This window comes from Chelon labrosus, assembly GCF_963514085.1.
Source record: "Chelon labrosus genome assembly, chromosome: 11".
Classification (NCBI taxonomy): Eukaryota; Metazoa; Chordata; class Actinopteri; order Mugiliformes; family Mugilidae; genus Chelon; species Chelon labrosus.
The window spans coordinates 26,298,377-26,433,441 of NC_140344.1; the positions used below are offsets into that span (position 1 = coordinate 26,298,377).

General features: G+C 43.6%; 4 protein-coding genes across 4 annotated transcripts; 1 reads left to right on the top strand and 3 right to left on the bottom strand.

The window, feature by feature from the left end:
- The first annotated feature begins 597 nt into the window (after positions 1 to 597).
- On the top strand, positions 598 to 10,004 carry map1lc3b (microtubule-associated protein 1 light chain 3 beta). Its single transcript, XM_084554593.1, has 4 exons — positions 598 to 934; positions 3,985 to 4,040; positions 7,477 to 7,583; positions 8,335 to 10,004. The coding sequence occupies exons 1-4, from the start codon at positions 895 to 897 to the stop codon at positions 8,516 to 8,518; spliced, it is 387 nt and encodes a 128-aa protein (XP_084410719.1). The 5' UTR covers positions 598 to 894; the 3' UTR covers positions 8,519 to 10,004.
- Positions 10,005 to 11,419: 1,415 nt separating this feature from the next.
- zcchc14 (zinc finger, CCHC domain containing 14) lies at positions 11,420 to 47,897 on the bottom strand. Its single transcript, XM_084554721.1, has 14 exons — positions 46,293 to 47,897; positions 44,964 to 45,182; positions 32,117 to 32,375; positions 25,556 to 25,626; positions 25,381 to 25,452; positions 24,498 to 24,565; positions 22,250 to 22,428; positions 19,403 to 19,439; positions 17,910 to 18,402; positions 17,727 to 17,824; positions 16,449 to 16,546; positions 15,495 to 15,647; positions 14,037 to 15,290; positions 11,420 to 13,659 (listed from the first exon to the last, which is right to left on the bottom strand). The coding sequence occupies exons 1-14, from the start codon at positions 46,785 to 46,787 to the stop codon at positions 13,604 to 13,606; spliced, it is 3,552 nt and encodes a 1,183-aa protein (XP_084410847.1). The 5' UTR covers positions 46,788 to 47,897; the 3' UTR covers positions 11,420 to 13,603.
- Positions 47,898 to 52,898: 5,001 nt separating this feature from the next.
- jph3b (junctophilin 3b) lies at positions 52,899 to 105,811 on the bottom strand (the record flags this gene model as incomplete). Its single annotated transcript, XM_084555716.1, has 6 exons — positions 52,899 to 52,979; positions 61,098 to 62,074; positions 65,326 to 65,450; positions 83,229 to 83,594; positions 88,403 to 88,889; positions 105,430 to 105,811. The coding sequence occupies 6 exons, from the start codon at positions 105,809 to 105,811 to the stop codon at positions 52,899 to 52,901; spliced, it is 2,418 nt and encodes an 805-aa protein (XP_084411842.1).
- An 8,751-nt stretch (positions 105,812 to 114,562) lies between these two features.
- On the bottom strand, positions 114,563 to 121,370 carry klhdc4 (kelch domain containing 4). Its single transcript, XM_084554754.1, has 13 exons — positions 121,181 to 121,370; positions 120,838 to 120,929; positions 119,736 to 119,814; positions 119,360 to 119,458; positions 118,900 to 119,036; positions 118,490 to 118,582; positions 118,126 to 118,288; positions 117,968 to 118,046; positions 117,668 to 117,876; positions 116,040 to 116,265; positions 115,761 to 115,949; positions 115,462 to 115,587; positions 114,563 to 114,941 (listed from the first exon to the last, which is right to left on the bottom strand). The coding sequence occupies exons 1-13, from the start codon at positions 121,277 to 121,279 to the stop codon at positions 114,769 to 114,771; spliced, it is 1,764 nt and encodes a 587-aa protein (XP_084410880.1). The 5' UTR covers positions 121,280 to 121,370; the 3' UTR covers positions 114,563 to 114,768.
- Positions 121,371 to 135,065: the final 13,695 nt, after the last annotated feature.

Below are 135,065 nucleotides of genomic sequence, written 5' to 3' on the forward strand. Positions count from 1 at the left end.
TGTTGTTGTTTTAATGGGAAAAAATAACATCTTGTCAAGGTAGAAAGGCTGGAATTAGCTGTTTAGCTATCACTAGCAGATATATTCAAACTCATGTTAAATGAATTGTCCCTGAAATAAAATAAACAAATAAATAAGTAAATAATTAGACATCCAAACGTTTCAGTAGTGTTTTGTTGTTGTTTTAATGGGTAAAAATTAACATCTTGTCAAGGTAGAAAGGCTGAAATTAGCTGTTTAGCTAGCACTAGCACATATATTCACACTCATTCTCATATTAAATTAATTGTCCCTGGAATAAAATAAACTAATAAATAAGTAAATGATTAGACATACAAACGTTTCAGTAGTGTTTTGTTGTTGTTTTAATGGGTAAAAATTAACATCTTGTCATGGTAGAAAGGCTGAAATTAGCTGTTTAGCTAGCACTAGCACATATATTAAAACTCATTCTCATGTTAAATGAATTGTCCCTGTGATAAAAATAAACAAACAGATAAATAAATAAGCATGTGTCCAATCATTCTGCTCGTTTATTATTACTATTATTATAAAAAAAGTATTAATTAATTATGTTTGCATGCTAACTGAAAAAACGGCCGTTGAGAGGGCGTCGCGTGACGTCACTGGTCAGCTGACCGGTTTGTTTTGCTCGCTCGAGCTCGTCCTGATAAAAAACACAGAAGAAGGAAGCGACGACATCAAACCGACTCTAAACTCCTGCTCCTCTCTCAGTGTGTGTACATATTTAGTGTATATATATATTTTTTTTTAAAAAAAGAAGACCAAGCCCCGCAGCCACGGACAGTTTTATAAACCGTTTTTAGTTTTTATATTGGGACACAGCCGCTACCTCTTGTTTTCATCTACTTGCCTGGCTGACTTTGACGCAATATGCCTTCAGAAAAAACCTTCAAACAAAGAAGGACGTTCGGTAGGTCCGCCTGCTTTCAGCACCTCTCACTCCGCTTTTCGCCTTCTGTGTCATGTAATAAGCTTTTAATTTTAACCCGAATCGTTCTCTGGGATGTACCAAAGGTAAATCATAGCGTTAATGTGGACATGTCAGGTAGCAGTTTGTTATTATCCCAGAGGAGAGTGTTAAGCGTTCATTTTGTCAAGCTAGTTCTGAACACAGATTTGCTCATTAAAACTTACCCAGGGGACATAAATGTGCCTCTTATACACACATGTTTAGATAGGACAAGGTGGAGCAGAATGGGATGAGGCTATTTGCTGCAGGCCTGTCTCTCTCTCTCTCTCTCTTTCTCCCTCTCCCCCACCTCTCTCCCCCTCTCTCTCTCTTCAGTGTTTACTTGTATCAGAGCAGTGGGAGAAAAACAAAGTGGTGTCGAAATGCAGCTCAGAGACGAGGAGAGCTGCAGGATTGGGGGATGGGACAGTTTGTGGAGGACAGAGATGAATTTGAATGGAAACGGGAAACAAAATAAAATGGTTAACCTGAACATGTGGAGTCAACCTTTGTCTGACGCGTAGGCCACAAGGCCTGATGCAGATGATAGTTTCGGTTACGCTTTCCCATGCAGCCCAGAGAGCTTAAAGACGAGGCCTGTAATGCTTTACTGTCACCCAACAGGATGAGATGACACAAACCTAATTCTGTATAAATTCAGTGAAACTCATATCCTGTCCTTTGCACTGATAAAGTTTAATCTCTTTATAGCCATTGCACGGTGTATACGTCCTGATCTGAAAATGCTGAAGGCGAAAATCCAAAGATGTGGCATCTAAATCTTTTTAGTGTGCGAGCATCGGAATTTGGATGATCTAATTCAGCTACAGTCTTCATGAACAGACCTAAAACCTTTTCATTAATGAAACAGAAAGAGGAGACGGACGTAGAAGTTTCTAGGTTGTGTACATTTGTTTTGGTTTGTTTATTCCTGTAGTTATGTGGAAAAACCGTGAACTGTTTCTGTGACAGAGTACACACTAGATTTTAAACAAAGTCGTAGACATGCTGACTAAAACCCTGGAAAATGTGTTTTCCAGTATGACGAAGAGCTAAGTCATTTACAGTTCACATTACACAATAGGAGCACGTGAAGACGGGCCTGACTAGAGAAATGTCACATGTGCAGTATGATGTTTAAAGTTAAAGTTCTGGATATGGATTGATCCTTTTTACTGACAGCACAACATTTATGTTGTCAGTTTAGAAACAAAAAGTTTGTGTCTATTAGTGGCTGTTTACAGGTTGATGGCGTTCACCAGCTGCTAGTCATGATGATCTCATTAGATAATCTAGAAAACAGAGCTTGTATTTTATCTCTGTGCCACTAGCTTGTGTATACATGATTATCTGGAGTAGATTACATTCTAGCTTGGCCTGTATATCTTAAAATTGCAAAGGAATTTCCAGACGTTGGATGACCTTATGTCAGTGAGTGAATTCCCTATGGCTGACTTTGAGGTCAACAGTTTCCCATTTTTGAAATGTCTTTTTATTTGACTGAAACCTGATGACTCAGAGTCCCTTTGTCACTAGTCCTGGTCATGAGAGACTGACACACTCAGAGCTTCCCTGTTCCTCTCTGAACCTTGCACCATCAGGAAAATAAACAGTTTGCAGCAGCGTGTAATCAGTTGATTCAATTAGGCGTCCTTACCCCTGGGCAAACAGTTTGTCTTCTGAGCAAACATTTTTTTAGTGGCAGGCCACAGGACTGAACGCCAGTAACTCAAAGCATCAGCTGACAGCTGACACAGCCGAGTGATCGCTCGGCTCCAGCAAACAAGCCTCTGCCTTTTAGTTTCATTCCCCCTGATGAAGGTTTGTGATTCAATATCTAAAATTTGAGACGTTTTTTTTTTCCTTTCAAGTTTAAGTTTGATGGAAATCTGACAAGCAGCCTGTGCTGTTGACAGTACAAAGTGCAGCGAGCCCAAGGTGTTATCTGTCGATGTGTATTTAAGGCCACTTTGCTCCAGGTCAAGGAAGAGCAGGTGATCCATCCGATCAGGAGTTTGCCACTGACCTGATCTTTAGTATTATCACAGTGTAGGGAGAACACAGTGATTAAAGACAAGAATTTTAATTGACATTGTGTTAGGAGTTCTAGAAACACCTTCAATCTAAATAATAAAAAAAATCCAAAAATAAAGTTAAAACAAAGGACTTGTTTTCTCAAAGACGTTTCATCCAAGTAGCTTCATTTCTAAGTGACTAGTGGGGAGTTGGGGTTTTATTAGGACCATCTGTTCCTCTTGAAACTTACATGACTAGGGTCTGTTAATGACCCAATACTCACCTGTAATTACAGGGATGTTTTAGCTTTGTTTTCTGGATGTACTAAGACCTGGGTGACTTGGAGAATCTTTACAGACATGTATTTGAAATTTTTGCTGATGAATTATTTCCGATTCGTGCATTCTTAGGCATGTGCTAGACTTTTGTTTTTATATTCCCGTTATATAAATGTGACTGTTACACATCTGTCTGCCTTGCACCCTGATAATGGTATCACATTAACAGATGCATTTAAAATGGAAATTTAAATTCAGTTTAAATGTTTAATCCTCAGGTAAATTAGTGACTTTCATTTACTATAATGAGCAGCTTTGCACATGTTTTACTGTGCATGCTACGCTAGCTGCTAATTCACTGTTTTGTTATCATTTTGAAGTAAATAGAAGTAGTAAAAAAACAAGTGGATCTTAGTATCTGTCCACTAATCACTGTTTAACAACCTTTCCTAGAAGTTTCTGTTCTGCTTGATATTGTTGAATCAGTAATTTCACAGCAGATCTGATTAAAAACTGCAAGTTTCACATTTTTCCACATTATGTAATGAATAGCCCGTGGGACACAAGCTCACAGTCTCCCTCATTTGATAAGCAAATGCATTAACTTAGCCGAGAAACAGGATTTTGGACACACTGTATGGAACTCAGACAGGAGATGCTGTTTGTGTTTCGTCAGCTGACTCCGGTTCACGTCTGCCTGTTTTTGTTTCCCCACAGAACAGCGAGTAGAAGATGTCAGACTGATCCGAGAGCAGCACCCCAACAAGATCCCCGTGAGTAGACGTGAAAAGCTCGAAGCTGCGAGTAAATGTCTGAATGAATGCGTGAGAGCAACGGTGCGCACCCAGGAAGACGAACTTCCTGCAGCAGCAAACGATACCACAGACGCTTCCTGCCTGTGCTCTGTGAAGCTTCTTATTTGAGCGTGGAGCTTTTTATTTTCAATTTCGTTTTTTTAGCCATCTGGTTTAGCTCTTATCTGTTTTGTTTTTTTTCTTCACAAGTTCTTGTGAAAAACGGGTGTGGCTGTTAATGATTAAGCTGCCTGCTGGCACCTAGCAACCGCCATTAAACAAATGCACACCTTGTGTTTCACCTGCTCGCTCTATCATTTAGAGATAGAGTATCACCACAGCTTTCCATCTGCTGCCCCGTGAAAGGCCTCTTCTCGTCTTAAAAGCAACCCAGCGTTGCGCTTCCTGTGTACTCCCCCGGGGCTTATAAACTGCTGTCTCATTGTAAATGTTGAGACCAGAGGCTGATGCGCTGTGTCACTGTAACGCAACTCCATCTAGACAACCACTGAAGGGGGGGAGCAGATGACAGTATGACCTAATATAGCTCTAAGACCAGGCTCGGCTTCTCTGAGCTCTACACCTGCTTTTCATACTGAAGGGAGTAATTTTACATCAAATTAAAAGTCACCGGTATACTGAACAATTCTGATTATCTCATTGCGATAACGTCCTTCTGGGAAATCCGGGTCCTGGCATTTATGTGGGTGTTAATATGTACCACAAACTGAACACTGTTGCAGACCATGTACACCCACACAGTAATGACAAAGGGGCGTTTCTTGCGTCCTGGTACCATGTGTTCCCCCAGATAAGAGAAGCATCTTGCCATCCGCGAGTTGCAAAAGAAAATCCTCTGTTGGTTCACTGCAGGAGCTTTCATCAGTGGACAGGGGTCAGCAAGGACACCCTGACTGGTCTGCAGCTACGCAGCTCCGTGCAAAACAAACCACTGTGTGATCTGACACCTTAACATCAACTTTGGGGCCTGTTCAGACCTCGCTTTAAGATCCGATCCATTAAACATGCGTCTCCAGATCCGATGCAAATAAACCCAGACATCATTTGGGGCGCAGTAAAATACTCTGTCAGCTTATGTCTCTAACGGATCTCCACCGCTGCTCCAGAACCGAGAACAGTGCTGTTTCATGTGTGCGCTTCATGACTTGGGCTTTACACTTTATTTTTTTTATTGATCTCCGCCCTGATGTTAGTTGGAACTCAAGATTATTACTCCAACCCTGGAAGTTCCCATGCGCAACATAATCTCCGGTGATAAAAGACAACGGTATATGAGGAAATACGTAACTTAACCTTAAACATGTGGCTTCTTATACATCAACGTGATCGCAATAATCAATGATTAACAGAGAATTACACCTGTGTCCTCATATTAAATAGTTTAATTTGTCAATTCCTACTTAGATTTATTTATTATTTAGTTAGTTAACATCTACAAGGGCGTAATATTTTAACAGGACCTCATTACTAATGAACAATGAATGAGTGAGGTACAACTTACTGATGCAGGAGCCCCCCCTGTTGACTGTAGGCGGTCTTTAATGTGACTTAAGACACATTGCGTTCACACTAACAAAGGAATACTTGCATGGAGGTGGTCTGAGATGATCAGATCTCTTAAACCCGGTCTCAATGCGTCCTGGGGGTGTTCACACCTCTTTTACATGATTGGATCTTAATGCAAGGTCTGAACAGGCTGTTTGAGAACAAAATGTTCCCCTGCTGCCAGATATGTCCCACACACCGACTGTAAAAAACACATCATCAGTTTTATTAATTTTACCATTAATCATGAGCACGTGGTCATTTTAATTAATTGTTCAGCTTATTATTAAATGAATTTCCCCTCTGGGACTAATAAAGTTATATTGATTCTGATGTTAGAAAATAATGAAAAGTTGTGATGAGATTTCAAATTAAGGTGAACTAAATTGTTTTAGCGCTAATCTGAAACAGGCCAGATCCTAATCAATTAATCCGCTGTTTATTGATATATCTAAATTCCCCTTCACAGTTCATGGTGTCAACAAATGTCTTCTTTCAGTGGATAGCATGTGAAGAAGGCAACAAACGGAAATGTTGTGTTTTTCTGCTGCTTCTATATCACAGATACAGATATATTATTGTCTTCTGATGCCGTCTAAATGATCCAGAGAAAGTCAGCAGCATAACCATTTTGCACTGGCTCAGCAGTAATAGTCAGGACATTATTTAATTCTGTCTAGAACGCATGCATTAACACAGGCAGCTGGGCCAAGCCAAGCAGAGTCGTGAGGATCCTGTGAAGCAGTCGGCATTAGTGGATTAGTGTTACACTGCAGAGAGAGAGAGAGCCCCTTGAGAGCAGCCGCCCCGGAAAGAAAAGTAGGAATAATGATGCATCTGTTTTTTTTTTTTTTTTTAGAAAGTCTTCTCGGGGTTGTAGCGCTGCAGATAGTTCAGTACAATGCGTCAAATCACAACATGAAGTGGGAGTAAACTGTCACGGTGTTAGTCACTTCAAAGTGGTTGTGGTTCCCTGTAGGGTTAGCTAAGAGGGAAGGCTGACACGTTTACACAGACACTAGTATTCTATTAATAATCTGAATTATATGCTTCAAGTAACCGCAACTGATCAGAACTGACTGACTGATCTGATCAGATTGAGAGGGTTGGCGTAAACCTTTAATAATCTGTTTAATGGGAATTTATTAGCTCCTAATTACCATGTTAACACTTGATCTGATAGTGTCCGTCTGGTTAAATCCATTCTTTCCGAGTGTTGAAAACTTGACTCCTTCTCTGTCTTCTTCTGTTCAGTCAGTTCAGTGTTAATAAAGCTGAGATGAATAAATGCTGCTGCAGATTTTATTCTCCACAGCGGCAGAGCCACTTCGTCTAAAAGGTTTTATTCTTACTGATACCTTGGGGCATGTAAACACTCTTTTGGTCTGTTGTTGAAGTTGTAGACATCTCCCGAGGATTAGGGTGTGGCTGACTGTCTTTGTTAGAGAAGGAAATCAACTCGAATGTCAGGCAATCGATATATTTAACTGCCCAGCTGCATTCTACCGCAGTGCCCTTCAGACTATCTGATGTGCAGTTTGTTGGTCAGAGCGTTAATGTTTAAGTGCATCTTCATTTACACCGTTTTACTTATAATTTAATGTCTCTGCGAATAAAAAGATTCCACGTTCATAAGTAAAGAAAATCAGTCCTGCTCTAATGAACATGGATTCACAGAGCCTGAGAGGCAGACGGACGCGTTCTGTTTTTAACCCACACCATCTGACACGTGCGACTGATTCCGGACGATGGGCTCGGACGAGGCCAAAAACTCCGCGGGAAATCAACCAGCTGGAAAAATAAAAGAGAAGGAACTGGTCACTGAAGACGATGCGTTTGTCTCCTGCAGGTGATCATCGAGAGATATAAGGGAGAGAAGCAGCTGCCCATCCTGGACAAGACCAAGTTCCTGGTGCCGGACCACGTCAACATGAGTGAACTCATCAAGATTATCAGGTAGACCTGAACTCTACCCCTCCATAGTTTTACTTTAACTTCCTCCCCTCCCTCCTTTCCTCTCGTCCATTCCTGCTCCTCCTTATACTTTAGTAAAGTCACCTATTCTCTTCTTTTCACCTTCCCCAACTCTTCTTTCGTCTCCTTTTCTGTTTTTTTCTCAATCTTCTCTTTCCATTTCATGTCCTGCCTCTTCACTACTTACTGTATATTTCCACTCTTTTTCCTTTTCTTCTTTCTTTCATGTCCCACGTCTTTTTTCCTCTTGTCCTTTCATTCCCTCTCCTCTGTTCCCTCCTTTTCATTTCTTCTCCCCCCTTTTTCGATCTCCTCTTGCTCTCTTCTTCCTCAAATTTTCTTCTATTAATCCTATTCCCTTTTTCCATTTTCACCTTCTTCTTTCTCTCCCAGTTATTTAATGCTTTCCCTGTTTTTCCATTCCTTTCATTTTTCCTTTCCTCTTATCCATTTTCGCCTCTTAAACTTTTAAACGTTTTAAATTCCTTTGTCTCCTTATTCCTTTTCATAGATTTTTCTCATTTGTCGTCTTCCCTTCCAGCTCCTCCCCTCTATATTCATTTTCTTCCCTCTTTTCTCACTTTGCTTTTTCCTCCCCTCTTCCTTATTCATCTTCCTCTCTCATTGTTTGCTCTCACCTATCGTCGTATTCTTTCTCCTCTTTTTCCAGTTTTCCGTCCCTCTTCTCTTCCACCACCTCCACTCACCCGTCGTGTCTTTCTTTCCCCACCAGGAGGCGCCTCCAGCTGAACTCCAACCAGGCCTTCTTCCTGCTCGTCAACGGCCACAGCATGGTGTCGGTGTCGGCGGCCATCTCTGAGGTGTACGAGCGGGAGCGGGACCAAGATGGCTTCCTCTACATGGTGTACGCCTCCCAGGAGACCTTCGGCACGGCCATGGCCACAGCCGCCCAGTGAACAGCCTTCCTTCGTCGTCGTCGTCTTCTACCGTTTGGACCGGCCATTGGACAATTGTAGTTTAATTTTTTTATTTTTTTTTGCCTACCCCTCCGTGTTCCTTGCCACACACACACACATTTAGTCTTGACTGTAAGAACTAAAACACAAACAGCTAAATCTAAACACAGCATTTGATCTATTCTCCGCTCCGATTGGTTCAGATAGACTGTTTGTGTTCGATGACTCAGGCCAATAGAGTCCAGTTTAGTGTGTGTCTCCTGTCATGTACATGTTGACGACAGTTATTTTCGTTGTTGTGGTCTCCTAGGCTGTACTTGCGTTGTAATGTGTATATATACACTTTTCAGGTAGTGATGTTACATAAGGGTGGCGCGGCTCCACCACTGTTCAATCTAGATATATATAAATATATATACATTAGACTATGAACAAAGCCAGCCTTAGTATTAAGGTTTCTGGAGACGAGGGCACTAGAGAGGTTCTGTTTTTAAAGGAGGTTTTTATTGCAGTTAAATAAGGTAAAGCTTAGGGATTTCTTTTGCCAGAGAAATTTTAAAATTAAGTAGAGAAGATTGTTAACCAGTGTGTCTCGTCACATTCCCTCTATGGTCCTTCTTTGGTGTTTTTAAATCCCTCCCTGCCTTGTAGCCTGAAGCATCTTCACTGTAAAATATAAAGATGTTAGAAAACTGCTTTTGCTATTGAAAGAGATGATTGTAGTTCGCGGGAAAAAAAAAAAAAAAAGAGATAAAAAAATGCCTTGGTGTACAGATAATATTCACTATAAAAGGGGGTTCCTATTAGAGTGTTACCAAGTTGATTTTGGACGCACTACAAGGAGCATTGTTTGATTGCATGTGTGAATGGAGGATGATCCTGTAACTGCTGATGAGAGGAAGGCAAAAAAAAAAGTAAAGGGTAAAAGACGGGCAGGTTGACGAGCATCGTGTCTGACTGTCCGTCGTTTCCCTTTGGCCCACGGGGCTGATTTCCCAGAGCTGCCACTGTTGTTCAAGTTTCCTTTCACTGAAACGCAACAACCGCTGTGTCACTGTGGGGAATTACACCTGCCCAGTGGGTTCTTAAGGGACTGCACTCTAGAATATCTCATCCATAGATGGTTGTTTACTCTTTCTGTGCTGTCGCGCTTCTTCTCCTCCTCCTCGACGTCATCTTAACAGATCCAACTTTAGCTGCTTTGTATTGCAGTATTTTATTTCTCTTTTTATTGAACGTGGTTATTACTTTGCACAACACGTCTTGACCCTACGCTGTCTGCAATATGTAAAGGTGACTCTTTTTTTTTTTTCCTGACTTAGTGAAAGCCACCGTGTGTTTGTTACAGAGGGGTGGAGCATTTGTTTCAGCGCTGTCTTTCCCGCCTGCTCCTCCGTTTCACACACATCCACATACAGCAATATCTCACGGCCTCCTTTATGTATTTATGTTGGTATTTTGTAAACAATAAAAGGAGAAAACATTACCGGCTTCCTGTGTTTTTTTTGTTTTTTTTTTGCAATAAAAATGCAATCTTGTGTTGCTCAGACCAATTCACAGACCACCTGCAGAACAAATTGTTATTCTGAGGGCTCTGGTAATCAGAGAGTGAATCACCTCAACTAAAGCATTTACACAAGTGACTCAATGAAGACAAGACTGACCTCAAGAGGAAGTGGCAGCTAAATAAACGACATAATTACTTGAAGGAGGACGCCACAGCCGACATATTATTGTATTTTAAGGGGAAGTATCCGGTGGTAATTGCTGAGGCAAGGACGGACACATTTTTATTCCAAATTACACCCAAATTGCAGTAATCTGTTGTGTTGAGACATGTCTGTGCCTTTCCGTTTGTGCTACACAAAATCAGCCACAACATTATGACCACCTGCCTAATGCCATGCCCCTTCTGCTGCCAAAACATCTGGTAATAAAGCATTACCAGCAGAGTCCTGTAGGTTGCGAGGTGGGGCCTGTATGGACCGGACACAAATCACAGCTCAAGTGGATTGAGATCTAGGGAATTTGTCGAATCATTTATTTTTTTAATTTATGGTGTGGAATAGCAGTTTTGAAGATGCTCTGATCCCTGCATCACATTAAATTATAGCCTAAGTAAAAATATTAGCATCAGCATTGTTGATTAGTCGCGGATAACTTAATTTATTAATTTCAATTGTCTGGCATATTTTACTACAGATGATTTTGGCATCAGTTGAAAATATAGCCACTCTGACCATATAGGGTGTAATAAAAGCTAAATTGCTCTAGCTGCTTGCTAACTCACTTCCGCCTTCGGTGGCTAATGCTAGCTAGCTAGCTAATTTGGCTGCTTAGTTTGTGTTCTTTCAGCAGCTACAAATAAAAGAGATAAACTGACTTTAAATAAGACTATAAATTACATATATAAATAATCTCCACACACGGTATTTGTTAAAGATCCACTCACCTGCATTGGCGCTGAACGGAGGTTCCGCTAGCTTCTCTTGGCTCCGCAAATGCTTGTTTACATTGAAAGGTCAAAGGTTAATCGATTCTACCCGCTGATTGGTTGCAAGAAAAGCGACGTGATTGGCTGATACACTTCTAGTTCCTTTACCGCAAAAAAGAGGGTGAACTTGATTTGAACATAAATATTAACAAATTTGACTTTAATTTGTCAAATATATATATATATATATTTTTTTTTTATTATTATTATTTTTTTAAATCGTGTATAAATACAAATTATACAAATGAACTCGCAATTCAGGGACATTTTAAATTTTCATTTTTTTTTTTTTCACTCCCACTGGTAACTGCAATTAATTTTTAAAACCTGCTTCAAAATTTGTGAAAATTTTGATGTATTAATCAAGGTTTTATTATTATTATTATTATTTTCATATACTTATATACCACATTGTACCAAGTCCAGATTCAAAACCACTACATACATCATCCTAGAGAGGCTAAAAAAATATTTGAAACAACTGTGAGATAAATTAAAGGATTTTCTTATTTTAAAGGCCCTGAAAAAAACCCATATTTCTATTTTCCTTACATTGAAGTATAAGTTATGTGATCTATATGCAGTGGAAATGTGCTGATCGCTCAATGACAGTTGGAGCCCCCACCTGACACAACTCTGCACACTCAATCGGGCAACGAGGGTCTTAATTCTGCATAAATTAATTTGTGTTTTTTTTAAGTACATAACTTGAAATGGTTGCCAGTACACTTTGACTCAATAATCAAACCGTGGGCACAATGTGTTGAAAAGCAGAATCCGAAAATATTTTAATAGTTACTTTTTTTTTTTTTTTTTTAACTTTCCATCAAATTTTAGACAAAACTTTTAAAACACAGACAAATATAAAAGTGATTATAAACCGTGTTCAAACACCTGCACAAAAATATTTTTCGAAAGCGCTTTTAACCGGAAACGAAGCAACATGCAGGCTGGAGCATGAGTGCAAGCTTAGAAGTAAAACCTACAAAAGTGGAACGCTGTGTCCAAACAATGTCCAAAGAGGCTGTTCTTTGGCACGAACTATAAAAATAATGAAATAAAGTTTCTGGAAATTTTCTTCTTTTATGTAACTACAGAAAAAAAAAGGAGTTTATGTGATCATGTCCATTGAGGCAGTTGAACTTTAAATTCATATTCAGCTCAGTAACTGAATACCTGCTTGAATTTCAGCCCCACACACAAAACCCCAAATAACAATAAAACAAAAAAAGTACAATGTTTTTGACTTGTTTCAAACAACAGACAGACGTTGTTAGATGCATGACTCAGTATTTACCGTTTTAAATAAACATCCCACGACCCTGTGCTGTTCCCTCCAGGGGGACATATTCAGTTTCATCTGAAGGACCAGCTGTCCTCGTGTCTCGTCAGCTCCGGGTCCTGCCCAGCAACTCACGCCACAGTCTGAGACTCGAACACACGCTCGGAAACACTTCCTGTTCCTGCGACGCTCGACTTGCTTTTGCATAAAGATTGTACGCTCACAAAAAAAATATATATATATATATATGAGGCAGCTCCATTTAAAGATTGGAACAAACAGCCAGTAAAAAAAAAAAAAAGAAAATAAAGACCACTGATACCGAACGGAGAGAAAACCGCAGACAGGGACACTTTTTAAATTTTAACCGTCTGCAAAATATTTCAAGGAACACTATTTGGCACAGAAAGGCACTTTGCTCCCAGGTTGGCTCAGAGGTAGAAAGGCTGCAGATCACTCAGACTTGATAGACATAAGGCACTGGATTTATATTAATTAGACTAGTAGAAATGCTGCTGAAGAATGCAGCCTTATTTATTTTTTATTTTTTTACAAAAGAGAAAAGGAAACAGGTGCACGCTTGCAGCTCCTTTGCAAAAAAAGGTGGTCGTGAACTTGGGTATTGAGGAGCTATCCAATGCTTTTTAAGAAACCTAATTGCAACCAACAGGATGAACAGTTTAAAAAGTGAGTTAATTAACCTCTTTTGATTGAAAATGCATAAATTAAAGTGGACTCTTTTTGAGCGACAGCCAACCTAGAAGAGCAACGAGCCAAAACCTGATCACACAACACACAGGAGAAGTGTTCACTGTTGCTCTATGAAACATTTAACACCAAAGAAATCAACTTTGACCAACCAAACCTGAATATGCAGTAAATCTAAAGCCTCCAGTCTGTGTCTCAGTATGTGTATAACTTGTCCAAGTTGATTATTTGGCCGCCTGGAGTGCTCTGCCTTTGGTTTTTGAACATCTAGAAGACTAGAAGCTGCTTTTGAGACTCGTACAACACCGAAGGTAATCTGAGTGATTGTCTGTAGTGTCGAGATTTTATAAAAGTCCAGCTCTCCAGAGATGAGACTTAATCTCCGTCCTCCTCTCATCTCCGTTGTAAAAAGAATTAAAAGGACACGAGGTGCCTGAGCTTTCAAATCATCAGCCTTTGAAGAGAACCTCAGACGACTCCTCGTCTGCTTTTTTTTTTTTTTTTTTTTTTTTAGGAGCTGCCGCCTGCCGCCTTCAGCTGAGACATGAAGTACACTTGCGTCAGGAGCATAACCGTTAAAATCCACCGCTGTTTCCACGGGTCAGTCCCCCAAGTCCTTGCTGTCGGAGCGAGGAGTGTACTTCAGCCGAAATGTCCCTGAGGAGGAAATGAAGAGGAACACAGTTGTTACATATGTCTGAATCTGCAGAGCAACAGGAGATCTAATATTAAATAAATTAAACTGGGATGATAATAATGTACCATTTATATATTTGTTTATTTTTTTGTTCTGTGATTAAGACCCTTGGTCCGACCTGTGGTTTTAATGACCTGTCTGCAGTGCTTACAAATTAAATAAGGGGAGACATGATTTATTTTGGCAACATATCTGAACTAGATGTGTCTGAAAACTGCAGAAGATTCATTTACAGACAGAATTTATAGAAAATGTAATCATTTCTGAGTATGAATCTGTTAAATTGTTGTATTTGTAGATGTTTTTAAAACGTGGCGGCTCCAGACTCCACGCTCACCCTGCTGTGCCGAGTCCATGGACGGCTGTTTGCAGTCCTCCGCTCTGTGTCCATTGGCACCGCAGTTGTAACACGACAGGTTCCCCGCCGCCCGCTTCTGGCCTCCATTTCCCATCATGCCGTGCGGCTGGTAGAAGCTAAAGCTCTGCTGCTGCTGCTGCTGCTGGTCGTGTGACACGGGGCTGTGGCGGTAGAGGGGCGGCGGAACCATCATCGGGTAGGAGAAGGGCGCCGCTCCGGAGCCGGCGGCGCTGGACGAGGCTATCAGGGGGCTGAGGTGGAGCACGGGACCCAGGGTGAAGAGGGAGGGCCCGGCCGAGAAGGGCTGCAGGTAGCCGGCTGCGGCGTATCCAGGCAACGCCCCGTAGGCGCCGCAGTTCCCCCGGCAACCGCAGGAGCTGCAAACACACACTGAACCTGAACTTTGATCCAACGTGGAGGCGGAGGGTGGGGACGGGGAGGGGCTGGACGTAGGCTGGGCCGGGTAGTAGGTGTTGCCGGGGACCGCGGCCACGGGAACGGAGCTTGGCGTCGCCATGGAAACATAGCCGCCTCCGCCACTGGACTGGGAGCCAGACTTTGAGGAGGTGCAGGAAGAGGAGGAGGAGGAGGACAAAGAAGAGAAGGATGAGGAAGAGGAGGTGGGAGTGGGGGAGAAGTATCCAGAGGGAGAGGACGAGAGGTGGAAGTGGAGCGGGGGGTGGGAGACGTGGTGGAGGCTGTTGGAGGTGGAGGTCAGAGCAGAGCTGGTTTCCACCATCAGACCTCCCGCCAGGCCTCGACACACCACCGAGTCCTGGAGCCCGGGGGAGCCGTCCACGTTGAGACTGGGCAGCAGGTTCTCCAGCCTCACCCCCACCCCGACACCGAGCCCCGAGCCGAAGCCCGCTCCGGCTGCAGGGAGACCCAGGCCCAGCGGCTTAGTCCGGTCCTCGGTGCACAGCGGAGGGGGGCGGGGCTTACGCGGGGAGGTGAGTATGCGTGCTGGGTTTGAGACGGGGGAGAGCAGGGTCTGCGGGTAACTGGCCTGCGGGTGGTAGGGAGACTGAGGGAGGGCGAAGGGGAGGTGAGAGGAGGGAGGGTGAGGAGGAGGAGGAGGAGGAGGAGCTGGATCGGTTTGGACGGGTAGGACCTGGGCTGTGGGGCGGCTGGAGCCTGTTGGGCAGCTGGAGCTCAGGATGAAGAGGCAGGAGCGGTCCTTGTCTCCTCCTCCTCCACCTCCTCCTGCTGCTGCTGCATCTGGAGCCGACACACCTGAAGCACAGACACAAAAAGAAGAGCTTTACTACTTCATTTTAACATGAGATCATTGCTTCCACAGAAATCCAGAGGATGTAATGCTTGCATGCATGTGCGTTTTGACCAGAGGGAAAGTTTCAAATTCCCATTCACTTATTCAAAATTAAGGCAAGGAAATCACGTCTCCAGTATTTCGGTCATCCCGTTAAAAAAACCTACGCCTGTGAATGTCCCTGGTTCTGTCGAAGGTGGTGTCACAGCAGTGCGGCGTCCGAGGGGAGCAGGGGGAGCTGGAGTACCCCGAGGACGAGCTGCTGTCCGTGGACACCGGGTGGTGGTGCAGCACGGCGTCAACTTCCACCCGCAGCTCTCCTGCAAAACATTTAATTCACGTGAAATCCAGCCGGCTGGGCTCTCCTACGGCTGAAACGTCTGCTCAGGATCAGGTTTCATTTTTTTAGAAAGATGCAAAACACTGATTGATAAGGAGAGCTGGCTCTGTGGTAGAGGGAGAGCCGGAGTCCCTGACATGTGTGGCAGAGGCAAGGACTCCGAACCAACTCAGATCCATCATGAACAACGTCCACCGCCCTCTACACTGCAACATAAGCAACCAGAGAAACACATTCATGGCTCTACAACGCCTCCCTGTGAAAACTGGACTGTGGACACCAAATCCTGACATATATAATACAGGATTGGATGGATCATCCCACAGATACTTGATCAGTTTGGGATCTAGTGAATTTGGAGGCCAGGTCAACACCTTGTGCTGTTCTTCGTGTTTTTTTAGTTGTTCCTGAAGCGTTTTTGTGTGTGTGTCTGTGTCAGGCTGCATCCTGCTGGGGATGGCTGCTGCCATCAAGGAGTGTCATTGCTATGGGGTGGGGGTGCCTGGTCTGGTCTAGGTGGGTGCTACATGTCTAAGTAACATCCACACCAATGAATGAGAGGTCCAGAAGTTTCCAAGCAGCTCAACGAGTTGTCACAAGATACTCAATGTTATTCACTTCTCCTGTCAGTGGTCATAATGTTGTGGCTGATCTGTGAATATTCTCATATACTGTGTATATATTTTTATTTTTATTCTCTACCTGTCTATCTATCTTCTGGATCAGGGTCTTTTATTCTAATATTTCTTATATCTAAATAAAGCAGACGTTTTTATGTTACCTGCAGAGGAGGTGGGGTGAGCCGGGGGTCCCATGTGACTGGAAGGCGTCACCCTGGCGATGCCGCTGCAGGGCCTCTTCTCCATCTTCATCTCCCTGCTGGGGACACACAAACACGCTGGTCAGAAACCCACCGCCTGCAGCGAGGAGTAGCTCAACACATATGTCTGATGCACATTGTGATTTATTTTGTTCTGTGCGTCTCAGAATTATTATTTCATTTTTGCATGAATACATCCCAGACCTTTGCGACCAGTTCTTTTCTGTGTGGATGGAACAAATCTTTCTTCCGCACGAGGAGTTTTGCGAGAGATGTTCTGCAACTTTCTTGCAGCAAACTGAAATTGAAGGGCTTCATAGAGTGTGTGTACTTTTTGTATTGAAGCAGCTTATACCGTTAACGACCACCAGGGGGAGACATTGTCCACCGAGCCAGTTCATCAAGGTCCCAGCTGCTCATCTACAAACACATGTGTCGCTCTGGAAAACCTCTGCAGGAACTTTCCACTTTCTGTGTCTGTGTTTGAACACATGTTATTATCACCTGCCTGCCTAATGGAAACCTGTTGATCCCGGGAATGGAAACATCACCGAGAGATAACAAGAGCAGTCGCCTGTGAGGTATCCAGGTGTGTGCATGTGTGCGTGTGTGCGACTAAGAGATTCAGAGCATGCAGGCCTTTTTTCCCTTCACGTCCATGTTTTTGTGTTTTTGCACGAGTTTCTTGTGTTTAAGTACATCTTATCTCTCCGGCCCGCGTTCGGCTGGTTAACCATTGACGCCGTGTGCACCGTTAGTGGAGGGTATTTACTGCAGAAATCAGCAGCCAATCTGTCTGTCTGTCAATTGTTAATAGGGCGAAGCATCGGCCACATGCAACTGATTTTAAAGTCGCTTTTAGAATGAAATTCCAAAGAGGATTTTTTTTTTATTATTATAGGAATTCATGAACTTCCTGAAGATGAAACACCCATAATTTCAGCCTTGCATCGCATCCTCTCTCTGAAGTGCAACCCCAGAATTGCAGCGTGGAAAGCAGGAAACAAATATCAGGGTGTAACTTATCTGCAAGTCAAGATCAGAGAGTGTGCAGAGACAGGTTTGTAAGCTCTGAAAGTAATTTTCTGCCGTCTGTTCGAAATCTGCTCTCCTGATGTTCCCCAGATGTTCTGGCAGTGGCAGAGCGCTGCTTATTCAACCTGTCGTCAAGGGTCTGCTCAGGGCCCACAGTGAGTCAATAATGTTAGAGGAATTAAATTAGCGTTATCGGCGGCTTACTCTGCTGACTTCTGTAGCTCTAGCTGGGTCTTGAGTTTCTTCTTTGCTCCTTGCGTCAGGTCGTACTTGTTCAGGTCCTCCTCCGTCAGCGCTAGAAACTGAACGTTGTGTAAGGAAATAGATTATTTTAGGAAAAAGTAAAGAATAAAACTTGTAGGAAACAGAATCTGAAGCTGCACTCACTTCCTCCATGGTGAGCTGTTTGAAGACTGGGTAATACTTGTGCAGCCGAAGCCTGCGCAGCCAGTCCAGGATGCCGTTCTGCTCCGGAGCGCTGGCCTGAGACTGGGACGGCGGCTGAGGGTGAGACTGGGAACGGGACTGGGAATGCGAGTGGGACGTCGGCTGGGAGTGGGACTGGTGCTGCGTACTGGGGAGGCCGCCGGTCTGCGGGTGAAGGTGGTGCTGATGGTACGAGTGAGGCTGACCGTGCTGGGGGTGAGGCTGGGAGGAGGCGTCGCCGCCGCCGATGGCCGCGGGGCCCCGCATGGGCATGCCTGGGATCGGGGGAGGGAGGGAGGAAAGCTGAGGGGAGTGCTGCGGAGGAGGAATGGAGGGAGGAAGAGGAGGAGGAGGAAGAGGAGGAGGGAGGGAGGAGAGGTGAGGAGTGGAGCGGGTCAAGACGGAGCCGTGGGTGCTGACGACGGGCTGGACGCTGGCTACTCGGTACACCGCCCTGACAGAAGAGGACACAAACCTTTCAGAAATCATAGTAACAACTTAATCTGAACAAAACAGAATAAAATATAATTTTATTAAAACACATTGAAATAAAATGTTTAAAATGCGTTTTTTATTATTTAAAGAGAAACAGAGCTGCCTGAGTCAGGGGTCTCCAAAAGATCAGTTTGACCAGGAACTGAGCTCAGCAGGAGGATCTGAGGCTACATTCATGCTCACATAGCTTAAACCTGTCGGAGATACACCAATCAGCCACAACATTAAAACCACTGACAGGAGAAGTGAATAACATTGACCATCTTGTGACAGTTCAGTGTTCTGCTGGGAAACTTTTGGATGTTACTTAGACATGTAGCACCCACCTAGACCAGACCAGGCACCCCCACCCCATAGCAATGACACTCCTTGATGGCAGCAGACATCCCCAGCAGGATGCAGCCTGACACAGGCAAAAAAAACATGAAGAACAGCACAAGGTGTCGACCTGGCCTCCAAATTCACTAGATCCCAAACTGATCAAGTATCTGTGGGATGATCCACAGAGGCCCCTCCCCTCAAAGGCCCCCCACTAACAACATTGTGTTGCCAGACACCACAGGACACCCTCAGAAGGACCATGTCCATTCTCTGATGAGTCACAACTGTTTTGGAGGCAACAAGGGAGACCTACACAATATTAGGAAGGTGGTCATAATGTTATGCCTGATCGGTGTATAATGAGTAACCAACCACAAACCTGAATAAAAAGTTATCAATCTGAAAACTTTCAGAGAACCAGATGCTTTATATCAGCAATGTGCTTATTCTTTATTGGATTTAGTGAGAAGTGTTGCTGCAGCTTTTAGGATCAGTGAGGTGTTTCTGACCAATACGAGGACTATAGGAAGTTAAATTTTTGTGAAATATTGCAAAGGTGCAAGGAGCAGACGGATGTTAAATAACATCCGGATTCTTACACCTAATTACTAAAACTCAGAGAGGAGCAATCATCTTACCTGCTGGCTCCTTTGTGCTGCACCACACAGCTGGGATCTGTGCGACAAAGTGAAAAAAAAAACATCATCATCATTCATCATTATCACCAAAAAGTTTCAACGTGCAGCGGAATAATAATGCAGAACAGTGGTGCTCATCACTGCTGAGCTAAACGAGCTCAGATTTCCAGTCACCATCGCAGAGACCCCACTCAGGCCAGACATAGTTCTTGTGTCAGAAACATCAAGGCAAGTGGTCATACTGGAGTTGAGTGTTTCCAGGGAAGACCGGATGGAGGAGGCCTATGAGAGGAAGAGGGCCAAGTACGAGGAGCTGGCAAGTGAATGCCGAAGCAGGGGATGGAGGAGCTGGTGCGACACCGTCGAGGTTGGGTGTAGAGGTTTCGCAATGGTAGTCAATCTGTAGGGCAGTCAAGAGGCTGGGAGCGAGAGGGCTGCTCAGCAAGAGAGCAATCAGGAAGATCTCGGAAGCTGCAGAGTAGGCAGCAATATGGCTGTAGATCAAGCGGGACGATCCGTGGACACAAGTCGGTGCCTGATCAACCCCAGCTGGGTCGCCTGGGAGAGGGTGTGTAGATGCTGAAAGACCTGAAACACCTGACAACACTTGGCCGTTGGCAGTTGTCTTTATGGTGCGTTCAAGTGCAACTTTTCGTCCAAAAACAAATAGCAAGCAGCTGAAACAAGAGTAACTGGACTTGTAGAGTTTCTTGTAGACGTTTCCTCCAAAGTGGCTTCTTCAGTTCTAAAAGGCTGGTAGTGGGGAGTTGTGGGTTTTAATTTGAACATCTGTGGGTGTTTCCATCGTGGCAAAACTGCAAAAACCCTCTCAGAGCAGAGGAGGTGCAGGGAGACATAATCTGCCGCAAATTTACAACACAGTCTGAACATGTCCAAAAATAAGTGTCACCCTTGTTTACACCTTGAGATTGGAGTCTCTGGACAACAATAGGTCATTAGAGTACCATTCATTGAGGAAAGAAAACAGGATCCTCCACTGGGTAACACCCATAAATGTTCCTATTAAAACCCCAACTCACCACCGCTAATTTAAAAGTGCTTAAGCTAATTGGATGTGCTGCTAAAATTAAACAAAATACTCTCATAGGTTCTGTAAAAGAGAAAGTATTGCTCGCTGAAGATTAACAGTGTCTGCTCTGGGTTTGTTGACCTTTGTTGCACAAATGTGCCAACAACTGCAGTTCCTCAAATGACCACTTGAGGCTTGTCTAACTTTACGGCAGAAATAAATAATAATGATGAATAATACGTTTATATAAAAGTATCAAGCAATTATAAAATCATACGTCATCGTTAACGCACACGTTTTTCCTGTCACTCACACTGAATATAGAAGCTAGCATACGCAGCAGCCGGTCACCGAATCCTTTTACTGTATTCACCAGGTAGCTATTTAGCTAGCTAAACGCTTCAGGTTACTCTGCTGACACTTCTTAAACTACAACATTTTTACAAGTCAAAGCAGATCTGTTACAATGAGCAACATTTGCAAACAAATCTGTAAAGTATTGAAGAGGTTCATTTTGCCTACTTAAATACTTATATTTCACTGTTTCTGGAAAACTCCATATAAACCAACACAGACGACGTCACACCAACATCACGTGACACCTCTGATGAAGGCTACAGAGACAGAGTAGCCGAAACTTGTAAGGTAAAAAGTAAAATTCACTTTATTGGCCTTTTAAAAAGAAACAGTGAAATATAAATCTGTAAAGAGCCAAAAATTGCAGTTCCTCAAATGTTCACTAGGGACTGTCCCAAGAAGTGAATCAGTCTCCATAGACCTCCATGTTAAAATTACAGCAGGAATAAACACAGTCTGGTGCAAAAGAGAGTTTTGTTCTCTATGGTTAATTTCTCCATTTACGACTAACTAATTAGACATGAGGAGAATGTTTATACAACTTATCAAAGCTTAAAGTTATACATAATTAACGGGTGCTTTCAGTGACAGGTGGGTGTCCTAGCATGTAGCTAGCTGTGTTTAGCCTCAGCTCCTCTCATGCTCTTTGCCCATGTTTGAATTAACTGGGAGTTTGGTGGAATCAGACACCGTCAAGATGGCAACCGCCGGAGATACCACACTGAGCTTCAAAACTCAGTTGACACAGGATAAGTGAAATTACACAGATATTGTTGATTGTTTGCTATATTAAGGTGATATTTGTGTTTTTGTGGATATTAATATTAGCCTTGTTCTCCTGTAACAATCTCACTGAGGTATTAACGCATGCAAAAAAGCTGAAGCACACATAGAAACACACTGCTCTGGCAGCTATAAATACTCTCCATGATGAAGTCATACTTATAGATTGAGAACACACACACACACACACACCCACACACACACACCCACACACACACACACACACACACACACACACACACACACACACACACACACACACACACACACACGAGGTCAGCGCACTCTAGGCTTCCCAACACAAACATGCCACGCCAAATTCCCACACCGGACTAAAATAGACCGTGTCCGCTCCCTCCAACACCTCAGAGTCCTGCCTGCCTGCAGTCTCACCTCTTCACTGCAACCAACCAGGACCCAGACTTGCAGCCTCGTCCTTTCTGTTACCTCTGTTTTTTTTTTCTGCAGAGTTCAGGCATGAAATCATTTCACTTGTCCGACTTCCCCGTCCCTTCCTGGCACCTTCTTTTTCTCTGCGTCTAAGAATAAATCTCTCCTGAGCCCTCCATAAAGACTTGCAGCTTCTGTAGACGTCCTGCTTGATGGTTTCTGTTTTCTTCTTTTTCATTCACATTTGAAGATATGTCATTCACCACACTATCAAAATATGGACTTACTCGAGCTGGAGGTGTGCGTGCAGGTCGGTGCTACAGGAGTGCGAGGAAGGGAGGATGGTAGCGGTGGTATGGAAGAGGGGGGAGAGGAGGGACAGTTGGGTGAGAGAGGCCTGGTGGAGGTGAAGAACAGCTGGACGCTGTGGTGTTGGAGGACATGGCAGGGCAGGGCTGTCAGACACCTGGGTGAGGGCAGAGAGACCGGGAACTGGATTTAAAATCCTGAAGGATGAGATGCTCAGATGAACGCGAAGGAGGTTTGTGACACAAATCAAGATTTCAACAATCAGAAAAGTGAGCATGAGAACTCTATTTGGTGTAGTAGATTAAGATTTGTTCAGCAACTTCAGGGCATTGTAAGTAAAAAGTAAAAGAATAATAAAAGTAGGTTATTGTAGGTTTGTCTACAACTAATGAGCTAACAAATGAGCAAAGCAGCATTTTGGGCAGCTGTGATTTGATGCATATGTTTGATAATTTGCAAATAAGATATGTTAACATCAGAAATGCTGCAGGATTCAAGGTACTCTGGTCTCCATTGCCAAGTACTTCAAGCCACTTAAATACAGACGTAAGCAGTTGAGGCTAAAATAAACAATTTGGTGAGAAACACTGAATGTAAACACAACTTTGGTTCAACAAGACGCCTTTTAAGGACAACTTAACATCAGGAAGAGCTGTTTCACTGCCCTGTATTAAAGCACTTCTTAAGCCCCATAATAAGGAGGACTAAAAACGGCGAAAATAATAAAAGCTAAAAACAGAATAACAAATAAATAAATAAATACATTTTGGTCCTGAAAAATAAAATTAAATGCCTTTAATCTTATTCTATATTTCCATAAATCAACTTTTATTTGGGCTATGTATGTATTTATATCCACATTTACGCAATAACCTCAGTCTAAAGCAGGATATCGTGTTAAAGGCGTGGAATCATTCTGTCTCGACTACCTGGACTTGCAGAGATAGTCTGATAATGTTAACTAACTCGACAGCTGATATCCACCAACTTGACAGTTCATTGCTACTGATGTTAAAGGGGAATTACCGTTTATTACAACCTGGACCTTATTTCTGGCATAGAATATGATCGTTTACTCACCCATATAACTTTGGTATAATTTGGAGTCGTTCGGAAGGTATTTAGATCCAGCAGAGCGCCGCGTATATCCATATAGTGGGACTGACTGGGGCACCGAAACGCAGCCTCTAAATAACGCATTATCTGCCACGAAACTCATTCATTTCACCAATATTTTGTTATGATACGCTACCTCATCCGTATACTCTGGCTCAAAACGGTAAGGACGTCCATCATAAACAAAGTCGTCGTCCACAACCTCAAAATCGGAAAAATATTCAGCCATGTTGCAAAAAACTAGCAGTAGCAAATTACAGGTAAGCGCTCAAAGATGACATCATCCAGGTCAAAAGTTAGTAGGTCAATCTACAGACCCCGGATAATGATAACAGGTAACTCCGGACTCAACGGGGAATAGCACTAGCGTATCATTACAAAAAATTGGTGAAATGAACGAGTTTCGCGGAAGATAATGTGTTATTTAGAGGCTGCGTTTCGGTGCCCCAGTCACTCTCATTATATGGATATACGCAGATCTAAATATCGTCCAAATGACACCAAAGTTATATGGGTGAGTAAACAATCGTATTTTATGCCAGAAATAAGGTCCAGGTTGTAAAAATCGTTAATTCCCCCTTAAGCCATAACTCAGGATTTAAGCGACTGATTCTGAGAACCACGCACCGAAGGACAATCTACTCTTTCGTCTGGAAAGATTAATGGACGGTTTAGCTGAGCACAAAGCAGATGAGGAGGTGAACGCTGAAGTAGCCGTGTTTGAAACAACTTCACGTCCTCTCAGAAACAGAACATAAAGCCTTAAATAGACATGATCCGGGACAGATGAGCATGTGGAAGGCCAAAGACTTGATGACTGTGGGTCAGAGAATTACATGATTGTTTTTCCTAAGAACAGGAATAATCAAAAAAGAAAACATTGTGTTTGAGAGTTTAAAGAAAATACACCCACATACATATGCAGCAGCCTGAGCTGTGGAGCTGTATAACTAAATGTCATATAACAAAAAAATACATCTATATATTTCTAATTTTGTGATAGATCTATATGTGATCAAAATTTTATATGCTTTTTTGGAAAGTAATAAAAATCCTCCATGTCTCGTCTTCGTCCACAAACTCTATGAAAAGACGTATTAATGGACAAACCTGGGGTCCAGCTCTAGAGACTGAGGGAAGAACTTCTCCACTCCTTCGTCAGGAAACGCCTGCGACAGCTGACAGAGAAACATTCAACAACATCAGATTAAAAACGAAGTGCACTGTGTCGTTACACCTCTACGCCGATGATACTGAACTTTACATCGCAGGAAAATCTGACCGTTTGTCTCGGCACGTCATGGAATTAAGAACAAATGTGAGCCTAGCACAATTTAATCAGAAAGAAAAGAGGAGAGTGATTCATTAAATGATATGTTTATACATTTAAAAGCCCTTTACAATTGGAAAACGTCAACTTGTATTTGACTAACTTGTGAATAATGTTTGTTTTTTGACATAGAGAGTTAAAGTGCAGTCATATCACATATCTTTGTCACATTGCCTCCTCCCTAAGTAGCTAACGTGTTTGGTGTTGGTCCAGGTGTACTAAACAAAAACACAAACTTTTCGAAATCAATAGTCATTTTAGATTTTTCTCCTTTTTTTTCATGAATTTAGTTCAAATCCATGTTTTTCTGGACACGTAAGAATTCATCTCTACAACTTAAATCTATTTTGTTATTTATTATGTTATTATTTTATATTATTTTATAGATTTTACTACTTTTAATAACTACATTTTAAGAATTTTTATTGCATATGTGCATTTGTCTTAAACCATTTCACTGTTAAATTCTTCTGTAAAGCTCACTCAAGTGCATTAATCTTGCTATTGGTAGCTTACGGTATCTTATTTTAAACACTGCTACCAATCTTCAGACTCTTACTGAAGAATAAATGACAATAAATACCTCTGAATAGTCTTTGAACATGAATGCAGTCTGATTTTAGTACTATAAAGTAAAATAAGTGTATTAGCGGTGGTCCTGACCTTGGACATCAGCTCTGCTACCTCCTGTTGACTTCTGACAATGGACATCATGAACCCATCGGACCAGCTCACCTGGAGGAAGAGGAAGGAGTAGAAGAATAAGTTTTTAAAAAAGTTGGAGAGGAAATCTAAGAAAGTGCTTCAATAAGTGTATTTGTGTTCACATTTGACCAACCTCGAACACATATTCGCCGGCATCTTCAGACTTTCGTGTCACTCCTTTCAGCACCACCCTCTCAATTGCTGCTGGGAAAAACAAAAAAAGGTTCACATAATTTCTCAGATCATTAACCACGCAACACTTTCACACGCTTTCACACGCCAGTCACAGAGGGTCGCAAAAATTCAAATGGCCTGAAGGAATTCGAAGTTGGCTCACGGTTTAAAAAGCAATAAACTGCGTGAGGACACGACCGGGAGCTACAGGTGAAGCAGTTTGAAGGAGCGTGGTGATTTGTGGATGCCGCTGTCTGCTCAGAAAGGTCAAAGGTCAGGGCGGAGTGGAATAAAATTTAGTGTGACTGTGGCTCAGTAGCGAAAATAATGCTCATTCTCCGACAGCATTCATGTTAACTGCTAAAAGACGAATAATGACAATAAACAGAATTAACCCTGTGCTGCAGAAAGATTATTTATTTACTTGAAGGAGTTTTGTCAGTTTACATCCACTCCTACAAGAGGCTGTCAGCCGCTCATGAAACCTCATAGATGTAATCAAAGACCCTCTAAATCAATTTGAAACGCCGGAATGAGACCACCCGTCTCAGTGGAAAATTGATGTCATGGTGCAAATTTAATTATCTGACTGACATGAACATAATCAACTAATTTCATCTAGTCAGTGTTAAGTAAAAACATCTGGAGTATGTCTGTACGGAACTGATTGTGCTCCAGGAAAGATCTTGCAGGCCATTCAAGCTTGGAGTGGACCTGGAGGTCCACATTACTGACGACCTCACCTTGCTGGTCAAGAAGGCTCAACAGAGACTGTACTTCCTGAGGAGGCTGAGGAAGTTCGGCATGTCGTCTAAGATCCTCAGCAACTTCTACAGCTGCATCGTTCAGAGCATCTTGACCAGCTGCATCGCCGTGTGGTGAAGACTGCTGAGAAGATCACCAGGACTCCACTGTCCTCTCTGCAGACTACATCTACAAGAGAGCTGCCTCCATCACCAAGAACCCCACCCACCCCCCACACGGACTGCTCCACCTCAGAACCTCAAGACTGAAGAAGTTATTTTTCCCCACTGCCATCAGAGTCCTCAACATCTGACAGGAGTCTATAATCATGGACTACTTCATGCCATACAATGCTCATTGTTTTACAGTCTCATTTGCACATTGATATCTGCAATCTGCTAGTTATTTTATATAAGAATAAGAATAAGAATAAGAAAACCTTTAATAGTCCCACAATGGGGAAATTGCAGTTTGCAACAGCATACAGAATTGACAGAGATAGAACAGATAATAGACATATTGCACACATTAGGAGTGCTCGCCATGGAGCCTAACAGCAGCAGGAAGGAAAGACCTTCTATATCTTTCCTTCACACATCGAGGGTGAAGCAGTCTGCCACTGAAGCTGCTCCTCAGTCCCTTCAGGTCACCATGGAGGGGGGCGGGACTCATCGTCCAGCATGGACCTAGCCTGGTATTATATGCATTTGCATTTAGCAAAAGAAGAATATCATTGTACAGGGAAACATGTTTCTACACTATGCACAATAAACGCTATGAATCTCTTGAATCTAATCCGATTAAACGTTTCCACGTTTATTAGGAGCTAATATGGGACAGATTGTCAAACGTTTACACCACCACTCTCAATCTGATCAGACCAGTCTGTTCTGATTAAGGTTAGCCTGTAAAGCTAAGATCAATTCGCCGTCCTCTAAGAAAGCTGGTCTGGACTCTCTCCGTTTGGAACAGATCATGCTCCTGGAAAGATCTGCTGGGCCAATCAAATCCTTTGTAAGGGCGTTATGTGTTGATGGACAGAACAGTAACAGTACATATCGTCTGAGCGCGGTTAAGTTGAATTTGTTTACCACAAAAATGGTTTTGATTGGTTGGAGGACTATCCAGTTATCCAGGTATCTTTTCTCCCTGTAGTAGACAGTTTAGACTTCTGCGTTAAGCTGACGCAGAGGCTATGGCAACAACTACAGGGTGTCATGGGAATCAATTGTCGCTCCCATCCCATCCCAAGCCCACAAAAATATTCCCGTCATATCCCAATCACATGACTGCCCCCCCAAAAAAAATCTTGTCCCGCAAAATCCCGAGTGAAAGACTCCCAAATCCCGTCCCGCTCCTTATGTTGTTGTCTAAAGTTATCAGACACTGTTGCCCAACTTGCCCCCCTGTAGCATGTTTGGTTAATCACTGAGGTTGCCCCGTTGATTATTTGCTCTATCCCATCCCTATCATGTTACCAACAGTGAAATTGACTCCCGTACCGCGGGACTCCCGCGGGTCACGGTATTCCCAAAAGTCCCGAAAAATTGTCACCCTCTAGCGACAACGCAGACACCTATGCAGAGCCTAACACCTTAGCTGAAGTCCACCTCCCCGGAAATGTATCTATGCGACGCAGACCGCAAGAGCTGTGATTGGTTCACCCAGTAGTTGCATGTTTCTGCTTTAGTATTTCCAGCTGCTTTTCCATCTCTGCAGTTTTCGAACTGATTGTTTTGGATCAGTCGCCATTGTTGAAAGTGAAGCAGGAAGTAGAAACAAAAATTAACCCAAAGGGCAAAAAAGACACAGCGCTGGCGAGCGTCTGGGTGCCGTTGTTACAGAGCGAGACAGACTGATGAGCGCACAAGTATAAATGACTCTAACCGGAGAAGGCTACGTGTGCAAGTTACTGCGTCGAGGTCCCGCAGTACTATATTAGCACCTTAACACGCCCCATGATGAAATCCAAATGGTGCAAATACCAGACTGATACTGTGATAAGAACTGTGTTGACTACTCCAGACTAAAACTACAGACAAAAACACAACCTCATGCAACTACAGCTGGATGAAACATCCTTATCATGGTGAGGAAATATTTCCAGTTATCGTGGATAATACAACTTCCAGTGTAAATTAAATATTGTAATGGAAAATTCAATCATTTGAGATGCCCCACCTCCTGTTCTCTCTCCAAGACCCTCGTCTTTAATCATTTGCAAGTTCATGATGTCAAGATAGGAGACAAAGGAGTGTGAAACCTGGGGGGGGGGGGGGTTCCTCATGTATAAATGTCTATGTCTTCCCATGCTCAGGGTCTTTCCTTCACCATTACCACTCGGGTGGGGACTGACCCTTTCTTGCAAGGAAATAAAACTTGTCGGCCAGCAGAAGTCTCTATTTCATTATCCACCAACAGCAAACAGCAAAGAATTTCCACAACAACATACAGTATGGAAGTAAATCCGCACTCAAACCTGTGTTAACACCATGTGTGTGAGCAAATCTTGGATTATTTGTCTGCGTCTTTGTGAGGATGTGCAGCATGCCTCGGGTGCAGAGGCAGGTCGGGGCTGCTCCTCTGCCGAAGGGAAGGGGGAGTGGAAATGAAAAAGATGTGTGTGTGTTCAGAGGACCTTCGGGTATTGATTCAAACGTATGAAGACTACACAACTCTATTTGAAGCTACGCTGGGCATGCAGGGACAAGCAGCAGAGCAAAGAAGGGGGGAGGGTGGTGAAGGAGTCGCACATCCCTCACCGCCTCGCTGGGTGATCATGTCGGGCAGCAGCTGTGGAAGTCTCTAATGTGGCCGTCAGTCACATTAACCCAGTCTACCACACACACAAACTACAGTAATAAGTCCAGCAGTGTGTCCTGAATGTGTTTCACCTACCTCCCACCGATAAACACCCCTCTCTATCTTTATTACTTTACAGATGAGCAGGAAACATGTTGGAAAAACAACACGTCAGCGCGAATGTGTGTTCAACACCTAGAGCGTGTGTGTGTGTGTGTGTGTGTGTGTGTATGCTGGTGACAGCTATGTGGTGTGACCATGAGGTAGCGACATGCTTGAGTTTTGTGTTACAAAGGACAAGAAGCCACGTATTGTTCAACTCACGCTGCTCTACGGCTCCACCTGCTTCTCCAACATGCTTCCTGTCACTGACCGGGCCACACTCGTACACAAAAAACTGACATGGACGACGTTCACATGCACAGTATTTCTTCAACCCAACGTTCCCCTCTTTACATGGGCACTACATAAAATTATCTGACCAGATTTATAGTGTTTACATGCCCCAAAATATGAGTAGGCATTGAAACTGCTTTAACAAAGCGTTTTGGCTGCTGTGGAGAATAAAATCTACTGTGAAATTCAACGAGGAAAAAAAATAAGTGGTTTTTCCCTCAGGTTTATTGACAACACTGAATTAATTCAGCTTGGTACAAGTTTCCAAACACTTCTTGTTTCAACAACTGATTGTTTTTTTTTTCTGTTCCTCCTGGAAACTCCTCACCTGATGTTTACAACACGTAGAGCAGACATGCTCAGAGAGAATGGATTTATTCCAACAACCACAGACAAGATAAGATAAGATAAGGATTCTAAATTGGCCGGAGGTGTGAGTGTGAATGGTTGTCTGTCTCTCTGTGTTAGCCCTGTGATAGACTGGAGACCTGTCCAGGGTGGACCCCACCTCTCGCCCCAATGACAGCTGTGATAGGCTCCATGCCCCCCGCGACGCTTCACAGGACAAGCAGTTACAGCAGCTGAATGAATGAATGAATGAATGAATGAGATAAAATAAGATAAGATATAAGAAAAGACGAGACAAAGTGAGATGAGATGAGACATAAAAAAAGATGAGACAAGATAAGATATATGAAAAGACGAGACGAGATGAAATGAGATGTTTTAATTATCCCACAACTAGGAAATGTGCAGTGTTGCAATGAGATGAGATGAGATGAGACATAAAAAAGACGCAACAAGATGAGATGAGATATAAGAAAAGACGAAACAAGATAAGATATAAGAAAAGATGAGATGAAATATAAGATAAGATGAGATGAGATGAGATATAAAAAAGACGCAACAAGATGAGATGAGATGAGATGTAAGAAAAGACAAAACAACATAAGATATAAGAAAAGATGAGATGAAATATAAGATAAGATGAGATGAGATGAGATATAAAAAAAGACGCAACAAGATGAGATGAGATGTAAGAAAAGACAAAACAACATAAGATATAAGGAAAGATGAGATTAAATATAAGATAAGATAAGATGAGCTGAGATGATGTTTTAATTATCCCACAACTAGGAAATGTGCGGTGTTGCAGTGAGATGAGATGAGACATAAGAAAAGACAAGATAAGATAAGACAAGATATAAGAAAAGACGAATTAAGATGAGATGAGATGAGATATAAAAAAGACGCAACAAGATGAGATGAGATGAGATGATGTTTCAATTATCCCACAACTAGGAAATGTGCGGTGTTGCAATGAGATGAGATATAAGAAAAGACGAGACAAGATAAGACATAAGAAAAGACAAGATGAGATGAGATGAAATGATTTTTTAATAATCCCACAACTAGGAAATGTGCGGTGTTGTGATGAGATGAGATGAGATGAGATGATATGAGAATTAAGAAAAGACGAGACGAGATGAGATAAAGGATGAGATGACATGAGATGAGATTATATGAGAATTAAGAAAAGACGAGACGAGATGAGATAAAGAATGAGATGACATGAGATGATATGAGAATTAAGAAAAGACGATACAAGATGTGATAAAGGATGAGATGACATGAGATGATATGCGAATTAAGAAAAGACGAGACAAGATGAGATAAAGGATGAGATGACATGAGATGATATGAGAATTAAGAAAAGACGAGACAAGATGAGATGAGATATAAAATGAGATGAGATTATATGAGAATTAAGAAAAGACGAGACGAGATGAGATAAAGGATGAGATGACATGAGATGATACGAGAATTAAGAAAAGACGAGATGAGATGAGATGAGATATTAAAAAAAGACGAAACAAGATGAGATGATGTTTCAATTATCCCACAACTAGGAAATGTGCGGTGTTGCAATGAGACGAAATGAGATGAGATGAGATGAGGTATAAGAAAAGACGAGACAAGATAAGATACCAGAAAAGATGAGATGAGATGATGTTTTAATTATTCCATAACTAGTAAATGTGCGGCGCTGCAGCAGCAGACAGTTTAAGGTCAGTAGCACACAGGAGATAAAAAAGTAAACAATTATTAAGTAGAAAAAATAGAAAACGAAATCAATGGAAGTCAACTGTATGTATATTGCACATGAGAGAATAAAGATAAAGGCTTGTAAGAGTTTCAAACTCTTTTGTTTTAATTTGAAAAACATTTGAAACGGAAGTTATTGTTCAAAGTAAAGTGTGTCTTTTAATCTACACTCAGGGAATATTTAATCAGCTTTAGCTGCAGATAAAGTGGTTTTACCGCTAAGAGTCCCCGTTGTTTTAGGAGATCTGGTGAAGACTGACATGACGGATCATCCTGAACCTGAAACCACCTGAAACCACGTGCATCCACACTACACTGCAGCTCTCTCTCTCTCTCACACACCTGAGCCTGAGGGCAGCATTCTTTCAGCTTATTATTGTGACGTGGCAGCGTGCTGCGTCTTGTCTGACTGAGTCTATAGCATGACACATGCAGTTCACGCTGATGTGCACGGTCTGTAACATCTGCTCACCTTTGCCCGCTTTCCCCTGGTGGCTCTTGGTTGGTGCTGCTGCTGCTGCTGCTGCTGAATCCTGGCTTTGCCCAGCAGGAAGAGAAGGAGGCAGATGGGGTGGTGGTGGTGGTGGTAGAGGAGGTGGAGGAGGAGGAGGAGGTGGAGGAAGAGGAGGGGGACGGAGGTCTGGGTGAGGAGAGGTGAGCTCCTGGCTGATCGCTTGCTCTCCTTGTCCCACGGTGACTCCAGAGACTGCGCCGGCCTCTCTGGTTTGACTCTGGAAGGAAGGGGTGAGAGGTCAGGGATAATCAGGATAGAGCGCAGGAAATTATTTACTCCTCAGCTTTAAGGAGAGCTCGTTTGTCAAACCCATCGACAGTCATCCAGGTCATGGTATGTCAACAGATATCATTAATTCTGCTTTATCTCAGTCTGCAGCGTGCAAAAAAAGGCAAACATTGAGATTCACTGTGACACGAAATGTCAACAGTTAGACTAAATGTCAAATGGTAGACCATATTTCTCCATTAACTACGCTACTTTTTAACATTTAAAAACAAAATCATCCTCAAATGTGTTCCATAAATTCCAGTTTTATCATCTAAAGTCATCCTCCAACGCTCCAACGCTCCATGGTATGTCTACAAATAACAAAGCTAAAACAAAGGCAGCTGGACTCGTTAGAGTCTTTATACATTTGAATTCTTTTTTTCCACGTTCCCACGTTTAACAGAAATAAAAGGAAGTTGTCCTTTTATATAATTTATATAATTTGAAGCATGTTCTCTGGCAGCAGTATGTTGTGATCTTCATAAAATCCTGCTGCGGTTTTATCATCTAAAGCCGCAATCCGATCCTCTAAAGCCGTGGTTTATCTACAAAAACAAAGCTAAAACAAATGAAACTAGACTCGTATAGTTTCTTGAGGACGTATCTTGTGTCTTCTTCAGTTCTAAAAGACAGGTGTGGCGTTTGGGTTTATTTGGAGCATCTGTGGGTGGTGTCCACCTGAAACTCACATGACTAGAGTCTGATAACAACCAGATAATAACCTGAAACAGAGCGTGTTGTTGACGCCCACTAGTATCTGGTCGTTATCAGACTCTAGTCATGTGAGTTTCAGGTGGACGCCTCCTACAGATGCTCCAAATAAAACCCAAACTACCAGCCCGTCACATAGAAGTGAAACCGCTCGGATGAGACGTCTGCAAAAAAACTCAAACGAGTCCAGCTGCCTTTGTTTTAGCTCTGTTATTTTTAGGCTTTAGAGTATTGCATTATGGCTTTAGATGATGAAACTGCTGCAGGATTTTATAAAGTTCACGATATACTGCTGCCAGAGAACGCACCAAACATGAAAAAGTTCTTCTTATTATAATAAAATTATTATAAAAGGACAATTTTCTTTTACTTCTGTTAAACGTGGGAATTTATGGAACAAATGTAAGGACGATTATTAAAAAATAGTGCAGTTAACGGAGGAATATGGTCCAGCATGTATGTTTAATGACACCTCTTGCTCAGTGAATCTTATTGTTTGGTTTACTCTCTGAAAGTGATGCAGGCACCTTTACTTATTATTGATGTTTGTCTTTTTGTTGCACTGCAGACTGAAATAAAGCAGAAATAAGTCCAGCTGCCTTTGTTTTAGCTTTGACCGCTGAAGGTTTTTATAAAGTTCAAGACATTCTGCTGCCAAAGAACATGTTTCTCATTGTTACAACCATAAAACCTAATTTATTTCTGTTCAACGTGGGAATTTATGGAACAAATTTAAAGGGGAATTACCGTCTTTTTACAACCTGGACCTTATTTCTGGCATAAAATACGATTGTTTACTCACCCATATAACTTTGGTGTTATTTGGAGTCGTTCGGACGATATTTAGATCTGCGTGTATCCTTATAGTGGGAGTGACTGGGGCACCGAAACGCAGCCTCTAAATAACACATTATCTGCCGCGAAACACGTTCATTTCACCAATATTTTGTTATGATACGCTAGTGCTATTCCCCGTTGAGTCCAGAGTTAGCTGTTATCTATTCACAGACATGCAGCGGTTTGTTGTTCTTTGGCCAGCTGTTCCTCTCTCTGCCTCCGCATCCTCCTTTCAACGAGCTCTTCATCCGTATACTCTGGCTCAAAATGGTAAGGACACCTATCATAAACAAAGTTGTCGTCCACAACCTCAAAATCGGAAAAATATTCAGCCATGTTGCAAAAAACTAGCAGTAGCAAATTACAAGTAAGCGCTCAGAGATGACATCCTCCAGGTCAGAGGTTAGTAGGTCAATCTACAGACCCCGGATGATGATAACAGGTAACTCCGGACTCAACGGGGAATAGCACTAGCGTATCATAACAAAATATTGGTGAAATTAACGAATTTCACGGCAGATAATGGGTTATTTAGAGGCTGCGTTTCGGTGCCCCATTCACTCCCACTATATGGATATACGCGGTGCTCCACTGGATCTAAATATCGTCCGAACGACTCCAAATGACACCAAAGTTATATGGATGAGTAAACAATCGTATTTTATGCCAGAAATAAGGTCTAGGTTGTAAAAAATGGTATAAAGGTAAAAACGGAATATTAAACAAGTTAAAAAAAAATAGTGCAAAAAAAACCATGTATGTTTATTGGTTAAATAATTTTCCATTTATGTATTCTCTCTCATTTACACTCCAAACATGATGCCTGCACATACGTTGTTATTAATGTTTGTCTTTTTTTTTTTTTTTTTGCGCTGCAGACTGAAACAAAGCATAAACGAGTCCAGCTGCCTTTGTTTTAGCTCTGTTATTTTTAGACATAGCATGGCTTTAGAGTATTGCATTATGGCTTCAGATGATAAAACTGCTGCAGGATGTTATAAAGTTCACGATATAGTGCTGTCAGAGAATGCACCAAACGTGAAAATGTTCTTATTTTGTTATATTTCTGTTAAATGTGGGAATTTATGGAACAAATGTAAAGATGAAGATTAAAAAATAGTACATATAATGACAATTCTTACACAATGAATCTTATTATTCCATTTATTTACTCTGAACATGATGCATGCAACTTCTGTTCTTATTGATGTTTGCCTTTTACTTTGCGCTGCAGACTGAAATAAAGCAGAATTAAAATGCAAAAAAAAATAAAAATAAAACGAGTCCAGATGCTTTTGTTTTAGCTTTGTTATTTTTAGACATACTATGGAGTATTGGAGGATGGCTTTAGATGATAAAACTGCTGAAGGATTTCATAAAGGTAACTCTATACCGCTGCCAGAGAACATGCTTCACATTGTTATAACCTTAAAACATCATCTGTTTCTGTTAAATGTGGGAATTTATGGAACAAATTTGAGAACGTTCGTTGAAAAATTGTGCAGTTAATGTAGGAATATGGTCCAACATGTACGTTTAATGGTTAAATAATTTTCTGTTTATGTATTCTCTCTCATTAACACTCAATGTGAAGCCTACACCTTCTCTTCTTATTAATGTTTGTATTTTTATTGCGCTGCAGACTGAAACAAAGCAGAAATGAGTCCAGCTGCCTTTGTTTTAGATTAGTTTTTTCTGTATATCATGTCTTTGGAGTATTAGATACGGCTTTAGATGATAAAACGGCTGAAAGTTTTTATAAAGTTCACGACGTGCTGCTGCCAAAGAACATGTTTCACATTGTTATAACTATAAAACATCATTTGTTTCTGTTAAATGTGGGAACAGATTTAAGGATGATTATTAAAAACTGGTGCAGTTAACGGATGAATATGGCTGTAACATTCAGGATGACATTTTGTTTCTCAGCGAAATGCACTTTTACTGACTCTGAATATGATCCGTGCACCTTTTCCTCTTATTACTGTTTGTCTTTCATGCTCTGCACGCTGAAATAAAGTGGGATTACAACGTGCAAACTGTGAAAAAGGCAAACAGTGAATCAGCTCTGAAGCTAGCGCATGGAAACAGTCCCACACAGTTTCCTCCTCCTCTTCCTCTCAACCAGTCCACAGACCCACAAAAACACACACACACAAACACAAGGCGACATTCAGCGGCCACCTAGATGAACGCTGCGCTGAAAACTCTGCGACTGCCTGAACCGACTCTAAGCGATGCCCTCTCCTTCTCCACGGCTGGCACGGTGCTAACACAAAGCGAAGAGAAAAGCCCCGGCAGAAGCAGAGCAGACCAATATTTAACGAGCCCCGTCGTCTGAGAGGGCGCTCTTATTTATAGCGACGCCCTCGAGGAGCAGCCGAAGAGTTTTCATCCAAACACACATCCAAAAAAACGAAGCTGAAGCTGGAGCTGGAGCTGCACCTCCCACCGCTCAAATTCCGCTGTGGTTTCGCCCGAGAGGAAGTGATGGCAGATGTCTCGTCGAATCTTTCTAAACCTGAGTCAGAGCTGCAAGATGCAATCAAAATGCAATCGAGTTCATCTTAACAGTTTTACGTTGGCCACATCTGGATCAGCTTTTCTCCTCAGAGCAGTGCTTTGTGTTTAATGAACTTTCCTTCAACTAATTTCCTGAATCCTTCACCACAATCTGACATTTAAACTGTGCTGCGGCCGCACTGTCTCCTCAGGTCATTTGTCTTTAAAGCCTTCCCACCTTCTGAAAACATTTAATATTCAATACTTTCATACGCGCAGCAGATAAGATTATAAACAGTATGAAAGGGGGTTTGCTGATGGTGACAAGTGCAGTGGGAGTTATCACCCACCTCGTCTGAGAGCCTGCAGGATGTTCTCCGACCACAAAGTTTTGTGGTGAAGAGTGTGTCTGGAGTCACTCTGATTACTCTCTGATTAGCTGCAGGACTATCGCATTGCATGCAGAGGAGATAGCCACTGTTACCAGACTTTTATTCTGATAAGATTTGAGTCTGGATATGACAGAGTTTTAGCGTCTCACAGCTCATCGTTTTGGTTTAATGGTCTTCAGCTTTCCCCTCACAGCTCTCATCAGTGCTGTTTCCCTCTGCAGGCAGCCGTCGATAGTCACTGTGTGTCTGTAAACACACTGACCTGACATCGATTCATAAAAGCATCAGATCGATCTTTTAAACAAACGCCATTTCCTGCATCCCCTCGTTAAAGACGTCGCTGCAGTTTCGCAAGACCGGTTCAACGCTTTAGTCCACGTGAGAGGGACATCCAAAACATGACAGAAGCTCTGACTCCAAGAGCACCGCCAGGACAGAAAACCGACAGAGAAGAGCTGGACAAAAGCAAAGACACATGGAAGAAGTGAAACTAGAGGGAGCCTATCCCAGCCGTCAACGGGCGAGCGGCGGGGTACACCCTGGACCGGTCTCCAGTCTATCAAAGGGCTAACACAGAGAGACAGACAACCATTCACACTCACACCTACGTCCAATTTAGAATCACCAATTAACCTAACCAGCATGTCTTTGGACGGTGGGAGGAAGCTGGAGTACCTGGAGAGAACCCACGCAGACACAGGGAGAACATGCAAACTACACACAGAAAGGACCCAGTCGGACCATGGATTAGAACCCAGAACCTTCTTGCTGTGAGGTATCAGTGTTAAATAAACATTCAACACAGAGACAAAACTCACAAGAAGTCAAGACAACAAATTACTTTAGTTTAAGTTATGTTTTACAGTGTTTAAGGAAATACAGATACAGTCCTCACTTCTAAACTGTGCCTTTTGCTTTATATCCACTTCTACCTATCGAGAAATAAAGACATTAAAGCTGCAAAAACAAAAAAGTGTCCAAACTCGCAGTTCCTCCAATGACCACTAGAGGCTGGGTCCAAAAGTGAGTCAATCGCCATAGACTTCCATGTTAAAATGTCCAACTTTAGACCAGAAATAACCCAATATAAATGTTTCCAGACTGGTGCAAAAATCAGTTTTGGTCTCTGTGGCTAATTTTCCCATTCAAATGGTGGAATTTCACACAACTCACCCGTTTAAATTACATCGAGGCTTAAAGTTATGCATAATTAACGGAAGTGGACGCTTTGAGTGACAGGTGGGTGCCCTCACAGGTTGCTAGCTGTCTGTCTAGCCCCTTAGCTTCAACGGTTTGCCTGATTTTTAAATTAGCTGAGGGTAAGGAGGAATCATGCACGGCCAAGGTGGCGACGGCCAGAGACGCCACACCGAGCTTCAAAACGCGCTCGGGGTTTATAAATCTTTATATTCAGCACAGACGGCGATCCAGCAACAAGTGGCGGGGAGGACAAAGAAGAAGTTTAGCAGCTAAAGAGGTGATTATTTTTATCATGAACTTCACTAACTTCAAATCATTTCTAAACTCTGCTGTAAGCAGTCAGCTGTCCGCTAAGCTGTTTACTGCCTCCAAATGGAAAACGGTCAGTTTACGGAAATAATAAAAAAATCTCATGAGACTGGAAAAGATTTTTTTCACTCAGTCTTTAGTTCATGTTTTGCTGAAAGCAGAACATGAACTGTCAGCCTCGAACACAAACAACACAGTCTGTAATTCCCTCGAGAACCACGTGGTTGTGAAATAATAACTGTGAAATATTACTCAATGCCAGATCTGCAGTCTGTCAGAATACTTTTTTTTTGGGTTAAATGACATATTATTCTTGGCATGAAAATGAAGCAGGAAATTCAGTGAGTCACGTATTTGCGTTTTTCACAGAAACTCAATCACTGTAATCCTCGTCGCTGCTGAATCGTTCTCAGTAAGATGTTGTGTAATAATGAAGCAAATCGTTTAACTTCTCTGCTTTAGAGGCTTTTAAAAAAAAAAAAACTTATTCCTCAATGACTGTCAATTAAAACTGGTTTGTTTTAACCAAATCACCTGTGGGATATGGCGTCTTATGAGCAGGGACGTACCGATCGGTATCTGGAGATCCGTATCAGGGCATTTTTAAAATAATCAGATCAGTATCGGGCTTTAACTGAGACTGATCTTTAGTAGTTATTTATTTTAGGTCTGCCGTAAACCAAAACCACATCCCTGTAGAGCCAAAATGTCTTCTTCCCCTTCTGTTTTAATGGCGGTATGCTAGCGGAAAAGCTGCCAAAAATTGAAGAAGAAGAAGAAGAAGAAGAAGAAGAAGGGTCAACGCTTGAGGAGATACAACAGAAGAGTCCAGTAAATCAAATGCTCCCAAGCTCTTAGCTTCTGTATTTATTAAAAAAATAATTATTTACCTTTATATATATTTAGTATGAACATACACCGATCAGGCATAACATTATGACCACCTTCCTAATATTGTGTAGGTCTCCCTTGTGGTGACTCATCAGAGAATGGACATGGGCCTTCTGAGGGTGTCCTGTAGTGTCTGGCAGCACAATGTTGTTATGGGGGGGCCTTTGAGGGGAGGGGCCTCTGTGGATCATCCCACAGATACTTGATCAGTTTAGGATCTAGTGAATTTGGAGGCCAGGTCAACACCTTGTGCTGTTCTTCATGTTTTTTTTTTAGTTGTTCCTAAAGTGTTTTTGTGTGTGTGTCCGTGTCAGGCTGCATCCTGCTGGGGATGGCTGCTGCCATCAAGGAGTGTCATTGCTATGGGGTGGGGGTGCCTGGTCTGGTCTAGGTGGGTGCTACATGTCTAAGTAACATCCACACCAATGAATGCCAGGTCCAGAAGTTTCCCAGCAGAACATTGTATTGTCACAAGATGGTCAATGTTGTTTACTTCTCCTGTCAGTGGTTTTAATGTTGTGGCTGGTCGGTGTATCTTCATTTGTAAATAAACCGCAGCTGTGACGCTGACGGGCTGAAATGAGGTTTACAATAAAAACCTGGGAGAAGTAGACAGTAGAATGAAAAGAAAACAACTTGAGTAACTGGTAGTAAAACTGGGCAGCTCTCAGATTGGAGCATGTTCTGCAGGAAACCCCCCTCTAAATCCTGATCACTGGAAGTATGAGTGCGCAGAACTACTCATTCCTCTGACAACCCAATACGTGCTATTGCCTGAAATCACAGGCAGCAGATCTGAAAACAATTAAGTGTGCTACTGCCACATCCGCATGTTCCTCTGCCAACCTGCCAGCTCTCTGCTCTGACTGCAGCCTGCCACGGGTCGGGTTAGACTGCAGGTACATGAATCAAAAACAACACTCATCAGAGCAACGTGAATCAGCGGGAAGCGTAACGACGGAAGAGACTGAAAAACAAGGAGTGTGCAAAAGAAATCAAGAGACGTTCCAGACATTTGAAAAACACGTGGCCCTCGGTGAACGCTGCTGGTAGCCGGACTCAGACTGCGAGCTGTCGGCAGCTCCTCCTCCCTCGGCTCAGCTCTGCTGTTAATTCTGACGCTGGCTTTGTTTTTATAGATGTATAAAACACTCGTGTAACGAGGCGATCATGCAGGTCTCTACAGGCCCAACAGATGTGGCCGGTCTACTGCATGCTGTTTATTCCACTGAATTGTTACTGCCGAAGAAAAAATGTGTTGTGTTTATTTTTTTTCTACTTTTCCTCGGGAGCCGCTCGGCATCCAGCTGCTTTGTGTTAAAATAAGATTATGCAAGTTGACTTAAAATCCTGGAGGAAGAAACGACTGTAGAGTCTTTGGAAACTAACCTAATAGATTTACAGTAGACACAGTTTTACATATGAGCTGGGTTCTGCTCAAGGTTTCTTCCTGTTAAAAGGGAGTTTTTCCTTGCCACCGTCACCTTCAGGCTTGCTCTGGGGGTTTCAGGCCGGGTTTTTGTAAAGCGTCTTGAGATGATTTGTATTGTTATTGACGCTATATAAATAAAATTGAATTGAATTGAATATTTACATATTTCATACATATTTAAGCAAAGTTTTTATTTCGTTACACTAATCGTACAGCTATACAGTGATCCGCCACAACATTATGACCACTGACAGGAGAAGTCTGCTGGGAAACTTTTGGACATTGGCATTAATTAATGTTTCTTAGACATGTAGCACCCACCTAGACCAGACCAGGCACCCCCACCCCATAGCAATGACACTCCTTGATGGCAGCAGCCCTCCCCAGCAGGATGCAGCCTGACACAGACACACACACAAAAACACTTCAGGAACAACTAAAAAAAAACATGAAGAACAGCACAAGGTGTTGACCTGGCCTCCAAATTCACTAGATCCCAAACTGATCAAGCATCTGTGGGATGATCCACAGAGGCCCCTCCCCTCAAAGGCCCCCCCACTAACAACATCCTGTTACCAGACACTACAGGACACCCTCAGAAGGCCCATGTCCATTCTCTGATGTAGTCACAACTGTTTTTGGAGGCACAAGAGAGACCTACACTATATTAGGAAGGTGGTCATAATGTTACGCCTGATCAGTGCAGTTACTGGTAGCTTCTGAGTTTTTAGTGTCTTATCAATAAATAATAATTGATAAATATGTAGAATACAGAGCAGTTAAAAACTAGGTCCAGGACAGATGCTAATACCAGATCTGAATGGAGCCGACACTAAACAGCCAATCAGAACGATCTGAACTTGTTCTGCTGACAATTCATCAGTCGTGGCAAAGGTACAGGACGCGCTAGAAAAACTAGGATCGCGTACACTCACTAAAAACCTGACACCAACAAACAAACAGACCCCTCTCCTGCTAATATTTACGTGAGGGATGCCCCAAGGCTCCAGTTTTGTGCCACTGTTATTCAGAGTTAAAATATTATAACTAGGGCCACAGTCGCTCACTGACACTGAGCCTTTTTCTGGCATCATTCATCTTCAGATTCAGAAAATTTTATTTGTCCCCTTGGGCCTATTTCAGGCACACGTGAGCAGCATGAGGCGCAAGTACAAGACACTTTTAAGGAACAAAAAACAGAACAATACACAGTATATACAAAAAACTAAACTAACTTTCCAAGACATTCATAGAGGATGTAAACATGACAGTATGAGTATAGTGAATAAAGTGCAACTGTAAACAGGAATTACAGGAATTATATATTTACATGTTATTGTAGTATGGGTAGACCGAGTATGGGTAATAAATATAATGGTCATGGCCCTAAGCTTTTTTCCCTCATTTTCTTCCACCACTGTTTACATCAACAATGTCTAAAAGAGCAGGAGTCCTTCCAGCCGTCTAGCACTGTTGCTAGCTTAAACCCTGCTCTGCCCTTACAGTATATCCACAGGAAGGGGACGGCAGCTTCAGCTAAAAGTCGGTCTACTCTAAATAATGTTTTGGAAAGCTCGGATACGTTTACAATGAAACCCTGTCATTCCCTTCAGAGCGCAGAGCGAAGGAAAGACAGCCAGAGAAAGAGAGGGAGAGAGAGCATTTATAACTTCCTGGGGATTCACTGGAGACACACACACACACTCACACACACACATATGCATACACACACCGCAGAGGGTTGATTTCAGCATAGAGAAATGTGCTGACCTGCACTAAGCAGGAGCCAAGGGCAACAAAACACTAAATACAAACGCTCCTCTCTGAGCCGGGTACTTTCCCTTCGCTGCTCGCACATGTTAAAATCAGAGCACCTTCCTGCCTCTTTGTGAACATGTAACTGTGTGTGTTTAACTCAGTGTGAGACAATAGGAGGCAAAATAAAACTTTCTTCTCCCGTCTCTCTCTTTATCCTCCCGATCAGACTCGTCTAAATTCCTCAGATCTGCGTTTCAGCAGTCCCTCAGATCTCTGCAGGACCGTCTCAGATGTTACTGTAACCGGGGGTTAATGAACCACTCGGCTCGCTGCATCACCGGGAAATCCCCTCGAGTCCCTCCCTCCGAGATCTCCATCTTTCATTACAACACATCCAGGCCGAATGATCACATTCGGCTTGTAAACAATCCCTCCCTCGTCTTCTTCATTTATCATCGACGTTAGTTAGATTTTATGGATCGCTGATGAGCTTGTATTTGTTTACAGGAAGAGGGCATTTATCACTGGATCAGGGTTTGGCTTATCACCAGAAACGAGGCTGACGGTTCAAACTGCACGTCTTGCGCCACCAGTGACATATGTCTACATGTTCGTTAAGATGTTTCAGACAACTGCTTGTGTTCAGCTCATGTTGTACGAAAGGTGGACACAGAAAGCCAGAGCAAAAACAAGCTGGAGTCATATGATCTGTGTCTGTGTTTTAACTTAGTAAAATGATCATTACAGCTTTCCACAACACAGGATGTAAAAATAGCAAGAGGGTGATGTCGGAATAATCGGAAAAACAAGCTGAGAAACAGGCCAACAAGTCGGAAAGTTGCACATGCACGCGACTGTTTGGGTCATGTACACAGAAACATGGTGGACATACGTCAAACTCCAGCTATACGTCCATCTGTCACAAACATAACAGCACAGCACAAGCCAAAGCAGATGTTTTCATGATTAACACGCGTATTATTGAGATGAATCACGACTCGTCTCATGTATTTCCTCTAGTCTTTGTCAGCATACAGATGCTGGGAACAGTCATCCGATAAAACAAAACACCTTTCCTGTTACATCCACGATGTTTCTGAGTTAAAAATACATGAAAACACCAACGTGTGTAAAATGACTACCTAACTCTGGCAATGAAACCATCCGACCATCATGCAGCACGCTATGACTTACTGTTGTTGCTACTATACTACATTTACACTGTGTTTATTTAATGTTTTTTATTAGATATTCAACCATTAGAACTGCTTTTTATAATTGTTGCTAATACACATGTTTATTTTCTCACTATATGAAGAAGCTAGGGGCAGTTAGCACTGATTGCTCACAGCAAGAAGGTTCTGGGTTCTAATCCATCGGCCGACTGGGTCCTTTGTGTGTGGAGTTTGCATGTTCTCCAAAGACATGCTCGTTAGGTTCATTGGTGATTCTAAATTGGCCGTAGGTGTGAGTGCGAATAGCTGTCTGGTTGTCCGCGTCTTGCCCAATGACAGCTGGGATAGGCTCCCCTCCACAGGACAAGCGGTTACAGAAAATGAATGAATGAAGAAGCTAGCATAAGCAGCAGCTAGTCATTGAATAGTCTTACCACGCTGACTGGCTAGCTGTTTATCAGGCTAGCCAAACTCAACACCACTTCAATATATCAGGTTGCCTTAGTATTTATATTTATATTTATTGACTCCTTCTTTTTTTTTTTTATTTAACTCAGGTGGTTATATTTTTAGAGTTTAACTTGTTCAACCGTGGGTCTTGGAGTAACGCGATGTCAATCCTCTGTATGTGCTGCACATATGAATTGAATTGACAATAAAACAGACTCTGACTTAGGTGTGTTTAGGTGACTGTGCAGACATTTGTTGAACTAGAACTGTTCCAAAATAGAAGCACATATGTTATATATGTAATAAACTTGATATTTAAACAAATCTGCAAAATGCCCAAAAAAGAAAAACTGCAGTTCCTCTAATGGCCACTAGAGGATGGCAACGAAAGTGAGTCAATCCCCACAGACACTCATGTTAAAGCAGAAATAAACGTTTACAGCTAAAGCTGATTTCTCCATTCATGACAACTGTATGTGGGATGATTTTTATATAATTCACATGTTTTAATTATATTGAGATTTAAAGGTATGAAGTAATTATAAACAGGATGGGTGCTTTGAGTGACAGGCGGGTGTCCTCACACTTTTCCAGGTGTGACACCTTCACAAATGCTCCACCTCTTGGACCATTTTTAAATTAGCTGGGAGTTCGGTGGAGTGGAGTAGTCAGGCCCCGCCAAGATGGCGACCTCTGGAGACACCTCACTGAGCTTCAAAACCATGACCAGAATTTCAACTTGCAGAAAGTTTTCAGTTTGTGCAAACGTCCCGTGGATGTATTAGACTATCTGATTTGAGAAAGCAGCAACTCTCCTGACAAGAAACGGAGCCCTAAGTGGAGTCTCGAGCAAATAACCAGCAGCTCTCGCTCCCTACCTTGTGCCAGCAGGTGCAGTGTGCGTGGCAGCCAGACAGAGGCAGGTAGGCGCCGCCGGTGTCCGCCGCCGGGGAGCAGGCAGCGGGGGAAAACGAGGCCAGAGGCAGGGGCACGGTGGGATGGTGGTAGTACTGGTGAGGCTGAGCGTAGCAGGCGGCGGCTCGGTCTCCGTCGGGCCCCGCTGATTGGGCCTCTCCTGCTGCTCCTCCACTACTCACCTGAAACAACAACAACAACAAAAAACATGAGTACTCATCTATAGTCTCCAAAGGAAGTCTGCCCAAATGTTTACTGGAGTGAGTTTTTGGTGATTTATGGTGATATTAACTCAAAAATAAGCTTCATGTTATTAACTAATTAACCTAAGAGAGCTCTGAAATGATAGTTTCACCTCAGATCAACTTTTTAATCTCACCTCCACGTCACAAACTCCTCTCTGCCTGCAGCTTTCTCCAACAAGCGTGTAATTTACGCCACTGAATAACACGACTAGAGTCTCACTTGCAGCCTGTCATTGACGCCGTCACACCTGTAATTTGGCGTGTAAGTAACATGTGAGCGTTCGGCGCTCATTTGTAATTTATCCCCCCCTCTAATTAACGTGTGTTTCACCTGCTCTAACGCCACTTTCTTTCCCTCGACCACAACGAAACACCTTCGGCTGTGTGAAGGTGACAAGCTCTGGACTTTACAGTGCATCTGGTCACAGGTGACGAAGACTCCCAGCAGCCTGCAGCATGTTCGCCTCCTTCATTCGCTCACACTCACAGGCTTCTTCTTTTAAGCAGCTGCCTCCACTACCAACGAGCTATTTATGCCATTCGCACCCATTTTTCTGAAGCTGCTTTCACTTCCCCTCACGTTGACCACATGAAATCACATGGACGGTTCCTGTCCAGAACGTTCCCATGAACTGTGCATGCAGGGAGCTTCCAAACTGGGAGAACTAGAGCAGATGTTCTGTTTTATTAAGCTGAATTTCTGCTCAAGAAACTAATTCTGATCATGCTCTGTGCCAGGAGGTTCTTCAGTTTTTCCTCCTTCCGCATAAAATCTGACAAGTTCATATTTCAGTGCTGTGTTTTTAAAATCGCCACTTGCCACTGAGGAATATTCTCTGCTGTCCAGGTCTTAAAGCAAAGGAACTGGACCTGCTTGAGTTTCACTTCTCATCCTAAAATGCCACATATTTACATCTTGTTTCCAAGAATTTATCAGCCCTCTACTTGCTACTTCTACTTGCAATGAAACATTTCCTTAAAACAAAGTAAATTGAGTAAAGAGAGGATGTTCAAAGTGGACTTTTTTTTGCAGCTTTCCTCTCTCACCTGCAGGATGTCCTGGATCTGGCTGAGCTGCTGCCTCAGCACCTGCTTCTGGTGGAAGCTGAAGGCCGGGTGGTTGGAGGCCATGGTGAACAGCAGCAGGAACTGCTCCTCTGTCCTCCCGTCGTTCAGCGCCAGGCCGTAGTTATTGATCACCGTGTCTATGTGGGTCAGGGTCCGGTACAGGACCCCGGCGGCCTCCCGGTTGTCCGAGCCGAGCAGGGCGAGAGACACCAGCAGCTTGCTGCGCACCACCTCGTCCGTGATGTTGGTGAGGCCCGACAGGTCGGCGGGGTTGTTGGCCTTGATCTCCGCATCCCGCAGAGAGTGGTAGTCCTTGCGGGCCAGGTCCTCCAAGCAGGAGCCGAGGAAGCGGAGCTCGACGGGGACGCACAGGTCCAGCAGGCCGCACAGGAACTCCGCTCTCTGGGCTGAGGTGAGGGAGGAGAACCAGCGGTACACCCCCTCCCTCTGGACACAGCTCCGGCTCTCCACCATCCTCACACATCCACACACGCTCACTCTCTCTCTCTGCTGCTGCTGTAGTGGGAACACCTGGACAACTACTGCCAGCAAAGTGTCAAGACTTTCAGCTGGAAGCAAACTTCACATGGAAGGGGGGAGCGCGTAGGTGCGTAACTGCGCAGGCGTTGATCGTAAAAAGTCAGTGCTGCTAGATGGTCAACTTAAATCGATGTTTCTCACTTCACACTCTCAGTCCACACACACACACACACAGCGGCAACTGGAATGAAATGAAAGAAGCAACAGTCGTTTCCTTTGTTGGCGGAGCAGCAGCGACGCAGCAGCAGCAGCAGCAGCGGGCCTTCCCGGACCATAATCTCCCCAAAAGTCTCCTCAGCGCGCAGCCAGAGTTGTTGTCCGGTGCGTGCCGAGCAGGAGTCCCTCTCCACCGTGTCCCCCTCCGCCGGTCGGACCGCAGGCAGGAACAGTTGTTGCAGAAACACAGGGAGGATCAAAACACAGCGCCCCATTCAAGGAGACGCTCAGTCAGACGAGACACTTTGTGACCGGAGCCGCCCGCTCTCTGCTCTGGTCCTGCAACGACTCCTTCCTCCGTCCCTCCTCATGCTTCCTCGCCACAAAACTTGTGCGAGAAACAAGCCGAGGCAGCGCCGGGGGTTAAAGTTTAAAAACAAAAGTTAGCCTCAAGAAACTGCTTGCTGCCACTAGGAATGATTATTTCCGAGACATTACCTCATCAAAAGTGGTACACACACAAAAAAAACAAACTCATCTCACCGACGGCTCTGGAGGTTTGTTTCAGTGTCCAGACCAGAGATGGGTTTTGTGCAGATTGTAGTTGTAGGCTTTGCCATAAGTCTCGAAACCGAGAAAAAAACAGCTGTGTATAACATTATCCCAACTCTGGCAGCGGGACAAGCCCCTCGTAAAGAATACTCCGCTCTGATTGGCTGCGAGGCCTGCCTGTAACAAGGCCTCGTCTTCTGATTGGTCCAGAGGGATATCCGCTGCCTCGCTGCTCCACATCTTTCTCTCATGCGTTCATACATATCTCAGCTCAGTCATTAAAGAGCCAGATCCACATTCAGCTGATGTTGTTTATGAAGCCTCATTATGACACAACTATTAAATTACTGTTAAAATGTTTTTTATTAAACTTACATAAATTATCCCAGCAAGTTTTATATGGAAACCAATTTGTCATAATGTGCTGCGGTTAAAAATGAACTCACAGAGACACTGAAATAATATAAGAATAATGCGTTTATCAGAGTTTTTAAACTTGCACAAATAAGAAAAGTCAACTTTTAGGCGACAGTGATGAGTGTTAATGGGTTATATAACACTTGTCAGTTCATTAGGTACACCAGTGAAAACAAATGCATTCCAAAATAACATTAAATCTTAGCTTCAGTAAGGTCCTGTTTGTTAGGATTTGTTTAAAATGACCGAGAGAGCTGCTGATTCAGCTGGTTTTCATTTTTGGAGGCTGTGGTTTTGTGGCACCGACGCACATTTCTACTGTTTTGACAACGCCGGCACCACAAACTACATCCTCCGCTATGATGATGCAGGTGAATCACCACCTTCCTGATGCTGTATCAGCATAAACTAAACATTAAGACTCATGAATGGGGAGTTAGTGCAGGACTGTTAAATTAAATTACATTTGTTTTCTCTAGTGTTTCACTAATGTTTTGGCAGGTGAGTGTACACGGCAGCTGCTCTCATCCCACGCCAGACTCCTCTATTACATGGAAAGTTGTGGGAATTCAGGTTTTTTTTCGCTTGATTAAAGCAATTCATGCTGGCATAAACTTCCCCTGTCACTTTGAGGAAGAGCGCCTGACATATCTTCTCGAAGTTGGAGACGTGTTCCTGCAGGCAGGATCTGAGACATCCAAACAGGTCTGGATCCGATGCACAACTCAAACGAGTGTGATGTGGAAACCTGAAGCCTGCTCTGCACAAACACTGAGAATGAACGGAAACTCTATGTGAAGAGGAGGAGGAGGAGGAGGAGGAGGAGGAGGAGCGGACAACACTCAAAAACTTTAATATCTTTACAAATATATTGTCTACATGTCTACACGTTCACTTGCCAAAACATTAGGTACACTAGTGAGTGCTGCACAACTATTCTGATGCTCAGTTTATTGAAACAGCGCCAGAAAGGTGGTAAATCAGCAGGTTGATTATTTTGGAGGATGTAGTTTGTGGTGCTGTTAAACTAGATTGAATTAAAAACAGTTTCTGTCATTTTGCCTAAACCACTGACTACAACACAATACTATGTAATAGTACCACAAACCACAGGTTCACCGTTGAATCAGCAGCTCTCTCAGTTATTTTACACTAATGCTGAATACCAGAACTCAAGGGATTGGGACTGAACAGCTGTGTAGCCTTAAGAAAACCACTAATCAGTGAGGCTAACTGGAAAAAAAGGCTTCAATTTGCTAGGGAGCATAAAGATTGGACTCTGGAGCAATGGAAGAAGGTCATGTGGTCTGATGAGTCCAGGTTTACCCTGTTCCAGAGTGATGGGGGCATCAGGGTAAGAGGAGAGGCAGATGAAGTGATGTACCCATCATGCCTAGTGTCTACTGTACAAGCCTGTGGGGGCAGTGCTATGATCTGGGGTTGCTGCAGTTGCTCAGGTCTAGGTTCAGCAACATTATGTTGTCCAAAGAATGAGGTCAGCTGACTACCTGAATATACTGAATGACCAGGTTATTCCATCAATGGATCATATTCCAAGATGACAACGCCAGGATTAATGGGGCTCAGATTGTGAAAGAGTGGTTCAGGGAGCATGAGACATCATCTTCACACATGGACTGGCCACCACAGAGTCCAGACCTTAACCCCATTGAGAATCTTTGGGATGTGCTGGAGAAGGCTTTGAGCAGTGGTCAGACTCTCCCATCATCAATACAAGATCTTGGTGAAAAATGAATGCAACACTGGATGGAAATAAATCTGGTGACATTGGAGAAGCTCATTGAAACAATGCCACAGAGAATGTGTGCTGTAATCAAAGCTAAAGGAAATATTAGAGTGTGTGACCTTTTTTCTTTTTTTGTGGCCAGGCTGTGTATATAAAGTAATCCCCCACTTATTTTTTGTTATTGTGTAGTTTGTGTTTTTTGTCCAGAGGATGGCGCCACATATCCATTATTGAACCCTGATGCTGCGGCACACCTGCTGATGGATGTGGACGGTGTTGCAGCCATCTTTACACTTTGATGTCTCCTCACATAGTGATAAAAGCGTAAACCCTCCCTAAAATTGATGTTTAAATGATATTTATGTTTCAGGCAGACAGATTTACTTCGGTCAAATTATATTTCCCTTTAACTTTCCTCCTTCTGTTGTTGTTCTTCTTCCTCCTCTTCTCTCCATCCTCCCGTGCACTCATCGAGACAAGCCCCGCCCACTCATCCGGGCCCCGCCCACCTCTCCTCTGACGGAGGACAATTCAGTTAGGGTTGCTATAGTGACCGCACCCCTCCCTCTAAGCCGGGCCTGTACCACTCCCTCTCTCTGCATCACTGATGCTGCAAACCCGCAACACACACACACACACACACACACACACACACACACACACACAAAGTACGAAAAACACAAGACAAAGAAGGAGCGAGATCAAAAAAACACCCGAGCCGAGTTCTTTCAAACACTTTCATTATTTTCTCCACACAACTGAAAAACAAAACAGAGTAATTCCCAGAAACAGAAAGAAAGAAAGAAAGAAAGAAAGGAAGAAGGAAAGAAAGGAAGAAAGAAAGAAAGAAAGAAAGAGGAGAGTCAAACTATAGAGAGAGCTTGGCATGCTGTAGCATGCTGCGGACTAACGGGGTGGTGCAGGGCATCGTCACCAGGCAGAGCTTCTTCAACCCGTCTCAGTCTGGGACCCAATGTGAAATAAATAAAAATAAAAATCTATTGATCTGCCTCTCGGGTGTTGCAGGCACGTTAGACTGAGCTGTTGCAATAATGTGTGAGGGGGGAAACACCAGAGATGAGCCTACAGATGAGTTTGCAGCTGCAACCTGTAGTTTGAGAAATGCTGCCTGACAGAAAAAAAACCCAAAAACAAACAACAACAGCCACTGCCCACCACCACCACCACTGTGGAAGTTGTTACCGATGGCGACGGGCTCAGCACATCCCCCAGCCCCTTTCGAGTGGAAAGGAAAAGGATGCACACGCATGTTCGCACACTCTGATGAGCAAACAAACACAAAGGCTGGTCTGCCAGATGGGTCGGAGAGACGCAGAAACACAGAGCAAACGCAAAAAGCAACCGGTGTCCGCGACTGCACCGAAGTTGGATCGGAGCAGGAGGCTTTAAACGACGGGTGTCAAGCATACGGCCCCACCAGAGGGTCCAATCTGGGGGCCCCTGAGATGAATCTGCAGAAAATAAAAGTAACTGCTATACGTATTCTGTCCACTAGAGGGTTACACTGTTTTAGTAAGAGTTGCAGAACCAGAACTAAACAGCAGGTGGCAGCAATGTGAATTACACGTATTTGTCTTAAGAAATGTCAGGTTTTTTAATGTAAACAGTTTCATACTTGTGCTTTTTTGCACTAAAACAAAAAGAAAAAATTGGAGTTGTCGTTGTCATGTTACTGGTCCGGCCCGCTTGGGATCAGATTGTGCTGTATGTATTGTACCCCCTGCTTTAAACCTTCCCCTCGTCCTTGTGTTTAACCTGCATCGTCCTCCCGTCACCTCGCTCCACAATCGGACTTTAACCGTTGTCGTTCATCCCAGAGAAGTCAACCAGGCCCAGGTCTCCAGACGCTGCTCCTGTCTAAACCTAACATGTCGCATGTGCTTCTGAAGCTTTTTATTTTATTTCATTGTGTTTCTTTGCTTTCAGATTCGACGCACAACTAAGATATTACAGTACATATGCATGCATTGTTGCTACAAAAGCAAGGCAAGTGGCGACTCCTGTTTTTTTATTATTGTTATTATTTTTCAGACATCTCACAAGTGTAGCATAAAAGATGTTGTCTTCGGGTTAGGTTTCGACAGAAGCAGCCGGAGACGTTTCGAGACGCTGGAGGCCGTGTTTTAGAGACAACCTGCCTCGACTGGTGTGTGTGTGTGGAGGTGGACGGACGGAGTGGGAGGGAGCGAGAGAACAGTTGTCAGCTGACGCCAGTGGGTTAGATGTGGCCGTGCAGCGGCCGTGTGCTCATGAGATGCTCCCGTAAAGTTCATGAACAGCGTGAAAGGCCACTGAGCTACTTGGAGACCACGCACACAGACACACGGCGATGGACGAACACACCTGCACGCATGCTGTACTGTAGGCACACCATGCACAGACACACACTTCTGTTTCACTCGGGAGGTGAAGAATGAGAGGAGACAGACATCAGAGCGAGGGGACAGCGAGAGACAGGCCGCACACTGTGCAGCTCTGTGAGTCTGTATATCACCCGACGCAACTGACAACACAACCTGAGCCATCGGTAACAACAACAATCCCGGGGCGGGGCGGGGAGGGGTTAGGGTTAGGGTTAGGCGGAAGGAACCAGAAGGCAGGAGTGTTTATAAAGAGGGGTGGAGGGGGGTTACAAAATAAAGAATATAGCCATCAACGTATTGTACATGAGAGAGAAAATGTTAATAAATAAATTTTAAGTTACAAATCTGTTCGAAAACTATGATTTGAAGATGGTAAAAAGTCCGTCTGGTCAGTCTTGTCTGCACACTTGCAGCTCTGGTGGCCTGAGAATCAGACCGGTTCAGCCCGCTCGAGTCTTTCATGTGAAGCAAACGGAGCTCACATCAGGTCCAGGTTCTGGACTACATCACCCCACTTCTCGTCCAGTTTCTTTGCACTTCTCTTCCGTGACGGCCACACCGAGCTCAGCGAGCCGCCTTTAGCCCCGACGGCGACGGTGGAGCCCTCCTCGGCCGAGTCCTCTCCGTCCTCTAGCTGCAGTTTCCCCCCCTCTCGCCGGGGGGGGGGGGACTCGGAGTAGGGGGACGCGGTGGTGTTGTTGGTGGGGGGGCAGCGGATTCGCCGTAATACTCACATGAATTCGTAGTTGTTGTAGCATAGGTGGGCTGACTCTGAAAGCAGTGCTGTCTTTAAATAAAAAAGTGGATAAACAAAATAGCCACTCCAATGTTGAGCAGAATCACCATGACAACCAGGATGGAGCTGTAGGCCTGCGTGGGAGACGGAGAGAAAAGGGAGAGTGTCAGTGATAAGGACACGCACACTTGAGGCTGTTTCAATAAATAAAATACATTCAGCCCGGACAATAGACACAAACATACAGCCGTTCTTTTATATTCACCCTTTCACCCTTTCAGACTACATCCAGTTTTTACTCCAGCTTGTCATTCATGTCGTGTACAATGGGATCCACTTAAATTTAAAAGACCGAGCCGCTGTTTGTAACGTAAAGGTCAACTCCCATATCATGAGGAGATTTTTTTTTCAGTTTGTTTTTTGAAACAGTTTCACACCTTCTACATCACATTCATTGGACCTGTGCTCCTCATTGCATAACTGCATTTACAGTACATCAATCATCCCACCGCCGTCAGGTGTATCCTGGTAACTAAAGCCGGAGAGGGCTCTTTTACTGCTTCAGAAAATCCTGCGGCTTTGGAGATTATAAAACCATCTACATAAAATTTAAAAGCACAGATGAACTCAAATTAACTGGTCTCAAAATAAAAACAAAACCTCACATCACCATATGTTGATACTGGTTAATTTCTGCCCTGGATTCGTTAATATTCTCCTCTATTTCAAAGTATTACATGTGCTCTCAAATCTGCCTACAATACAAATACTACACAATGTTTGACCTGCGTGTCTATACCTTAACAAACAACAAGTAAAATTGAACTCATCTGGCACTTAAAAGGTAAAATCTCACAATAAAAATCACTAAAGATATAAATACATATCATTATAAACTGTTAAGGAATAATAATAAATAAAGGTCTGAAAACACCTTCCTAATGTTGTATAGGTCTCCCTTGTGCCTCCAGAACAGTTGGGACTCATCAGAGAATGGACATGTTTCTTCTGAGGGTGTCCTGTGGTGTCTGGCAACAGAATGTTGTTAGTGGGGTCGGGTCCTCAGATACTTGATCAGTTTGGGATCTAGTGAATTTGGAGGCCAGGTCAACACCTTGTGCTGTTCTTCATGTTTTGTTTTTTTTTAGTTGTTCCTAAAGTGTTTTTGTGTGTGTGTCTGTGTCAGGCTGCATCCTGCTGGGGATGGCTGCTGCCATCAAGGAGTGTCATTGCTATGGGGTGGGGGTGTCTGGTCTGGTCTAGGTGGGTGCTACATGTCTAAGTAACATCCACACCAATGAATGCCAGGTCCAAAAGTTTCCCAGCAGAACACTGAATTGTCACAAGATGGTCGATGTTATTTACTTCTACTGTCAGTGGTGATAATGTTGTGGCTGATCGTTGTATAATGGTAATGGTTCCACTCTTAAACTCTCTCTCATTTATCCAGGTTTCTTATACTTACACTAAAAAAAAAAGCTTTTATGTTTTGTTCATATAACATCCATCAACTACTACTATAGTAGTTGAATACAAAAATGGTGCAATTTGCATTTCAGAACAAATCTCATGTTGATCAGATAGGGAAGCCCACCTTCTCTGACAGAGTGAAGTCAGAGGTCAAGCTCGCCTGCACCACAGCAGAGAGATAGCCTTGGTCATGTGGGTGAAGGTCAGTCTTTTTAACCACCTGTTCACTCTGAGTAAATATAAATTGAATCAGGTATAGTCACTGATATGATCACTATTCTCCTCTTACTTTTAGCGTGGAGTATATTTTGGTCTTAATAAAAGATTTTTTTGGGGGGGAGGGTGGGCAGTGATTTTAATTAAGTCTATCTCTGGAATAATTTTAATAATGGCTGCAGAAGGGAGAGGGAAAATAGGACTCTGTGTAACACTGCGCACGGTTATTAAGCTGCATTAGTGCAACATTGTTGTAAATGAATCTGTCCAGAGTGGCCGCTAACGAGGTTTCTGCTGATCTACTCGTTGATAGGCTTATCACAGATCTGTGTCACAGAAGATTACCTGACCACCGGTGGATAAACTCATTTGATAAAATATATATTTTTTTAATTCCTTCTTTTTACTAAGAATTCTTGTGGCACTTTATTAATGTAACCACACACTGTAATACTTACAGGTCCATACTGGGGTTTTACACTTGACTTACTAGTTTTTAATGCTAATGCTGCTTTGTCTCTATTAAATGTGCAAAGAGGGCTATTGATAGCTGACATATTAACTGTATATAAGCCGTAGAAACCCCATATTTAACATTTCAGATCCTTAAAGGGAAGTGAACCTATAGTTGCTGTGAGGGACTTTTGCTAAAGTTATGTCTTCCAGATTTTGTGGTGATTCTTGTGTTGGTACTTTTAACACAGACTTTGTGTTTGTAATTCAGATACAATTAATACTAGAAGACTAGTCTTTATGTAGTCTAAAAACACTTTTTTTTAAACTACATAAAGACCACAAGTTGACATTTCCTGTGTAACTCACTATGTCACTTTTATAGAAGCTAATCTTTCTCTCAAATGTTCAACCAGTCAATGGCATTAGTCTGAATTTGTCATTCAAACGGAGAAACAGGACAAGCTATTATCAGCTGGGATTCTAGGAAGCTAGATAGAGCTACTATTAGCTGAGTGGCTAGGAAGTTAGGGAGAGCTACCATTAGCCAGGACGCTAGGAGGCTAGATAGAGCTGCTACTAGCTAGGAGGCTAGATGGAGCTACTATTAGCTGAGAGGCTAGAAAGAGCTATTATTAGCTGGGAAGGTAGAAAGCTAACAAGAGCTACTGTTGGCTGGGAGGCTAGAAAGAGCTATTAGCCAGGAGGCTAGGAAGAGCTACTGTTAGCTGGGAGGCTAGAAAGAGCTATTAGCCAGGAGGCTAGAAAGAGCTACTGTTAGCTGGGAGGCTAGAAAGAGCTATTAGCCAGGAGGCTAGGAAGAGCTATTATTAGCTGGGAAGGTAGAAAGCTAAAAAGAGCTACTGCTAGCTGGGAGGCTAGGATGAGCTACTATTAGCTGGGAGGCTATATAGAGTTATTATTAGCCGGGAGATTAGGAAGAGCAATTAATAGCTGGGAAGGTAGAAAGCTAACAAGAGCTACTAGTAGCTGCTAGGCTAGAAAGAGCAACTAGTAGCTGCTAGGCTAGAAAGAGCAACTAGTAGCTGGGAGGCTAGAAAGAGCTATTATTAGCCAGGAGGCTAGGAAGCGCTATTATTAGCTGGGAAGGTAGAAAGCTAACAAGACCTATACTAGCTGGGGACTAGAAAGAGCTATTATTAGCCAGGAGGCTAGGAAGCGCTATTATTAGCTGGGAAGGTAGAAAGCTAACAAGACCTACTACTAGCTGGGGACTAGAAAGAGCTACTGTTAGCTGGGAGGCTAAGAAGCTAGGGAAAGCTACTACTAGCTGGGAAGCTAGGAAGCTAGGAAGAGCTATTGTTTGCTGGGAGGCTAGGAAAGCTGCCATTAGCTGAGAGGCTACAAAGCTTCAAAGAACTACTAAAGAACTACCTAAAGGATAAATAAAGTCCTATCCTATCTTATCTAGCTGGGAGGCTATCAGTTTGTCTACACACATTCATTCTAGATGATCACGTAGTTAAGGAAATATTTGTGTATTTGAATGTTTAGATGAGATGGAGATGAAAAACATTAAGAGTCTTTTGTGTGCTCTTTGAACTTTGTTTTTTCCTTGACTTTTGTTACTTGTGTTTCTCTTCTCGCCCACTGGTTTTCTAAGCTGAACAGCCAGTCAGAGTGATCCCTCTCACCAACTCAACATCTGAATCAGATATGAAGCCAACAACCAAAGTTCCAACTAAAGCCAACTGTGCAGGAAACACTGCCAAAACCAATGGCAGTGTTTCTTTAGAATGTCATGGCCCTGCTAATATTTACTTGTGGGATACCCCAAGGCTCCAGGCTGGGGCATCGGTTCTTCAGACCGATGTCAACAGATAACACAGAGATTATTCTGTATCACCTACTAGCTCACATTTCATCATCACATTTTTTTAATGCAACAAACCTCCTTACATAAGAATCGAAAGCAGAAGTTAAAATAATTAGAGCACAGAACCAGAAAACCGACATTGTGCAGTGACTTAAAATCTCAAAAAAAAAAAAACCTCAACGCAAGCCCTCAAGCTAGTAACCATGGTGTGCTTTTGATCCTGGTGTGAATTTTGAAGCGCACATACATAAGTATCACCAACGCTGCCTTTTATCATCACAGGAAATACAGCAAGAGTACGGCCATATCTCTCCCACGCAGACACAGAGAGAACTATCTGCGCTTTTTTACCACTTTACAGGCTTGACGACGGTTCTGTAGTGCTTTCTGCTTGTGGACCTACCCAGGAAAGCTTTGGCTAAAATGCAGCAGCATGTGTGCAGACCAGGACCAGGAGGAGACAGGGACAGATTATGTTTACATTCACCTGTGGTTGTACTACATGTCAGGCTTAATTCACCGGGCCTAGACACCGATAAAGGAGAGGGTTTTACTGCCGATGATCCTCTGGCGATCTTAAAGAGATATAGATATATATAAACAGCTTTCTGGCTAATCTGCTAATCCACTCCTTATACTTGAAAAGTGCTTTACGTTTTCAGACCGCTCTGTCCTCATGTTACACGTTGTTGTTATGTGAAAGCTTTGGTCGTCTGGGGACAACGTGCTCGTGTAAATACGAGCCTTTGGGATGCACAGAGGTTCATTTCTGTGTTCCATGATCGCTAGTTGACGTCTCCGAGTGGACACAGAGGTGCAGAGCTATTTGGGTGCAGATGTTTCATGCTACAGTGGATACAGTAAAAGAGCTTCCATCTAATGGGCTTTTTTTCTCTATATATGTGTGTATGTCTATATTCTCTATGGCACCACAGTTTAATTGATTAATTGATGGATTGATTGAGACCCCTGTGTGTGTGTCTCAGCCCTGGTGTGCGTTCCTATGGCGCTCCGTGTGTGTGTGTGTGTGCGTGTTTATCCGAGTGTGATAGTATCTGTGTACGCTGTGAACCTGTCCTACACAAATCTCACTTGCTTCTCTGCGGCTGCAAACACACACACAAGTGCACACATCCACCCCCCCCACCCCATACCCCCCCACCTTGTCACTGACAAACGCCCACCGATTGGCCGCCGTTGAAGCAAGGCATACGCTGTTCCCTAGCAACAGAGCGCCGGTTAACCAATAGGGGGCCTCCAGTGAGGAAGGGGCTAGTTTGCCAATCTGCTGTTACTAAGGTGCAGAGAGGACCGCTGGGGTTGTCTCTCTCCGCCTGTATATCTGTGTGCATTTAAGGCTTTACGGTTCTCATGTAGCAGGTAGCTGCAGCCACTGCTGAATTTACTGCCTTCAGCCTCCGCCACGCTGGAGCCGCCACACTGCTGCAGACAAATTCACTTTCATTAAAGTGAGCAAGTTGTGCAAAGAGCGGCGAGGGCTGAGCAGTTTACACAGAAGCAAAGTGAGAGGGTGAGAGTGAAAGGCAGCAGCGTCTTCCCAACAATGTGCTCCGTGCTAGTGTGTGGTTTTCACTTGCTGCTGATTTTTCCTGTTGCTTTCATTAGTTAATGCCACGACCGAGTTATCAGCCTGGATTAGCGTGGTAGAGGCCGTCCACCAGCCCGAGTCAAGACGTAGCCAAAAAAACAAAAAAAAATTACATTACAGAAGTGTAATCCCCCCCACAAAATATATATATATATATATATCTTTCTTTATTTCACAAGGTTAAACCATGTGCAGCTCCAGCAGGATTATCTTAATATGTGGGATAACATTGTGTTATGTCACTGGGGATGGGATGTATCCTCATGACAGTGGGCAATAAATCCTTTTAGTCAAATCAATGTGTGGTGCAGACATGACAGATATGACAAATGTACCATACTGCAGCTGTCCCATATGATATGAAGGCCAAACAGAGGCATGCAGAGGTCCAAGCCGTCGACATTTAAAGCTGCTATATTCAACATTTTTATTAGGGCTGTCAATAGATTAAAATATTTAAGCGTGATTAATCAAATTCCATAGTTAACGCGTGATTAATGCAAATTCATAGCACTTTTTAATGTTTGTTTTTTTTATTATTATAATCAACACGAGAGTGGACAAATATATCTGCTTTATGCAAATGTATGTTATTATTATTATTATTATTATTACCTCGTTCACATGCACAGTAAATGCAGTTAACCATGTTCTTGTCGAGGACCATCTGGCAGACCTTCGAAGCTGAACATTTAATAAATTACATTTCTTTAACCATTTCTGTTTGTTTTTTCTGCTTGCTTTCTTCTTCTTCTGCTTCTATTGGTAGTTTTTTAAGCTACAGGGTGTATTACTGCCCTGCATAGGGTAAATCTTTATTTTACTGCAGCCGCACTTCAGATTCTGCTTGCTTTCCACAACGTTACTTCTGCTTTGACAACCTTCTGGTTCAACAACTATGTTTCAGACCTAAATTTTACATTAACAGTCGGTCAAATGAGCAAGTGTAAACAGAAAAGCGTCGCTTGTGATGAACCGCCAGCTCTTTATAGCTTTAAAATGTTTTTAACTCATTGTTTTGAGCACGCAGCTTTAATGATTCAGGTCAGCCAGGAAAAACACTGGTAACGGCAGCTAGCTAGAAGCCAGATGTTTCTTTCAGGGGTTGGTGAAGACAAAAACAGAGCTAAAAGGAGAGTAAATATTAATGAATATTCATCAGGGAGAAAGAAAATCAACCATAAATGAAGTTCTTAGCCCACTGTCGCTACACCATAATCAGGTAGCTAAAGGTCAGGTTACAGTTAGTTCTTCTTTTTCTTCTCTACATAAATATGATTGCATCTAATAGTTAGACCTTTTTATTTTCTTATTCAACCTTATCAGATTTACTGTTGTTTATGCAACTATTCTATACTATATATACTATATACTATAGTTTCATTTGCACACTACAAACCTGTGCAAACTATTTGTTTTATTTGACAAATAAAACCCTTGATAGTCACATTGGCAGGTAATGAAAAGAGGACTGAGGAGGCGTGACAGCGTTTAAAAAAAGAGACAAATACGCACCAATAGACACCAATCTTTGGTTTGTGCACATGAAAAGAGTCGTAGAACAGATGAAGTACAAAAGACTAAAGAGTAAAATAAAGTAAAATAAAGAGTACAGGACTGGATTGTCAGATTGGGAAAGTGATAAACACTCCCTGAACTGTTTCAACCTGACGGTGCAACCACCAAGACCAGACTCATCCAGACATGGTCTCACACTTTGGCGTCCGAGAACTCGACTTGTCCTGACCTCAACATCATCCAACACATACAGGTTGTGAATTCAGTCTTATTTCCCAACATTAATCTGAATTCTGGGTAGTTTAGTCATCTGTGGCATAGAGCAAAAGCTGATCCCTAATTAACTTTTTAGCAGAGGCACGACATCCACGGATATCAGCAACAGAAATGACGTCCAGATCTACAAAAAATTATACAGTATTTGCTAAGACAAGTTAACTAACTGTTTGACTTTTCAGCTGTTTGCCAATTTTTAAAAAACGCTTCCAGATACAATTAATGAGATTTATGCAGCAAACGCAGCTTCAAAGTACAAAGTCTTAAAACTGTGAAAGAATTTAACGCTTTTATGCAACTAAATCAGTTTGAAGTGTTTTGAAGTATTTTCAGTTTAGACATCATCTATCTAAATTTCCCACTGACACGTTCAGGTTGAAGTTTCCAGGATTATTTCAAGTAGGCCACAGATTCTTTCGTTTAGCATCCATTTATGACTTAAAAGGAGACAAAATAATAAAACACCTGTCAGAATAACTACACGTTTAACCGTCAACTCAATATACATATAATACTCAGGCTGCTCAGGTTCAACAGGTAATCTTTGGATATATATAAGGCCACTGCTTGGACCCTCATTCATGCCATGAAAACTGTTTAGCCATCATTTGTATTCAAACCAGGAATTAAGTTTTGTGCTGTCATCAGGTTTCTGAGCAGGTAAGGAAATATTTAAAGGCATGACGTGTCCTCACAGAGATTTAAAGCTGCAAAAAGCAACGTTAAATTAAATGAAATATTCAAAGTCTGAAGCATCAGAAATCAAACATCATAGCTGTTAGAGTTGTTTAACTGATCAGTCTATTCATCAGGTGTTTTCCCTCCTGCAGCTTTAATCAAACTAATAAAGTGTTGTGTGAGTGTGAGTCTCACCGAGTTGCCTTTGCTCTGCATGAGGCTGTGGTCCTGCTGCTCCGGTGTGATGGGGGAGGATTTCAGAGGGGGGGAGAGGGTGAGGTCCCGGCGTAGAGGCCGTGAATCCATCTTCTCCCCCGGTCTGTCCAGCTTGTGCGCTGAGTCTTTGCCCCCCTCCTTCCCCTCTTTCCCCTCCCTCCCGTCCCGGTTCTTATGCCTCTGTCTCTGCACAGTGTGCGAGCGCCCCTCTCCGTGCCCGTGCCTCTCCTCCCCGTGCCCATGGGGCTTGTGGGTAGTGGAGTCTCTGGGCTGTAAAGGCTTCATCTCCATCTCGTAGTTGCTGATCTTCTCCTCGTCCTGCTCCAGCAGCCGGCCTGCCCTCCCGTGCACGCCCCTGTGCCCGGACGTCCAAGAGGCAGACGAGGACAACTCTGTCCCCCTGTCCCCTCTGGCCTGTCTGTGATTGGAGGAGCCGTGCTCCCGCGACTTGTGATTGGAGGAGCTGTGTTTGTGTCCATTGGTCCGGCTCGCTCCTCGTCCACTGACCCCACCTCCACCCTTTGACAACACCCCTCTCCTCTTGTCCTCGCTCCAGCTGTTGGCCCTCTGGTTCTCCCCTTTAACTCCTCCACCACCTCCTTCGCCTCCCCCACCACCTCCCTCCATCATCACCTGAATCTCCGTCTGCCCTCCTCCCCCGCTTTTCTCACCCCTATCCCCTCCCTCCTTCGCCTTGTCCCCGTGGTCCACGGCGCTCTGCCGGTGGAAACGGGCGCTCTTGCTTCGTTGGGATGGCCTGGCAGGCGGAGGCGGGGTGTGGGGTGGCGAGGAAGAAGGCGGGCTGAGGTCAGGGGTCGCGGCGTCGTTGGAAGGGTCATCGGAGGCCACGCTCTTCGAGTAGATGTCCGGACTGTCGGCCGTCCCTGCGCTGCTCGACAGCCCCTCACCCTCCACTTCGCTGGACACCTGACGTTTGGGACGCTGCACCTCCATACCTGCAGAACAAACAAAGCTGTTTTCAATCTTTTTGGGAAAACAAGATCATCACTGGTTTAAATTTATAACAGCGTGTTGGGAGCATGCAAAAACTCTCTGCAAAAAATAAAACCACTGATCTAAGTGGGAAAGATACTGAGTCAGAAACTGGAAATGGACCCAGTGTCTCCTGCTGTACGCCTCCCAACCAAGCGTGGAAAATTAACAAACAAGAGATTGTATTGTGTTCCTACTTATGCTGCAGGGAAGAATATCTTTACTGCACCGGAGCAGTGAAAAGGAACCAAGTGTGAAAGGCCTGGCATAGAGGGTTGTTTGATTTAGTGCCACTGGAATATATTACATGCACACTACACTCAAAGTCAGATCAGTTTTATAAAGTTTGGGAACCCTATTTGAATTATGTGGAGCCTGATGTCTCTGCAGTCATGCCACAGGGGTTTGCTGAAGTGTCCAGATACAAGAAGGATGATTATACACCGATCAGGCATAACATTATGACCACCTTCCTAATATTGTGCAGGTCTCCCTTGTGGTGACTCATCAGAGAATGGACATGGGCCTTCTGAGGGTGTCCTGTTGTTAGTGGGGGGGGTATTTGAGGGGAGGGGCCTCTGTGGATCATCCCACAGATACTTGATCAGTTTGGGATCTAGTGAATTTGGAGGCCAGGTCAACACCTTGTGCTGTTCTTCATGTTTTTCTGGTCTGGTCTAGGTGGGTGCTACATGTCTAAGTAACATCCACACCAATGAATGCCAGGTCCAAATGTTTACCAGCAGAACACTGAATTGTCACAAGATGGTCATAATGTTGTGGCTGATCGGTGTATCGTTGGTTGTGTACATGTGACTGAGCCGATGACATGTGTTTATTCACTTAATATCATTCTTCTGTGGATTTTAGAGCAGATTGATTGTTAATTTGTTGTAAAAGTAAAAACTAATATATTATTATTGTTATATTTACATCTCACTACATGCTACAGGCTTGCACAATATTTATTAGAGTCAGAAGTGTTGGTTAAATGCAACATAGTGAGCAGCAGCAATGAAACAAATGTGATATGTTATCACATATAATTTCTCAGATCGTATGAAAATTATTGCGTGCCGGAGATGGTGGGGAATATTTTATAACTTATAATCTTAGAAAAAAGCACGGCCCCTCACAATAAAGGAATGATTGTTTTCTCTAGACGTTACAGTTGAACGAAGATGCAATCCACAATACCTCAAGATAATATATTTATGGAAACGATGACAATTGCAGCTTCTCTCTTTTTTAGATGAAGCTGTCTGAGCACAGCTGGGAGTTATGCGCCTGCTGATAGACCGCGGCAGCCCCCCCCAGATTACACTTAATTAAAGTTTGGTTTATAATAAATATCACATGGATTTACGCAGGAGGACAAAATAACTGTAACCAAAAAGAAACTCCACGCCTTCTCTGATCACCTCTTCTCGCTAAATGAATTTTCACACAGGCCCTTATTTATTTATTTATTTTTTAATTAATTTATTCTTATTTTATCTGAGAACAGACCTGAAGGAAAGCGTAGGGCGGAGGCCGATGCCCGTGCAGGATATCAAAACAAACACGCTGCAAAATGTCAGCGCTGATGCTGGTTGTCATAGTCGCTCTCACAACAACAGCCGTGTGAGGACACACAGACGGCCGCTGAGAGCAGAATAGAAGGCAAAAGACCAATCACTGTCACTTCAGGTATGTGCATGTGGGAGTGTACAGTGTGTGTCATGAAGTCAGTGTGTGTGTTTGTGTGTGTGTGTGTGTGTGTGTGTGTCACTCTGCGTGTTGCCGTGTGCCGGCCGCCTGCAGAGCTCTACAGGTGTGAGTGACAGAGGCCGAACCGTAAAGCTGGAGGGTGGCCGACGCTGACCTTTATCGCCGCCCCCCGCGCGTACTGTATGTGCATGTGTTCTGTTTGTTCACACACGTGTTGCTGTGCGCACAAAATCAGCCGTGACATTACCACGAACGCCGACTACCTGGTTATCACGGCACCTGTCGGTAAGCGGGATATACTGTACGAGGCAGCAGGTTGAACATTTTGTCCTCAAAGTTGACGTTAGAAGCAGGAAAACTCAACACGTGGAAGGATTTTTGGCAAGGACTTAATTGTGTTGGCTAAAAAAACTGTGTCATCTCCAAACCTGCAGCCTTTGTCGGGTGTTCCTGGTCTGCAGCGGCCGTTATCTAGCGATCCAGGTATTTCTAAAATGATGGGATAGGTATCAGGCTTCAGCCAAGGCCGACCTTTTGTAGTTATTTATCTTAGGTCTGCCATAAACCAAAACCATGTCCCTGCAGCGTCCAAAGACATGCTCCTTAGGTTCACTGGTGATTCTAAATTGGCCGTAGGTGTGAGTGTGAATGGTGAATGGAGACCTGTCCAGGGTGTACCCCGCCTCTCGCCCGATGACTGGATAGTCTCCAGCCCCCACCCACCGCGGCCCTCCACAGGACAAGCGGTTACAGAAGATGAATGAATGAATGAATGCCCTCTCATAATAAAGGAATTATTGTTTTCTTTAGCGGTTACAGTTGAAAGAAGATGCAATCCAAACAATATATTTACGGGAAACGATGACAATTTCAGTTTCTCTCCATTTTATATAAAGCTGTTAAGTACAGCACAGCCGGGAGTTATGTGCCTCCACTTAATTAAAGTTTGGTTTTCTTGAATGTCACAAGAATTAATGTAACGGGGGAAAGGAACCAGTTTGAGTAACACAGCAACGAATTCAAGATGTTGACTCGGCCTCCAAACTCTCCAGATCTCAAACCAATCAAGCGTGTGTTGGGTGTTCTGGACGAACAAACTCCAACCAAGACGTTAGCAGCAGATCATTTAAAGGGGATTTACCGTTTTTTACAACCTGGACCTTATTTCTGGCATAAAATACGATCGTTTACTCACCCATATAACTTTGGTGTCATTTGGAGTCGTTCGGAAGATATTTAGCTCCAGCGGAGCTCCGTGTATATCCATATAGTGGGAGTGACTGGGGCAGCGAAACGCAGCCTCTAAATAACGCATTATCTGCCGCGAAACTTGTTCATTTCACCAATATTTTGTTATGATACGCTACAGTTACCTGTTATCATCATCTGGGGTCTGTAGATTGACAGGTGGTCACAATGTTCTGGATGGTCGGTGTGTATATGCCTGCTTGGCTGGGTTTTTGGATGTCTGTACACTTGGTGCTTTTGGTGTAAGTGAACCCACCGTTTCCCGGGTGCTGGAAGGAAGGGGAGAACTGCTTGGCGGTGACCCTCGCTATGCGACTCTCCTCCTGGGCTTTCTGGGCCGCTCCCACCGCCGCCTCTGATTTACCCTGCGCATGAGCCGTCCTGAAACACAGAAGACAACGAATGCAGTACAAAAATGATGTTTAAAAAGTCACTGTTTGTGGTTTCTCTTCCAGAAGTACAGCCAGTTGTAGGAGACGAGGGACAGGACAGAAAAAACTGACCTTTGGAACAATGGAAGTGCCGACAGAGGACTTTTTTACTGATACAGTCGTCCACCGACGCTGTACTGGATTCTGGAGCTTATTGCTTGCAGGTAGTGATGGGATACTACCAAACAAAGTCTGCTTGTTCTCTCTTGACGACCCCGTTTGAAAACCAGATTCACCTCACAGGGTTTATCTTGTTTTATTATCGAGTTGCCAAACGGCACATTCATCGTTCAGCCAATCAACTCGCCAGCAGTTAGAGTTGTTCTAATTAATGTCCAAACTGAGCTTTATTAATTTAACTGACTGGATCAACAGTTCCTCCGTGCGCACATTTTACACAACATAGAGACGTTTTGTTTTGCCTCTGACCAACTTAATGATCAATGAGGTATTTAACCTGTTGATATAGGCGGTCAAGTAATGCAGGTGGACAGATGAATCCTCTGTGACGCCATTTATAGAGATTCCTGCAGAGCAGTTATATAAACTACATTATATGATACAAATCTGAGTGTGGATGTAGACTGAATGTGAATACACACCAATCAGCCATAACATTAAAACCTCTGACAGGAGGAGTAAATAACATTGACCATCTTGTGATAATTCAGTGTTCTGCTGTGAAACCTTTGGACCTGGCATTCATTGGTGTGGATGTTACTTAGACATGTAGCACCCACCTAGACCAGACCAGGCACCCCCACCCCATAGCAATGACACTCCTTGATGGCAGCAGCCATCCCCAGCAGGATGCAGCCTGACACAGACACACACACAAAAACGCTTTAGGAACAACTAAAAAAAAAATGAAAATGTGATGATACTTAGTAGGTGCCAAAGATGCAGTGCGTAGTGGAGGTGCAGCTGCAGCAACACCTGTATGTAGTTTGAGAAACTCTAAGTTGAGTTGGCCGAGTCTGTATTTCCAAAGATTTCAACACTGCTGCTCTCTCATTTGCCCCACACAGATTGATCTTTGTGAAAATTTAACCAGTTAATTCATGAGCTTTATTCTCTAAACTGAAGGTCATTACATTAATAACTAGTCATTTTTCTCCAACTGTTGATACTCAAGGCTTTTGGTTGGATATCTGGACTTTACTGCTTAAATATAGATGTAGCCACAGGCCAGCAAAGACCTTTTGCTTTTGACCCTATTACTTCGAGACAAACTATTCCTACAGGATATACACTGATCAGGCATAAAATTATGACCACTGACAGGAGAAGTGAATAACATCGACCATCTTGTGACAGTTCAATGTTCTGCTGGGAAACTTCTGGACCTGGCATTCATTGGTGTGGATGTTACTTAGACATGTAGCACCCACCTAGACCAGACCAGGCACCCCTACCCCATAGCAATGACACTCCTTGATGGCAGCAGCCATCCCCAGCAGGATGCAGCCTGACACAGACACACACACAAAAACACTTTAGGAACAACTAAAAAAAAAAACATGAAGAACAGCACAAGGTGTTGACCTGGCCTCCAAATTCACTAGATCCCAAACTGATCAAGTATCTGTGGGATGATCTACAGAGGCCCCTCCCCTCATAGGCCCCCCCCCCCCCCCCCACTAACAACATTGCGTTGACACCACAGGACACCCTCAGAAGGCCCATGTCCATTCTCTGATGAGTCACACCTGCTTTGGAAGCACTACACAATATTAGGAAGTTGGTCATAATCTTATGCCTGATCGGTGTATGAAGAAATTCTCTTGAGCTAGTCATCCATCAACATCAATCACGTCACTGTTGCCCCCCACCCCCCCATATATATGAAGCGTTATATTCTCGAGCATCATTCATATCTCACTTATCTCTGCTGTGTCTAGTTACAGCTGATGAATTATTATTATCATTATTATAAAAGACACCTGAGCAAGTAGGTGAGGAACACACGAGCGTCAGGCGTCAACATATCCCACGATGCCTCATGACGTCCATGGGAGGACATCGAGGACGTATTCATCTGTTTTCAGCCGTCTTTGGCTTGAAAGAACATGTTTACTCTCACAAAATAACTCATCCCACGGCCGCTCCAGCACGTCAGGCTTTTCACGGCTCTCCTCCACGGCCTCCTTTTCATATCTGTTTCTTTTTATGCCTCGCTCTAATTGCCCTTTCCTTCCTGTCTTTCTCCCTGGTTCTATAAAATAGATCTTTTCTCCTCAACCCTCTCCTCACCGTCGTCTCTCTATTTCCATTTGCCTTTTCTGTCTCTCCGAGGCCTCCTCACTTGTGTACAAGAGCTTCTCCATCCCTCCCTCCCTTTCTCTTTCTCTCTCTCTCTCTCTCTCTGGGCAGTAACAGTCTTGATGCAGTGTTGCATGTCGATGGCTATTGATTTTTTTCCCCCTCTCTGCCTCTCTGTTTCTCTTTGCCCCTCTCTCCACTCTCTGCCAGCACCACCATGCCAGACCGACAGTACAACAGCTCACCGGCCCGCGCCACCATGTGTGCAAGTGAATGCCGGTCGGTTGGAGGGGAGGTGAGTTTTTATTTATTTAGTTTGGTTGAAATGTCATGAATTAACCGCTCTCTTTCTTTCTTTCTCTCTCTCATCCCTTCTCTCTTTCCACAACTTCCCGTCCCTCGTTTCCTGGGGAACAACCTTTTCCTGGATGAATCAACTGCCCAGAGAGAACGGAGCTGCCAGTTCAAAGAGATTATACAACAACAGCGTCCTGTCCAAAAGCAAAAAGAAAGAAAAAAGAGAGTTGCAGATGGAGGACTGAAGAAAAAAAAAAGGAAGGAGGGACGGGGTTGAGGTCGTGAGTAGAGATAAAAGAAGAGGTAGACAATGGAGGAGAAGATGGAGTTAAAGGGTGTTACGTATTTAACATCAATGAATCAGCGCCGGGTTAATTGTGAGACAGAGTAATTACAGCGGCGTCCGCGGGATTGACAGCCTCTACATTAATGCAAAAGGAGGAAAAGGGAAAGGACGAGCGGCGACGTCTCCTTCGTGACAGGAAGGAGACGGGGGTTTGAAGAAGTTTTCCAAGTTGCCGAACGGTGACGGTATTGACCTTTGAACCCCTTTTTCTGGAGCCAAGGAACGAGCTACCCTCTCCTCGCTGCATTAGCTTCGACAGAAATACTTATTGGACTGAATCACATCTACGAGAATACGAGGAAGACAAGAAGAGACTTTATGAATCTCCAGGGGGAGGAGCTTTGGTTTATCATCCCTACTCAAGCACATTTACCCACCAGTGCCAAGCAGAAGAACCTTTTGCTCAAGCGTCTTGCTCAAAGAAAAATTCGGCATGTGGTCCACGCACCAGGGATCGAACCACTAACCCTCTAGTTAGAAGAAAACCCGCTTTACCTACTGATCCACAGCTGACCTCAGTGTTATTTACCTCGACGATCAACCTGCATCAATGCACCTGCACAAGCTTCACACAGAGAGGAACATTTCTGAGTTCAGGTGAAGAGGCAGATGGTTAATGCTACACTACAAGCTTGATTATACATCCAGTGTGTTTCACTGTCCTCCCACCCTTCCAAACCATCTGCATTCTCTTCTTATGCATATTTCAGACAGAGAAGACGGATGGTTTGAGGGAGGAGTAAAAGAAGCCATTTACGTAAAACTGGAAAACACCACAGATCACAGTCTTAACATCTGTCCACAAAAAGTTTCAACCCCATTCACACCTTCAGTCGGACGTTCCTGACTGTTTATCGCTCATCTTTTAATTGCAGGTGAGTATCAGAGCCTAGTCATGTGAGTTTCAGGCGGACAACACACACAGACCAAGATCCAGGACATGTTCAATGACATCTAGTAAAACAGAAAGAAAACATCCTCCCTTTTTTTTTTTTTAAATCAGATTATGTAAAACCTTATCAAATAAACCTGGGGTTTCCTTCAACTACTTATTCAACCAGCCACTGCCTGGTCCAAGATGTTATTCATACAGAGAATTTAATATTATTGATAAGGAGCTTAAAAATCTCCAAAAAGAAGCACATCATTAATAATACATTTCAGAAGAATACACTGCGATAAAGGCATATAGGTTCACCTCTAAGAGGACGGAGCAGATGAGCAGGGATATCAAGGGCGAAAAAAAAGAGCGAGATAAAGAACGCCGGGGGAACACAAGGAGAATCAAAACAAGAGACGAGAAAGAGGGAGGGAGGGTGAGAGAGATGGAGGAGGAGATACTCACAGAGGAGGACAACAGAAGCACAATGAGCTGAGCTGAGGAGAGAAAGTCTAATCCAAGGCTCACGCACCAAAGCTCCTCCATCATCTCTGTCATCAGCCTCAACCAGCTGATGATGATGAGGAGGAGGAGGAGGAGGAGGAGGAGGAGGAGGAGGAGGAGGACGAGGACGAGGAGGGTGATTCATATCTCTCAGAGCTTTCCGGTTTGCATCAGCGCTAATAGTGCATGTGTGTGCTGCTCATGTTGTGGGGACATGAATCAGCTTGACATGAAGTAAAGGAATAAATCTTTGGTTAAAAACTTACAGTACACGTCTCTTAACCTGATTTAAATAATTCTAACTTAAGTGTTTACATGGACACTAAATTAAATCTGCGTGTCTGCGTGGGTTCTCTCCGGGTACTCCAATGACAGCTGGGATAGGCTCCAGCCCCCCCGCGGCCCTCCACAGGACAAGCGTTTACAGAAAATGGATGGATGGATGGATGGATGCCCCCAAAATATTAATTAGTGGAAGACATCCCGCATCATCCCTGTCCCTAAGAAGTCACACCCGAGGGAGTTGAATGACTACAGACATCCAGCATCATGAAGACCATAGAGAGGCTGCTGCTCCATCACATCATCCCCCAGGTCCGCCACACTCTCGACCCACTGCAGTTTGCGTACCAGGAGAAGGTGGGGTTGGAGGTGGAGGACGCCACCCTCTACCTGCTCCATCGGACTCTCTCACACTTGGGCAGGGGGAACGCTGCCATGAGGATCATGTTTTTTGACTTTTCCAGCGCATTCGACACCATCCAGCCGCTGTTATTGAGGGACAAGCTAACAGAGATGGAAGTGGGCTCACACCTCACCTCCTGGATAGTGGATCTCAGTGGGAGACCTCAGTATGTCAGATCGGGGAACTGCACATCCTATTCACCCTGTACACCTCAGACTTTAAGTACAACACAGAGTTATGTGATATGCAGAACTTCTCAGATGATACTGCAATTGTGGGGTGTAACAGGGATGGACAACAATTTTGTCTCATGGTGCGAAGCGAACCACCTTCTGATCAATGCAGCTAAAACCAAGGAGATGGTAGTGGATTTCCGGAGGTTCAGGCCTCACCTGCAGCCTGTAGCCATCAACGGGGAGTGCGTACAGGTGGTTCAGACCTATAAGTATCTGGATCACAAACTGGACTGGTGGGCTAACATAGACAAAAAAGGTCAGAGGACGTGTTTGCTCCACGTCAACCAGACTATGGTTGCCAGTGCCCTCTTCTACGCTGTGGTGTTCTGGGGCAGCACTAAGAAGAAGGACACCCCACGGCTGGACAAGCTGATACAGATACAGGCTCTGTGGTCGGGGCAGAGCTGGAGTCCCTGACATCGGTGGCAGAGGCAAGGACCTTGAACAAAATCCGGTCCATCATGAACAATGTCCACCACCCTCTACAGGTCACCATAGTCAGGCAGAGAAGCTCGTTCAGGGACAGGATGCTGTTTCTGTCCTGCTCCACGGACAGGTTGAGGAGGACGTTTGTCCCTCATCAATCACTGTGCTGGAAATATAACAAAAGAAGAAGAAGACTTTCCTCTCAGCTTTATTGGCAGTGCTGAATTGATTCAGCAGAAGAAGATGACCAAGGCTGAGCCAAGTTTTCATTGTTGCCAACTCTTCAAACACTTGTTTAAGCGACAGGTTGTATTTCTACCTCCATGTTTATGTCCCTCCTGGAGCAAAAATGCTCAAAGAGAATGGATTTATTCCAACCAGAGAGAAACCATCAGATCAGGTGTTTACATGGTTATTAGGAGCTAATATTTACCTACTGAACAGATTATCAAAGGTTTACACCACCCCTCTCAATCTGATTGAAAACTCTTCTGTTCAGACTGAGGCGTTTTCCTTCTGCTTATAAGTGGATGATTAGTGTCCGTGTAAACCAGTGTAATGTCCTCTGAAGAGATGGAAACAAAGCGTGTGCTTGTCAGAGCGTGCGTCGGGCTCCGGGCGCGCTGATGAAACGAGGTCACAGATTTGCAGCGAGCGGCTCCGTCCACAGAGCGCGCTGAGTCACGGGTGTATTTATCTGGCACTAAGTCATCACAGGTAGCCCGATGACACATCATCTACATGGATGCATGTGACAGCAGTAATCAGAGTTCATCAACCTGCTATCACACACACACAAATCCCATATTTACTGTAACATTAATCACCAGGGCAACCGGGCAAATCTGACCTTTGACCTCTGCTTCATGACAATACAAGGTTGGAAAGACAATTAGTAACAAACTGAGGACAGTTTTAGAAACACACACACCACTAGTATTTATATTTAATAACTTATATCTTACAAATCTTGTATAGTTTAGTGGCGGGCCATCAGGGCCAGCAAAGCCTCCTCCTGTTGGCCTAAACTTTATCAAAATTACTGACTTACATTTTAATATTTTCCCATTAATCTTATTAAATATTTCCCAATAGCCTATTCTTTTCGTTTTATGGCTTGTCTGTCTCTCAGCTGCGGTGATTCCTGCAGTGTAACTTTACATCAGAGCTAATATCCAATCATATTTCAGCCGTCACGTGTTGCCGGAGTCAACGAGATCCGCCTGGGCCTTGCACAAGCAAATCGTCCCCGTTCTGATAGCCGTTTTCTTTAACCCACGATGGCGGAACGTGGAGAGGCTATCGATTTGTTTGCAGACCTTCTTGGAAAGTAATTTTCAGGGCGGACTTTGAAGGTAAAGCTGGATATTGTGAGGAAAGGTCGCCCGATCCTGGAGCTAGCTAGGCTGACCCAGCCGGGAAAACTTTCAGGACGGCGACTATGAGCGCTACCCTTGGTTGACTTTCCTAAGTTCTGGTGAGTAAAATTAATTATATTTACATCTTTTATGTATATTTTTGCCATTTTATCGGGTCGACATTGATGCTTCTGCTGGATTTGACATATGTGGTGCTGGTGCAGAGCTACAGTGAGTGAGAGGAGACTTTTTGAATCGTTCTAAGTGAGTTTCTTGCTTTATTAATGGCATTCATCTCTGTATGAGATGCAACGTCCTGTTTTATTGCATATTTGTATGTTGTTGATGGCTTCTATAGCAGTGGTGCCATAGCGACCGTAGTAAGAGGTGTTTTGAATAAGGTTGGAGGACATTGAAGACCTGTGGGTGAAAAATGCACAGCCCGCCACTGCTTACTAGACTGCCTCTTCACACACACACACTTTGCACTGTATATTTCTATTATATCTATCTATCTATCTATCTATCTATCTATCTATCTATCTATCTATCTATCACACTCCATGAAGTCAGAGAAAGAGCCACATCATCCTTGAACCAGTTTGCCAGCGTGCTCTCATTCCAGACTTGCAGCAATTATCCTGTGACTGTTTCACCTTTCAGGGTTTTCTCCTGGTGTTCCACAAGGAAATACCCTGCTGTGCTGTTCTGGGACAGAGAGAAAGAGAGAGAGAGAGAGGCAGAGACAGAGGCTGTCCTGTGCTGCAGTCTGAATCTGGGTTAGACATTTCTGCGCAGACGAGCTGAGAGCTAGGCCAGGCTAAAACTGTGAGTTCAGTAACGTTACTCTGGAGTTTAAAGTTGGATTTCTACCATTACCCTGTAAAAACCAGCGACCCGTTTCCCGCTTCCTCTACAGTATCCGGGCCTATCTCCACCGAACGAGTATTCAGAGGCGGCGCTCATCGAATTAGTAAATTCTGCACGTTACCTCGTGCTCCCGCTGAGGAGATGCAGCAGTGTGTTGAGAATCTCATGCTGCTTCTGTTTCAAAGACCTGAAAAAAACATGCTGTGGTTTTTAAATCTAGTACAAATTTAGACTTGGACTATTTCTGTTTCTAGGGAGACAACATGGAGCTTGGCTGTATTAACTACTGCATTAAGGTGATAAAAGTGAACCACAGTCGATATGGGAACTAAAGGCACTGTTTATATTCTGTGGTTTATGAACAAATAGATGAACTGACATTATGACTTAATAATCAACGCAGGTCAGGTAAGACGAACCTTTAAAAGCGCAGGATTTTTACATACAAACGAGTCCTAACAAGTTCACACAAGTCAGATTTACAGGTAGACCGGCCACCGGACATGTACAGAGCATACTCCCTCCCTCTGCCTCCTACCAACCATCAAACTGTTGTTCAACTTTCATTAGCTCCAACTCCAATGGATCCACCGTGGGATATAAACAAAGCTTAAAACAATCAGCACTGGTAAATCTTTTTGAGTTTTGAATCGGTTGTTTTTGACAACATTCCTGCGCTGGTGAACTGTCCGGAGTGTGTTTTGCATCAGTCTGCAATGACTGGTTTGCCAGAGCTGAAGAAGAAAGGAACTGGAGATGAAGTAGCCGACGGTAGGGATGTCCCAAACAATCCAGGCATTCTTAAAATGATCAGATCAGTATTAGGCATCAGCTAAACCTGATCTTTCAGAGTTATTTACTTGAGGTCCGCCACAAACCACGACCACATCCCTGTACCGTCAAAACTAAAAACAAAATAGTCTACTCAAGCAAAGGGTGCACCAACAAGAAGCACTGAACGTTTTTAAAAGAAGAGAAAGGTTTCCTGGAGACAGCATCAAGGAGAAAAATCTCCTCTAATTTAAGATGGGATCGGAACTTGGATCGCCCAGTACTGAATATTAAAAGATCAATATCAGATCAGAGGGCAAAAAAAAATAATTGATCGGGACATCCCAAGCCAACAGCAGCTAGGAGTATGACGGAGTCTATGGAGGAGAAGTTTAGAATGCATTCAAGAAAAGTTTCTCTTTCTGTAACGCAAACTTGAGACGTTCCAGGGCTAGTAGACATGCTAGGGTATCTTCTGGAGTTTGCTTCTATTTCCTGCAAACTCAACAACTAATCACAGGTTTTCTTAGAGCCAGGGCGCACCAAGCCGACCGTCGGCCGTTCGCTGGCACCGGTGCACTGGTGAACGACTGTGGTCCTAGTTTATCTGATGTGTCCTGCACCGTTCCTGACGCCGGCTTTTCAGCTGATTCCACAAGTGGAATTTAAGACTTTTGTTGTTTTAAATCCTCTCATGTAAACGTTCAAACACACAAATACATCCACAACAATGCGATCGCAACTGATCAGCATGATTCAGAAAAGGACATATCTTCCTAGCTTCCCAGCTAATAGCAGCTCTTCCCGTTTCCCCTTTTCAGTGACTAATACAGACTACTGCCACCTGCTGGTATGAAGAACTATTACCTTTCATGCAGATGCAGAACATACGCTCCAGCTGGCCGTAGGTTGGAGTGTTTGCGACTTGTTCAAATGCAACTTTTTGGCCCAGACACAGAACAAGGCTTGGCAACCGCAGCCGGTTTTTGTTGCCAAGTAGTTCTTTGGTGTGTCGGTTTGGTGCGTCTTTACTGACAAACAGCCGATCGTGGTCAGAGACGTCGTGCTCACGATACTTGTTTTATGTTCAGGTCGAGGTAAAGATGGATTAGGATAGCTCCCTGCTAGCTAGCCTGCAGCTTTAACTTAAACACGAGGGGTAACAAGGATAGCAACCATTAGACAAACAGGTGCATACGAGGAAGGTTGTCAGTCATGTGGACGCACGCTGGCTTCAGTAAACGCAATATATAAAATAAAACTACGAGCAAATACAGTGAGAAAGGAGCTGCTTTGTCTTTATTAATTCCTTGTCTCGTTGGTCCTCTGCTACTCTGACTGCCATCATTTTATTTATTTATTTTCTATCCAGATCTGTGTGAATCTGCACCCTACTTTGAACAAGGACACTCTGTCCCTCCCCAAAAATAATTCAAGTCCCCCCCACCCCCCACCTCCGCCTTGTGCATGCCCTCTAAATATCTGAGCACAACTCTCCACACTTTCAGCATACATGGCTGAAATTTTACAGCGGCCAGAATCTTTATTTAAATAAATGTCTCAACCCTGGAGCCAGCTCCACCTGTTGCTCCACCCACAACAACTCAGTGAAGCATCGTTCATATCGTGGAGACGTTTCCAAAAATCACAGGTCAGACAAGAAGAAAAAGAAGTAAAAATCTAACATTTTAATCTGCTGCAGAGATACTGTTATGGTTAGAATATGTGCTTCACTCACTGTGAGGATAACTCTGCTTATCTGGAGTGTTGGAAGCAGCAGGTATATATATATGTCATTATTTTATACAGTGTGAAAAAATGTTTGTCAGACGACGAAGGAAAATCAGGACGTAGGCGGTTGATCAGAAGTCACAAGCTGGAGACTCTCCCCAGCAGATCACTGGCTTTAATAAATTATACCGAACTGAATGTGTGTGTAACAGAGCAGAGAAATAAAAGTACTTTGAGATAAAAAACTACAGAGAATGATTTTATTTGATCGCCAGGATTATTTAAGTGTCACGTTGAGTATTTGTTTGTTTGCTGTTGTTGCGAACTGTGACGGGAAATTAAGTATTATATTATAATAAATGCTGCTTAAATATTACTGACTGAGAAAGTGATATAGAGACAAAGTCCTGCACCTTTCAGCTGGACCACGTGGGAGACATTAGTCAACAGCAGAAGACAAATAATTTAAAAGACCCTGTTTGAGATAGATAGATAGATAGATAGATAGATAGATAGATAGATAGATAGATAGATAGATAGATAGATAGATAGATAGATAGACAGACAGACAGATAGGATTTAAAGGTGCAATGCAAAGTTTTCTTGTCTTATTAAAAGGAATCTACACCGATCAGCCACAACATTATGACCACTGACAGGAGAAGTGAATAACACCGATCATCTTGTGACAGTCCAATGTTCTGCTGGGAAGCTTCTGGACCTGGCATTCAGCATTGGTGTGGATGTTACTTAGACATGTAGCACCCACCTAGACCAGACCAGGCACCCTCATCCCATAGCAATGACACTCCTTGATGGCAGCAGCCTTTTGTCTCTCTCTTAAACGACAGAAATAAGAGTTAGGACTTTGTCTTTGCATTACATCGGCTAAATCAGGCGCCTTTAAACAACTCTGTATCCTCCACACCTCATGTGTCTTCTGTGTTTCTCAACAACACAGATACAGAGAGACATACTGTATTTCCTGACCCTGCAGAGCTACAGGTAGCTTAGCATCACGGCTCTGCAGGTGTCCCGAGCACAGCTGAGACTCAGCCACCCTTTAACTTCAAAGACCGGCTCCACATTTAGTATTCCTGTGATCAGAAACAAGGTCAATGAACATGAAAAGTTTCTCTCCTGAAGCCATACATCAGAGCTGCTTTACTTTTAATCTTTTTACTTTTCGTCGAGAGAGCACACAAAAAAAGAGCAGCCGCTAAGAAATGTGTCTGAAAACAGCTTCTCTACGTCCACATCTCACCACGTACAGTCATTATACACTGAGGTTACTCAAACCAGAGCTGTGAAACCGCTGTAAGGACTCAAACCGGAGGAATTTTGAGACCCCGAGACCGTCTCTGAGGATCGTAACAAATTTGCTGACAGCCTGTCTCGTCTTCCTCTGGATTGAACGTCGTGGCCTGAGGTTTAAAAGACAGTTTGGATGGATTTCTCTCTGAAATTTTAATTTGTCTCTTCCTGTGGGCAAGGACATGCTAATGCCAGAGAAAGAACCTCATTAAGGAAAACTGGGTGAGTTAGACCACTGCAGCGGGGGGGCCGCGACTACACTAGATGAGTCTGAATCACACTTAATGGCCACTGCCACCAATATGAATATACAGGCTCATGATCAGCGATGGGTGAGGAAGCTGTGTGGGCAATTTATGTATTCATTCGTTGACGTCAGTGCTAACCACTTCACCGCCTGCATAAATCATACATAGTGTGTCTCAATAAAAAGCTCAGGAATTAAAACGATGTGTGTTTTATTATCTTATAAATTGCGTTTGTGATGAAGATCAGATCATATTTTTGGATCAAATAAAACCAGATAATCCCAAAGGTTCAGATATTTCTTGATTAAAGGACTAAACGTGTTTGTACAGTGTTCAGATTACTTCTTATAAGATAAGAGAAGGTAATATTTGTCTTATTTTGCTTGATTTTTTGACTTTTTGAGCATGGGCTTTTTTCATATTATGCCATGAGTTTCAGTTTTGGACTTTATTTTTTACATCTGTTATATCTGTTCATCTGCGTTCTTCCTGTTTTACTTTGAAAGGATTCTTGTTCCTGTGTCGTTCTGCTGGCGTTGCTTCATGTGTGTCTTCACAACAGTCATCATTTTCTCAGCCCTCATTGGTTTCACCTGTGTCTCTTTAAACCCATCAACCCTTGTGTTTATATAGACCAATCAGCCACAACATTAAAACCACTGACAGGCAGAGAAAAAGAGACCGGCAGCAGCCATCCCCAGCAGGATGTAGCCTGACACAGGCACAAAAACAGTTTAGGAACAACTCTTGGATGTCAGGACTATGCTGCTTAAATATAGATGTAGCCGCTGGCTAGCAAAGACCTTTTGCTTTTGACCCTATTACTTTGAGACAAACTATTCCTACAGGATATACACTGATCAGGCATAACATTATGACCACTGACAGGACAATTTCTTTTCTCGTGACATTTCAGTGTTCTGCTGGGAAACTTCTGGACCTGGCATTCATTGGTGTGGATGTTACTTAGACATGTAGCACCCACCTAGACCAGACCAGGCACCCCCACCCCATAGCAATGACACTCCTTGATGGCAGCAGCCATCCCCAGCAGGATGCAGCCTGACACAGACACACACACAAAAACACTTTAGGAACAACTAAAAAAAAAACATGAAGAACAGCACAAGGTGTTGACCTGGCCTCCAAATTCACTAGATCCCAAACTGATCAAGTATTTGTGGGATGATCCACAGAGGCCCCTCCCCTCAAAGGCCCCCCACTTCTGTTGCCAGACACCACGGGACACCCTCAGAAGGCCCATGTCCATTCTCTGATGAGTCACCACAAGGGAGACCTACACAATTTAGCAAGGTGGTCATAATGTTATGCCTGATGGGTGTATATTTCCCAGTGTGGCTCTTACAGCTGATGTGATCTTTCTTCTGTGTGTGTGACGAGTTAGGCGAGCAGCTGCAGCTCGCTGTGGTCTCAGCAGAAGACTGTCGTCAGGACTAAGAGGGCTGGATTCTGTTGGGCTCATCTTGGATGCACGCTCAACAAACAGGCGCGTTCAGCAGCTGTGTTCATGCGCTACGTGAGCTCATGAGGATGTAAGCAAGAGGAAGGTTCGTGTGAAATCCTCTAGTTCAGCTCTCTTTCATTCGTCACCCTCCTGAGTTTTCTCCATCTTAACAAGAAGTCCTGACACTTGTGGGACACAGGAGCTCTCCCTCCCCGAACATATGCAAACACATACAGCGTGCATAAGTTACAATTATTGACCATGAAGTCAGAGTGCATATTCCATCATTGATCTGTTCCAAGGTCAGCTGCTAGTCGGATAGTAAAGCTAACCCCTTGTCAGTCGGCGGCTTCATTCATCGTCCAGAGACTTTGTGTCGCTCTGCAGCCGCTCACGCCAACAGAGTAATCTAATAACAGAGACAGGAGTGTGGGATCTGTCTCTGTGGAGCCTAACACTGAAGTATCAGCTTGTTTTTCATTGTACAAATAACAAATCACTTGTACAGTACGTTCCAGGCGGCAGGATGCGATTTGTAGCCGTTCAGATCGGGTTTGCAAGATAAGCAGGTGAGTGTGGCGTTATGCTGAGTTAGGAGGATTCCAGCTGCAGGGTGAACTTAGCACGGCGTGATATGAGGTCTGTTTATAAGCAGCAGAACTCTGAAGTCCCGTTAAATTTAATGCTCAAGCCAAAAATGTTTACAGACATTTAGTTTACAGAGAAATTACTTTTTGACATTATGATCATGAGTCATAATCTAACTTTTAGTTTTGGAAATAGAATCAGTCAGAGGAGATTCTGACTTTAAAGGGCCAACAAGAGAAAGTTTCCTCTCTCGGCCAGAAAGTTGCATGTGAACACATCACCAAAGAGAGCAGGCAGTCTGTGCCATAGACTGTATAAAGATGGGCTTCTGAACTGCTCCTCAAAAGTGAAGCCAAGGCAAGTAGAGCTCCCCCTGGTGTCTGGCTGCAGTATATGTCATAAGCTCCGCCCCCTCCATGTTAGTGGATGGGACTTGGGCCGAAATAAAACAGTAAATACATTTTTTTCAAGGATGGTTTCAGTCATTTTAGCTATTAATATAAAGTTGATGAATGTTCAAGTGTCAATTCTTTGGATAAGTTTTGTTTTAGTTATTTGACACTATAGAAACAGGATGTGACATGATGGCGACCACCTGCTGGAGTGTAATTGCTATGGGGTGGGGGCTGGTCCGGTCTGGTCTAGGTGGGTGCTACATGTCTAAGTAACATCCAGCTTGTCGCTCTGTCGTCAGTAGTACGATTGCAGCTGTAGAGTTGGTGCATCCTGGTAGCCAGATGGTTACTGTGCGTCACATAATCACAACGTCCACAGTTTGATTCTGTCTTGGGAACTTTTTGGCATGTCCTACTTCCATTCCTGCCTACCTCATCACTGTGGATGTCACAGGATGGAAACACTTTGGTATCTAGTCCTTGCCAAAATTCTGAAAATGTGCTTGTTTTCCTATATTAGGTGCCAGAGATGCAGCTGCAGCAACACCTGTATGTAGTTTGAGAAACTCTAAGTTTGAGTTTCAGCCCTGCTGCTCTCTCAGATTAATCCTAGTGGAAATTTAACCAGTTAATTCATGAGCTTTATTCTCTAAATCGCAGGTCATTACATTAATAACTAGTCATTTTTCTCCCAACTGTTGGTACTCAAGGCTTTTTGCTGGATATCAGGACTTTACTGCTTAAATACAGATGTAGCCACTGGGGAGAAAAGACCTTTTCCTTTTGACCTTTTTACTTTGAGACAAACTATTCCTACAGGATATACACTGATCAGGCATAACATTATGACCACTGACAGGAGAAGTGAATAACATCGACCATCTTGTGACAATTCAATGTTCTGTTGGGAAACTTTTGGACCTGGCATTCATTGGTGTGGATGTTACTTAGACATGTAGCACCCACCTAAACCAGACCAGGCACCCCCACCCCATAGCAATGACACTCCTTGATGGCAGCAGCCATCCCCAGCAGGATGCAGCCTGACACAGACACACACACAAAAAAAAACATGAAGAACAGCACAAGGTGTTGACCTGGCCTCCAAATTCACAAGATCCCAAACTGATCAAGTATCTGTGGGATGATCCACAGAGGCCCCTCCCCTCATAGACCCCCCCCCCACTAACAACATCCTGTTGCCAGACACCACAGGACACCCTCAGAAGGCCCATGTCCATTCTCTGACGAGTCACCACAAGGGAGACCTACACAATATTAGGAAGGTGGTCATAATGTTATGCCTGGTCGGTGTAAATGAACTGTGTTTGTTGAAGCCACCTTGTCAAAATTTCTTGCTATGAATCCTCAATCTACAAAGATATCCTTGTTCACTAGAACAACAAGGGACCAACATGGGTCAACTTCTGATGGGTCTCCACTTGACAAGAGCACCAATCAAAGTAACTCATTACTGATTTGAGTCTTGAGCTGAAAAAACTAAATACTGTAGCTTCATGATTCTGTCTAAAAGTTTCCAGCAGCTGTGCAGAGGGTCAGGGCGCACCCATTAACATCTCAACCCCGAGCGTGCTCGCGGATTTTGCCGAATGAGCCGAGTTAAAATAAGAGCAGGCTCTCATTTCCATTCAGCGGAGCAGCTCCGTCAAAGCCCCGAGCAGCTCCAGACGGTCTCGCTTGGCTTGCTGTTTCACTTGTACCTTAACCTCCTTAACCCTAATTTCACTTTAACCTTAATCCCGCTCTTAATCTGTCATTGATCTCCATTATAATGTCGAATGGAGCCATCCACGAGTGTTTACAGGTGGAGCACACTATATAAGGGAAGTGAAAGCCGCGATAATCATTTGAAGGATTCTGTAGAGGCCGAGATCACTGAAAAAAACCTTCAGCAATCAAGTGCGTCTTGATATGGATTAGAAGCTGCTGGAGAAGTTACATAAGATGTTGTTGTTTTCAATCTCTATTCAAAACATGTAGCATTGCAGCTAATACAGTATATCATCCAGTGTCACATGTGCTGTAGTTCTTCCAAGGCTGACAAATAATCCCTGAATCCCTAAATATTCTGCAACATTATGGGGACTAGGATGAAGTTACACTCAATAATTAGCATTAGCTTAGCATCAAGAACAAAAGCTTGGCTCCGTTACAAATAAAAAAAAAAAAATATGCATACCAAACTCCCCAAGAAGATTATAAACTGCAGATATTTCCTTGAAAACTAAATGTGCAAGAGTCAAATTTAAATTAAAGGGAGAAAAAAATAAATATCCAAAAGCGTTAAAGAAAGGCAGCTGGACTTCTAGAGTTTCATGGAGATGTTTCACCGCTCATCCAAGTAGCTTCCTTCACAGACATCCTTGAAAATTATATAACACCCCGAAATATCACTATCAGATTTTGAAGGAATCATGAAATCCTGAAGTTCATTCATTCTTATTTCTGTTAAGGGTCACGGTGTCTGCTGGAGCCTGTCCCAGCTGTCATTGAGGCGAGAGGCGGGGTCCACCCTGGACCGGTCTCCAGTCTATCACAGGGCTAACACAGAGAGACAGACAACCATTCACACTCACACCTACGGCCAATTTAGAATCACCAATGAACCTAACCAGCATGTCTTTGGATGGTGGGAGGAAGCTGGAGAACCTGGAGAGAACCCACACAGACACAGGGAGAACATGCAAACTCCACACAGAAAGGAACCAGTCGGCCCATGGATTCGAACCCGGGACCTTCTTGCTGTGAGGCATCAGTGCCAACCACCTCTCCACTGCGCCGCCCCATGCAAATACAGCTTCTTCTTAATTATAAACTGCAGATATTTCCTTGAAAACTAAATATGTGCACGAGTCAAATTTAAAGTAAAGGGGAAAAAAAACCATCCTTGATAAATATCCAAATGTTTCACCACTCATCCAAGTAGCTTCCTTCACAGACATCCTTGATAATTATTTATTTATTCCTTCATGAGCATTAAACACCCAGAAATATTCAGCTCGGAATCAGATTTTGAAGGAATCATTAAATCCTGAAGTGTCTAACGTATAAAATTAAATTAAAATAAGTGCTCAGGGACTTCAAGGTTTTGTCCTGTTTTAATCTAATAATAATCATTTTTACTGTTATTGATTTAACTCATTCAGTCAGTGACATAGCAGCGTGTACACTCAAAGCAGTGGCTACGGAGCAGTTTAGGGGTTAGGGGCTTGCTCAAGGCACCTCAGCCGTGGACATAGTTGGGATGTGAACCTCTTCTCTCTGCACCCCACCCAAAAGGATTGTGGGTAAACAAAGAGAACAAAAGGAAGACAGACAGAAACGTTCATACCTCGACAGGGCGAGCTCAGCCTTCTGCCGAGCGATGTCCGCCGCCTTCTGCGCCCCCTCCACCGCCCGGTCCACCTTCTCCCTGATCTTACTGGCCCTGAGGGGGATCAGGTTCTTCCTCTTGCCGCTGACCAGGATGTTCTGCTTGTACTTCCCTTCCTCCTTCGTGCCGTCGGGAAACGCCGTGCAGCCGTAGCCGTGCCGCTTGTTGCTGAGCCACTCGCCCTCGTACTGCAGGCCGTCGGACCGCCGGCTCGCGCCGAAGCCGGTCCGCTTGTCGTTCTTCCACTCCCCGCAGTAGGTCTCCGTCGCCGTGGCGTCCACGTCGTCGTCGGCGACGGCCAACTCTGCGTCCGCATCTCCGAGGCTGGGAAAGGTCAAAGGTCACGTTGTTTTTTATAGGTGCTAAACAAATATTTGTTCAGATTTTTTGAGTAAAACAAATTTGGTTGACTGGCGGGTAAGTCATGGAACTCATCTTAGAGCCTTTATGACAAAAAAAAAGACGTTTACAACAGGTAATAAATAAGTTTCTCTGGAATCTGGAAGCTGGAATCAAGACGCAGTTAGCCTAGCTTAGCATAGATCTGCCAAAAGTAAAAAATAAGGTCTTCGAACATAAATTAAACTGACTAAATAAAACAAATCTCATTTACATAACACTGAATCTATCATTATGCCTTTATGTCCTGGTAAGAAAACCCATCCATAAGATCACATACACTGATCAGGCATAACATTATGACCACCTTTTTTAATATTGTGTAGGCCTCCTAAACAGTTGGGACTCATCCACTAGCGGAACGAATCAGAGACGGGCCGGGGGCGGGGCACATGACCGGGCCCTTTAAACTCAAATAATAAAGCTCATCATAACGTCATTTTACAACATACACATGTTAAAGCTATACTCTACGATCTGGAATATGGTAGTTGTCCGATCTTCACAATATGGATAGCAAAAAGAACAAAAAAAAAATTCATTCATTCTATAAACCGTAATCCTGCATAGAAATTGACCAATGGGAGCCATGAGGATGGCTCCCATTTCCCCTGCTCCTCGTCATCCAGCCTCGTCCCCTCCCGCTCCCTCTCTGTAAACTCTGAGCGGCTAGTGATTAGCTTAGCGATTTTACCCAAAATACACTTGGAGACAATATCGGCGATCCACTTGTAAATTTGCACGTCGTAAAGTGAAATGTGAGAGTGAAAATAACGCCAGTCATACAGCACAACATTTTATTTAATATTGTACACCTACTACATCACTAAAGTCAGTCATGTAAAGTTTTTTGGCAACCATGACTCATCCTGACTGGGGCAACCTATATAAGCCCACATACAGGCAGCAAAGTTGATAGTGATACTATGAAAGCATTGCTCTTATGAGTGAAGCACCTCCGGGCCCAAGCCGCGGGAGAGGCCCACCTTTCCCAGCACGGAGGCGAGAGAGGGGCCCGGGCCGATCCCGCCAGGTCCCCGCCGATCCCGCCCTCCCAGCCCCTCCTGAAGCCCCGCCCCTAGACTCGTCAGAGAATAGACATGGGCCTTCTGAGGGTGTCCTGTGGTGTCTGGCAGCAGAATGTTGTTAGTGGGGGGGCCTTTGAGGGGAGGGGCCTCTGTGGATCATCCCACAGATACTTGATCAGTTTGGGATTTAGTGAATTTGGAGGCCAGGTCAACACCTTTTTTAGTTGTTCCTAAAGCGTTTTTGTGTCTGTGTCAGGCTGCATCCTGCTGGGGATGGCTGCTGCCATCAAGGAGTGTCATTGCTATGGGGTGGGGGTGCCTGGTCTGGTCTAGGTGGGTGCTACATGTCTAAGTAACATCCACATGAATGAATGCCAGGTCCAAAAGTTTCCCAGCAGAACATTGAATCGTAACAAGATGTTTGATGTTATCTAGTTCTCCTGTCAGTGGTCATAATACTGTGGCTGATCGGTGTAATCAGAGGCAGGTTCATTGTTTCGTCTCATCCATGCTAAGTAAACGAACCATTTAGCGTGACGACATCAGTCCATTTTCAGCTCTCACATGTTTTCCGTCCTCGTCCCTGTCTGTTCATTAACGCTCCCTCATGGTCAGCGGCTCCTCTGTAGCTACAGAATAATAATAAGTGTCCTGCTGACTTGTTTCCATCTCGTCTCCATTAATTACATCTATATTTCCCTCTGGTATGTTCCCATCAGCCCAGCATGTGATTTATTTCTATAATATGTTCCTAACACGCGGCGTCCAATGATAAACTAACACATCAGTAAATAATTGATTTAAAGCCGTGTGTTCCGTATACAGGGTAGTTCAGTTATACATTTGTATTTACTTCTTTTTCCTGTGCATGTTTACAGCAGTGGAAAATAAAAACCTAGAAGTTTCTCTCCTCCCCAGCCCTGCCAGCCGTTAATCAGACCTGATGAGCTGCCGTCAGCCACCGCGCCAACAAACAGGTGAAGAGCTGCTGACTCTCGCCGTCTCCTTAACGGCCGCCTTTAAAAATAAACCACCTCAATCCGGCCTACTTGGAACTCGAACGCAAGCATTTCCGATCACACGCAGAGAGCCTAAGCGAAGCACGTTGGCGCGTTTGAAACCCATTGGCCTCTTTGGGCCGCGCGCCGGTTCCGCCTTAAAGACGCTTAAGTGGGACAAGTGTTTGTTGTTTCCTTGAATCCGTGTCCTCCAGATGAAGGGCGGCTCCCTTTCAAGGTACGTCATTTCATTACCTTGTGACACGGTTGATATCTGACGCATGAGACGCCGCTGGACACGTCCCAAAGTCACGCAGTCTTTAAAAACTACAATCCCCTTGTTCCAATGACAAGAGGAATTTAGAGACAATAAAACACTTTAACGCAAACACAATATAATTTTAGTTTCTTTTATGTCTTTGTTATGGACCACTAATGTCTTTATAATGTCAAGTACATACTCTATTCTTACTGCTCTCTGTATTTATTTATTTATTTTAAGGGATAGTGGTTGGAGTGCAGAGTCAGCGACTATGGTATTGTTTTATAATTGTATGAAAAATCAAAATGTGCTTCTGAGTGGTTTTGGTTCTGAACAGGTTTGGTTAAAGGAAACTGTGGTTACGGCAAAAAAATGCTAATATTAATTGTGTGATTTTGAAGCGACGGGTGCTGGGTACTTCCTGAAATGGCAATGGATTTAAACGGACGTGGTTCCTAAACCACAGAACTGCAGACTATCATCACGATTATCAGTCGTGATTGAGATTGTTGTGATTTGAACCTTTTCTGTTTCTTCATGAGGTCTAGTTTTGAACATGTTCTGTAGTCCTGTTTTGGTTTTCGTGTCTTGCTTTATTTCCTGTCTGTGTCTCTCCGTCCTTTGTCATTATGTGATTGATTTCTGCTTGTGTGCTCCCCCCTCGGTACTCTCACCCTTGCTTCATTAGTTTTTCTGTGTGTCCTTGCTCTGGGTATTTTCTGACTTCTTTCGTTTTTTGTTTTGTTTTTTTCACCTTCCATTGGATTACTCTTTTGTTTGCACTCATTTTCGGGTTTTTGCTTTATGTTACTACCTTCATTAATCTGACCTGTTATTGCGTTTGGGTCCACACCACCATAGTGTTGGGTTTTGTATATTTTCTGTGACCCTGTTCGTTTTTCCTTTCATGTTTCTTCCTGGGTTCTTCATTTCGTGCTTCACCTCCTGTCTGTGTTTTCCCTCTAATTATGACTGGTTACTCCTCGTGTGTTCCTCCCTCATTCGTGTCACCTGTGTTTTGTCAACCCTTCTGCCCATGTGTGTATATCCTGTCTGTCCTTCCCTTTCGTTACCTTTAGCTTTGATTACAGCACACATTCTCTGTGGCATTGTTTCAATAATCTTCTCCAATGTCACCAGATTTATTTCCATCCAGTGTTGCATTCATTTTTCACCAAGATCTTGTATTGATGATGGGAGAGTCTGACCACTGCACAAAGCCTTCTCCAGCACATCCCAAAGATTCTCAATGGGGTTAAGGTCTGGACTCTGTGGTGGCCAATCCATGTGTGACAATGATGTCTCAAGCTCCCTGAACCACTCTTTCACAATCTGAGCCCCATGAATCCTGGCATTGTCATCTTGGAATATGATCCATTGATGGAATAACCTGGTCATTCAGTATATTCAGGTAGTCAGCTGACCTCATTCTTTGGACACATAATGTTGCTGAACCTAGACCTGAGCAACTGCAGCAACCCCAGATCATAGCACTGCCCCCACAGGCTTGTACAGTAGACACTAGGCATGATGGGTGCATCACTTCATCTGCCTCTCTTCTTACCCTGATGCCCCCATCACTCTGGAACAGGGTAAATCTGGACTCATCAGACCACATGACCTTCTTCCATTGCTCCAGAGTCCAATCTTTATGCTCCCTAGCAAATTGAAGCCTTTTTTTCACAATTAGCCTCACTGATTAGTGGTTTTCTTAAGGCTACAAATACTATTAAACATAGCCCTGAGTTCTACTCTTGTTTTTCTTCCATTTGATTTCACCAAACCTTTAAGTGATCGCCGATCACCTATCAACCAGGATTTTTTTCTGACCACATTTCTTCCTCAAAGACGATGGTTCCCCACTGTCCTTCCAGTTTTTAATAATGCGTTGAACAGTTCTTAACCCAGTTTTAGTAGTTTCTACAATCTCCTTAGATGTTTTCTCTGCTTGATGCATGCCAATGATTTGACCCTTCTCAAACAGACTAACATCTTTTCCACGACCACAGGATGTGTCTTTAGACATGGTTGTTTAAGAAATGAGATGCTACTCATTGCATCAGTTGGGGTTAAATAACTTGTTGCCAGCTGACAGATAATCAAACATGCAGTAATTATCCAATAGGAGCCTCGTACCTATTTGCTTAGTTAAATCCAGGTGGAGACCTTTTGTTTTGGCCAGGTAGTGTATGTTTCCTAGTGTTTCAGCCTGTTTTCTCTAGTTCCATATATTTTGATTTTTGCTTTCTCTTTTGATTGGATGTTCTTTTTGAACCCGGATTTTCTTTTAAGTTTTCATTAAAAGTTCATTTGGGTCCTACCTCCTCGCCACTTAATACAACACCCACTTTAAGAACAACCTTCCTATCAGTAGACGGTAGTGCTAGTTGACCTGTAGAAGAGCTTGCTTCACCCCACCCCTCCATCATCTCCTCCTGTCATTACCTGATAGTAGAGTTGATATCGGACGCAGCGGAGGACAAAGTGCTCATCCCGGCCTCGCTCCTGAACGAGCTCTGTTTTGACCTCTGAGAGGCCAGAGAGCTCCTGGACTCCGACTTCCTCAGCTTGAGCCCAGACAGGATGGATCTCCGAAACAGCCCGCCCTTCCTCTTCCCCTTGAGCAGCTCGGCCTCGCTGTGCGCCGTCAGCACGAAGCCGCCGCGTGACACCGCAGGGCTGCTGCCGCTGCTGCCCGTGCTGCACATGGATACGCTGGTGGTCAGGGTGCCGGGAACGGGAGGAGGACCGGGGACAACGGCGCCGGTCCGGTCCAGCAGGGCTGTGCCATTGCTGTGCTCGGAACCAGAGCGGAGAGAGTTTATGGAGGTACGGAGCGGGGAGCGGATGACGGCCGCCATGCCGTAAGGGACGCTCTGGCGAACGCCGTAGCCATGCCGCATCCCGCCCACCCACTGGCCCTGAAATGTTCCTGAGAAGAAGAAGGCAACAAACAGGTATTAGGCTTCTTCAACATGATGCTGCATATTCAGACTTACAACTAGAAAACTAACATTTCAAACCTAAACAGCTATACCTTGAGAAGCTCTTTGGTAGGGGACGCAATTTAAAATGTGTGCTGAAGTTACCATATATAGTTCCTTGCCCTATCAAGGGTTAAAAGAGCAGCACGTGAGCTGAAGATGGAGAAGCTGCAAAGTCAGGCTTAATAACTATGTTTCGGTTAAACTGGGTCCACTTAAGCCACCGCTGCTTGGATGGCAAATGAATTAATGAAGCTCCAAAAATGGGAGGAAAAACTGCTTCAGAGCTAATTTGACTGAACACCGATGTGCTTGGAGGAGAGAGAAGGGGACGTGACATCCACACATCGACACATGATGCCTTCAAAAGAACTGAAACGTCAACATGAACTCGTCCACTCTTACGGTATTCACAATGTCATAGGTTAAAAATTTTAGTATGGATAGAAATTTGTTGGCGTTTTCAGGATCGGTGGAGGTGAATGAGTAAGATAAGTTAAAGGCACGGACACACCAGACAGCAGAAAGACTACAGCCAAGCTGGCACATATGTTATGCACCTGAGTGAAAGGATAGGTTGGTTAGGACGCCTGGAGGAGCTTTTCTTGTGCATTAGTTTAGTCATCTCTCTCACAAATACCGACTTTCACCCAAAATGATGATGATGATGATTCGCCACTCATCCAGGTAGCCTCTTCGGTTCTAAACGACTGGTGGCAATATAGAGCTCCAGTAGCTGACGTCACCCTGTGCCGGCAATCACAACGCCGCCATATCGGTAGGAAAGCACGCTTTTAGCTTTGCAAGCAACTAACTAACTTGTCCTTGTACCAGTTACATGCAAAAATGTTCAACAGCTGTTGTGCCCCAGGACGCCGGAATAGTCAGGGACAAGCAAATCGTTTTATAGGATTCCCAAAGATCCCGCAAGACAGCAGATGTGGATTACTGCAATAAAACATGCAAGAAGCAGGTACGAGAGAATGGAGAGGTGGGATCCCTTAATAAACGGATTTGTCTTGTGTAGCGATCACTTTATATCAGGTACAGAATCCAGCGTTTTCCAAGTGTAATGTCTTGTTTATTTAGTTTTTAACACCATGTTCAACAGATTTCTTTTCATAAAGGCAAGTTAGGCTAATGTTTGTAATGTTGATTACAAAGGGGTGTCGCTCATTCAGCACTAAAACTACTCACAATGAGAAAGAAATACAGGATTAAACAGTTACTTGTTGTTGTAGTTGCGTTACTGTCATGAACCTTCTCAGAAAAATGAAGTTAATGAGATAATTATATATATTATATATATCCAGATACTGCCGGTCAGGAACATTGTCGCTCAGGCTGTTTCAATGCTAGAAAAAAGCAAAACACCTGGGGCATGATAAGGGTCTGTGATATATAATCTGTTGAGTTTTGCCTTGTACTCGTCAATTTCTATCTTTTTAAGGTGGCAGTAAACTCTGATGGCCTGAAATCAGCTCTGGTGCCATTAATTTTTTCCTGCCAACATGGCGGTGTCAACAAAAAAAAGTCATGTGACGCCCGGAGCTCTATTGAGGATCTTATTAGGAGCATCTGCAGCCGAAACTTTACACGACTCAGGTGAGTTTTAGGTGAGCAACTCTGAAAACTCAACAAGTTCCGCTGCCCTCGTTTCAGCTTAGTTTTTGGACCGTGACCTGGATGACTGAGACATATCAAGCAGGTTGATTCCAGAAACACTGACTAATTTATAGTACAGCACCGCAGTTGTTGTTGAAGATTAAAGAGGAACTGCAACGAAGGCCTGCTGTGATTTTAAAATGTTCCACTTGAACCCAGCGGAAAGCCAGTGTGAAGGGAGAGAACTCTTCCAGAAGACGGACTCTTCTCGTGCATCTGTCCTCTTAACCTGTCAGGTCTGATTAGCGTCAACGGTGTGGGACCCAACAGAAAAACTGGGGTACACATATATACGACCCAAAGCCCTAATTTTTGACCAACAGCTTCAGGTTTCATTCGTCAGTAAAGTTCAGTTTACAATGCTGCACAGAACGGATCAGAGGCAACTTCATATCTAATAAATTGTAACCCAATTGTTCCTAAATAAATCAATTACCATGTTGTTTCTGGTTCATTCCTGTTGTGTTGTGTTGTGTTGTGTTGTGTTGTGTTGTGTTGGGAAGAGTAGCTCATGGGAGTGGCTTCCTCTCTCCACTCCCATTCATTCACACCAGGCCTCTGCGCTTCCCGCATTCCCTGCTGCATAACAGTCCTTACATCCTCATGGAGCTGAAAAGTAGGACATCTGAGTGTGTGTTTGTGTTTCCATCATTCCCCTCTCTCTCTCTCTCTCTCTCTCTCTCCCTCTCTCTCTCTCTCTCTCTCTCTCACACACACTCAAACGGAAGTGTGTGTTCCAATAGGAGGGCAAGTGATCCATCCCGCCTGCCGGTACCTCTGATGTAACAGCACTCTGATTCATTCTGTTGCGAACGCACTCGCTCTAACCAAACTACACGACCATATAAGGACTGCAACCACGCTCTCCGTCTCCATCGCACACACACGCAAACATTTCCCTTGTGGGCTCAAGTGTCGGCGAAATGGGAAACGCTGAATGGAGACAATCTCGTAAGCCTATCGCACCCTAAGACACACTCGGGAGAGGCCGCTTTTTTAAAAGCTTGAATGCGAGGCGGCGCTACGTCTGCAACCTGCTCATGTCATCAGGACAGTTTGCTGCCTCATACCTGCACACAAACACAAATACAGAGGCTGTGTCATAGACATAGGCACATCTGGCCAGGCCTTTGTGATCACATCAGTACACAGCTGTACGGCCATACGACGGCCAGATCAAAGAATGCGCAACAGCTTGAGTAGATTAGCATCTCATTTAAATGACCGCCAGGACGCCTGAGAAGGACAAAGAGGCCCGAGGGCAGCAGAGGAAGAGGGAGAGAGACAGTCGTGACTGAGACAGACTGAGCGTCACCTGAGCGTTTGTGCTGACGGCGCAGACAGAAAATCACCTGCTGCTACAGGTCCGCTCGCTGAAAAGTGGCTGGTGTTTCTAGTGGAAATTAAATGCAACGCAAAGCCACCGATATCCATGCTACATGCTAATTCTGAGCAGGCTCCGGGTTCATGTTCACACTTGACAAAAAGCTGACAGTATGAATGTTGAATAGATTGTAGAGTGTGTGCTGCTCATGTACGAAACATGATGGAGGAGCTGCTCACAGCTGAGCAGAGTTTGAACTCAAGTGTCAAGTGTGCATGACGGTGAAACAGCTCTGAAAAGAAAGAAAAGAATAAATATACAGCTAAACATTTGGCTGCACTAAAAAAGAACACTTCAATAGTTTGTGGAAAACACTGATTTGCTTCCGTCTTTAGATGAGAAGTAGATATTGCTTAGCTTAACTTAGCTTAGCTTTGCTTAGCTAAAGACTGAAAATGGCTAAAATCTGAATGTACCTCGACAGCTGATCACCACGAGCCACGAGACTTTAGTCACTGCTTCGATTCCAGCCTGCGTCCCGAGCTAAATGTCGTACCCTCTCTCTGACCCCCACGATTTCCTGCCTCTCTTCGTCCGGCATTATCAAATAAATTCATAAAAAGGGCTAAAAGGTGGTTTTCACTCATAGCCACCGTACAGGGAATCACTGCTTAATAGCCAGACACACTGATCATAAAATAATGAACCATGATGTACTGATCCAGGCTACATGTCTGCCACTGTCCATGGTCTTAACGCTGAGCTAAGCTTGATGTAGATTCATCTCTACCACGTAAACATGTAAGTGGTATCACTCTAACTAGTGACAAGAAGGCAAATAAGCATAATTTCCCAAAATGATTAACTACCCCTTTCCTTTCCTGTTGCAATAGAACTGTGAAGTGGGTTTATTCAAATGCTGATTTGGATTTGGATGATTTCTTGTACACTAATTGCAAGACATATTATATCAAAATCATTAAAGTATAAATATTTAAAGTGCAGTATGGCAGTTGTTGTTGTACTGCTCTGTGTGTTTCCTACATAGCTACCTGAACATAATTTTGAAGCTTCAGCTGCTGCTATTGCCATATATTTTGTTTCCAGGAATCAAGAAATAGGGCGGCAGAGTGGCGTAGCGCTTAGCAATGACGCCTCACAGTGAGAAGGCTCTGGGGCTGAACCCGCTGGACCAGCTGGGCCAGCCTTTCTCCGTTGCCCGGTTTTCTCCCACGGTCCAAAGACATGTTCGTTGGGTTAACTGCTGATTCTAAACTGGTTGTGAATGGTTGTTTGTCTTTCTGTGCAGCGCTGTGATAGACTGGCGACCTGTCCAGGGTGTACCCGGGTGTACCACGCCTCCCGCCCAATGACGATAAGCGGTTACAGAACAGTGACACCGCTCGGCTGGAGCAACTCACTCTGTACACTTTCGCATGTTAATGGTGTAGCGTCGATGGTTTGTTATTTGACAATGTTCAGTTTAGGAGAGTCAAACTAACTGACTTACTAAAACAAGAAAAACAAATACATATTCATCCCTTGGTGCTGCTCCTCTCTGTTTAACTGGAGTAAATGTTACTGTAAACCGTGAGAACACAGCAGCGATTCAACAGCAGCCTCCAAAATGGTCATAAACTGAATTAACACTGAACATTACAACCTTAGTGGAGGTAGAATTTATTGAGGGCTGCTGGACTGCATTAGTTACAGATATACGTGGAGCAATGAAGCTGGCAGAAAAGACAAATCTACACAGATCAGGCATAACATTAAAACAGGAGAAGTGAATAACATTGACCATCTTGGGACAATTCAATGTTCTGCTGGGAAACTTTTGGACCTGGCATTCATTGGTGTGGATGTTACGTAGACATGTAGCACCCACCTAGACCAGACCAGGCACCCCCACCCCATAGCAATGACACTCCTTGATGGCAGCAGCCATCCCCAGCAGGATGCAGCCACAAAAACACTTTAGGAACAACTCTAAATAAAACATGAAGAACAGCACAAGGTGTTGACCTGGCCTCCAAATTCACTAGATCCCAAACTGATCAAGTATCTGTGGGATGATCCACAGAGGCCCCTCCACTCAAAAGCCCCCCAACCTGTTTCCAGACACCACAAGACACCCTCAGAAGGCCCATGTCCATTCTCTGATGAGTCACAACAAGGGAGACTTACACAGTATTAGGAAGGCGGTCATAATGTTATGCCTGATGGGTGTATGTAAAGCAGCATGTGGGTTTTCTTTTGTTTATTTTTTTTTCATGATTTCTTGGACGCGTATACCTCCCTCAATCAGTAATGCCTGAGTGAATAAAATATTCAGTGGGGCAGTAGGCTTCTGTTCCAAAGTCTGCCTGTCGCTCTCCATGGTGCTGAAAAATACAGCGTGAGCAGCAGCCTGTGATTTTTTTTTCTCTCAATATCAAACCTATTTAAAGGTTTCGAGGGAAAGTAAGTGGAGCGGGGAACACTTTATACAAACACAACGCTTCCTGACAGGAGAGATGTGCAACACCAGATCCATTATGCTGCTTATCGACGCTCCCAACCTGTCACAGTCGCGCTTGAAGGAAACAGACGACTGGATATGTCAAGGCCCTCGACCCCGGGCCTACAGTTGTGGGGAGAATCCGCTTCAGAGCTCGCACGCCAAAACGATTTCTCTGATTCTGCCTGCAGGCCAACAGGAAGCGCTCTCAAATCATACGGGCCCCCACCCCACACCCCACCCCCTCCCGCGAGCACGAGGCGGCCGCGCAGAAAGAGTTAACGCGGCGAGATCAAAGCTGCGGAAACATCACAGAGAGCACACAGCGATTTGATCACGCGCCGTCCCCCAGGCTGAATTCATAATTGTCTCTTTAACAAATGCGAGCGTCTGTTCTCTGTTTCTAGGTTAAAAACCATCTGTCTGTTAGGATCTGTATTTCCTTCTTGGTATACAACACTAGGAGACACATGTCAAAACCTCAACATATGGCTGCACTGTACGGAAACAAAAAAAAACATAACACACAGCTGTATTCCGATGACCGCACGTCTAGGAGCCACAGTCTGTCTGTATTATTGCATAGTAGCCTACTTTACACTTCAAAATATTGATTTGTGATGCGCAGCAGCAACGGAGAGAGAACACGGAGCGAGACGAGCTGGAGAAGGAGTTGATATTGGTTATTTTATGAATTATAAATGTGTTGTTTCACCATGTCAGCACTTGTGTATCTGAGAGAGATGAGAGGAAGGAGGGAGGGAGGGAGTGAGAGAGGGAGAGAGGAGACGAGGCCAAGTCTCTCAAACATTAATTTTTTTTTGCTAACAGAGATCTCAGTGTTAGCATAATCTGAATAATACACTTAGAAATAATGAGGAGTTTACACAGTTATTGGTGTGTGTGAGATTGGAGCTGGAACTGGTCTGTGGTGAATTTAAAACTAAATTTCTTTTCATTGTCCTATTGTTTAGGTTTTAGATTTTCATTTAAATAGATGTTAAATGGGAACTACTGTTTTTTACAACCTGGACCTTATTTCTGGCATAAAATACCCATATAACTTTGGTGTCATTTGGAGTCGTTCCGAAGATATTTAGCTCCAGCCGAGCGCCGTGTATATCCATATAGTGGGAGTGACTGGGGCACCGAAACACAGCCTCTAAATAACGCATTATCTGCAGTGAAACTTGTTCATTTCACCAATATTTAGTTATGATACGTTAGTACTATTCCCCGTTGAGTCCAGAGTTACCTGTTATCTATTTGCGGACGTGCAGCGGTTTGTTGTTCTTTGGCCAGCTGTTCCTCTCTCTGCCTCTGCATCCTCCTTTCAACGAGCTCCTCATCCATATACTCTGGTTCAAAACGGTAAGGACGTCCATCATAAACTAAGTCGTCGTCCACAACCTCAGAATCGGAAAAATTAACTTAATTATTAACTCTGGACTCAACGGGGAATAGCACTGGTGTATCATAACAAAATATTGGTGAAATTAACGCGTTTCGCGGCAGATAATGCGTTATTTAGAGGCTGTGTTTCGGTGCCCCAGTCACTCCCACTATATGGATATACGCGGATCTAAATATCTGACGAACGACTCCAAATTACACAAAAGTTATATGGGTGAGTAAACAATTATATTTTATGCCAGAAATAAGGTCCAGGTTGTAGAAAACAGTAGTTCCCCTCTAAGTTACTATCCACTGAGCTTATGGCCAACAAACTGGGCGTCTCTGGCGACATTTGTTGAAAAACAACTGAATCAAGTTACTGCTAATTTAGTCTCTGCGCTAAGTGCTAAATGATCATCGGTTGTTTAGCAATGGGTTCAGAGACGGCCGCTAACGCAAAACAATCATTTGCCAACGCTGCCGTTTCACAATCAAAGCAATGGATGTTTTTGGCAGCAGATCAGTTTGGAATATTTCAGTGAGTCAAGAAGGTGCAACCGCAGTGAGCTGTTAGATGAAGAGCAGCACACCTCCAACTTCTCAGCAATTCTTTGCCCTGTTGTTCAAAGGCTCGTACTGCGTGCAGCATTAAATGGTTGCTCACCAAATGATGGAATAAGGTCAATTACTGTCGACTTCTTTATCAAAATGACATTGTGTAATTTTACGGTTTCCTCTAATAGAAAATATATCAAGCAGACTTCAGATCCAGCAGTAAATTAAAGAAGACAATGACAGGATAAAGCTGTTTCAGACATGATGATAATGGATGTTGGGCAACCAGATGACCAGTGACCAACCAGTCCTCACATCACATCAAGGCAAAACGATTTACTTCAAATTCAAAGTCAAAAAGATTTCAAGGAGCAGAGACTTTTCCAAGGTTACGGACCGACCAAACAAAACCGACATCAAAGAATAAACCACCTCACATCTCATGTGTCTGGACCAAAGAGTTGCACTTGAACACAACACAGAGTCTGCAGCCAAATGTCGAGAAGAGAATACTACTTTCATCACTTCTTCGAATTCTCTTCGCGTCCATTGGCTCACAGATCTGTAGAACCAGTCGGGGTGATCTCGCTCACCGACACGTCCCGCCGACAATTCAACATGCTGAATCAGCTGAGAAGCCCCCAACAAAGGTCCAACCAGCCCCAACAGTGCAGGAAACACGGGCAAAATCAAAGGGCTGATAACAACAACAGGGCCTACTGTTGGCCAAGTGTGTTATGGCCCCTACTAATATTTACTTGCGGGATGCCCCAAGGCTCCAGTCTGGGGCAACTGTTGTTCAGGCTGCTGTGTTCCCTTTCTGTTATTCTTCTCATGCACTTGTGCTCTAAGCTGAACGGCCAATCAGACTGATCTCTCTCTCAGGTAAGTAAGAGTAATAATTTTCATTCTCCCACAATTTGTCGCGGGTGGAGAATGGGGTGGGAAATATTTAAGACAATCAGACTACCTTTGGCCAAATGAAAACGTTTAATTACACGCCCCTTCTCCTTCCCTAGAAAATGTTGCTACAGCCCTTAAATTCAAGTGCTTTAGAGATGTTACAGTACCATCCCAGGGCTAGCTCCCTCATTAGTCTGTCCAGTTAGTTCTGCATCAGCAGTGGCGCAGGGCAGACTTCCAGGATAGATATTATAGAGTTTTCATGTTTTAGACAGCACCGCTAATCCGCACCACAAACATCCAAACACTCCCATTACATAAGCTAAATCCTGCAGTGGGGTTGTTATGTTACTAGAGGAGGACGCCGGAGGATTTATATCGGTGTATCGCTCACACTGAGGTAGTGAAAACGGCAGAGGTGGAAGAAATACAGAGGACGAGAAAATGAAACAGATTTGAAAGGACGGGCCAGAAAGGATCAGGAAACCCAGACACGTCAGGAGAAAAGCAACAACTGCACAAACAGATGGAAAGACAGATGGCGATAAAAGACAGGTAGACAAGACAACTGACAACAGGCAACAGGTCACGCAGACAGGACGGATAAACAGCTAGACAGACGTGTAGCAGACACTCTGGACAGGAAGACAATCTGGTGAAATCACAGAACACTGAAAGCAGGAGAAGTCGGTTGTGAAAGCTAAACCGCTGCTTGCGTAAATCACAGTGTGAGAGCGTTATCCGTTTAAGAGATTTTGTTTGGGCCATTTTTTTTTTTTTTGCTGTCTGAGTCTTTTAGATTTTCTATTTGAGGATTATTTATCTGCTGTTGGCCCTGGTATCTGAAAATGCCCACGCGGGTCTGTGTGTCGTTGTAACCAACCAGTCCATAGTATTTTATACTGGTTGTTATTTTCCAACCTGACACATAAAGTCATAATACATCTTCTCAGAACAAGAGCACCAAGCGTTGAGGAAGGATTTAAAGGTGCAAAGTTTTCTTGTCTTATTAAAATTAATCTACACATCAGCCACAACATTACGACCACTTACAGGAGAAGTGAATAACACTGACCATTTTGTGACAATGTTCTGCTGGCATTCATTTATGTGGATGTTACTTAGCCATGTAGCACCCACCTAGACCAGATCATATACCCCCACCCCATAGCAATGACACTCCTTGATGGCAGCAGCCATCCCCAGCAGGATGCAGCCTGATACAGACACACACACAAAAACACTTTAGGAACAACTAAAAAAAAAACATGAAGAACGCCACAAGGTGTTGACCTGGCCTCCAAATTCACTAGATCCCAAACTATTCAAGTATCTGTGGGATGATCCACAGAGGCCCCTCCCCTCAAAGGCCCCCCCACTAACAACATCCTGTTGCCAGACACCACAGGACACCCTCAGAAGGCCCATGTCCATTCTCTGATGAGTCACCACAAGGGAGACCTAATATTAGGACATGATGTTATGCCTGATCGGTGTTAAAATGCAGGATTATACAACACAGAAGAAGCTGAATGACCGATGGTGCTACATGTCTAAGTAACATCCACACTAATGAATGCCAGGTCCAAAAGTTTCACAGCAGAACACTGGATTCACAAGACGGTCGATGGTTTTAATGTTGTGGCGTGATCTGTGTATATTTCTTTTTGAAAACCTGAAGAGTGTTCCTGAGAGTTACTCCCATCCGCTGCAGCTGCTTCGCAACAAAACTGAAACCTTAATGATTTAAATTCAGAAAAAGAACAGCGGCGCTCAACTTGTCTTTGTCTACAGTACACCCAGGTGTCAATAGCTCAGTGAAGAAGAGCAGAATTACACCGGCAATAAAAACAGCAGCAACCAGCAGCAAGACACTGTAATTGGTAAAAAAAATAAAATAAAATACAAACGTGAAAAGCAAAAGAAAGACCAAGGAACAAGAACAAATAAAGGTTACAGACAGCAAAGCAAAGAAAAAGACCAAGCTAAAGATTCTCTCTCTATTTAAGATCAAGATAGCAACAGAAGTGGGACAGAAACTGAGGGATTGCAGCCTTATCCATGGCAGGCAAAGTGCACAACAGGATCATCTTGGACAGAATAAAGGAATCAGTCAGCGTTCGGCTCCAGAAGCAGCACGCTGGGTTTCAACAGAGGCAGATCCTGTACCAGAAACTCACAAATACCTTCAACAAAAAGGATGCCCCGCTGCTGTTTGTTATTCTTGGTGGAAACTGACAAAATGTATGACTTAACTTTTCGGATAACAACGCAATGCTGTGCAATATATTACAGCAGTTGCGCTCCAGAGGCCCAACAACAACCACAGAAGGAGATCCTCGATGTAAACACATTCGGTGCAGCTGAAAACAGGCAGAAATACGCCTTCACGCATGTCTTGCCTTTTTATTTGATAGTGAGGAGATGATATGCAGCGAAGTGTACAGGAATTGGGTTTAAGCAACACCACTGCAGTGAGGCTGTAGCCTTAGGTTATGGAGTTAAATCAGGAAAGCTTCCTGTCCACCCAGAAATTCTGCCCACCCAGTTCTTGTCTAACAGGAATGCAAGTGACCATTACACCCAGTAATGAAGCGCTAGTATTATTTAAAACAATCCTCCATAGCTGATAATATTCAAGATATTTCGCCACTCATCCAAGTAGTTTCTTGAGTTCTGATAGCTGATGATAATACACCACCCCAGCCAGGAACCCCGAAGGCAAGAGGAGACACCAGCTGACTAATTAACTGGTTGCCAATGAGATTTACTTGCAAATCTTTGAACAATTCCTCAAAACTTTGCTCCCATGTGAAGATTTCCCGTTTTTCTGTTTGTGAAATCTGAGTGTGTGTGAATCTAAGGTTGGTAGATAGATAGATGGTGGTTTAAGCCACCGTACCGTTCACCTAAATCAACTATCATTGAATATTGCAACGCTTTATAGCCAAGACAATCAACAGGTGATACCTAACGTTTGGCAAATTTAGCTTTCCCTTCCTTTCTGACATTTTATAAATAAAAAACTAATAATTGATCATATTAGTTGAAGCGGCAGGGCGGCATAGTGGCTTGGTGGTTAGCACTGATGCCTCTCGGTGAGAAGGTTCTGGGCTCGAATTCATTGGCCGACTGGGGCCTGTCTGTGTGGAGTTTGCATGTTCTCCCTGTGGCTGGGTGGGTTCCTAAGGTTTTCCTGGAGCTCCTACTGATGCTTAAAACTACATGTATGACTGGGGGATGCAGAGGAACACGTTAAAGGGTGACAGAGAACAGTTTCCTCCCACATGTTCAAACAAGCTGCAGATATATTCCCTCAGATTCAGTATTTTTCATTTACCTGTCGTAATTTCCTCCAAATCCCAGAATCCAAGCAGGCGTTCTGATTTAATTTGGCTTTGGTATCACAGCGTAGATAATAATTTATATGGATGCTCTTGCATAACATGTTGGAAGCGCTGATAGTAGGCTTTAGCACGCTAACGGGACAGGTTAATGGAAGAAAAATAAACTTTTAATTCAACTGTAGTGCATTCGCCAACAGCTGGGGAAGACGAGGGATGCTCCTGAGCTGCCACCTTTTCCTTCCCACATTTTGTCTTCTCATAAGTTCACTATCTGGGTGCGTTTGAGCTCGTCACACGTCCTCCACTGCTGTAATCTCTTGCACCACTGTTGTGTACATGGTGACAGTTGTAATCTCTCTTTTATTTTTTGTGACTCACTTCATTCGTCGCTAACGTGATTACTGAATCTGTCTGTTGCTCTCTTTTCATTTTTTTTACTTCCACTCCCTCTCTCTCTCTCTTTGTGAGTGTGTGTGGTTGTTAATCAGTCAGCTCAGCTCTTCATCTCAGTAAACACCATTAGCCCGGAAGGCCGAGCCAGCCAATCAGAGGCCGGTGGAGCCGGCCGGGCGGCCAATGGAGACGAGGTGCACCGAGTCCCTCGTGACACGGTGACCTGCTGCATGTCGGTGAGCGTTGCTATGGAAACCCTACTGTACAGAGCAGCTCGGTGAAAATGCAGCGGAGCGAGGGAGGGATGGAGGAAGGAGCGAGAAGGAGGGAAGGATGGGAAGGGAGAGGAATGCTGGCAAACGTAGCAGAGGAACGAAAAGAAAAGCCAAAACAGCGGCGGCCAAAGGCGGAGGAGGAGGAGGAGGACGAGAAGTGTTTCCTAGAAATGTGGCATCAGTTGTAGTTGGAGGGGAAATGTATCTAAGTGCACAGCGTGCTTTAAAAAGTATGTAGGCAGCAGAGCATCTCTGAATGCTCTGGATCCTGACTGATATTGCTTCGGACGTGACAGAGGCCTGAGGTTGCTAAGGTGGACTGTCAGCCTTCATATGAAAGCAACCTGTGTTCGGTCATATCAGAAAACCACGACCTCTTCAAGGCTTTAGTTTATGTCAAAAAGGTGCAAAATATATTTAGTCTTAACAGGTAAGGACCGTTGTTTGCAGACTTTGTGCTCATGTTTATGATTAATTTAGCAGAAACACTGCAATTTAATTTCCAGCACACAAGCAAGATCATTAAATCCAAAAACACTGGCAAATAATTTTACTGTTGGGCAGAAAAATATTTAATTTCTAGGGTCAAACCATCAACAAGTCCTTGTTTTCATCTCTTAACTGTTCAATCATCAGGAAAGACTTCAACACACATTTACCGCTAGCTTAGCGCCACGTTTACAAGCCCATATTCCACTTTTACACAAGCAAAATGTACATTTCTGATAACAAAACAACTTAGGTATTCATTTGAGCCTGATCCCTTAAATAACAAACTCGTAAACTATTCCTTTATCTACTAACTTCCACATTCACACAGACAACCTCCGTCTGTTGGAGAGGATTTGTTTGCATTAACGCAAACATCTAAATGTGTTCTGTTTTACTATGAGCATAAAACATAAATCAGCCACCAGATACATAGATAGATAGTTGGACTACGTTGTCTATAACTTATGGTAGACAAAGCTAGCAACTAGCTAGTCGAGAGCTTCATATGTTCAGCCAAATTCAACGTAATCACAGTAGTTGGTGGAGACTAAAACGGAGCTATTAATCGCTAGCCGTCCTGTAACGTATGGCAGCTACACTTCGTACACTCAGTAACTAAAAACCTGCATATTTAGTAGCAGGTTAAGACCAAAACAGAGCAGGCTAAAAACCCCTGTACCGACCCACCACTTCATGGCAGACAAAATTAGCAACTAGCTAATCAAAAGTACGGTAACCAAAAAGACAAATAATTCCAGCACTCATTCCAGCAGTAACTAAAGAGCCAGATATTTTTCAGAGCAGCAGGTGGAGACCAAAATAGAGCTCATAATAAGAGAAAGTTAGCAACTAGCTAATAAAAAGTAGAGCAAAGTTGAAGACAAATAAGTGTCAGAGTAGTATGCTAGCTCCCCAGTATGATACAGTTAGCAGCTTGCTATTCATACACTCTTTTCAGAGCAGTAGGTGGAGACCAAAACAGAGCTAATAATAAGAGAGTGTCCTACTTAAGCTAGTGCGACCTGATGCTAATGAAAAGCACAGGAAGTAACGAGACTAATAATTGTCTGAGTAGTTGGTGGAGACTAAAATGGAGCTAATAATAATTAGTGTTCCTGTCAGCAGTGCTAACTGAAGATGGCAGACCAAGTTAGCAACCAACGAATGAAGAATGCTAATGCTTAAGGAAAACAGAGGAGGCCCAAAAACATGCTAAATGCTACTGCTGCTCTGTGTCTGCTGAACGTGCAAAGTTGCTGTCGCTGTTAGCTGCAACATGTTTGATGCAAAAAATAAAAGTAAGAGCCGTAATTATTAGTACTTTAACTATAGAAATGATTATTAACAATCAAGTTAACAAGCAGCCACAATGGGACCAATGTGCTCAACCTGAGATATCTTTAATCGTTTAGTGTTTTCGCTTAGTTAACTTATATTTTATCTTGCCTCGAGCCATAAAAAAAAAATAATGAATACAGTTCTATTTATAAGCTTTTAAACAAGCCAGGAGTTTGTTTAGCCACAAATCTGGAAAAATATTAACTCATTTGAATTAAACTAGCACTGAGCTAAAGATAACCCGTGTTCAACAAACACTTTTATTACTTCCTGTATCTATAAAAAGGCCAGATGCTTGCTGTTATAATAAGGACACAGTGTACTGTCAGAGCTAGATAAACACTCATAACTAGGCCAATCTCTGCTGCATTTACAGTATGTGGGTTCAAACGGAGCTACAGCGACTTCTCAACGCGTCCATTTTTGTCTTTCCCTTTCTCTCCGTAATGATCTCACTCATCTCCTGATTAGTGAGTATCTCCCATAATAATCACGATAATCATCCGTGCAGCGGGCCATCTTTCCGCTATGTGTTCGTCATTTAACTGATCCGTTCATCCGTCAGTGTGTACATCTGTTGATCCATATATGCCCCGCTCTATCAGTCCGTCCGTCCGTCCCATCTGTCTGGGCCCATCCGTGAGGCCCGACTTCTTCCCCTTCGTCCTGAATCAACCCTTTAAACCAGTCTGGTCTGCAGATTTGATCAGGCTGCTCGGTGCTATGTGTGCGGTGGAGAGCAGCATTGTAAAACGGCCTGCTAGTTGTAAAGTTATGTAACAAGGCTTTAGCTGCATATGTATGCTACTGTCAGCTCGGTGCTCACACACATACAGACGGATTTCATGTGTGTGTCTGTGTGTGTGTGTTTCTATTTTTAGCTTTTTACTGCTATCAAATGAAAAAAAAAATAAAAATAATGCACAATCACAAACATTGCACAAACTGCTCGGCATAAAAACGGTCACATCCGTAACCGTGAGTCGTGAGGAGGCTGCTGCTAGGCAACAGTTGACATAGAAGCCACTGAGGCTAACAGTTTAGCAAGCTAAATGCCGGGTTGAGATGTAATGAAAAGATGAGGCGATTGGGAAGATTTAAAAAGTGAAAAAACTTGAGTACTCGGACTTTATCAAAACTAAGTCGTGAATAGCACAAGACGAGGTGTGAATGCGGTAAACTAACCACGTATGAAGGCGCCATGTAATACTCTACATGCATTTAATTGGCCGACGCATCGTTTGGCTGCATTATAAGATTCAACCTGAAGATACTGTACATGTTTTGACTTGTGTAGCTCTTCTAGAGGCTCTCATTCCAGAGGTGTCAACCATTTTGGTGCCGACCGAAATAGCTCAACAACTGTTGGACATATTGGAACAAAAATTGGTAGAACCATTCATAATTATCTTCACACTCTACTAGCTTGACAAATAGCCCTGTTTTCTCTTGATAAGAAATAACTTATGCCACTAGTGGTGATGTCGCACTGGGACAAAAATATCTGAAACTTCATCTTCTACGGTGACACAGAAGAATTTCTTGTGTATTGTATGACATCAATAGTAGCCTGTGATCAGGTCATAATATATCTAAAACAAGGGTAAAACAAAAGCAAAAAAGACGCTGAAATGTGAAATGTGTTCCAGAAAACTCAAATAAGTCCATTTGCCTTTGTCTTAGCCTTCAGGAGATGTGAGGGTACTCATTATAAAAGGGTGAATACAGGGATTTAATGTCTCTGTCCTCTCTGTTAAATCTTAACAACACTGTAGTCTTCTGTTTTCTAAAATGCTTTTTTGGGACTCGTTACTTAGGAGCTGCTGTCCTCCTCTGTCCCTCCAACCTTTAACTCATCCCTTAAGACTAAATGGCCTGAATTGAAGGTTTCCAAACACATAGCGTGTCCTCGTGCAGCTGAACTTGAGGACTGAGGACTGAGAGAGGACAAGGAAGACAGATAAAGGAGACAAGAGATATAAAAATCAGAGCACAGACACTGAGATTCATTTTTAAAGTCCTCTCGCTGCTGCCGCTGCTGCATGAATGTGTGTGCGTTGGTGTGTTAACAAGGCGCGGCAGAAGAAAGGATGACCTGAGAGGACCTTTAGAAAAACTCCACCTCCTGTGCATCTGTCACCAACCTGTCAATCAGTCTTGTTTTTGCAGTGGACAGTTGTCAAATATTGCTAATTGACAGCCCCTGTTTGGTTCACACATCCTCACACTCCTGCTGTCACACACATACCGACCCCGAAACACCCACAATGCATCTGCCCGTGCGTCTCGCCTCCAGCTTACCTCCATCCGAGTAAGTCTCCGTTCCATATCCATCCTGCAGCCCGTTGTTCCACGTGCCTTCGTACTTCCCACTCGTGCCCGTGCTTTCCCGCACGCCGTAGCGTCCTTTAAAGCCGTGCGTCCACTCGCCCTTGTACACCCAGCGGCCTTTGTTCTCAACGCCCACACCGTGTCTTTTGCCCTGAGCCCAGGTGCCCTGGTAGGTGTTCCCACTGGGCCAAGTGTAGACGCCCAGCAGCTCAAAGCCATGGGCCCAGGAACCGCAGTACTCGCCCTGGCCTTTGGGTCCCGTGCAGATCCCATGGCCGTGCGCCTTGCCCTCCTCCCACCCTCCGCAGTATGACCCCCCATCGTCAAAGTTGAACCTGCCGCCAGTGGACATGCATGAAATAGGTCTTGGCAATTCCCCTGAAGCCTCGACAAAAAGAAAAAGAAAAGAAAAAGAAAACAACGGGAGAAAAAAGAAGGACAGGTTGGTGCTAGAGCAAGTCCATGGAGCTGAGTTTGGAGGTTGGTGTCTGGGGTGAGGAGGACAGAGTAGGGGGGGAGAGGGAGAGGACTCCCACACAAATCAAAAAATGCCACCCTCTGATTTCAGCGAGCCTGGAGAAGGAGGAGAAGGAGAAACGAGGTGAACACGAAAAGTGGCCCCCTCACAGCTGTGTCAGGGGTCTCCTGTTGTGGTGGTAAAGGGTTAGCTGTTCACACCATCCTCTCGGTGGGCTCTTCGTAGCTTCGGCTAGCACTTCCCAGCTTCTCTGTGGCACATGCAGGTGAGTGAGGAGGAGAGTGGGCCCCGAGCTGCCATTATCCTCTCTCAGCAGGAGTTTAAACCATCAGGCAGCTACACCGGCCTGCCTACACGGTCCATAAAACGCACAACTCTTCCTCCTACTCTCTCCCGCTCTCTCCGCTCAGGCCCACTCGTTCTGCCACCTCCTACCTGATGATGCCTCCACCTCTCTGGGGTGTAAAGCCGAGAAGTTTCCCCGGTGGCAGCCCTTGAAACCTCCGAGCCTCCGGCATAGACGCCACTCTGATCAGCACCGAGGCCCCGACCGGAGCTGCGACATGTTGTCTGATGAACAAAATAAAGAAGGTGTTTTTGCCGTTTTGTTTTTCCTCAAGTCTTCTCCTGGTGATAATATTTCAAACTCTGAGGCTCACTTCATGGCTCTATCATCTTCTTCTTCTTCTTCTCAGCCTTTTCACACACATACAAACTGTGCTTTGTTGCACGGCGAGGAAACAAACACACACATGCACAGAAAGAAGGAGAGAATAAATTAAAAAAAAAAGGAACAACACATCAGGTAATCTGCTTGGCTGCCTTTCTTTTTTTTGTCTGTCTGTCTTGTGGTACCTGAGAGCAGCAATGCAGTCTCCTGCTTCATGCACGCATACACCATATGCAGGCACACACTCTTTCTGACAGAAAGTGCGCACAGACAATGAAAACAACTGAATTGATTAATTTCTCCTCTTCTATTCCCCCCTTCTCCCCTTTTCTCTCTCTCGCTCTCTCTCTCTCTCTCAGTCCGTCTGTAGATCTTTAATCCACTGCATCCATAAGTGGTTTATCCTCTGCGTGGGTTGCTTTCAGGTTGCCTGCTTGATGAAATAACATCCATCTATGTGATCGTGTTGTGCTGTGCTCCGTCCTCTTCAGCATCTCCTGCTTGTCTCCATGTTTCCCTATGGAGCGCCGGCTGACGCACAGCCTGCCTGCTGTCTTGGTCTTACAATCTCCTCTCCTCCTACGGCTGGATCTCTGAATCTCTCTCTCTCTCCCTCTCTCAGAAAATCTGCTCATTAGAGAGGACTGTTCCACTGCAGCCGACCAACCCCCTCCTCCCAGTGCTCAATAGCACGCTCCAGCTCTTAAAGAGACAACACACTCCACACACATTATTTATTTTTTTCCCTCCTCCATCACCTGTAGCTTTTTTATCTTCTCCTCTGCCTTATCTGTCTCTCTCCGTCTCATAATCATCTCACCTCACTCTGTCGGGCCTGATCTGAGAAGCTGATGGAAGGATTAGGAGCTGGATGAAAAAAATATATATATATCACAGCCTTGAATGTTTCGATATCTACAATTAGAATCTGTGCTAAATGTCATGTGTGTACAGTGGTGGGGTATTTACCAGGGGTGCACCATCAGAACAGGCAAGCAACGTAATTATTTATGGCCCTGTGGAAAAAAAAGGAGGGCAATCTTTCAGTATTATTTTGCGATGACAACAGTACACCCCTTTAAATATATGAAGGCTCTGCAGTGCATTGACAATACCGCACAACTCGAATTCAGATTTTTTGAAGTTGATTGTTATGTGATGCTTTACAACAATGAAATCTATATTCTTGACCTGAATACATACGCTGAGAACAGACAGGTCATGTGCTTCATACTGTGTGCTGCAGATATGTATAGCCTGTACAAAAACAGGCAGCACCTCAGCACCATCAAGAGGATTCAACCTCTTGACGCAGATTGTCGCGAATTTGCGACGCACTGCTTCCGCTCAGACTGCAGCCGAAATAACGCATGTAATACTCCAATGTCGGTTTGTGCACATTAAATACATACCTAGGAACCTTTTGCAAGCACTAGTTTCTCGTAGGACCAGTCGGAGTTCAAAGCACAAACACAAATAATTAATTTTTTATATAATTGTAAATCAAATCAGGCATCAAGGGAATAGTGGTATTCTCTTTTTTTTTTCTCTCTTCTCCGTGTACTGCAGCTAAAGGTCTAATAACTTTATCAAATAGTTGATGTGCAGCCTCCTTCTCTCTGTTACCACAGGGCATTTGGTGAAGTTGTTAACTGACTGCCGTCCAGAGGATTTGGACCGTTCCTCTGCTAGCATTAGCTGATGCCTTTTCAGTTGCATTGAAGCAGTACTTTAGTTGTATTTCAGGGCTGACATGTCGCGGTAGTATGTATGGGCTTCATCTTTAGTGAAGTATTTCCACACACTTGATGAGCAGCTGCTAGTTTGCTGCAACGACCCACTGGGCTCCACACGTCTTCTAGGAGGCGGCCATGTTGTGGTTGTCACGTGATCAGTGAGTAGTCGACATGATGCTTAAAGCATGAAGTTGACAAACCGACTAGTCGACTAGTCTGTACAAGCCCTACTGTACCCTAGGACAGATGGTTGAGACCTTGGGGGTGATGTTTTCATCATGACTTTAGATTGGTTTATATTCCTGCATCCCACTACTTGAGTTTCACTCTGTACTTCACACGATAACGAGTGGAACCAAGCTGCTCGTGTTGGAGGTAAAGTTAGTAAAGTTTTACATCAGTTACTTTCAATTATATCAGAGCAGGACAGAACATAGAGAAGATGTCTGAGTCGATGGTTTGTAGGCGGTTGAACAACGGAGAACTGTGCTTGTCCAACGCATAGACTGTAGAAAGAAAATGGACGACGTGTTTCCACTTCCTCCCCTTGGAGGAACAATACTTTATAGTGTCCTTTAATAAAAACTCAAAGAAATGGGGTTTAAGCATAAACTACAAAATTAAATATTATATATATTTTTTGTATATATCTTGTATTGTTCGATTTTCCGCAGAGGGTCTGAGAGTCTTTTTTTTTTCTGTAGATGTAAGAAGTTCCACTTAAAGCTGCAAGAAACCGGGACACAAAAAACTGAAGGGCAAACAGTCATGTCCTGTGCAGCTGCTTGCACGAACAAAACAGCAAATCTGCAGCACTTTTCCAGCTGTTAATCCCAATTTGACCTAGTTTTCTCTCAGTTTGACAGAGTACATAGAAACCTTTTTATCATCAAATAGCCTCACTAGTTCATCAGTGTGCGCCGCTGTCAGATATTTAAAATCAGTGCCATCTTTTCATTGTTGGCATTATCTAGTGACGACGCACGGGGGAGAAATTTGTTGTCGACAACCTAACTTTCAACCCCGATATCTAGATTTACCACCATGGTGTAACCTACAGCCTACAGGCATAACATTATGACCACTTTCCTAATATTGTGTAGGTCTCCCTTGTGCCTCCAGAACAGTTCTGACTCATCAGAGAACGGATTCAACCAGGACTAACAATGTGAAATATGTGTTTATTTGACTATTTGTTCACTGCCCACATTCTGTTATTTACCTGTTTACTTTGGATTAATAATTTCAGTGCCTTGCTCACATCTATCTTTATAGTCTTAACATCCTTACCTAGGTGTCCTAATCTGAGTGTTTTAAGACAACGTAGCTCAATTAACTTTAGATATCAGTGTGAAATAAATTATGCTGAACTCTCCCTCTGATGTGGATTAACTCCTCTAACACTCCCCTACTTTCTCCTCACATCACAATGTTCCCCTCTCTCTCTTATTCTTTGTCTAACAGGTCTTTCCGTGTCCTCTTTTTATTCCCCATTCAGCTCCTCCCTGCAGCTGTCCCGTTGCTCTTGTTGTCCTTGTCCTTCTGACTGCCAGGGTCTGGGAGAGCTAAGCCAATTCCAGCCCAGATTACAGTAATAAAATCACTGTGAGGCTGCGGATTAAGGCTTAGGCCTCTAAACACACTGGTAGTAAAGAGAGAGAGAAAGGTGGAGGGAGGAGGAAGAGGAAGAAAGAGAGAGGTGAGCGGGTGAATGAATGAGAGGGAGGCGGAGGTTAGAGTGATTTCCTGACTACAAACAAAGGGATTAGGATTTAAAGACTTTTGTGACACAAGTTTGACGTCGCCTGAACAAAGCAATTAGAGCTAAGAAGGATCTGACTCAACGATGGATAATGTTACTGGAGCTTTACGTCATATATATGGAGTATAGACACACACAGAGTGTTCAATTCAGAGTTTAACTCAGACATTATAGATCATTCGTGCTGGCTTGTGAGGTGTGTCACGGTCACGATTCAGTCTCCAGGGCTGAAAATGAAAATGAAAAGCGTGAACGTTTAAGACTTAAGTACAAAAAACTGCAGTTTCAAAAGTGAGTCAGTCCCCGTAGAGCTCCATGTTAAAATGTCAGACTTTACAACTGAAATATATTTACAACCTCGTACAAAAACTGTTCTATATTAATTTACTCTTTCAAGACAATTGTATTTTAATTATATCAAGGCTTTAAATTATGATAGAATAAAGTCAGAATTCTGAGATTAAAGTCATAAATTCCTAGATTAAAGTAAGAATTCTGAGATTGAAGTCGTAATTCTAAGATTAAAGTCATAAATTCCTAGATTAAAGTCAGAATTCTGGGATTAAAGTCGTAAAACCGAGAGTAAAGTCATAAATTCCTAGATTAAAGTCAGAATTCTGGGATTAAAGTCGTAAAACCGAGAGTAAAGTCATAAATTACTAGATTCAAGTCAGAATTCTGGTATTAAAGTCGTAATTCTGAGATTAAAGTCATAAATTCCTAGAATAAAGTCATAAATTACAAAAAATAAAGTCAGAATTCTGGTATTAAAGTCAGAATTCCTAAATTAAAGTCGTAATTCTAAGATTAAAGTCATACATTTCTAGAATAAAGTCAGAAATTCCTAGATTAAAGTCAGAATTTTGGGATTAAAGTCGTAAATTCCTAGAATAAAGTCAGAATACCGAGAGTAACACATAAATTCCCAGATTAAAGTCAGAATTTTGGGATTAAAGTCGTAATACCAAGAGTAAAATCATAAATTCATAGATTTAAATCAGGATTCTGGGATTAAAGTCGTAATTCTGAGATTAAAGTCATAAAATCCTAGAATAAAGTCATAATTCCGAGAATAAAGTCAGAATACCGAGAGTAAAGTCATAAATTCGTAGATTAAAGTCAAAATTCTGAGATTAAAGTCATAAATTTCAAGAATAAAGTCAGAATTCCTTGATTAATGTTAGGAGTCTGAAAAAAAGTCACAAGCCAATTTATTATTATTCTTAACAGTGGCTCTAATCCTCTTCCGTGCTCATCCATCAGCTCCCTGTGTTTGCGCAGTCTCTGGTCTGTTAGTACAATGTGTGACATCTCCAGTTAATCAATAAGAGCTCGTCTAGGCGGTCAATACTTATGTAAGTGTGTCTTATGATCAAGAACCACAGTGAACCGCCAGTTAAAACTGATAAAGTACCGCTCACTTAAAGGCTTAAACTACCCATGCTCATTTTAATCCACCATCTATTTTTAAAACTTAATGTGAACCCTGCCTCTAATCGATGATGGGCCTGTTATTCTACAAGTTTCTCTCATACTCAGTCACGACTGACGTATCTCTGACGACGCCACGCTGCGTGCCCCCCCTCCCCACGTCAGCAGCACACCCCAAAAAAATAAAAAAAATAAAAAATCTCGTTAGTTATTTATAAAATCTTTTTTTGTCCTGCAGTAAAAATAAAAAAGGGGGTCGCAGGGAAAAAAAGAGGAGGGAGAAGAGAGGAGGAGGAGGAGGAGGAGGAGGAGGAGGAGGAGGAAGGGGGTTGAGAAGTGAAGGAGAGGAAGGCAGCCTCATTCTCATCCATCTCTCCTTCTCCTCTATTATTCATCAGCCTCTTCTCATCCCTCGTTCAGCATGCTGATGGAGGATAAAATAGGTCACAGAGGGATAGGCTGGTGCTCGGCAGTGACTGATGTCTTCCCTGACACGTCGTGCACTCGTCCCATCCTCCTCCTCCTCCTCCTCCTTCCCTGCTGTTGCCTCCGTCTTCGTCAGCCCATCTTCCTCAAATGCTCTCCCTCCTCCTCCTCCTCACATCTATTGATGGTTCCTGAATGCTGTCGCTCCCCGGCTCGGCTCAGCTCGGCTCACCTCTCCCTCCCTCTGTCTCTCTTCCTCTCAGCCAGCCAAAGCAAATGTGTTGCTACGAGCCATCTGCAGGGGGCACACCAGACCTTCATATTTATGAAGCTGCTGCTGCTCTTGCTACAGGGAGGGAAGGAGGAAGTGGAGAAAGTCTGATGATAAAAGTTCAGAGGCAAGGGCCCGGGAGCACCTACACGCCTTTAACTCCATGATTAATGTGCATCATCGTCATTTTCATGTCAGAATAATGAGCTCCTGCATCTAAATTATTTACACTATGTTCTCTGTTTCGCTTCAATTTCCTCACAACATTTGAAAGTTGTTAAAGAAGCCTTGGAGCTCATGACACTGATGTCCACCTGACTGCACTGACAAAATATGTCCACCAGATGGCACCAGTGAGGTGGACTGCTCCACAACCTGTCAAGATATTGAGTTTTGGTCTTTGTTTGTTTTTTCTCATTTCTTTGTTTTATTTTTAAATGGTCCAATAAGTTAGGGGCACTTCCTGTCTCTGTGATTGTTTGCTCCTCCCTAATTTTTCTTGCTCCCTTATTAGTTGTCAGCCTCTCCCTTTCTCTGTTCTCGTACCCTTTTGTTTTCTATTTGCTCCCTGAAATACACAAATTCATTGTACAGAATCAAGTCTGTACAGAGGCCCTAAGGACTCAGCCACTTGAAACTTGCATGCAAATGCGTAAAAACTAAATCTTTACGAATTTGACTAAGCAAATAGGTACAAGCCTCCTATTGGATAATTATGGGCGATTATCTTTCAGAAGGGTCAAATCATTGGCATGCATCAAGCAGAGAAAACATCTAAGGAGATTGTAGAAACTGTACAAAGGCTTCAATTTGCTAGGGAGCATAAAGATTGGACTCTGGATCAATGGAAGAAAGTCATGTGGTCTGATGAGTCCAGATTTACCCTGATCCAGAGTGATGGGGGCATCAAGGTAAGAAGAGAGGCAGATGAAGTGATACACCCATCATGCCTAGTGTCTACTGTACAAGCCTGTGGGGGCAGTGCTATGATCTGGGGTTGCTGCAGTTGCTCAGGTCTAGGTTCAGCAACATTATGTTGCCCAAAGAATGAGGTCAGCTGACTACCTGAATATACTGAATGACCAGGTTATTCCATCAATGGATCATATTCCAAGATGACAATGCCAGGATTCATGGGGCTCAGATTGTGAAAGAGTGGTTCAGGGAGCATGAGACATCATTTTCACACATGGATTGGCCACCACAGAGTCCAGACCTTAACCCCATTGAGAATCTTTGGGATGTGCTGGAGAAGGCTTTGTGCAGTGGATCTTGGTGAAAAATGAATGCAGCACTGGATGGAAATAAATCTGGTGACATTGGAGAAGATTATCGAAACAATGCCACAGAGAATGTGTGCTGTAATCAAAGCTAAAGGAAATATTAGAGTGTGTGACCTTTTGGCCAGGCTGTGTATGAATTGAATCTATCTATCACCAATACTGAGTGAGGCACTAAAGGAATCCAAAGAAAAGATTTGGTCCAGACCAGATTGAATCTATTCTCCTTTCTGTGACGAGCACAGAGAAGGGCAACGACTGCATCACGAAGGCTTTTACTTTAAGAGCACTGAGAATAACAGAAACACACCATTTGCTTTAACACATTCATATAGCCGTTGTTATGTCTGGATTAACCCTTTGATAGGCTGCATAGTCAACTTCACGGGTCGCCATGGAAACAACGAAAGCAGCCGCGTCCGACGCTTTTTAGCGCTCCCCCTGGAAACGTTTCTGTTGCAGCTTTGTGCCGCGTTTTAAATTAAAAAAGCGACGCATCTCGGCTGTTAATATAGATGAAGATTACATCGTTGTCTTGTTTGAATTTTAAATGTATTTGCAACTAGTTTTTCTTCAGTGTCAAGCGCGCGGGTCATCGTAGTGTCAATTTTTGTTGTTTAGCGGCAGGAAACACAACGTAATTTAGGATGCATTCAAAAATAACTAAATGGCACAACATATTTAAACCACAGAGGGTTTTAAAGCATCCCTATTCAACACGTTCTTGCTCTTTGGTGACAAACCAGGAACTATCCCCTATTGATTACCTCATAATCAATGACATGGAGAGATTTAGTGTCTTTCAGCTGGATGTTTTGGCTCTCGTGCTCACAAGTCATTTGTTTTGATTCAGCGTCAGAGGACAGCTGATAAACCCACTGGTACACTTCCTGTTTGGCATATTTAAGGAGCGGCCGGTGAACACGGTGGATCTTTTAGTTGTTGAACGGCCCGGAGCAATGAAGAGAGCCAGTTTGGGACTTCTCCTGTCAATGCTCCTCTATGAGTAAGTTTCCAGTTTGTAAAAAAAATGCCAGCATTAAATAAGCTTTAGTGGCGTCGATGAATAACGTTATTTTATTAAAAAAAATTAATGAAAAATATTGAGCTTCAAAAACCTTAATACCGCCTTAAACGTTGGATCATTTGATGATTTGAAGAAAATCTGAATAAAATTTGTTAAGTTCCAGATGTTTTATAAAATGTAATCCATGACTCATAAACACAACACACTCAGACAGTTCTCTGCGTCTCTCTACTGGTCTTCATAGAAGACTTTAGCCATGGCGAGGGCCACCTTGGCGACCTTTTTGTCCTTGGCGTCGGGGCCCATGTTGGCACGCGCGGCTCCGATCCAGTACTGCTCCGTACGGGTCTGGTAATCCGTCACCGTCTCCCCCTCCTGCACGGCGGGGTGCTCCTTCTCATCTGGAGACACACGGTCAGGTAGAAAGATTAAGAGGTGCAAAATAAATAAATAAATAAATAAATCTGCTGAACTTACTGAGCAGCAGCTGCAGCTTCATCAGCCACAACATTAAAACCACTGACAGGAGAAGTAAATAACATCGACCATCTTGTGACAATTCAATGTTCTGCTGGGAAACTTCTGGACCTGGCATTCATTGGTGTGGATGTTACTTAGACATGTAGCACCCACCTAGACCAGACCAGCCCCCAACCCCACCCCATAGCAATGACACTCCTTGATGGCAGCAGCAGGATGCAGCCTGAGCCACTAGATCCCAAACTGATCAAGTATCTGTGGGATGATCCACAGAGGCCCCTCCCCTCAAAGTCCCCCCACTAACAACATTCTGTACCCAGACACCACAGGACACCCTCAGAAGGCCCATGTCCATTCTCTGATGAGTCACGACTGCTTTGGTTTTGTTGCTTCTTCTAAATTAAAAGTGTCAGACGACAAAGAGGCTGAATAAATCCTTGCCTTCCTCGTCGTCACTTTCCTCTTCAGACTCCTCTTCCTCCGCTTCTGCTCCCTTCGCCTCCCCCTCCTCCTCCTCCTCATCATCATCACCCTCTGACTCAGACTCTTCCAGCCACTCCTGCGTCTCTGTGGAGAGAGAATCATAAATCCAAATGAACCCTTACACTCTTCTCAGCACTCCAACTCTTCCCCTGCGTCAGAGGATATTCAGTCAGGACGGTGGCTGCGTTGAGGCTGAGCTGTCGGTGATTAAATTGCGGGTGTATTTTCGGTCTGTTTGATTTGGATGGCTGACTCACTCGGGTCCATCTCGACCAGAACGTCCCACTGGTCCATCTTGTGCAGGTCCAGGCAGTAGAAGTCGTTCAGGGTGAACTGGCGGTCGCCCACCTCGAACATCCCCCCGTACAGGAAGAGCTTGCCCTGACGCACCGTTGCCATGGAGCTGGACCTGGGGCAAGGCTCCACCTGTGGGGCCGAGGCCGAACCTGATGGGGGTAAAGAAAATGACATGAGAGAAATCAGCAAAATAATGTCGATGAGAACTTTTAATGACAAAAAGACATGTTTAATCTTACCCTCATCTTCCTCTTCTTCCTCTTCATCCTCCTCCTCCTCTTCCTGAGAACCAGGGATCACTTCTTTGATGGTCATCACGGTGCCGTCCTCTGTGACGATCTCCTTGACGACCTCAGTGGGTCCTTGAGGCGCCTCATCCCCTCCGTCCTCCTCCTTCTCTGCTCCCTCTCCCTCCGCCCCACCCTTCTTCCCCCTCCGCCGTTTCTTCTTCTCCGTCTTGTTGCCCTGGACGGAAAGAAGACGAGGTCAGAGCAGCTCAGGGCCGCTTCACATTTTAATGTTTGGTCCTAAAGTTGCAATAAAACCTCAAGAAAGAGAAAAGGTTGAACAAGGTGGCTTAATATGTGGAAGGATTCTCTAGTATCTGAAGCAGAAAGGCAACGTTGAACTCTCCACCTCCATAGATGGAAACGCGTAAATATCAGAAGTCATACAAAACAGCGTCTGTCTGGGCTAAACGTGCAAAAACATGAGCTTTCTATGGATCGTTTAACACCGCTATTTTCAGAAATCAGATGCCTGAAATGGCCACTTTGCATCCGGCTGCATATTCTTGCATGCACACTGATTTATTCAGATTTATGTGGCTGGTTTTGAGGAAAGTCAACAGCTTTCCTCAAAACCAGGATTAGTCTATGGACTGTTATGAGGAGGGTCATAAGAGTCCACAGATAAATGTAAATCAACTGGTAAAGGAAACATGGAGCCCGACAGGACGTCCTGAAAGACACTCTGTGAAACCGGTCGTGTTCCTGCTTCCACTGTCCTCTAACCTGTTGACGCCGGACTTGCAAGATCTCCACAGATGAGAGGAATCAAAGCTGTGAAACTACAAGAAGCAGGTTTGAAGAACACCGCCATCTCTCCCTACCACAAGTAAAGGGTACTGGTATAAACTATAGACTACTGTATAAAGATGGACGATGGAACAGCTCCTCTAAAGTGAAGCCATAACATGTGGAGCATGGGGAGGTCATAAGCTCCACCTCCTCCATGTTAGTGGGCGGAACTTGGGCCAAACTAAAACACTAAAATACGAGTCAAATATACTTTTTTCAAGGATGGTTTCTGTCATTTTAGGTAGTTAATATAATGTTGATGAACGTTCAAGTTTCCATTTTTCTGGTAAGTTTCATTTTAGTTACTTATGTGATGCTATAGAAACAGGATGTGACAACAAGTTGCCATGCCAACCACTCCATAAAGTGGTCCAATAGGACTGTGACTCTCTCGGACTGTACTGATCAGACTTTGGCTCCAAACTCGCAAGATGGCGTCGCACGTATCCCCGGGAAAATAGTGTCAGCTTGAAGAATGCAAGGAAGTGGAGATGCATTGTCCATATTTATATACAGTCTATGCTATAAACAGTAAAAATCAATTTAATATTTAATTTGTTTGCAGCACAACCTCAACACTTGCTCGCTGGATTGGATTAATGTTAACTAGAAATGTCATGTGATTTAGAAGGGATCTTCCTAACACATCTAAATATGCTGACACACACGTCATCCATCTCATCATCCTCCAGCAGCGACATCTTGACTTTGAACTCAAACATCTGTCCAAACTCATCATTCTTGAGTGAAAAGAGGCAGAAACAAATAGGACCGGTGATGGGGCTCACCCTGAGCTGGCCGGGGAACCAGCGGTTCTTCACCGTGTCGTACAGGTAGAGGTCATTGTAGAAGTCGCCCTCCAGCGTCTCCTCCTCTTCCTCGTCACAAACCCCGCCGAACAGCACCGCTCGCCCCGCCGGACCCACCGCCAGGGAGAAACCAGAGCGAGGTGGGGGCTTATTACCCGAGGGGTTCAACCTGGACCACGACCACTTCTCTGCCGGACGGAGAAAACGGTCAAGACAAGTCACAACTACTTGGTGGTAGCTAGATGATTTCTACTCCACTGACTTGAATCATTTTGTTACCTTGTCCGTCTTTACCCTCTCGCTTCAGGAGAAACATGTCGGAGTGGATCGTCCCTTTCTCTACCTCCTTCTTGACTCTCTGGAGAAACCAACAAATAATTCATTCAGAACAACTTGTTGATGACACAGATGAAGCTCAGGGGAAAAACCACACGCACCACTTTAGAGTACCCCCCGTAGATGATGACGCCCGTGCCGTCCGGCGTGGAGGTCATCTGACAGGCGGAGCGCGGAGCGGGGGCGGAGCCTGAAGGAGAGAGGCGGGACCAAGAGAAGGTGTCCAGGGAGAAAGAGTAGACGTCGTTGTAGTAGATGAAATCCCTGCAAGCAGAGGAGTCGGTGTTAGAAAAAGAGGAAAGCTGACATAACATTATGACCACCTGTTGCCAGAAAAACAGGAGCAGTTCTGCCGTCCATCTTTATACAGGCAATAACAGATCAAATGCTACTGATTCAGTTCAGAGATCAAGCTGACCGACAAACATCATCACATATCTTCTAACTGACTGAACCTCTGTTTACCTGGTGCTCTCATGGAAACCTCCAAACACCAGCAGCTGCCTCTTGCTGAGGACCATCCGGTGGCCGCTGCGGCCCGACGGACCACCAGGGGCCCTGAAAAGACACCGTCAGTTATGTTAAAGCACGTTGTGTGTTTACGTTTCAGGACTAAATACTCACATAGACTAAGCAGATTAAGCAGCTGTACACTTACTTGCCAATTCATTAGGTACATTAAGGTACAGGATTGCTAAATTAGAATGCATTTGCTTTCACATGTTTCCCTTTTGAACTGGCAAGTGAGTGTATACTTTAATTAATTACAGTAGTTCTATCCAAACTCAAGTCCTCGTATTCACACATTCAACCTTTCAGTCATTATTTTCCATTTATTATTTATTGGATCCAGCTTCATGACCCTCTGCACCTACTTGATGTTCTCCCAGGTGTGTGTAGCCAGGTGCAGCACCCAGAGGTCCTTGTAGTGGTAGAACTGTTCCCCGTTTGGAGAGGCAAACTCTCCACCGAACACCCAGAGCTGGCCCCCGCCCTGGGGAACCACCACCGCCTGAAGGGAGGAAAGAATGGAGGGAGGGAGGAGTGAGATGGAGGGGAGGAAGAAGGCGGCGGAAACAGAACGAGATAAGAAGGTTTGGTGTCCTCAGATCTGGGAGGGAATCTGAGCGCTGTGATGACACTGTGCTGATAAGTGTTTCCGCTGATCTGTGATGCAGAAGTCTGCCCCCTTCTGGCTAAAAAGGTGAACTACATAACTGATCAAAATTCACCCGTAGAAACACATGAATAAAGCTTCTATTGTAAAACACGGTGTGGTGTTAACTGGCTGCTGGATTAACAAAACTGTGCAAGAGTGAGTTAAAACATAAGAACCTGGTGAGAGCAGCGCGGTGGAGGAGGGTTGGGAATCTCAGATTTAACCCAGCTGTTCTTCTTGATGTTGTAGAAAAACAGGTCGTTGTACAGATACGTCTGCGAAACAAATAAAAATGACGACAAATGGTTTTTAAAGCTGTCCACGGTGTAGCAATCAAACTCAAAACGGCGCAATAACAGCTGGAGGATAGGACAGTTATTATCTGATTTATATTCAAAGTATAAATCAAAATGGGGTGAGTATTAATCAAAAGTTCGACTGTGTTAATAAGCTGCTCATTAAGTCTTCATCTTCACAAGACACACGTTTAAAGTCTACATTCAAAAAATCGTAACTAATTAAGAATAATATTCATCAGAGTGTTTTCACTACCTTCCTTCCGTTGAAGAATTCTCCTCCAAACAGGATGAGTTCATCTTTCTCAGGATGAGCAGAGAGAGACGCACTTAATCTGAAACACATGACGACGACGGGTTTGTTAATCCACACAGAAATATCTCAACAACCGTCAGATTTCCTCCAGACATTCACGTTTACCAGATTTTGAATCCAAATGACTTCCGGCGACTCCCTGATCTGTCGTCGTGCTGTCACCACTATGAGAACTTAAGATTTAAGTGTAAAATTTTAAGGTGTTTTGCAAACATTTTAGTTTCTTTGACTATTCCAAGTAATTTTTCCATGTCTTTGTATCGTGAATATCTTTAGGGTCACTTGGCGTCACCTTCTCAACACTTTGCATCGGTTTGTGGTAATTTTTCATCTTTCTGTTGTCATTTTTGTTCCTTACTTTTGTCACTTTATGTCTTATTTTGGCCATTTTGCACCTCTTTTGGTTTGTTTGTCATTTTCAAGGCTTTGCATCTTTATATAGTCAGTTGACATCACTTGGTGGTCATTCTGCATCTCTTCAGGGTCATTTGGCATTACCTTTTGACTTTCTGACCTCTTCCTGTACTCATTTAGAATCACATGTGTTCATTTTGCATCTTTTTATGGCTGATTAGTGCCTCACTTTGGTCAGATTTTGCATCTTTTCGAGGTCGTTTGCTGTCTCCTTTTGGCCACTTTACATTACGTTATAGTTGTTTTGTTCCTCATTTTGGTCACTTTTTGTTTGTGCCTCATTTGAACAGTTTTGCTTCTTTATTTAAGAAGTTAACATCACTTTGTGGTCATTTCGCATCTCTTTATGATTGTTTTCTCTCTTTCTGTTATTTAACATAGCTTATAATGTTCTCGTGCCTTGTTTTAGTCACTTGATATCTCATTTTAGTCATGTTGCATCTCTTTCTGGTTCTTTTGCTTGGCTTTGTAATCATCCAGATTATAAAGAGCTACCTATTCGTGGTTATTTTACATCTACATTTGCTGATCAAGATCAGGGGTACCACGCTCCCTCCCGGGCCAGTGGGCCTGTGACAGTATCCCCTTCTCTATGTCGAATATTATGTTTAATGTTGAAGTTCTTCACCTTGGTGATGGAGGCGGACATGTCGTCTCCACAACCTGAGTCTTCTTTGCGTCCAGATTCTGAAACTCAGCAATCAAAGCCTCCAAATCCTCCTGGAGAAAGACGGAAGGAAGGAATATGTGCATTAAACAGATAAGCCTACAAAAAAAAAAATATATATATATATATATATGCAAGGCAGTCACAATTATATTTAACTATGTAGAAAACAGACTCTAATAACTAAAATAAATTAACATTAGTAGTGTTTAAGAGTCAAAAACTAAACATCTATTAACGCGTAACTGACTGTTTGTGCCACATTAAAAAGGACACATATAATTCTTTAAACATTTAGTGTTACCTCTTCCCGTTTGGACCTCTTTGAGACCTTTTTCTCCATTTTAGCCGCCGTCTTCTCGGCTCCCTTCACCTTCTTCTCCTTCTTGCCTTTCTTCCCCATGGCTGCTGCTGGAATTCACCTTCTCTTACTCTTTCCTTTTCATTTACATGAATTCTAGCACCACATGGAAGCCCAAACACACTCTCGATGCTTTTCCTCTGACAACTGAGATTTACTTCCGGCAACAAACTTGACGTAAGCACGTCGCGGGGGCTGACGTAGCGGCGCCCTCTGTCGCCCCGGAGGACACGTTGAAGGTTGGAGCCGCAAACTGAGCTCATTGTCTGGGATGTAAGTTATTTTTAATAAAGATTAGACAAAAAGATAGTTAGATTTGGCAATAATAAATTATAAAAATGAAAATTTAATAATATTAGAATTATATAAAAACACATAAATAAACGTACAAACACACTGAATGGAAATATTTGACAATATTATATTTATTGCACTATTTATTTGCTGTTTCAAGTTAATTAAACTTAAAGTGTGTGAAGTATTTCTTTTCAAATAACCAGAGTAATTAAACGTAATATAATATGGATAAAAACAACGTTAGTGGGAGCAGAGCAGCAGTGGCAAACATCTGCAACTCTTAGATCTTCCTTCGCCTCAAGTTCATGGGCAGAATAAGGAGGAATAAAACCGGCTGCTCTTTTAAATATGTAAACCCACATTTAAGATAATGCACGGTACACATTATCAGAGACATTACTAATAAAATGACAGACAGCCACAAGGTCAAAGTGTCCGTTAGAGCAGACTGCAGATGCTTCACACGGCGGCGTACATTCGCTTGCTTCCACGTGTCCACTTATCTCCAGCGAGTGTGGAATGTCACAGAGAGAAACAGACACATTGTAATCAGCAGCAAAGCGTCTTGACGCCCTGATAGGGCACCGTGTTTGACCCCCAAACCTCTTTGGTAGATGTTGCAGAAGCAGCAGCGGCTCATTCTGTTTAGTGTCGTTTCAAATGGAGCAGTTTTTAATTTCATAATTCACTGGCTGGCCAAAATAACAAGTCGCCACCTAGTTTTAAGTAAGAAACAGGTACAAGCCTCCTATTGGATAATTACTGCATGGGTGATTATCTTCCATGTCTAAAGACACATCCTGTGGTTGTGGAAAAGATGTTAGTCTGTTTGAGAAGGGTCAAATCATTGGCATGCATCAAGCAGAGAAAACATCTAAGGAGATTGTAGAAACTACTAAAACTGGGTTAAGAACTGTCCAACGCATTATTAAAAACTGGAAGGATAGTGGAGAACCATTAGGGTAAGAAGAGAGGCAGATGAAGTGATGCACCCATCATGCCTAGTGTCTACTGTACAAGCCTGTGGGGGCAGTGCTATGATCTGGGGTTGCTGCAGTTGCTCAGGTCTAGGTTCAGCAACATTATGTGCCCAAAGAATGAGGTCAGCTGACTACCTGAATATATTGAATGACCAGGTTATTCCATCAATGGATTTTTTTCTTCCCTGATGACACGGGCATATTCCAAGATGACAATGCCAGGATTCATGGGGCTCAGATTGTGAAAGAGTGGTTCAGGGAGCATGAGACATCATTTTCACACATGGATTGTCCACCACAGAGTCCAGACCTTAACCCCATTGAGAATCTTTGGGATGTGCTGGAGAAGGTTTTGTGCAGTGGTCAGACTCTCCCATCATCAATACAAGATCTTGGTGAGAAATGAATGCAACACTGGATGGAAATAAATCTGGTGACATTGTAGAAGATTATAGAAACAATGCCACAGAGAATGTGTGATGTGCTATCTGTCTATCTATCTATCTATCTATCTATCTGTCTATCTATCTATCTATCTATCTATCTATCTGTCTCAGTTTGAGCAGAGGTTGATGTCAGTTCCCGTTATGACCAGCAGAGGGCAGCTGTGTGCTTCTTTAATCCATTTAAACCTTTTAACAGAGACAGAGAAATATTTCATTGCCTGACACATAAAGAGTTCAGCTAAAGCAGTTATTGAATATCCGGATATTAATATTCGGCCGCGATGTCTGCTGTGTGAAATTAAACCAATAAAAACAGCTGTGTAATTAAACGCGTCGCTCAGATGATCATTATTGCTTCCATTGTGTCAGTCTGGAAGTCTCATTTATTCATCCTTCCTCTGAACGGATCTGGTTAAATGACAGGTTTTTTATCCTTCACCTCCATCACTGTTATCTGTTCAAAAAATAATTAAAAAAAAAATGCGGACGCCGCAATGTTTTAGAAGTGACAGAGGCTATCAGCTCTTTCCGCCCATCTGTCAGCGTATTGTGATATTCATTTTTCCTTCCCAGCGTCTGCACACGCTCACAAAGGATCAGGCATGTTCACACTCACACGAGCATCAGCTGACTACAAACACGCACACACACACAAACACACAGCACATGACTACTGGCTGCCAAACTCTCTTGCTTTTTCTAAGGAGCCTTTTCTGTTTTATTCAGTAAAAGACAGAAAGAGAGACAGAGAGAGAGAGAGACGAGTATTCAGAGGGAAAAGGTCAAGGCCTCATCGTCAGCAGAGTCACACGTTTTATCACAAGCTTCATGGCTGGAGCAGAAACTGACAAAACAGTAGTTAGCGCCATGAAAAAAGTTGTTTTAAAGTCACTGTCAAGACCAGACCGATCAGCCACAACATTATGACCACTGACAGGAGAAGTGTGAATAACATTTAAACCATCTTGTGACAGTTCAGTGTTCTGCTGGGAAACTTCTGGACCTGGCATTCATTGGTGTGGATGTTACTTAGACATGTAGCACCCACCTAGACCAGACCAGGCACCCCCACCCCATAGCAATGACACTCCTTGATGGCAGCAGCCATCCCCAGCAGGATGCAGCCTGACACAGACACACACAAAAACACTTTGGGAACAACTAAAAAAAAAAAACATGAAGAACAGGACAAGGTGTTGACCTGGCCTCCAAATTCACTAGATCCCAAGGAGTCGTGGTCGGACCAGGAGGAAACACCCAGAGCTAACAATGTCATTCTCAAAATCACTCGTCTCTGCCCACGGCATCAACACAGCTTCAGTGGATTATCTTTCACAGATTGTTCTAGTCTCCTCATGTATTTAAAAAGAAAGTGTTGACGGGAAATGGAAGAGAACTTTTGCAGAGAAATCTGCATTTGCAATTTGTACATTTTGCAAAAGTCATGAGGATGCAGGAGACAGAGGTCCTCAGACAAATGCTGTAAAAAGACAACACTTCTATTTCCGTTCACTTGAGGTACAGATGTCACAAAGACTTTTATAACAGGGGCATCAACACTGTGAACGCCCTTGCATCCAGCCTCCGACGTTTGAAAATGCCACGTTGAGAATCGCTGTCTGTCTAATGAGGAGGTGTCTGCAACGGACGCAGGTGATCTGAACATCTCCACCCACGGCAGCAACTCAGCTTCAGTCTGAGAGATGAAGTGTCCTGCAAAAGACGACAGGTGCAGGCTGCAAAGTCCTGCACATATTCATGAGACTGATCCATGAAAACACTTAGCAGGAGTCACGTGTAGATCAGTGACAGCGGCCCTCAAACAATACTGTTCAGCAAACACTGTTAGATGGAAATATTTCTGTTCCCTTTAGGCAAAAAATGTCCCTGAGACAGTTGTAAGCGGTGGTGAGATCAGGTGACACATCCTCGCGTCGAGCCTCTAAAGGCTGACGATGCCGTTATCCACTCCAGCGTCACCGCCCAGTTTCAGATAACTGTCTTTCACTGATCGCTGGGATCTCGCCATTCATTTAAAAGAGAACTTTCTCTGAGGAGAATCTGAAGATGACAGATTACTCTGCCGGTTTCTGAACATATTTGTGAGTCAGATTCAGTGTGGCATCACGTTTTTTTCCAATCCCCTCCAGTAAAGACATCCCAGCACTGAGCCTCTAACATTTGAAACTGCCGTGTTCAGGATCATTTTCAGTCTAATGAGGAGGTGTCTGCAACAGACGCAGGTGTCCTGAACGTCTCCACCCACGGCGGCAACACAGCTGCACGTCTTCCGCTGACAGTCCAGGTCTGAGAAGTCTGCATTTTATTTGTTCTGCTGTTTTGATCTGCTCAAAGGTGTCAAAATTCACCGGTCTGTGAGACGGATCCACAGAAACATTTTGCAGAAATGTACCTTTTCCATCTGGGACACAACCAGACCGTGTAACAGTTTCTTCCCTTAAGCTATCAGACTCTTGAACTCGCTGAAACTGGACTGAACATGCATGAACGTCATGCTGCTAATCAGTCAAATGTTTACATTCTCCCTAACTCATACTCTGTTAATCTGCTTATTAGTCAACGCTGCTCTCTGCTTTTCTGTAACGCCTTTTTACAGGTGCACTGTCTCCCACGAGTTTTGAACTGTCTGTTTTGTATGGTTTGTCTTTGCCCTGTCTCTCGTTCTTGCACTGTTGGCGCTGTCGTCGGCACCGCCTGCACTGTTCATAGTGTTTGCATTGTTTCTGTATCGTCTGCATGCTCAGCCCCTTGTATTGTACTCTGTCCTATGTCTTCATGCAACTCTGTGGTCCTAGAGGAAAGTCATCTCATCTCACTATCTGCTGCACCTGCTATATATATATATATATATATGCTTGAAATGACCTCATTGACCTTTGACCTTTGTCTTTGTTCTCAGACATTTCAGTGATCCACCAGGTCTGAGGGATAAAATGTTGAAGAGAAATTTTAATCTGATCTGCAAAACACGACACAAATTCCGGCTCATTTCAAGCATCACGAACAGATTCAAACTAGAAACGTTGAGTTTATTTGATTTAATTGACAGTGGTGTGGTGGTTAGCACTGGTGCCTCACAGCAAGAAGGTTCTGGGTTCTAATCCGTCGGCCAACTGGTTCCTTTCTGTGTGGAGTTTGCATGTTCTCCCTGTGTCTGCGTGGGTTCTCTCCAGGTACTCCAGCTTCCTCCCACCGTCCAAAGACATGCTGGTTAGGTTCATTGGTGATTCTAAATTGGCCGTAGGTGTGAGTGTGAATGGTTGTCTGTCTCTCTGTGTTAGCCCTGTGATAGACTGGAGACCTGTCCAGGGTGGACCCCGCCTCTCGCCCCAATGACAGCTGGGATAGGCTCCAGTCCCCCGCCGCCACCCTCCAGAGGACAAGCGGTTACAGAAGATGAAAGAATGACGTTTTTTGATGTCGGTTTGACATGAACTGACTTGATGTATGTTCAGGTTACATGGGTTGAGTCGATTTCACCTGTAGTTTTTCCCCAAAGTCCAGAAATAGCTCAGTTTATCAAACCTCTAAACACAAACTGAAAAGGGTGAACGCCTTTTCTCAAAACTCCACAAATCTCTTGCAAGGATGTGATCAATTAACAAACACAACCACCATATATCTTCATGCATGTCCTGGCTTCATTAGGCCACGTTACATATTCAAATGGGCATCTGGTAAGGATGCCTCCTGGACGCCTCCCGGGAGAGGTGTTTCGGGCATGTCCCACCGGTAGGAGACCTCGGGGCTGACCCAGGACACGATGGAGGGATTATATCTCTCGTCTGGCCTGGGAACGCCTGGGGGTTCCCTCCGGAGGAGCTGGCTGAATTGGCCGGAGAGAGGGCTGTCTGGGCTTCCCTGCTGAAGCTGCTGCTCCTGCGACCCAGAAGAAGACGAGACGAGACGAGACGAGAGACGAGACATATTCAAATGCATAAAAGTGTGTGGAAATAAGTTTCTTTTTTCTCGTTGTGGTGTGTCGAAGTTCTTTTTACGCACCTATTTTACACTGGATCTAGCAAAACACACGATTCTTACAAATGAGTTTGCACAGACGCAACATCAGGGTGTTTCTGGGTGAACAAAGTGTCCTAAATGATGCTGTTTCCGTTTACAGAGTTGCACAGCTTTGATTTAGGATGATATTCCAGTGAGAAATAAAGGAGTCGTGTGTGGAGTTTAGCAGTTTAGAGTCACGCTGTCGTCATAAATGAGCTCCAGCTCCTCAGATTTGTGCAGATGGTGTCATTTTTTGTGATTAAATTGGTTTGAGTCTGATAGCTGTTATCTGTCTTGCTGGGTTTAAGCAGTCACGACCGGAACATTTTAAATCGATACGATGATTTAATTTGAAATCAGATTTGACTACGTTCAAGATGACTCAACGGGACCTCTGCACGGTTTCCCAATGGGGCCCGTGAGTCAAACGAGAACGTGGTAATCTTCCCTGAACAAATGCCGCTTTCTCCGATGAACAAATAAGAACAGATGGACGGGCTGCACCTGTGTCCCTCTGCATCAACACACGCAGATAACTGCTGCCGTGACTCAGCGTCCTTGCGTCAACGCTGCCCTCGGCGTCGGCCTGAACGGACGGTCGTGACTGACGCCACGGGGAGAGAATAAAGACCAGAGGTAATGAGATGAGCCGAGACGTCGAGCACTGAAAAGATTGGAAGATTAGCCTCCACTGTGACAGGAAAGGGGGTTTCAAATAGATGTTGCTGCTGCACAGAAACAATTTAAAAACCAGCTGATATGATTCCCCTGAAACAAACCCGGTCACCGTCAGAGTAAACGCACACGTTTTTCTATTGGCTTCCATTTACACGACAATATTTGTCTCCCAGCGTGGAGCAGCAGTTTGTCTGGTCGTCTGGCAACACGACCTGTGTTTGGATCATGAAACAAGACACGACCTGTAAACTGATTACCTGCAGGGTTGCTGGTAGATGCTTCTTTTTTTGTGTATCTCTGCAGTTGTTTTGTCTCAGTTTGCTCTAGTTTTACTTCTATTTATCATCATTCTGCGTCTTTTTGCACATATTTTGCCTCCATTTACGTTCACTTTGCGTCTTGTTCTGCCTTTATGGTTGATTTGTCTCGGTTTCTATTGACTTTACTGGCTTTTCTTCTTGTTTTTGTTCTCATTCTTATGCGTGTTGCCCCTTAGAGTCTCTTTGTCATAATTTTGCATTACATTAATGTTGGTTTGTGTCTCCTTCTGATATTTTGACTGTATTTGTGTTCATTTTTGGTATTAGTTTGGTCCATTTTGCATATTTTTCTGTCGCTCCGTGTCTTTCTTTGCATTCGTGGTTGATTTGTCAACGGCTATGGTCATGGTTCTTTGTCTTTTTGCTGACATTTTTCCTCAGTTTGTCGTTTTCTGTCGTTCTGTCTCTTTCTTTGCCTTGTTTTTGTTGACTAGTCTCTGTTTCTATCAACTTTCCTCGCTTTTCTTGTTGTTTTGCACCCTTTTACAATCATTCTTCCCCTTGTGTTGGCCCTTCAGAGTCTCTTTGTCGTAATTTTGCATTACTTTCTTGTTGGTTTGTGTCTCCTTCTGATTGTTTCGACTGTATTTGTGGTCATTTTTGGTATTTTTGAAGATAGTTTGCTCCATTTTGCATATTTTTCTGTCGCTCTGTGTCTTTCTTTGCATTCGTGGTTGATTTGTCCACGGCTATGGTCATGGTTCTTTGTCTTTTTGCTTACATTTTTCCTCAGTTTGTTGTTTTCTGTCGTTCTGTGTCTTTTTATTGTTGACTAGTCTCCGTTTCTATCAACTTTCCTCACTTTTCTTGTAATTTTGCACCCTTTTGCAGTCATTCTTCTCCTTGTGTATTCCTTTCTTGTTGGTTGGTGTCCCTTTCTGATTGTTTTGTCTTTTTTTGCAGATATTGTGCCTCATTTTGCATATTTTCAATCGCTCTTGTGTCTTTCTTTGCATTCATGGCTGATTTCTTTCTGTTTCCACTGACTTTCCGAAGTTTTCTCATTGTTTTGTATCTTGTTGCACTCATTCTGCTTGGTTTCGTTTGATCTTTCGGTTTCTTTGCAGTTGGTTTGTAACACTTGGTTAGCATTTTGTTTCCTTTCATGTGGTTTGTCTCTCTTTCTCGTCTTGTTTGTGTTGCTTTGCAGGTGTTGTTGGTTACTCTGCACACCTTTCAAACAAGAAATGTTTGAAGCAGACCACTGACATATAACATATTCAATCACAATCCCTCCATGTGCACGTCCATGCGCACAGGGCTTTGCCTACACCTAACTTTAACCCCTGCATTTGTGCTCTACTCTGTCTTGTCTTGGGCTAAATGTTTAAGGCATCGGTTTAGCCTCCACACCACCACTGTGATTTATTACTTAAAATGTTTGGGAAAAGCAGCTGATCCTGTTTGAGACTAAACACTGCGGGGTTTCATTTTAGTTTGGGGGAACAAAAACTGCTTCCTGTCTGAGTCTTATCAGTCGAGACCGTCGCTGCATGTCCTTCCCTGATCCATGTGTCGGGCCCCGTGGACGACGTTACCGAGGAGACACTGACCGAGTTTAGTAGCTTTAGTAGCTCTTAGCGTGAACGTCTTTCACTTTCAAGATGGTGAAGTCCAGAGGAACCACACTGAGCTTCAAAACTGCTCTTCGGGAAATCTATAGGTGATGGTGGGTCAGCTATTCCCCGCATGCATACCACGCCAGCGTGTCATCATAACCTCTCTTCTTCTTCCCCAGGTTTTTATAAAAATCTAAATCAGCACCGAGACAAATACGAACAAGATGAATTTGTCCTGTTTTTTTTCTTAATGTCCCCTTCCTTTTAAACGCCTTTTTAACCTCCCTAACAATAGAGAAAGAAAAAACACAGGTCGAGCTGTGACCCTTTGATCCACCCAGAGGCTCAGGCTTTTCGCAGGACACCCAGCACATGTGTGCCTGTTCACATTTGGGGGAAACCAAATCAGAGCTCACACCTGTCGGCGTCCTCCGCCCCGTGTGTGTTTGTTGTCTTGCAGCCGCTGCTCTGTCTGGCTTCCTCTCACACGGCTCTTTATCTGCAGCCGTGGCAGAGCGTGGGAAAAAAAGAGGAAACACACTTTAAAGACAAGGAAATAAAAAAAAAAGGAACAGCTTTGTACATGCATTTGAGCGCCTGTACAAATGAATGTACAAAGTCATTATTAAAAGTGAAATTAAAACTTGCAAAATGCAGCTCAAACCTCAAGTGATTTTAAATAGATTATAGATTTGTAGTCTTGATAATGTAGCCTTGTATGCTTCCTGTTAAATTTCGGGGAATTAATGTTCCTGCCTTACAGCAGTGGCACCAGTCGTGACATTCTGCTGATGCAGCCCATCTAGGTATTTTGGTCAAACAAGCACTTATCAGCTTGAACCAGTCAACAAATCATTTTCAACCCAGAGAACAGCTGCTCCCTTTCAGACCATCCTCTGTAAACCCTGGAGATAATTACATGCAGGAACTCCAGGAAATACTAAAACCAGCCAGTCTGGCATACACATCCATCAGCAAATCTCCTTTTTCTCCTTGTTCTGATGCTCGGTTTGGACTTCAGCGGATCGTCTCGACCATGTGTTTAAATGCTTCGGAGTTTCTTTGCATCTGGTTCATTAGCTATTAGACGTAACAAGCACTTAGAAAGGTGGATCTCTCAGCTTCTCCAATGTCACCAGATTTATTTCCATCCAGTGTTGCATTCATTTTTCACCAAGATCTTGTATTGATGATGGGAGAGTCTGACCACTGCACAAAGCCTTCTCCAGCACATCCCAAAGATTCTCAGTGGGGTTAAGGTCTGGACTCTGTGGTGGCCAATCCATGTGTGAAAATGATGTCTCATGCTCCCTGAACCACTCTTTCACAATCTGAGCCCCATGAATCCTGGCATTGTCATCTTGGAATATGATCCATTGATGGAATAACCTGGTCATTCAGTATATTCAGGTAGTCAGCTGACCTCATTCTTTGGACACATAATGTTGCTGAACCTAGACCTGAGCAACTGCAGCAACCCCAGATCATAGCACTGCCCCCACAGGCTTGTACAGTAGACATAGGCATGATGGGTGCATCACTTCATCTGCCTCTCTTCTTACCCTGATGCCCCCATCACTCTGGAACAGGGTAAATCTGGACTCATCAGACCACATGACTTTCTTCCATTGCTCCAGAGTCCAATCTTTATGCTCCCTAGCAAACTGAAGCCTTTCTACAGTTTCTACAATAGATACCTTAGATGTTTTCTCTGCTTGATGCATGCCAATGATTTGACCCTTCTCAAACAGACTAACATCTTTTCCACGACCACAGGATGTGTCTTTAGACATGGTTGTTTAAGAAATGAGAAGCTCCTCATTGCATCAGTTGGGGTTAAATAACTTGTTTCCAGCTGAAAGATAATCACCCATGCAGTAATTATCCAAGAGGAGGCTCCTACCTATTTGCTTACTTAAATCCAGGTGGCGACAGAACTAAATTGAAGGCAGTAAAATGTCTGATAAAGACAAACTGCCCACTATAATAAATGTGTTTACTTCTCTACTCAGTCTTACTATCATAGTGAGTTTTAAGCTGTAAATCAGAAGACTTTAGTATAGTTTAATCCAGCACGTGGCAACAGAACGTTGAGTTGTAGAGGAATCCTTCAGCCCCTTTAGCATAAAGGAAATATTTATTTGAGCGACACATTCATAGCCAAAGTTTTATAGCTTGGCGAGCACATGATGTTCACATGCAGCTGAAATGCTATCAGGAAATCATCAGACAGAACAGAAGAACACCGAATCATTAAGATTTGTATTTGTGTGATTTGTATTTAAATCATATGATTTTCTGTTGTATTCCACATGCACTGAGGAAACAGATCCAAGAAAAGTGGAATTTTTTATTCATGCATCTCAGTATGACAAAGAAAATGTCTCATCTTCCAGGTTAGAAGAACAACACAGCAGATTAAAAGTCAGCACTGCTACAGTTACGCATTAGTTTGCAGTTCAGCCTTATTCATACACCTGTCAAACATGTCTGACTAGATCCAGAAGCGTCTGATCTGTTGGATCTCCACCAGACGCGTCAGACAAACCTCTTGTCTTGTGATGCAACGCGTTTAACCGACTGAACTATTATTAGAAAAAACACACAGTTTCCTACAAATGGGGGAGTTTCTGGAAGCAGCTCGGGGCTTAAACCGAACAGAAACGGTCACTTCATTCATGAAAGTCCTCAGAGTTGGCTGGAGGTGATTGGGGCGGAGGGTGGGCTCACAAAACGCACACGAGACTCTAGCATCAAAGACTTGTACAGTATGTGTGGTTTAGGCAACAACAGTAGCTTGTTTATGGTTAGTGAATCATTTTCAGCCATGACATTTCTTTCTGTGTTAAACCAGACCATGAGCTTTATTTAATCTTAACTGAAGGTTAGAGCCCCTAAAGCTTGGTACATACTCCACAAGAAGCAAGAAATTTGCTCTCGCTCCTAGGGCTGCAAGCACAAGAAAAAAGTTCGTTCTGGCCAGGTCATTTATACTTCACGAGAAACGCTAGTACCGAACTCCAGGTAAGTCCTCATAGGTCCCTCCCACTCTAGCATACGTCACACACGCTAAGCATTGTGGGAGATGCAGGAGACAGTTTATTATTTTCGTTCGTGTCCGTTGGATTACACCGTTCACATTCAGCATGCACCCAGTAGAGATATTAGCGGTCACGCTGCTAATATTAGCTCACAGAGTGGCCGCTGGCATTTTCCACTTTAACCACACCCATTTCCGACCAATAACAGAATAGTTGCCAGACACCACACGAGTAAAAAGTTCTGCCTGGTCGAACAAGCTGCGAGAACTCCCAGACGAGGGCTGCAAGAACAAAATTTTATTCTTGGAGTCCGAGGTGCAAGAACAAACTTCTCGCTTCTCTCTGAGTATGTAGCAGCCTTACCAGGTTGAATGTACCGGTTGGATATTGCTGTACTCTTGAGAAGATTTGATATCTATTGGGATAAAAAACATTCATGTTTTATTTCAAGTTGCATAACAATGGAAATTTGATAGTGTTGCAGTGATAATGCCTCCCAGGAGAGAAAAGGGAGGTAGGAAGTAGATTAGTGCTTGCAGTAAGTTACTGTTTTATCACACAATTTCACAATCTAATTTGTTCTGTAAACTAACAAACACTGGTAATCACACGTTAATTTGTCAAATAGCCTTAACGGGAAGGTAAAGACCCATAAAAAAAGCCTTTATTACAGTTTCTATACTCACTTGCTGTGGTTTAATATGTACAGCTGCCGTGTTAGAGTGTTAAGAGGACGTATTCCTCTTTCATCAGATTATCGTCAGGGAGATTGACAGACTTGTTTTTACCGACTAAAGAGCAGTAGAAACAGCAGGCGTATGTCTACAGATACAGACACTAAACGTGAACTGAGAAGACAAGATCGTCCAAAGTTCTTGCATGTTGGGGAACTTGCCACAGCCTGTGACTCATGTAATCCCAGACTATTTTATCAGGGAAATGAAACCAATTTCCCCCATCAGCACATTTTTTGTGGAGAAAAGTTGGTCCGGAACCAACTGGAGCCGGGAAAGATCCGCAGGGCCAAACCGACTGCTTTGGGCGGAATTTATGCAGCGATGGTCAGAAGAGTTTAAAGAATTTAATTAGAGCACCTTGGAGTTGAATTTGGCTCTGACTGGTTGTAGGACTGTCCAGTAGCATGCAGGGGTATATATTTTTCTGAAAAATGAATGAAACACTACCCATAAAGAAATCCAAGACCTGAGCACGGACACATCTCCTTTTAAGTTGTGAATACCTGAAGGGGCCCGTTCACATGGACTCCTCACGTGGACCTGGTAAACACGACCCACATTTTATTACAACCAATATAAGTGAAGACTTGTTTCCACGCCCCGTCTCAGGTATTTGACCAACAGCCTCATGATCAGCTCTCACACATGCATCCTTCCTGAAGATGAACCGGTCAGCTGGCCTCTCTATCCCAACACTCACAGATCCTCAGGGTCATCTGGGGTCTCTCTGTGAAATGTTACAGCAACACGCAGCAGCCTCGGCTATGCTGCAATTTCCTAAAACACAGGTTCAGAGTAACACACTGTTTATTAGACTCCGTTGGTGTGTGGCAGAGGCGTTTAACGCTCGTTTCATGACACTACCTGTACATTTATAACTTTTATGAGTCGTGGGACACGCAGTAGAGCACATGTTGCTGCACTGCAACGGCATGTCAGCATGTTGCCACATAAAGGTGGAAGCAGGGGCTCTTTTTCTTTAAAACACAACATGACAAGTGGATTATTTATTTATTTATTTTATTGGAAACCTTGCAGAACATTCCCAATCTCTAAACTGGTTTGTTTCAGGTGCATGATGATGGAAACCGCAAACAAATTAATATTGCCACGAATCGACAAACGCAAAGTTAAACTTTTAAAAGGTATTCCTATATTTACCTGTTTCTCATCTTCGAAGTTTGTCAAAAAGAATCTTTTTACACTGCAACATTCAACAGGATCATGCAATATTGGCTTTGGTCCAACCAGTGGTCAACAAACTTGCCCTGACGAGGTTAAAGTTTATGCAGCGTGCAGCATAATCAGCCCTTTTAGTAGCTTTGAGGCATGTTGGACGTGCATTGAGCAGATGGACCAGTTGTTTCTGAGCTCTTTACATCTGGAGTAACAGATCTTTGTCCTCTTGAGGAGAAGTCGCTGCAGAAACAAGACTAGCATTTTCATTAAGGAGCAGCTTCAGTCTTGATTTAGAGTCGCCAGGTCCAATGTTTAGTTTTTCATTTCCCAGTCATCTTACAGGAAATATATGGATCTTTAGCAGGTGAGTGCTCCACAGCGTTCACCAGGTGTTGAAGTCTGACTTGTAAGAATATATACGGAAAACCAAAACACAGAACTGAGATGCCTAGAGAGTTACATCAACATTTCCATTTTACTTTTTGAAACTTTTCTTATGCACAGTGTCAGTTCGCAAATATTACAATGCTGAAAAAAATTGTGCAGGACATATTTACACAGTTGTGTC

Excerpts from the sequence above, each read along its gene's own strand:
- map1lc3b (XM_084554593.1), top strand. The coding sequence starts at position 895 with ATGCCTTCAGAAAAAACCTTCAAACAAAGAAGGACGTTCG. Across the intron at positions 935-3,984 it reads CAAACAAAGAAGGACGTTCG|AACAGCGAGTAGAAGATGTC; the intron begins GTAGGTCCGCCT and ends GTTTCCCCACAG. Across the intron at positions 7,584-8,334 it reads GAACTCATCAAGATTATCAG|GAGGCGCCTCCAGCTGAACT; the intron begins GTAGACCTGAAC and ends TTTCCCCACCAG.
- zcchc14 (XM_084554721.1), bottom strand. The coding sequence starts at position 46,787 with ATGGTGGAGAGCCGGAGCTGTGTCCAGAGGGAGGGGGTGTACCGCTGG. Across the intron at positions 25,627-32,116 it reads CCAGGGGAAAGCGGGCAAAG|CAGCAATTGAGAGGGTGGTG; the intron begins GTGAGCAGATGT and ends TGTTTTTCCCAG. Across the intron at positions 18,403-19,402 it reads CAGCACAAAGGAGCCAGCAG|GGCGGTGTACCGAGTAGCCA; the intron begins GTAAGATGATTG and ends CTCTTCTGTCAG.
- klhdc4 (XM_084554754.1), bottom strand. The coding sequence starts at position 121,279 with ATGGGGAAGAAAGGCAAGAAGGAGAAGAAGGTGAAGGGAGCCGAGAAG. Across the intron at positions 119,459-119,735 it reads AATTCTTCAACGGAAGGAAG|ACGTATCTGTACAACGACCT; the intron begins GTAGTGAAAACA and ends TTTGTTTCGCAG. Across the intron at positions 114,942-115,461 it reads GGAAAGTGACGACGAGGAAG|ATGAGAAGGAGCACCCCGCC; the intron begins GCAAGGATTTAT and ends GTGTGTCTCCAG.